Source organism: Cnephaeus nilssonii (assembly GCF_951640355.1).
Source record: "Cnephaeus nilssonii genome assembly, chromosome: 14".
Classification (NCBI taxonomy): domain Eukaryota; kingdom Metazoa; phylum Chordata; class Mammalia; order Chiroptera; family Vespertilionidae; genus Cnephaeus; species Cnephaeus nilssonii.
In genome coordinates this window covers 71,113,032-71,257,210 of record NC_137085.1, presented here as the reverse complement: position 1 = coordinate 71,257,210, position 144,179 = coordinate 71,113,032, and the positions used below count along the sequence as shown (strand labels likewise).

Sequence of the window (144,179 nt, the reverse complement as noted above, 5' to 3'; positions counted from 1 at the left end):
AACCTGGAATTGGCTCAGCTGTGAACAATAGAGTGGATAAGTGTATGTTTCTTTCATGCAATGAAGTGTTACATCACAAAGAAGATAGATGAATCCCAGCTACATAAAGCAATGTACATAAATCACAACTGTGATATTGAGCAAAAGAAGCAGGACACAAAAGAACACATACTGTGAGGTTCCATGTATGTGAAACTGACAAGCTGCAAGACAAAACCCAACTTTGGAAATGCATATTTTGCAGCAGACAATTAAAAATAAAAACGGGGACGTGATTACCTGCAATGTCAGGGTGAAGGCTGTCTTTGATGGAGAATGAGGGGTTAGGGAAAAGGAGGACAGGGTGTTTTCTGGAGTGTTAGTTATGTTTTATTTCTTTTTTAATCTAAGCAGTAGCTACGTGAGTGTTTGTTTGTGATAATTCTCTCGGATGTGTAGTTTTGTTTTCTAAGTTCTTTTTGTATGTGTGTGTCATATTTCACAATAAAAGTGCCAAGAAAATGGAAAACCTTTAGCACAATGTAAGATCTCATTGAAGAAGGTAGTTGTTGGTTCTGTTCATATGAGTTTTGGAGATGCCTAATTGGAGCTGCTAAACTAGAGGAAGCATTTCAAACTGACAACTAGGTTTCTAGTTGTGCAGGCTAAGAGGGAGATAGAATGGGCCGGACCCAAGAGTGAGTTAGGAGACACAGCCAAGGAGACGCCTTTTCTCGGTGTTAATAGAGCCAGCCGGCTGCCGGCAAGCAGAGGGCACGGTGCCTTGAGAGGCTGTGCCCAGCAGAGCTCAGGAGAAAGACCTAGGCTAGGTAAGCAAGCATTTCTGAAGCTGAAGACAGCTGGGCACTTTATCAAGCCTCCCTGGTGATGCAGCCTCAGACAGGGGAGGAGCCTGCACCAGTGCCGAGGTGGAGGATGCCAACTGCTGCTGAAGGAGCCTGGGCTGCTCTCAAGGAGAACAGATGCCCGAGGTGGGGCAATGGCCCTCAGCGGACCAGAGCACTAAATAGGTGCTGGGCAGGTGCATGCTTATATCAGTATTTTAGAAGTATACTGATAGTACCAACAGCAGTACTGCCAGTTGTCCTTATGTGAGCCTGTGACCCAAGATCCGTGCCAAGGGATCTTGGGTCACAGGCTGAGATGTGAGTGGCTGATCACCAAAACTGCCTCCCTGCATTTGTTTCTTAGGGCATCAGAGCCTCTGTGTTCATGAGTAGCCCCCTTTTATCCCCTTCAAATGCTTACGCCTGGAATTAGTGTTTCAGAGAAGGACACCACTATCATTGGGCTCAACATCATCCTGAATGCACAGGATGCACTGGAACCAGTTGTTAAAAATAGGATTTTCTTAGACTGCCTGAGACCATCTGACTACTTAAAAAAGAAGAGTTGCAGGCTGTTTCAACAATAACTAAACACTTATCCATTTACGAGTCTTTCCTAAGACACATGTGCCACTAAAGACAAAATACATGGAATGATATGAAGTTAAGGGAAAGAAATCTTATCTGGAATATGTGACCCTACAAAAATCCTAGGGAGACCAGGGCAGGGCAGGCACACCTTCTCCCTGGCCATGAGTACAGCCTTTGTATGTGGCAACACAATTCAATTCTGATGGAAACACCCCAAGTTAGCATCAGATTCCACAGGTTAAAGTGCACGGTCCCCAACAAGACTTTCCCCATCTGAGATGACAGCCACAAGTTTGGGGATCTCCAGAACACCTGTACTTCTGATCAAATGGCGACAAGTCCAGGAGGTCCCAGGGACCCTTCTTGGTTTCAATAATTCACTACAATGCCTCATAGAACTCAGGAAAGGCTATATTACACAGTTGTATTATAAAGGATTCTAATCAGGACCAGACAAATGAAGATGCCCATAGGACAAGTTCTGGAAGAGTCATGAACACAGAGCTTCCACGCCCTCCCCCATGAGGGCAAGGTGCCTCACCCTCTCAGCACATCCATGTGACCATGTGATCACTACCAAGAAGTGCCACCATCTTCAGTCTCCAGAGATTTTATTGAGGTCTCCTTATGCATCTATGATGGATGGAATCATTGGTTACAGGGTTGAAAGAAATCTCCAGCTCCCCTGCCCTCCCTGGAAGCTAGGCTAGCTCCAAGACTCCACCCTCTCATCACATGGCTGGTCTTCCTGGTGACCAGCCTCCATTCTGATCATCCTGTCTGGGGCAAGGGGCTCATGAATAACAAATATACTCCTTTCAACCCAGGAAATTCTTAAGATGTAGTCTCCCTCCTGGAAACCGGAGACAAAGGCCAATCAAATTTTTTATCTACACTAATAAAAGAGAAATATGCAAATTGAACGTCACTTCACGATGCCCACCAGCCAATCAGGAGTGAGTTTGCAAATCAACCTGACAAAGATGGTGAAGGCCCCACCCCCGGCCACTCCAGGCCTCTTGGCAGCATGCATGCAGGCGTGGAGTGGCCAGGCGGGGCGGGACGCCTGCTATGTGGGGGATGGCGGGGGGCAGAGGGAGCTACAGAAGTGGTACTCAGGCCAGAAAGAAGACTGAAGACTCTGGCTGGAGCAAAGGCACAAAGTGGTGGCCAGAGCAAAGGCCTGGGTCCCGGGTGCCGGAGGAAAACCGTGCCAGCAACCAGGGGAAGGAAGGCAAATTGCACAAATCTTCATGCAACGGGCCTCTAGTTATACAATAAGCTTCATACTCTGCGTTACCATGTTGGAGAGGAAAAGCAGAGAGCTCAAAGGGTGCGCTTTTGTCCAAGAAAAGATTTATACCAGCCCTGATATAAAATGGGACTTTAGACCAAATGCTCAGAATCAAAATGTCCTGTTTAAAGCAAAATGCTGTTAATCGCATGTCTAAAGTGACTGCCACCCTTTAGAGGGTGGGCTTCTGAGGGAGGTCAAAGCAGTTTAGAGGCTGTGGAACTGACCAGCACCACCAAACTTACCCAAGAACTTATACAAATCTGAGGAACAGTGTAGCCATTTACATTAAGGAATATTTTGATTAGGTGATTCAAAATCATTGTACCAGCTGGTTGGTACCTTCTCCCACCAGCAGCAGAGCCAAAATCCAGAGCCAAATTAATAAGAGGTTGGTGCTCGGTGACTGTGTGCTCAGAGCAGTGAAACACCGCACCCATTCGCACATTTTGACCACTTTCCCACACTGAGTGCCACCCTTCTGCTTTCACAGTGCAATGCTTCCCTTAGGTTTGCAGTGACATTTACCTACTCATATTCAGACTTCCTTACATCGCATTGTATTTTCTTGAAGACACATCAAGGTCATCATGGCTGACCTTTTTAGGTTAACAAATTTCCCTCAGTCCATTTACCCTCAAACCAGAGGGTTTACTTCCTACTGTTCTCCACTGTTAAACTGGTGATGACCAGCCACTCGCTGGGCATTAAATTTCAGGGGTTGGCCCAGAATTTGGCCTGTGTACCTTTATCCACTGTGAGAGAATTCAGTCAGTGAGCAGGATTAAAAATAGCCAACCGGTCCATTACTCTCCTGTCACCCACTTGTTCCAACCTCCCCCGCCCTCCAGTTTCATTTTTTTAAAAAAATATATTTTATTGATTTTTTTTTACAGAGAGGAAGGAACAGGGATAGAGAGTTAGAAATATCGATGAGAGAGAAACATCGATCCACTGCCTCTTGCACACTCCCTACTGGGTATGTGCCCGCAACCAAGGTACATGCCCTTGACATGAATCGAACCTGGGACCCTTGAGTCCGCAGGCCGACGCTCTATCCACTGAGCCAAACCGGTTAGGGCCCCCCTCCACTTTCAATTACCCATTGAGAGAGAGCATGCTCCTCCTGCAGGAGGCCCAGAGGGGACAGCCTGCCTCTGAGGCCCAGCCTTATCCTCTTGGGCCAGGCCACAGTCAGCAGATGATGGGAGGGGTCCCTGGGGGTTAGAGAGCTGTGTGCTCCCAGGAGCAGTGGGAAGAGGTCCCTGTCAGTCGGGAAGGAGGGACTGAGGGTCCCCTGTGGATGCAGAGCACCCAGGACCTCCCGCTCCTCCCTTCCTCTGAGGTCCCCTCTCCAAGGAGCAGCGCAGACGCGAGTATGGACACAGCAGCCCCAGAGCATTTTCAAACAAAATTATCTTTATTCATAACTGACCCACAATGCCCCAAAGGTTCTGCTCCTACCCCCACACTAACCGAACCCTCCATAACAGTCCTGCCCACGCTCCTACCCCCACCCCAGGACCACCCCCACCCTGAGTCCTGCCCTCCCTCCTGCCCCAACCCAGGCCCACCCCCGCCCTAAGTGTCCTGCCCTCCCTCCTACCCCACCCCAGGCCCACCCCCGCCCTAAGGGTCCTGCCCTCCCTCCTTCCCCACCCCATGCCCACCCCCTCCCTAAGTGTCCTGCCCTCCCTCCTGCCCCCACCCCAGGCCCACCCCCACCATAAGGGTCCTGCCCTCCCTCCTACCCCACACCAGGCCCACCCCCGCCCTAAGGGTCCTGCCCTCCCTCCTACCCCACCCCAGGCCCACCCCCGCCCTAAGGGTCCTGCCCTCCCTCCTACCCTACCCCAGGCCCACCCCCACCCTAAGGGTCCTGCCCTCCCTCCTACCCCACCCCAGGCCCACCCCCACCCTAAGGGTCCTGCCCTCCCTCCCTGCCTCCCATCCTCCCATGTCAGTGGAACAGCAGGATCAGCCCTGCGATGAGAAGGAGCCCTTGGCTCCTCTGGGGGACAGCCAGGTCCCACGGAGTCTGGGCCCCTCGGGGCGCTGGCAGTGGGGGGCACCCCCCTCTGCTCCATACTGGCTGCAGTGCCGCTTCCTCCAGCTCCCGGGGTCAGACGGGTCACACTTTCTCTTGTGAGGCTGTGAGGAGGGAACCAGCCCCTGTGCCAGTGCTGGCCTCCCCCAGACCCTGAGCTCGGCCCCTGGGCGGGGGGTCTTCTCCGCATGGGCGGGCCCTCCCCCCAGAGCGCGCTTCCCAGGCTGGCCAGCTGCAGGGGGAGCAGGGCTGAGGCCTCGTCTCTGCAGGGACCTGGACCGGGCAGCGCCCCGGGGCCCCCGACCTCCAGGGCGGGCCAGGCCCGAGGCAGGGACAGGACTCAGAGAGAGCGCGCAGGGCAGCAGGCGGCCGGGAGAGGCCCAGAGGAAGGCCAGGCTGGCGAGGTCCTCCTCGTACCCATGGGGCCTGTCCGCTGGCCCGAGCGGCTCCCTGGCCAGAGAGGCCTCTCTGGGGACGCAGGCGGCCCTGGGTCCCCGTGCACAGTCAGCAGGTCCGTGGCCCTGGGGAGCAGCGGGGGGGCACCGAGCCCGGAGCGGTGGGTGCTCCTCACGCCCCGAAGAGACAGCAGCAGCCGGGGGCCTGGAACGGGGGGCGTGTGCTGGGCTGCGCCTCTGCCGGTCCTGGAAGCCAGTCTCTGGCGGGCAGGCTGTGTCACTGACCCCCAGCTGGGGGCCGGGCTCACGCCTCCGGGCATCTGGGCTGCTCACAGACTCAGAAGGACTGGAGTCCCACCGGGGAGCACCGTGACTCGGGGGTGCCTGCACGCCCCCCTCCTCGGAGGCCAGGAGTCGCTCCTCTGCCAGCTGGAGGAAGAAGGGGACAGTGACTGGCGCTGCACACGTGTGAGAGGAGGAGGAGCTGGGTGATGGGACAGTGGCACTGGGGGGAGGAGCGGAGGAGGGGACACCGTGACTCGAATCCACGACAGTCATGTGGCCCTGCTCCGTCCCCTGTGCCATAGTCCCAGCTTTGTGCCCTGCCCTTCTGGGCTCCCATCCCTCCTCCTCTCTGTTGTCCTCTCCTTCTTGTCCCGGCTGCTCCCACCCAGGGCTGGCCCCTCAGCATGCGCTGCCTGCAGGCAGGGGTGGCGTGGACACAGGCATGTGCGCCCTGTTCCAGGTTGCTCCCTGCCCTGGTTTACCCCGGTGCTCCCTCCCCTGGCTCCCTGAGGCCCCTCCTCCCCAGCCCCCCTGACTTACCTGCATCCCTCCCTCCCTGACTCACTAGGGCCTGTCCCTCCTCTAACTCCCCTGGGGTCCCTGGTCCTATGGCTCACTTGGGGTCCCCCTCCCATCTCCCTAAGGTTCCACCCTCCCCTGGCTCACCTGGGCAGCAGTGAGCCCTTCTTCCTGCTCCAACTCCTCAGCCAGGGCCAAGGGGTCCTGCTGAGCATCTGGGGAATTCATTTGCTTCAGGAACTGGGGGTCAATGACCTCCTCCACCTGAAACAGAAGGGAGCGGCCGTGAGCCCCTTGGCAGGGAGTGAACTGGGAGTCAGCGGGGCCTGGAGGACAAGTGGGAAAGCCAAGACCCACCCCGTCCTCCTGCACAGGTGGGTGTTTCACTCCATCACGGTCATCAGGTACACACACACACACATACACACACACACACACACACATGCACGTGCACACACACACACAGAAACACATACATGCACAGAAAAACACACACAGAGAAACACACACACAGAAACACACACACATAGAGAAACACATACATGCACATACACACAAAAGGGAACACCCACATGAACACAGCACACACATTGCACCCACACAAAGTGCACACATGCGCACACAGACACACACTCTCACACGCCCAGCTCAGCAGCAAAGAGCAGAGCCCAATCCCATCAGCCTGGGGGAACCCGGGTCTGGTACAGCAGCGCCACCCTCTGGGACCTTGTAGGCCCCGAGCTGGGAGCCAGCCCACCTGGGTGACAAAGTCTTCCTGGGAGCACAGCTGGTCCAGGTAGCTCAGGAGACCCTCATCCTGCAGCCACTCCTTCACTTCATCTTCCCATCCTCCACCGGGCGCCCCCATGGGCAGCTCATCCGTGATGTCCATGTCCTCTTGCTCGGCCGCAGGGGGGATCCCATCGCGTGACTGTGTCTCCCAGGGCGGCTGGGGTGTGTGGGCGCACTGGGCGCTGGGTACAGCCTTCCTGGGGGTGGGCGCTGGGCAGAGAGGGAAGAGGAGGGAGCGTGAGGGGATAAAGCTCCCACCTCCAGGGCATGCGATGCTGAGGGCAGTGTTGGGGCATTAATAGGGGTGCGGCTGGGTCGGGGCCACTGATGCCTTGTGACTGTGTGAGGGGAGGCCAGAGGGAAGCACCCAAGAGAGTCAGCTGTGAGGACGTGTGGAGCCACCGACTCTCCAAGGGGCCCCGCAGCCAGCCCGCTTCTCAGCAGACTTCATGTGGGGCCTTGACAGGGAGCGGGGCGAGGGGATGAGAGGGTGGACCCGGTCCAGACCCCATGGGGACACAGGGCCGCTGAGGCCCGGCTCTCAGGGCTGTTTCCCTTGAAAGACCAAAGCCCCCTGAGGAGAAGGCCGATGTGGGGGGGACAGTGGCCTGCGCTAGGCCCTGTTGCCTTTGGCCATGGGTTCCCCTGAGAACTTGCTGGCGTACCTGGCTGCCTGCCCACCACTGGGGCTGGGGGCCCCCGAGGATCAGGTCTCGGTGGGGCAGGAGGAGGCTGGGTCTGCGCCCCCTTCTTCAACTGCAACTTCTGAACCTGCATCTGCTCCTCGGCCTCAAACGCCATGAACCTGGGGGTGAGGGCACAGGCTGTGCTGAGAAGGAGGCCGCCCGGAGCCCCGCAAAGGCAGCAGCGGATGGAGGATGGAGAGCAAGGGCCTTGGGGCTGCCAGGGCCCGGACACCGGGGAGGCAGGAGGCTGGCTGCACATTGCTGCACAGCCCCTCTGGCTGGAGTCTGGCCCCCTGGGCGGGCACCTCCTCCCCAGCCTGTCCTGAGCCTTCATGTCCCGCCCAGGACGGGTCAGCGTCAGAGCAGGGGGAGCTCCCGGGGAGGTGGGACAGGAGCACCCACGCTCTGAAGCTGAGGGAGAGACTCCCCCAGGACAAAGTGCCTCTGGGCTGTGGGGACCCCGTGCTGACACCCTCCCACCCCCCTCCTCTCTGATGAGACCTCAGAGCTGGACCCTGCCCCGCAGGCAGCCCCCCCCCCCCGAGGTGTGTGGACCCAGGACCCTGACTCACTTTTCTGCCATCTCGAAATAGACCCTCCGGTCACAGGTGCTCTTGCGCTGCCATTCCTGCATGGCCAGCCCTATTCCCTCCTCCAGCGTCATGGTGGGCTTCAGGCGGGACAGGGGCCGGAGCGCTGGCCTGTAATGCCTCAGGGTCAGTCACGGCCCAGCCTGGCCTCCACCCGCCTGGCCACCCCAGCTCAGTGGAGCCAGTCCCACCCCCACCCGGCAGGACTGAGCGCCCACAGGTGAGGGAGGAGGCGTCTGTGTGCAAAGACACGCCTTCCAGCTGCTGCTGTCACGGCCTCACATCCACACCAGCCCGGGAACCAGGACTGGAGGTGACCCCGCACTCGCACCCATAGCTGGGACCCCACCCTCAGGCCTTCCCGCCAGCGCCCCAGGATCAGCCAGCCTGCAGGCCCTCCCACCTCCTCTGTGATGGGAGAGCTCCGGGCGCCCCCTGCCCTGCCCAGTGCACTCACATGAGGAAGCAGCAAAGAGCTGCCGCATCAGGACTCTGGGGAAGGTGCCCCCGGGCCAGGGCCTTGAAGCGCTGCCAACGACGGAAGTCCTCGGACACACTCTTGGGGTTAGAGGCGTCCTCCAGCGAGGCCCTGGACTGGGAGGCGGCCAGGCCACCCTCCCTGGAAGCCCCGTGTGGCCGTGTTCCAGGGTCCACTCGGGTGATGATGGGGGCCAGCTGGGCAGCTGGCAGTGGAGCTTGAGGAGGAAGGCCGGGACACCAGCCTCCATTGCCGGCCTGGGAGCCCCCAAAAGCCGAGGCGGGCATAATCATCTCCACAGCAGTGGCTTCCAAGAAGAGGGGTGCAGGACACACAGCACCCCCACAGGCGGCACCTGGAGCACTGCCGTAGAGGGGGGCCTGAGTCAGGACAATGGTCTGAGTCTGGGAGGGCCGTGGTCCTCTCCCTTCTGACCTGACCTGGTCCATGATGTTGTCAGCCCCAGTCCCAACGGGGCCTTGACCAGCATCTCCTGCCACCAGAGGTGTCCTGGGCCAAGCCGGCAGCACCAGGGGGCGGCCAGGAGGGAAGGACGGGGTCCTGAGGGGTGGCAGGTACTGCTCCCCAGGGGGCCGGTGTGCGGGGCCAGTAGAGGGCGGGGGACAGGGCTGGGCCATGAAAGGAGTCATGGAGGCACCGGGCTTCAGGCTCACATCCGCTCCCCGCGCTGCAGATGCTGTTGAGACAAAGGAAAGGGGGAATGGAGGAGGGGAACCAGCACACAGCACTGAGGCGCTCTGGGCCCCTTTAGCCACTGGGGAACCAGGGCAGGGAGTCTCACCAGGGAGGGCCATTTGGATGGGCAAACTGCGGAGGTGGCAAATGTCCTCAGGTCATTGTCACACTCTGACCTCCAGTTGGGAATTATTCCACTGGAGAGCTTGCTCCCCGTTCACCAAGGCTCCCTGACCACTGTCTGCGAGAAGCAACAGCCCCAGCCAGCGCTGACCCTGAGAGCCTCCCTAAGGATTCCCCCGCACCAACCCTGACAGCCTCAGAGGCATGGCCCTGGGACGGAGTCTGCTCTGGGGGCAACGACCCTAGGCAGACCCACTAGCGGGAGTGACCTTGGAACTTACATCTCCGAGGTAAGTTCTAGGCACCAAAGGGCCTCTGAGAACAGGCCGTGTCTAACATATTAGGGCCCATCTGCTCCTCAGTCTTCCTCTTCCTCAGTACCAATCACCCCCTTTCTGTCCCGGGCTTGCACAACAACACAGAAACACTGGAGTAATGTCTCTCCACAAGAAGGCCCAGGAACCCTGATCTAACCCTTCAACACACCGCCCGGCATGCACATGTGTGTCGGAACCAACAGTGAACACTTAACACGGGCCAGGTCCTGCCACTCGGCCCCAGCGCTCAGACGGATGGCCACCCTCAGGAGCTCTGTCATTTCACAGCCAGCAATGGCTGCAGAGCGTTAGAGGAGGGCCACGGAATGGGGCAAAGTGGGGCTGGCGGTAGGGGTTTCCAGAAACTTCCATAGCTGCTGTCCTGTTAGATGGGATGTGGGACTGCAGACTGGGTGAGGCCCTTCCCCCTCCAGCTCCCAACAGTGGGAAGTGAAGGCACAGTAGGAAGCAGGTGTGAGCGGTGACAGTGGGACACAGTTGTCTGAACACATCCCCGCTCAGAGGGACTGGAGCAGACCTCGTCCAGGAGAGCACGCTGCACACCGCGCCCTCATTACTCAGGACAGGCGGCCTTGGCCGTTTACTACTGACACCGACCATGGTCTTCCTACCCCTGTGCTCCCTCCCCCTTTAAAAAGGAACCCGCCTTCGCACACGTTCCACGGAACACCACCCACCCTCCACGTCTGTTTTCTGTCCCTGAAGCAGGGACGTGGACTCTCAGCAAAACCCTCATCTCAAAGGTAAAGGGCGGGGCAGAGGGTGCGCCATGAGATGCGGGACAAGAGGGAGTCGGTCTGCAGACCTGGGTGGCACGGGGGGACAATTCGGGACAGCTCAGGGAACCGGCCCGATCTCGGTGGGAGTTTCCGGGCCGCCCTGCCCGTGCGGATTCCCAGCCAACAAGCAGCTCCCTGGGCTGAGGAGCAGTGAGCTCTGGGCTGGCAGCAGGGAGAAGCTCTGGGCTGCAGCAGGCGGAGGACCTTCCAGCCCAGCCCTCAGGAGGACATTTCATTGTGGACGTGGCCACACACAGCCCCACTGGACAGCTTTCTGGCTAAGACCACCCTCCCACTGCCCCCGTTCGCTCTGGTGCACTCAGCTCAATCCCTTAGAAAGATGCTGCGGGGCCAGCTCCAGGCGCCCGAAGAACAGCCCACAGGACTGGGCTTTCCCGTGACCACCCTGTGCCACCCCCACGACATCGCCCACTACTCCCCCCACACACGTGGAAGCGGCTCGTCTCCCCTCTGGGAAGAACCCACGTGCCTGCTGCCGTCCTTTCTCCACACCCAGGCATGTCCCTGAGCCACCCTGACCCCCTCTGAGGAGCCCTCCCGGCCAGTGCCGTCACAGGTTCCCACTGGCTCCCAGCCGCCCCGGGGACAGGTCCTTGGAGGTCCAGTGCTCTCTCCCCACCACTTCACTCAAACCGAGTTTCCCCAGTGTCACATTTCTATCCCAAGTGTTGAGGGACAGCTCAGTGTTTAAACCATCCCCCCTCCAATCTATAGGCTTACCTCCTACTGAAGCCATCCCCGCAGGCTCATTCACTGACCACCGCTGCCTAGGAGCCTCCACAACGAGAAAAGTCAAGTCGAGGATCCAGAGAGTGACCTGCTCCAACAGCTGCTCAGCATCCAGTGGAGGGAAGGTTTGGATTTGAACGGTAGAATGTGGGACTCCAGACATTCTGCAGCGGGGGAGGGGCAGAGGACCAGGGCTGGGGTTGGGTGGGGGGCATTCCATGGAGGGCTCTGATAGGTAGGCAAGAACCAGCAGTTCCTTTCAAATTTAACGTCACAAATTTAAAGACACACTAGCAGTAATGACCTTCTCCAAGGTAAGTTCTAGGCACCCAGTCATTGATGTGCCCTTTATCTCCGTTCTTGATCCATCACCCTAGTTCTGGGTCCCTCAGCCTGCTTCCTATCTGGTCTTGGTTTACTTCAACGCAGGCTACACTTTCTGAAAACTCAGAACATGCGGCCTGAACAAATAATGGGAACTTATGGCTCACGGATCCCAGTGTTTGAAATTAGGATTGACCCCGCCGAGGCGGCATGCTTGGTGGCTGTGTGCACCTCATTCTTTAGGAAGCAGTCCTGTGGCCCCTATTCCCGCCCAGTGCTGGGAGCCCTGCAGATGCAGGCGGCCCAGCCTTACAACCCACCCCCTTTGCCCCAGTCCATCAGGGCAAGGCCCTGCAGCCTACAGGGCAAGGCCAGAAATCACCACTTTTTGTTTCTCAGAGTATCTTGTTGTTCAATGTCTAACTTTTTACCCTTTGAGTGATTTTAATGTAATGTTTTAAACAAGTAATGCCTTTTCATAGTTCACAAATTGTGCAAAATGGAAAATGTAGTGGAGTCTTTCTCCTGCCTCTTTCCCCTCTTGCAAATGACCGGAAAGATGATGGTATAATTTCAGTTTCTTTGGAAAATATGAGAAACTCAAGTACGTTTATTCTGCTACTATAGATATGTTTTATTGACGAATGAAATTCTGCAATATAATACAAAAATGCAGGGTGGGCAGGGTGACATTGTTCCCATGCTACCTGCCATGTCAACGGAAACTGCCCCAGACAGCCACGTTTTGATCCATGTTTGAACAACCACCTTGCAACGGAAACATCTGTGAAGCAACATTTATTGAAAAGCCTCCACGTAATAAATAAATAGAGGAGGAACGGGGTCAGGGACAAGTGTCTCTTAGGGTGTGTCCGAGGTCTAAAATTCTTGGCCAGAATTGTGCGATGGAACGCCCAGACTTCCAGGAGGCAGGACTGCTCTTCAGAAACCACGGAAATGCAGTCCAAGGGCATGAAGGCATTGCCCCTCCGAGGACAGTGCTTCAGGCCCGCCTCTCCCAACCTCTGTCCCGAGGGGCAGCTAAGTGCACGGACTGCACGTTTGCAGCTTTAAAACCCAAGTGCTCCCTGCACACAAGCTGGGAGGTTCTGAGGAGGAGGGCCTGCAAGAGGCTTCCCAGGGGCCCCCTCCCTCCACCTCCTTCCTCTGCTGCAGGGACAGCCTGGGCCTCTTCCCAGGGGGCCTCGCGGCAGGACACAGGAGCACGCTGACTGGGGGCGGGGCTCTGTCCTGCAACTGCTCCCAGCGTCCGTTGCGGCGGTTGGCTCCCATAGGTGCGCATGCGCTAACGGCAGGGAGGGTCCCCAACTGCCGCCCAGGTTGCGCGTGGGGCCTGGCATGGCGGCCTCCTCGGGAGGGTAGGTAAAGGGGCGCAGCCTCTTCTCCCCTCAGGTGTCCCCCCTCTTCTCTGTGGTTCACCCAGTGGGCTATTTGCCCCCAGGTCTGTGTTCCTGCCCCCACACGGCTCACTTCTGGTGGTGTTTATACCGGAACTGTTGCATGGATGGTTCAGTGATTGGCGGGTCTCAGAAGGTGTGTAAGCTATTAAGTTCTCCGGGTCATTCTTTGTCTCCTGCATTCTGAATAACACAAGAGCTAGGAGGCAGCCGATCAATGATTCTCTTTCATCATTGATGTTTCTATCTCTTTCTCTCCTCCCTTCCTCTCTGAAATCAATAAAAATAGATTTTTTTAAAAAAAATTAAAAGTAGAACTACCATATAATCCCAAAATCCCATATGTGTGTATATATAAAAGGAAATGAAATCACTGTCTTGAAGTGATATCTTCACCCCCTTGTTCATTGCTGCATTGTTCACAGTAGCCAGGAAATAGAAACAAGTGTCCATCAACAGATGAATAAAGAAAATGTATTTATAATGCAATGGAATTTTATTCATCCATTAAAAAAGGAAGAAATCCTGCCACTGTGACAACTGGATGGGCCTTAAAGGCATTATGCTAAGTGAAATAAGTCAGACAGAGAAAGACATATACCATATTATCTGACATATATAAATTCTAAAACACAAATATTAGATCATAGATACAGAGAACAGATTGACAGAGCCAGAGGGTGGGGGAAGGGTGCACAAAATGGGTGGAGAGGGTCAAAAGATACAAACTTCCGATTATAAAATTAAGACATGGGCTGCAATGTACAGCTTGGTGATTATAGTTAATACTGTATTTTTATATTTGAAAGTTGCTAAGGGAGTAGATCTTAAAAGTTCTCACCACAAGAAAAAAAGATTTTTGTACCTATCTATGGGGACAGATATTAACTAGACATTGTGGTGATCATTTGCAATATATACAGGTAATGAATCATTATGTTGTACAATTTAAACTAATACAACGTTATATGCCAATTATCTATATATATAAAAGCCTAAGCGACCATTCAATCGTTCAACTGTTTGACCGGTAGTTATGACACACACTGACCACCAGGGGGCAGACACTCAATGCACAGGCCTGGAAACATGGAACAGACTGATGAATCTCAGAGGGAAAGGGGGAGGGGGAGGGCGGGAAGAGATTAACCAAAGATCTTATATGCATACTAGAGGCCCGGTGCATGGATTCGTGCAAGGGTGGGGTCCCTCAGCCTGGCCTGTGGGTATCAGGCTGAAACTGGCTCTCCAATATCCCCTGAGGGGTCCTGGTTTGAGAGAGGGCACAGGCCAGGCCAAGGGACCCCACCAGTGCACAAATCTGTGCACCAGACCTCTAGTACCTCAATAAAAACAAAGACAATTGATAGTGCTATCCTGTTAGGAAAAAAAGGTGTCTTCCTATTTATTTAGGGACATTCTACATTATTCAAGTTTTCTGCTGCTGATTAAAAATGTTTCTGTTCATAATGGGATTAAAAGAAATAACATAGTCACAGTTTAGGCAAAAGTTATAGCTAAACCCCAAAGAGAGGGACATAAAAGCTGTAGTCTGCCCATTCTAGAATTTTGTGGCCAAGTAGTATAAATGGGGGTCAAACCATATGGGGGAGAGTCACTTAAGTCCCAAAGTCCCTAAGGCACATTTGAAGACAGTTTATAGTGAGCCATTCTTCATAAGAATTTATACAATTTATAGAACTATGAACTCATACTGATTAATAGAATTACTAATTCATAATGGTTTTTAGAACTATGAGTTCATTTGATTCACAGAGCCATAATTTCATACTGACATCTTCAATTCCAGTCCAGCACCACAGAGTACATTATAGCTTTCCTTTTTTATTTAGTTTCTTTCTCCAACAGACAGAACCTGGCTCTCAAAATCCCTAGAATACACATTAAAAAGCAGGGGGTACCACCAATCTTTTTTATTTTAATTATTTTTGAGCACATGAAAAATTAACGTATTTCTAAATGTAAATACAATTAAAGGGTATACTCAAAGAAGTGTCTCTCTTCCTGTGCCTTCTGCCCTATTTCCATTTTCCCACCCTTGCATCTTGCCCCCTGTTCCTTTCCATCTCTATCATCTCTTTTGTTTTTCATTTGTTCTATTTCTTAAGGGTTTTTTGCACATGTGAATAAATACATGTGTATTTCTGTTTCCTTGTCTGAAAAATAGATCCTTCATGAGGAAGTTCTTTAAGTCCAATCCAATACTTAGACAAATTATAATATCTCAAGTATTTAGCAACTTGAAGTGAATTCATACAGGAATGAATAATAACTTCTAAAACTAAACTGAATTATTGAATCTACTTTCTATTTCTCTCTATCCATAAACAATCTGAACCTGATTATGAATACCTAAAGGCACTTACCATTCAACCTAAGTGACTTACCATTCAACCTCAGTGTAAGCACAAAAAGGCAACAGGCACCCTGATGGCCATTCTGATCTATCAAAATGCTCATCTGTTTCTAATCTAACTATATATGTAAGCTTAAAAATTTATTATCAGTCGATATGAAGATTTGGGTTAAGTGAACCTCTGATGCCATTCAGCTCCAAGATTCTATGAGTCTCTGTTCCCATGGTGCCATGGTTCTGACATTCCAAGCTGCAGGAGAATCGTTTTACTGAGGCATTTGCAGGCAGCCTCCTCCTCATGTCTTGAACCTCCTCTGCCAAAGTTTGAACATGGGTGGAATGGGCTACACAGTGAAGAAAAGCACCATGAAAATAGGAGACCCTGTATACCTGCGAAAGGCCCTGGTGAACAACCTTGGAGAGGAAAAGAGGACTAGGCTCCACATTCAAAAACTCCAGAAGGCATTGAATATCCGATTTAGGGAGATTGATAAAGAAAAAACAGCTCTGAAGATTTTTTTGGGAAAGCTTCACAAGACAACTGGCTATTTTCCTCGACAACCTTTCTGGTGACCAGCCACTGCCAGTGAAAAGTTTATGGATAAGGTTCAATACAAAACTCATCTGCATCTCCTTCTGTTATCTCCATGTAAACTAAGAAAGCAGGACAACACATCACTGGGACAGTTCAGAAAAGGAAAAAAAGACTATACAATTGAAGATAAAAATGGAACATCTACAGGAGAATCAAAAGAGGGAATAAGGCATTGTTGTTGTTTTTTCAGGTGTTCCCATATCTTTATAACTTGAGGGGCTCATATTCAGTACATACATTATTTCCATTCGAACTCTCCTTGCGACAAGAATAAAGCTTTTCTAGTGCAGAGATATTTCTGATATCATGAAATACATGTATTTATCTTAATCCTGCTTTTGTCTCATTGATATCATTTTCAACTATTTTTTACAATTTTAATAGCATGGATAATTATTGAGGCAAAAATTAGAAGGAAAATAATAGTAGGAAAGCGTAAAATCATGATTCTATAAGGGAAGGTTGCTGAGATGGTAGGCCAGGCTCAGAAAAGGGGCTGTTTGGATAATGAAATAGCCCAGTCAGAGGAAGGCTGAAGGTCAAGAGTAAAGTTGCATAAGCGTTGATCAAGGTGTCCTAAAACCTTTCCTGCATGAAGTGTTCTGTTGATGCAAAGAGGTGCCTATATGCTGGGACAGTGTTGGTTATTACTGGTCCTTTGGAGACTTTGTTGGATGAGTGTTTGGTTATGTTTAAATATGACTGGAGTAACTGAATGGCTCTGCCTGTGAATGTTCCTCTTGTCATTTCTGTGATTTGTAAGTTATAAAGTTCATCAAGGCACATGAGTTGAAACAGGGCTCTCCATGTATCTTACAGAGGACGGAGAGACTGGAGTTGGCCCATGTGTGTACGGAGGTTGGGGCTGCCATCTAGCTAGTTGATAAGAGGGCAAGACAGAGACAGCAGTCTTGTATGAGAGTGGGGTTGGTGGTATTGAAGAGATGATATATTAGGTTGAGGGTTCAAGAGAGATAATGAGGACTTAGGAGATTTTTAAGAGGGATGGAGTAGACTTGCATACACAATAAGAGGAGGAGAAGGCTTGGGGAGGTCATTGTAGACTAACAGCTATGGGTATAATTCCAACCAGATGGCATAAGGCAAAGGCGCATTAAAAAATCAAAAATGACAAGGGAGATCCTGAGTAATAAATGGTGAGTAAGAGCCTCCTGGTCTATCATGAGACTAAATTCTAGTTGAGTTAATCCTGAGTTCACTTCTAGCCAGCAGGTTATTTGGTCCCAAGAAAAGTCTATGAAATCTCCCTGAAGATAACAATCCCACAAAGAAAGTCAGTAACTGTGTTTCAGCACTGGGACAAAGAGAAGGGACTTCTTTGAGTAAGGATAAGATAAGATCACAGAATTGTTCTATGTTATGTCATTGGGTAGGGAAGGGGCTGGCTGGGGCGGGGGCCCGAGAGAGAGCAGCACAGAATAGTGAGGGGTGATGGGGGAGGCCTGGCTCATAGGGGATTAGGGTAAAGGTCTGGGGCTTACCATTCCTGAAGAATTTTTGTAAGTTTGAGGTGAGTTGCTCTGATACAAGCTGCTTGGAGCCTGGGGTGCAGGGGCTCACTTCAACTTGGAGGAGTGGATCCAGGATGCATATCCCTGTCGGTGTGGTCAGGAGTACCTGGTGTGGTCCTGTCCACTTGGGCTTCAGCATTCCCATGCTGTAGAATGCCTGGAGGAATACCCAATCTCCCGGCTCTGGTGGAGTCAGGGGTAGGCCTGGGGAGAACTGTGTTGGCATACTGCCAAAAGAGGTTGAGGGTGGGGAGATAATCTCCCAAAGGGCTAGAGGCTGTTGGAAAGTTTCCGAGTAGGAAGGGTCTGCCATACGAAAGTTCCAAAGGGCTAAGGAATGTGGGGGATCGAATGTGAATTAGGGCTAAGGGGAGTAGGGTGATCCAGGATTCTTGGACCTCAAGACTTAGTTTAGTGAGGTGTTGTTTCAGAATTGAGTTCATTTTCCCAACCTTGCCAGAGGATTGAGGATGGTAAGGGATGTGTAGGTTCCAACGGATCTGAAGGGCAGTGGCAACCCCTTGGGTGACTTTAGATATGAAGGCTGGACCAGGATCCAGCTGTAGGGAGGTGGGCAGGCCAAAGTGAAAAACGAGATGTTCAGCAAGGGCCTTAACTACCTCGGTGGCCTTTTCTGAAGTGGCGGGAAAGGCCTCTACCCAACCAGAGAAAGTGTTTGCAAAGGTTAGTAGGTATTTGAAACGCCTTAAAGGGGGGCATGTGTTAAGTCAACCTGCCAGTCTTGACCAGGTATCTGTCCTTCGGCTTGGTGAGTGGAAACAGATGGGGGCATTTTGAGGGAACTCTGGGGAGAGGTCTGAAAGCAAGTAGAACATTGACTGATTATGTTCTTGAGGTGTGTGGCCGTCTGGTGACTAATGATCAGGGGTTGAAGGAATTAAGGAGGGGCTTACATCCTACGTGGAGGGAGTTGTGAATTGGGGTTAGGATTTGGGCTGTCTGTTGTTGTGGGAGGATCAGTTTTCCTGCGATGGTGAGCCAGGATCCTTCCCAAACAGCTCCTGCCTGTGTGAGTTGGGAGATTTCTTCAGTGGTTGTAAGAGGAGTGTAAAGCGGGGATAGCTAAGAGCTGGGATTCTACACATTGGTATGTGGTTGCCATTCTTGCCTTCCTGTCTCTGCCTTGTTGTTCCCTAGGGCAGTGAGTTCTGTATCAGATTGATGCTCCTTGCACTGGATTACTGCTGCCACTTTAGGGAATCTTGTGGCCTGAAGGAGCTTAAGAATGAGGTTGGCGTTGGTGATCGGGGACTCTCTGGTTGTAAGGAAATCCCGCTCCTCAGACTGTTGCGTGTGAGTAGATGTGAAAGGCATAGCGGGAGTTGGTCTAGATTCTAGATATTGATAGTCTGCCCAGTTGCTAGAGTTAATGCTCAAGTAAAGGTTATAAGTTCTGCCTTCTCTGAGGTGGTGCTGGGGGGCAGGGCAGAGCCCCTGATTCTGTAGCGTGGGTATTGGAGCCAACTGCATAACGCCACGCATCGACTGTTGTGTGTACTGGCACTGCCATCTATGAACCAGGTGTCTGCCACCTGGGGGAGAGGTATATTGCTGATGTGTGGGAAATACGGCTGCTAAAATTTAGGAGATCTGGGCATGAGCGTTGTTCATTGTCATCAGAAGGTGGAAGTGGGAGTAACATAGCCGGGTTTAGGGAGGTGCTGCGGCATAAGGTGATATGGGGAGGTTCTATGAGGGTGAGGTGAAGGCCTGGAGTCTGGAGGGGGGAAAATGAGGGCGGCCTGGGTGGAGATAAGTTCTGAGTGTGCATGTGGGGAATAGACCATCATTGGCTGGGAAAAGGTAAGTTTCTGTCTTTCCTGGGCCAGAAGGGTCACCGCTCCTAGAGCCTGGAGGCAGGCAGGCCAGTCCCTAACAGTGGGGTCTAACTGTTCAGAAAAATAGGCAACAAACTTGAGGCGTGGCCCCGAATTCTGGCCCAGGAGGCCAACTGGGATGCCCTTCCTTTCATCTGATGAAGGGCTTGGATGTTTGAGAAGTGTTAAGCTGGGCGCCGAGGTGAGAGCAGTTTTCAGAGCATTAAAGAGGTGAGAATGCTGGCTTTAGGATCCAAAGGCTCAGTGAGAGGTCCCTTCGCCACGTCATAGAGAGGCTTTGCGAGACAACTATTGTTGGGAACCCAGAGGCGAAAGTACCCAGAAAGACCGAGAAAGAGCATTTCTTGTCTAGAGGAGGGGACAGTCATGGAGAAGTTAAGATATTTACAGTCTAAGGTAATGGCTTAGCTTTGTGGGGTGAAACCGAGGTAGGTGACTGTGGTTCAGGACAACTGGGCTTTATGAGGGGATGCGCCAATGTTAGGGTCACCGAAGGAGTAACATATGAGGCTGAAAGTAGTAAAGAATTATAAATTTATTATAATTCTGGAAACCAGATGGGCTGAGCCCCAAAATGGTGTCAGTGGGCAAGAGTAGGGGGACGGGATATTTATGTCTCTTGTGTAGGTCAGAGTAATTGGTCGGGCCAGGTGCAGATGGGAGTTCAGTAGACAGTCTGCTGAAAACGGGGTGAGGCAGTTTACTGGAAACTAAAAGCCATTAATCATGTCTTGTGAAACCTGTAATGAGAATAATAGGAAAACTGCCAGGAGGGCGAGAGACCCATGTAGGGCATCATGGAGCACAGGGGAAAGGTAGAGAATGTGCCTAACAGGTACCAACAGGCTTTGAGCTAGAGGTTTCAGACTGTTGTGAGGAAGGAAGCAGCATAAGGGTCAATACACAGGGGCATACAACATCAGGAGCATCTTTGGCTTGTTTCTACAGAGATCTGTCCCCCCCGGCTCCATGTTGTTTTATAATCTGTGTGTTATTTTGTAATGCTTGTGTTTGGAGATAGTGATAAAACATTGTAAAGACCCTAAATTCTACCACAAAGTAGAATTTCAAATCCCATTTGTAGCCAGTTGGGCCACTTAGAGGAGGAAAGCCAGGAAAATAGGTCAGAAAATGAGAAGATTTTGACTTAGTCAATCTATTTAGTCAGTAGACATTGACAGTATGGCCCCTTTCACAATAGTCTCTATCTTAAAACTTGGGGAGTGTTATTGAGCCACATGCAACAATATGTGTAAGTAAGTGCATATAACTCCCCCACCCCCATTTCACAGCTAATAAGTAATCTAGGGCTATACAGTTATGTAACACCATGGTCCCTAATGTACACCGGGATTCACCCCAGTTCCAGTTCCTGGACCATTTTTGAAATTTCTGTGGATAATTCCTTGGGTACAGTTATCTGTGTTTCTTTTGCTTATATGAGGTGTCTTGCACATTGGCTGTTCCTACTGTCCCTAGAATAAGTGGTCCCAGAAGGATTAGTACCAGGAGGACTACTGGAAGAGCTCACTGTGGCATTGGAGAGCTGTGGCAGAATGGTGTGTGGAAACAAGTATGTTTGGGGGGTAGAGGCTGTCCACTGCTGAAACAAAGTCTACTGGAATTTTGAGCCAAATCCAGGTGCAGGAAATATGTTGCAGGGTTGATTGGGGGGAAAGTTTGTGATAGTGGAGGCAATTTGATTCTCTTTCAGGTCTACCAGGCTCCTTCTGTTGCCTGTACACTCTGTCCCTAGGAAAAGTAAATTTGTGTGGCTTTAGTACAAGTCCAAGTGGTGAGAATGGAGTATACAATATTGTAGTCAAACAGGCTTGGATGCTCTCTACCTCACACTCAGTACCTGGGTCAACTAAATAGGTTATGTTCTCACTCCACCATTGCCCATACATTTGTGTGACAAGCCTCACATAAATTCGTTGGATTGTCGATGCTCTTGTTGGATGTCAATGGTGAGGGGAATAGGCTTGTCTTGATAAGTGAGATTTATGGGAGAATTTGGCCAGGGGAGAGGTTTAATGCTATGTGTGCTAAAATCGGGTTGTTGGAATCAAGCCCAGCATGCAGATAGAGATTATTGTGGCTAAGGCTATACGTAGGTTTGGCTTGGTAGGCATTTGTAGGTTCCTTCTTACTCAGATTGGTGTGTCTTAGTGATTGAATTTCCCTCCAATTGTCAAAAGTAAGTAACATCAATGTGTTCCGATGGGCATGGGATAGGTTTCACAAGGACTTCAGGTGGTTTGAAAATAAGTTAATTTAGCCATGCATCAAATTAGACCCTGAAGTACAAGGCATCCTTGAAGGTAGTCAAGTTGTTTAAAAAATGGACATCAATTATACTTTACACTAGAGGCCCAGTGCATGATTGAATCATGCACGTGTAGGGTCCCCTACACGCTTTCGCTTTCAATTGCGGGGGAGCTGGGTGCCTGTCCACTGGTGCACCAGGCCTTTCAGAAGCCTCTGGCTCAGCGGAGGCTTCTGAAAGGCCTGGTGCCGGAGCAGACAGGCACCCAGCTCCCCCGCTTTTGATGGTCCGTGGCTGAGCTCACGCTGCCACTGGCGACGCGAGCTCAGTGTCCTGCGGGCCCAATCAGCTACCCCGAGTCCCGCCCCCTGCGCCTCCCTCTGGCCCAATCGTGGGTATAGCGGAGTGATGGTAATTTACATATTACCATTTTATTAGGTAGGATTTGGCCCATTTCTGTTCTTGTTTATTATAATGTTGCTATGTTTCACTGTGCATTGCTCCATTGTCTCCATACTAGGGGAGTCTTTTCTAGTAGGGAACTCATTTATACAGCTTTAAACGCCTCAGAAATGGCCCCTTGGGAGGTGGTGACTACACCAATAAATTTCCTCCCAGGATAATTTCACTACTGGTCTTTTCATTATTGTTTCTATCTTCTGTAAAGTGAGATATATAGATTTTTTCAAGTTGAGATAGAATTGACATATAACATTGTATTAGTTTTAGTGCACAACATAATGATTTGAAATCCTATCTAATAATAGACAAATATGCAAATTGACCATACCTCTGACACACCACAAGCCACGCCCACCAGCCACGCCCATCATCCGATCAGAGCGAGTATGCAAATTAACCCAAACCAAGATGGCTACAGCCACAGAGAGCAAGGTTTCCTAGGTAACAGAGGAAGCCAAGCTTTCTGCCTGCCCTTGCCAGGCCTAAGCCTCCACTCAAGCTACAAAGTTTCAATTATAGAAGGTAAATAAATTCAAACAAATGGCGGCAGAATGGAGCTTGAGAGAGCAGGTCAGGGTTGCCGCCGGCAACAGGGGAAGCAAAGCTTTCCGCACACCCTGGCCGGGCTTTCCGCACACCCTGGCCGGGCAACAAAGTTTCAATTATAACCCCAACACAAATGGTTGCCGGCCTCGGAGGGAGCCCCAGGCTTGGCTCCACTCCAGGCTACAAAGTTTCAATTGTAGAAGGAAAATAAATTCCAGATACCAGGGCCTCCGCTTGGGTTGCCAGGGGGCGTGGCCGGCCTGTAAACCACCACAGGCCCCTCACTCAGGCTGCCCCACACCCCAAGGGAACCCCCATCTGATCCGGGACGCCCTTCAGGGCAAACCAGCTGGCCCCCACCCCTGTACCAGGCCTCTATCCTAATAAAAGAGTAATATGCAGATTGATCATCACTGCCACACACAATATAGCTGTCCCCATGTGGACACAAGATGGCCACCACAAGATGGCTAGCAGGAGAGGGCAGTTGGGAGGCACCCAGCCTGCAAGGGAGGGCAGTTGAGAGGGACCAAGCCTGCAAGGGAGGGCAGTTGGAGGTGATCAACTCTGCAAGAGAGGGCAGTTAGGGGTGACCAGGCCAGCAGAGGAGGGAAGTTGGGGGCACACAGGCTGGCAGCAGAGTGGTTTAGGGGGTGATCAGGCTGGCAGGCAGAAGCGGTTAGGGGCAATCAGGAAGGAAGGCAGGCAGGCAAGCAGTTGGGAGCCAGCAGTCCTGGATTGTGAGAGGGATCCCATATTGGAGAGGGTACAGGCTGGGCTGAGGGACAACCCCCCTCCGTGCACGAATTTCGTGCACCGGGCCTCTAGTATGTATATACAGTTGACCCTTGAACAACACGAGTTTGAACTACATGGGTGCACTTATATGTGAATTTTTTAAATCTCTAATTTCTTAGAGATGCCTAAGTCCAGGTAATAGTATGTTGTATACATTGCCTTCCTTGTATATGTTGATTAGCATCCAGTGAGGTGGCCCATGGTAATGTGCCATTGGCCACTTTGTTAACACAATATCTGCCTCTATGAATGAGGCTCACACTAGAGGGAGAGAGATCATTGTAATAAATAGAGAGGCCAAGAGTTTTAAAAGCATACATTGTTGGCAGGGGTTACATTTATCATCTCAGGGATTAGTGGGAGACATAATGTTATTTCTGTATTCCCATAAGGGTTGTTGGCATTCTCTCTGAATTACTGTTTTTCATCTGATTGCACCAATAATGAGCATCCTGGTTGTGATACTGGGTGCACACTATCTCTAGATACTTCTTATATGAGACTTGATAGGTAGTATCCCATTGCTCTGTTTAATGGCACTTCAAATCAGGGTTTCATCTGATTTGAAGTTAAAGTTGGCCTAAGGGCTTAGAAAGGGCCTGTGAGTCACAGGTGGTGTGTAGAGTCTGGCTTAGTCAGAAAGGGTGCTGTCAGCAGTGGCAGAAATAGGAGTGTTAACTTCAGTGCTGATTGACCAACCCGAAGAGCCAAAGGAATAGTCCCCATTGTCCCCAGTCTGGCCTGTATTGTGCGTCTCTCTGTGGTGTGCCTTCTGTAATGTGGACATGGAGTGGGTGTGAGTAGAAACTTCTCAGGTAAGGAAGTGGCACAGCAGCAGAGTAGGAGTTAAAGTCAGAGGTCAGAAGTCACCTGCAACCAGGGGTAGGTGAGCTGATTGTTCCCTGAGAACCACCCAAATGCTGTTACCCAGTATGATGGTGATTAGTGCCACTTCCCGGGTGTCAGGAACAGGTCCATGTTGGTCCCACAAAGTATGTGGGTGGCCTCTCCCAGTTGTGGTGGTGGTTTGCTTGGCTCCCACTGACAGTGAGCTGACTCAGGCTGAGGATGGCCCCAAGCGGTGGTCCACCTCAAGTCCTTATCAGGATGGATGGGGACGTGGCAGGCTCTGGATTTCCTGAGAGGGAGAATGGAATGGTGAGGGCACCGAGTGGATGCAATGTCAGGGCTACCATGTCCACAAAAGCTGCTCATTCTGTTGTATTTGGTGTGGCCAGAAGAGGTTGTAGTATGTCTATTGGCAGTCTCTCAGTTGTTGCAAAATTAAATATGGTGTAATTATGCCATCGGTTGGATCAGGGAGTGTGGATTTAATGAGCTGTATGATCAGGACAATGGGTAGCATTTTGACCACTTGGGGGAACATTGTCCTCTATATTCTTTCAATAGGGCCTGTTTTAAAAGCCCATTAATGTATTCCTGTGATACCTGCTGATTTATTTTGTAATATTATTTTATAGTGCCCAATTTTGTATTTGCTTTGCGGTAACATGGGAGCTTTGATCTTACTCTCAAAGGCTGTGAAAGCTGTTTTGTTCACCCTTCAATGACAGTAGAGGTAGGTGCCTTGCATGGGTAAGTCAGTAGAAGGCCTGTGTAGGTAACTACCATTGTTAAGGCAAATTCAGTTGTTCCTGCTGCTGCTAAGAGGCACAATGAAGTTGATTTGCAGGTTCCAATGTGGCCCTTCTCTGCAAATTTCTTCTCCCATACGATAGGCCCAACATCTAGATTTCTGGCATGTGGACCAGTCCCTAATGGCTTTGTGCAAATGTCTCTCTGTTGGTCAACTCCTTTATTAACAATCTATTTTTGTCACCCCATGATGCCCAGATTTCCCATGTGCCTGTTGGTAGAAGGTGACACAGCTCTGGGACTCTACCTTCTTCAGAAGGCTTACCTGCTTGGGTGGATTGGTTAGTTTATCAGCTTTGATGTTGTATCATGCCTCTTCCATGTCTTGCTTTGTAGGAGCTAAAATATATGATGCACCCAGATGGGTAAAATGGGAGCCAATCAGATGGGAGCCAATCTGATTAGTTTTCCCCCATATCTCTTTATTCCAAATGTCTTGGCCTTGTAATTTCTAGCCCTGATTTTACCAAAGTTTCAATCAAGTAGTTAGCCCATTAGCCACCAACCAGGAACATGTCTGTGAAAATGTGAACCTTAGGAGAATGTTTGCTAAGGGCATGCTCGATTGCTTAGAGTAATGCATATATGGAAACTTGAGTATTTGAATAGGGGTCATGGGCTGCAATTCTCCACTGACTGACTCCATTCCATCCCCTGCTCACTTCACTGGTAAAGAAAGACCATTGGTTTTTCTTATTTTGAAAGTGCTAGCCATCCTTCTTCCAACCGGGTGGCAGTGTATGTGGCTATTTGCTCATGGAGTATGACACTCCAGTAGGGCTGAATTTAACTAAATATTGTAGATACCATTTCCATTTTAACAAGGAGGCCTCTGTTGCTGACCCAATTCTATAGGGAGCTTTACCATTACTCAGGACATAATAGGAACCAGAAGGTAATTGGCTTAGTGCCAGTAAGGGTTTCAGTTTTGATAACTGAAAAGAGGAAAAGTGACAGATAGAAAGGAGCCAGCAAATACTAGAGGAAGGAATGTATTAGTGCCAGAATCCAAACATCCCACCAAATGTTGGTTGGATCCCTTTACTGATGTGAGAAGTTAGGGTGCTAAGAGTTTGTCTTTTACCGGATTGGGAATAATTCACCCTTCTGAATTGCAAATATAACCCAACATCTTAACAGATTGGAAGGGGCCTTGTACCATCCCCTCTCAGTGAGGTGTTCACTCATGCTGTAAATGGCCTGTGAGAATGTTAGTCCAATGAGGACTAATGCGAAAGCTGAGTTTCTGGTGGAATTTTGGAGTCGGAAGCCAGGTCCCTGCTGAAAATCCCTTCTGTAAATGCAGGGCTGTTTAAGTCCTCAAAAGGTGATCAGGTAAAGGTGTACTGTTAAGCCTCAAAGGTGAAGGCAAACTGTGGTGGACTCTCCCGAAAAATTTTTACTGGATAGATCATGTTAGCCAAGTTTATAGCTCCAAACCATTTACCTATGTTGTTATGAATGTCATCATTAAGGTAATGATATCTGGTAGAGATGCTCTAATGAAGAGAACACCTTGTTTAACTTTCTGTGTCTGTAGCTAGCTTCCCCTCATAGTAGTGGCTTTAAGCACAAGTCACACCAGGAAACCAAAAAGTGAGATAGTGGAATCAATACGCCTTGTTACTGAAATCATCTGTGACAGGCCCTAATCCTTCAGTGCCAGTCCTGTGACATATTTACCACCTGTACTGGTAGGAAAAGGTTAACTCGTTCCCACTAGTTGGCACCCACCAATAGTGTAAACACCTTAGGCTTATTCCCTGAGGTTACCTGCATTCAAATCACGGGAAAAGTCTCAGGGAAACAAGGACAGAAGCATCTTTTAGCAAAACTGGGCCAATTTTAATCATTAAGTTGGTAATTACCCATTATCAATTCTCACCCCAAGCCTCACTGCTCCTTGAGGGGTCCATTTAAAGCAAGAGTGCTTCCTGGGATTAGGGAGATTTGGGCATCCATACCCAACAGGGCCAGCCAGCCAGCATTGTTTATGTTTTGGAGCCCAAACCACAGTTAAGGTAAAAGGGTAGCTGTTTGCCAGAAGGGTCCTGCTTCTATGATGGCCATACCCCTATGTAGGGTGGGTACCTGCCACTGGTGGAGACACAGAAGGTGAAGATGACCAGCTGTGGACTGTAACCGAAACCTAGTAAGTTTTGTGATGCTTCACCGATTTCCCACAGGTCATCCAACCTGACACCCCGTCCCTTAGGTTCCACTATAACCTCTCTTGTTCATCCTGGGGTTCACATATAAGCAGGGGCATGGTTGTGTGTAGTGTTTTTGGTCTGGAAGGGTGGCAGCAGTTTTCATTAGGCCAGGTGGGATATTGTTGTAGAATTCATAGGCAGCAAATTGACTCTGAATCTGTCTTTCAAGAGTTTCTATGAAGTCCAGAGTATGTATGGCCTCTTGAATTGTTTCAGGATTCACTATCATTGTCTGTAAAGAGGACTTACATTCGTGAGACACCCCCTGAGAAACAACTGGGTGGACTCAGGAATCAATTTATCCTCCCCTGACTCACCATTATGCACACCATCTTCTTCCTGATAAACCCACTCCAGAATCCCCAAATGGCAAAGATCGTTGGCCATAACTAGCAGTTTTCCATGGACAATTTGCCTAAAGTAGGGCAGGTTGTCCCGCAAGCCATAAAAATCCACATCCACAAAATACATACAGACCAGGGTCCAAAGCCTCCTTTGGGAATCATTCCCACTTTCCACACTAATTGTGTGGAATCCTTTTGTAGGGACAGCATTTTTCCCATCCTGTATTATGGAAGCCTTCATTGGGTAGAGCTTGCTCCCCACCAGATACATTCCAGGCTCTTTTTCTTTTGATTCCTGGATGAAGTCTTTAAGGAGAGATCAAGCCTTAGGGCAAAAGATGTGTCTCCTCCTCTAAACCAGAGGATGCTCTCCTGATCCTTCCCCTTTGCCTTTTTTTCTGTATTATTTTGCAGGAGGTAACCAGCAAAGCAGAGGGTAAATTACCCCAGTCATTATTGGGAAAACACTGTGCTGCCTTTTCCCTCGAGGGTTCTAGTCAGTCTCCCCAGGGTGCCCCCTCCATTGGGTCTGCTTTGCGAGTTTAGGCTCCTGTCTCCTCTTCAGGCAGGTTCTCAGGTACCCTGGTGAGAAGAAGCAGCAATCAAGTCCCAATATGCATCTTGTAGTTTGGAACACCTGTCCAGCAAGATGGCCAAGTCCTTCAGGGTCCTGGGAAGAAAAGGAATATAAACTTCTTGCCTTTAGTCATTTTAAGTAACGCATTAGCCAGCTCAGCCTAAGCACTGGGGAGGAGTTAGAATGATGACATCACAACAGCACAATCAAGTGTCGCAACAGCAGCTATTTGCAAAGGTGTCTCCCCACCTGGTGTCCGGCAGCTGTCTCTATGGGCTCCTTTACTCACCATAGCAGCCCCAGGGATGAGGACCTCCTCTCATCTCGAGTACCCCAAATCACCAGCCCATTGCAGAAAGCTCCTCCTGATATGGAGCCAGCAGGTAGCCAAATCTCAGTCCAGAAGGGCACATTGCTCTCCTTTTTCTATTCAGTTCCACAGGTTTTATAGTATCTACTTCCTGCCTCTGGGGGATCCAGGCGACCATCTGTCCCAGATGACTCTGTGTCTCTGGTCCCCAAAGTCAGTTCTAATGGTGTTGGTGCACGCAAATACTGGTGCTACCTCTTGGCCAGGCTAATGAGACACAGAGGAGACTGTAAACATGTAGAGTGCAAGAGAGAAAAGAGCGATGCCATCCCTGATGATGCAGAGGCATTTCAAGTTTTGAGTCCCAACCACTTGAGACCATCCAGGATCAAATTGCCAATTGATTGTCCTACTGACTGAGTATATCTCATGCCAATTCCTTGATCATAACCAAAATCCTATTTTCAGTGCCACTTCTGATGAGTTTGAGGATTTGGGGAGGGGATGATCACGGAAAAGACCGGGCTATGGGATGGCAGTGGCACATAACAGCTTTATTTGGGCAGTACTGTGACAGGCTGCCTGAGAGAGAAAGTCCCTTACAACAGGAGACCTTTCAGAGACAGCAGCACAGTCCCACACACACCCAGAAGGACAAGGGAACTCCTAAGGGGGGAGACGTGGGCAAGGTATCTAGGTACTGTCGCTCTGTGGTAACATGGAGAGTCTCTGGGCCAGAGCAATCCAAAGAGCAGCAGTAGCTTGGGGTCTTCTATTCCCCTGAATTCATCTTATCTGTGGTTGGCAGACGTCGGGTGCCGTTTCCTGGGGCACGCAAAGCAGGCGATCTGGAAATGGCTAAAAGTATACTTAGTTTGCCTGTATTTAAAGTAATTGGATAGATAAAATTTGAGTTTGGTGCTGGCAGACTTTCAACTAATAGTCTCAGCCTGCTGTGAAGAAGTAATGTAGGGGCCAATATACAGGCCCAACTTTAGCTTATTTATAGTGTGTGTGTGTGTGTGTGTGTGTGTGTGTGTGTGTGTGTGAACTTGCAATAACAGAGACTAGGTCTCCTTGGACAAGTGGCTGATCCCAGGACGTAGGAAAGTCAAGTACAGAGAGCTGGAACATTTTATAGTACCAGAAAGTAAGGACATGATTATTAATTTTTTAAATATATTTTATTGATTTTTTTACAGAGAGGAAGGGAGAGGGATAGAGAGTTAGAAACATCGATGAGAAACATCGATCAGCTGCCTCCTGCATGCCCCCTGCTGGGGATGTGCCAGCAACCAAGGTACATGCCCTTGATCAGAATCGAACCCGGGATCCTTCAGTCCACAGGCCAATGCTCTATCCACTGAGCCAAACCGGTCAGGGCAGGACATGATTATTGATAGGAACATAGCAAAAGGCACACGAGAAGGAGTGATGTCAGTGGAAATGACAGAGTAAACACTCAGAAAACTCTCTCCTCTATTAGAGAACTGGGACAATTGGCAAACATTGTCAGAATAATCTTTTCTCAGAACCCTGGAAATTAGGCAAAAGTTTGAAGAAAGCTGGGGAATGTTTATGCAAGGAAAACAACAAAATATTAGTAAGATAGACGCCTATGTATTAAATTGCAGTAGTCCCATCCCCTCTCTCCAGCTCCATGGTACCTTAAAAAAACTAACAGCATCCACCCTAGCCAGATAGCTCGGTTGGAGTGTCAAGCCAATACACCAAGGTTGGGGATTCAATCTATGGTTATTGCACATACAAGGGGCAGCCAATGAGTGCATCAGTAAGTGGAACAACAGGTCGATATCTCCGTTTCTCTCTCTCTCTCTCTCCCTCTCCCTCTCTCCCTCTCTCTCCCTTCCTCCTTCCCCTTCCTCCCTCCCTCTCTTACCAGTTTAAAAAAAAAGCCCCCAGTCACAGTGAAAAACAGCAACCTGACAGCCACTGCAAGGAGGTCAGGGTTAGGGCTTTTTAAAACTTCCATTCCCAGAGAATCATTCATTACCTGATCTGGCTGTTGGTTCCCTGGATGGCCCTGCTTGAAAGGCTAACTTTATTTGATCTTAGAGCTCACCCCATGTAAAAAGACTTTTCCTTGAGGGTGTTTGTTAGGAACAGTTACAGGAAATGGTTTAAATTTATAACTAGTATATGGGGCAAACAGTAGACATAGCCCAGGAGAGTAAATAGGAAAAAACAGGGAATGAAATATTCATAGAGGCTTTGAAAAGCTCCTTGGAATCCAGAAGGTCACTAATAGCTAAGAATTTGAAAAGCAAAAAGCAAAACAAACAAACAAAAAACAGCACAGAAACACTTCTCCAAGTGTTTACAGATTGATTGACTCAATGTTTGGATATTTCTTTATTGGTTAGCCAGGTCATTTACAATTCTGCCTTCACCTTCACTTCCTGTTTACCCTGAGCCTAGTGATCAGCTGGAGATGAAAGGTTAGGATCTTTTCAGGTATTTCCTGTGTCATATGTCATGCCCAGGTTATATACAGTCTTTCTAAATTACCCAATATACAGAGGCACTTTTGAATGCCCCAATTTCCCAAAGAAGCTCCCTAGCTTTTCTTCCCAGGCTTCCTACATGTTTATTACTTGCCTCAACTGTAATCATTTGCCCTAGGTTGCAATAGTTTGTTCATTTTCCTTACAACATTTTTGAAGAATACCCTCTGTGTAGCCAATTTTCTGGCCTGAGGGAATTGCAAATTAGGTGAAATAGACAAGCAGTTTTTGTTTAGCTCAAAGTATGTTCTTTTTCCTTCATTTTTGAAGCAAAGGTTTGTTGGCTAGAGAATACTTTGTTGACATGTTTTTCCTCTCTCTCAGCACTTTATGTCTTCCCACTGCCTTCTGGCCTCCAAGGTTTCTGATGAGCAGTTCACCTGTTAAACTTACTGAGGTTCTATTTTACATGATGAGTTGCCTGCCACTACTTTCAAGATTCCTTTATCTCTGGCTTTTAGTATGATGTATCTAGGTGTGGATCTCTGAATTTATTTTTATTGGAGTTTGTTGAGCCTCTTGAATAGTTATTTTAATGTTTTTAATCAAATTTGAGAAATTTTCAATCACTGTTTCTTCAAATATTCTTTCTGCCCCTTTCTCTCTGCCCTGTCCTTCTGGGAATCCCAGAAGGTATACATATGTTCATATGCTTAATGACATTCCACAAGTAGCTCAGGCTATGTTCCTTTTTCTTCATTATATTTTCATTCAGTTTCTCAGACTGGATAATCTCAATTGACCTATCTTCAAATTTATTGATTCTTTCTTCTACCTGCTTAAGTTAACTATTGAGCTTCTGTATTTTTTTCATTCCAGTATATCTTTCAAATCTATAATTTATATTTTGTTCTTTTTCATAATTCCTACCACTTTATTAATACTCTGTTGAGATATCATTCTCCTGGTTTCCTTCAGTTCTTTTTCCGTGTTCCATGTTATAAAAGGACTGGCTAAGTAATAAATGAGTGCTCCAACACAGAGTCAATCTATGAAGACTGTGGGTGGGTGGGAAGTTACCAACCAAAGAACATTTATGCACATATGCATAAGTCATGGACATAGACAATAGGAGGTGAAGGCCTGGGGCGGGGAGTAGGGGCGGGCTAGATGCATCTATAGGGAAAAAAGGGAGACATATGTAATACTGTCAACAATAAAGATTTAATTAAATAAGTAAATAAATAAATAACAGAGAATCTTGAAAGCAGTGAAAGAGAGAGAGGAACTCCTACCAAATTCTCTGCTATCAGATGGTCACTTATTCTGAGTCAACTCTGTTATTTTTAGGCGGCCCCTTATTCTGTAAATTAACCTTACTTTAGCTTGCTTTAATAGCAGGGAAGATAAACTGAGCTGTCTGACCTTGTAAGCCAGGGACCGAAACTCCCATACTCTCATGCCAGATGTATTCTTTTAACTGAATAGAACTATGCTGTGCTCAAGGCCACAGGCTTCCAGCAAGATAAGTACACATAGGGCTCTTTAATAAAAATGAAACTCCTGCTTGTTGCTTTGCTCAGAATTTGAAATCTTTCTCTGGGCCCACATGCATAACAAACAGTGTAACTCCATTTCTCCTGGGTGTTGCTTGTTTTTTCTCCTGTCTTCTGTAGCATCATTTCTTCTGTAACATTTTAATGGGGAGTGCATTGAATCTATAGATTGCTTTGGGTAGTATGGACATTTTAATGATGATTCTACCAATCGAACATGATATGTTCTTCCATCTGTTTAGTCTTCCTCTATCTCTTTTTTCAATGTCTTGTAGTTTTCTGAGTACAGGTCTTTTATGTCCTTAGTTTATTCCTAGGTATCTTCATTTTTTTGGTGCAATGGTAAATGGTATTGTTTTTTTTTTTTATCTCTCTTTCTATAAGTTCACTATTGGTGTATAAAAATGCCATAGATTTATTGGTGGTAATTTTGTATCCTGCCACATTGCCAAATTCATTTATTAAGTCTAATAATTTTTTGATGGAGTCTTTAGGGTTTTCTATGTACAGTATCATGTCATCTGCGACTAATGACAATTTTACTTCTTCTTTTCCAATTTGGATGCCATTTATTTCTTCTTCTTGTCTGATTGCTGTGGCAAGCACTTCCAGTACTATGTTGAACAGGAGTGGTGAAAGCGGGCATCCCTGTCTTGTTCCTATTCTTATGGGAAATGGTTTTAGTTTTTGCCCATTGGGTATGATATTGGCTGTAGGTTTGTCATATAAGGCTTTTATTATGTTGAGGATGATTCCTCTATTCCTACTTTGCTGAGCGTTTTTATCAGAAAGGGGTGCTGGACTTTGTCAAATGCCTTTTCTGCATCAATTGATACGATTATGTGATTTTTGTCTCTCAATTTGTTTATGTGATGTATCACATTTATTGATTTTCGGATATTGTACCAGCCTTGCATCCCTGGAATAAATCCCACTTGGTCATGGTGTATGACCTTTCTAATGTAATGCTGGATCGGGTTTGCTAGAATTTTGTTGAGGATTTTAGCATCTATGCTCATCGAGAATATTGGCCTGTAATTTTCTTTCTTGTGGTGTCTTTATCTGGCTTGGGGATTAGGGTAATGCTGGCTTCATAGAAAGAGCTTGGAAGTGTGCCTTCCTCTTGAATTTTTTGGAATAGTCTGAGAAGGATTGGTTTTAGTTCTTCTCTGAATGTTTGGTAAAACTCCCCTGTGAAGCCATCTGGTCCAGGGCTTTTGTTTGCTGCAAGCTTTTTTATTACTCTTTCAATTTCATCAGTATTTATTGGCCTATTCAGGTTTTTTGAATCTTGCTGATTGAGTTTTGGAAGCTTGTATTTTTCTAGGAATGTGTCCATTTCATCAAGGTTGTCCAGTTTATTGGAGTAGAGTTGTTCATAGTATTTTTTTACAATCCTTTGTATATCTGTGGGGTCAGTTGTTACTTCACCTCTTCCATTTCTGATTTTGTTTATTTGTGTCCTCTCACTTTGTTTCTTGGTGAGCCTGGCTAGAGGTTCATAAATCTTGTTTTTACTTTCAAAGAACCAGCTCTTGGTTTCATTGATCTTTTGTATTGGTTGTTTTTTGTTTTTGGTGTTTTTTTTCTGGTCTCTATGTCATTTATTTCTGCTCTGATTTTTATTATCTCCTTCCTTCTGGTTACTGTGGGCTTTTCTTGTTGCTCTCTTTCTAATTCTTTAAGTTGCAAGGTTCTATAATTTATTACCATTTCTTCAGGTTTTTAGAGGTAGGCCTGTAGAACTATGAACTTCCCCCTCAGAACTGCTTTCATTGTGTCCCATAGATTTTGGATTGTTGTGTTTTAATTGTCATTTGTTTCCAGGATGCTTTTTAATTCTTCTTTGATCTCTTTGGTAACCCAATCAGTGTTTACTAGCATGCTATTTAGCCTCCAAGTGTTTGGGTGTCTTTTTTTTTTCATTGTTTTTATTGTAGTTGATTTCATTTTATGCCATTGTGATCTGAGAAGATGCTTGATATGATTTCTATCTTCAAGAATTTGAAGAGACTTTGCCTGTGTCCTAATATGTGGTCTATCTTTGATAATGTCCCATGTGCACTTGAGAAGAATGTATATTCTGTGGCTTTGGGGTGAAATGTTCTGAAGATGCCAATTAATTCTATCTGATCTAGTGTGTCATTTAGGATTGCTGTTTCTTTGCTGATTTTTTGTTTAGAGGATTTGTCCAGTGGTGTTAGTCGTGTATTAAAGTCCCCTACTATGACTGTGTGGCTGTCAATCTCTCCTTTGATATCCTCCAGGAATTTTTTTATGTATTTGGGTGCTCCTATATTGGGTGCATATATGTTTACCAGAGTTATATCTTCTTCTTGGATTGCTCCCTTTAGTATTATGAAGTGGCTTTCCTTAGCTCTTGTTATGTCCTTCACTTTGAGATCTAATTGGTCAGATATAAGTATTGCTACCCCAGCTTTTTTTTTTTCATTTCCATTTGCCTGAAATACCTTTTTCCATCCCTTCACCATCAGTCTATGTGAGTCCTTCTTTCTATGTGGGTTTCCTGCAGACAGCAAATATATGGGTCATGTTTTCTTATCCACTCAGCTACACTATGTCTTTTGATTGGGGCATTTAATCCATTTACATTTAAAATTATTATTAATAGGTACTTGTTTGTCACCATTTTTATTTTTTATGCCTGTGTTCCTTCTTCCTTTCCTATTTCTTCTTTTTACCTTTAGCATTTCTTGCATTGCGCTGCTTGGTGGTGGTAAACTCCCTTAGTCCTATTTTATCTGTGAAGCTCCTGATTTCACCCTCAACTTTTATTGATAGCCTTGCTGGGTACAGTGTTCTTGGATTCAGACCCTTGCTTTGCATGACTTTGTATATTTCATTCCATTCCCTTCTGGCCTGATGTGTTTCTGTTGAGAAATCAGTCACTAGTCTGATGGGGGATCCTTTGTAGGTAACTTTCTGTCTCTCTCTGGCCGCTTTTGAGATTCTTACTTTGTCATTGGTGTTTGCTAGTTTAATTATAATGAGCCTTGGCATTGGTCTTTTGGGGTTCATTTTGTTTGGGACTCTGTGAACTTCTTGGACTTATGTGAGTTTTTTCTTCCTGATATCAGGGAAGTTTTTCTGTCATTATTTCTTCAAACAGGTTTTCTATTCCTTGCTCAGTTTCCTCTCCTTCTGGCACCCCTATTATGTGGATGTTGTTTCATTTAGTGGTGTCCCAATGTTCCCTTAGGCTCTCCTGTTTTTTAAGCTTTTTTCTAGATGCTGCTCTGCTTGGGGTTTTTTCCTACCTTGTCTTCTAGCTCACTGATGGGGTCCTCTACTTCTTCTAGTCTACTGTTGATGCTTTCTATTGAGTTCTTTCTTGCAGTGATGTTGTTTTTCATTTCTTCTTGGTTCTTCTTCATTTCTTCTTGGTTCTTACACATATTGTTGAATTTGTATTCCAACCTTTTCAGTGACCTTATGACCATTTCTCTGAATTCTTTCTCTGACAGGTTGCTTGCCTCCATTTTGTTTACTTCCTTTTCTGGTGATGCCTTCTTTTCCTTCATCTGCGGGCTGTTTCTTTGTCTCCCCATGATCTCTCCTCTCTGGGTGTCTGGTTATGTCAACTCTCCTGCATTGACTTAAAGGCACAAAATACAAGGCACAAGACCGCACTGAACACAAATGTATTCATGATACTAATAACCCCAAATAAAGGTGACAACCAGAGAAAAGAGAATTAGGGGATTAAAAAAAAAAAAGAGTGCAAAAATGATATTGAGTAAAGGAAAAAAAGTAAGAGACAAAAGAACGAGAATTAAAAAGAAGGGGGAAAGACTATATGGGGTGAAAACTCCAATAGAACAACTAATCCAAAAAAATGCAAACAACTAACACCCAGGTATGAATGCAAACTACAAACAACAACTAATAACAAGCAAGGAGAGGAAAAACAGAAGCAAAAGAGAGAGAGAGAGAGAGAGAGAGAGAGAGAGAGAGAGAGAAACAATCACACAAACAAACAAAAAAACCAATCTAATCAGTCAACAATCAAAATAGGACAGAGAGAAAGAAGGGCAAAACAAAATAAAACAACAACAAAAAAAGGGGAAGAGAGAAAAGAATTTGGATAGTGAAGAAAGAGAAGAGAGAAGTGTGTATGGACTTGGAGCAGGGAATCAGAAATTAGATATATAAGTAGGATGAATTTTTAATGGGGTAAAAAGAAATAGGAAAAATCTAAAGCAGGAATAGGTTAAGAGAAACAGGACAACAAAAGGGGAAAAGTGAGGAAGAGAGTGTTGGCATAAAGGTAAAGCTGAGATAGAGTAAAATGATGCTAAAGGAAAAATGAAAATATAATGTAGAACACTAATCCCAAAATAAAATAAAATAAAGAGAAAGTAAAATGAATTTTAAAAAAAGGTAAAATAGTAGTAGTAATAATACTGATTAAAAATAAAAATAATTAAAAAGGTAAAATCAAGTGAGAAAAAAGTTAGTTTATTAAGTAAAAGATAAAAAATAAAAATGTGCAGTAGTGAAGGTCATTCACTTCCTCTACTGTTCTGTTTGGCACACCTGTTTCCTGTCAGGTAGTCAGGACAGTATTGAAGTTCCCTGTGTTCCACAGCTCCTCTGTGTCATAAGCTACAATCTTGTTTTCAAGCAGGCAGTATTTGTTTCTCAGCCTGCCTGTGGTTGTATTTACACAAGAGACAGTTTGTGATTCAACCCCTGGGGCCAGTGTTTTTGTATTGACATCCGGGGCTATAAGTCCTCTCTACCCAGTATTTAGAATTTGTTTTCCCTGCTGCACTTAATACTGGTTTGGGGGTATGGACTGCCCCAGAGCTAGTTTTGTGATCATTTCTCCCCACTCTGATCCCCAGGTTCCACAAAAATAACTTTCCCCTGCAGTCTCTGAGAGTGTTTTTAATTGGATGATCATATGTACTAGGCTTAGTAATGAAAAGCAAGCATTTAAATAGAAAAAAGAGCCAGAGTAGTTGCACGAACTCAGGACCTTTTCGCCCTAGCATTGCACACAATTCTGCTCACATCTCTGTGCATGTGTTTCCCCTGGCACAGTGCAGCCGGTTTACTGATAAAGCTTCAGGCTGCCTTTTTGTGCCCAGCCCAGCTATGGGTTGATTTCTAGAGTTTCCTTCGGCCAGCAGACCTGTGGACCCCCTTCCACATTCGCGGACTATACTGGCCACAACGTCTGCGGATTTTGTGGGGTGCAGACTTCCTCTGAACCTCTAGATCCTGTTGCACGTGTTTCTCCCTTCACCCTAGATCGCAGACCTCACCTTTCTCTGAGTGAAATCTGTCCTTTCTGTGAGGAGGTGCAGAGCTTATCCCAGTCCGCGTATTCACGCTGCTTTTTTTAAAAAAAATATTTTATTGATTTTTTACAGAGAGGAAGGTAGAGGGATAGAAAGCTAGAAACATCGATGAGAGAGAAACATTGACCAGCTGCCTCCTGCACACCCCCTACTGGGGATGTGCCCACAACCAAGGTACATGCCCTTGACCGGAATCGAACCTGGGACCCTGCAGTCCGCAGGCCGACGCTCTATCCACTGAGCCAAACCGGTCTTGGCTATTCACGCTGCTTGAGATCCAGTGTTTGTGGGTTTGCTGCTGGTCCCTGGGTGTTGTGGTTGTAAGGTTCTGGGAGGTATCTGTTTCTTCCCGATTGAAGGTAAAGTTAAGCTTCCAATCACAGCCACTTTTCCCTTCAAGATGGCACAGTCTCTGCAGCAGAGCCGGTTGCTCCGAGAGAGATTTCAGCAGCAGTGGAGGCTGCCTGGTCAGGGGAGCCTGGTCTGGCAGTCCCCAACAGTCCCTTGGAATATAGCTTTCCCTCACTCACAAATAGACACTCCCTGTATGTCCACACACTCTCCTTTGGTTCTCTCACACACTATCTTGCAGCCTGCCTTCCTATCGACAGTCATCTTCCTTTTCCTTTTCATCTTGTTGATGGTTTCTTTTGCTGTTCAGAAGCTTGTTATTTTAATGTAGGTCCATTTGTTTATTTTCTCCTTAGTTTCCTTTGCCCTAGGAGATCTATATAATAAAATCCTAAGCAACCGTTACAGAGGCAAGACCAAAATGACCGGTTGCTATGATGCACACTGACCACGAGGGGAAGACGCTCAATGCAGGAGCTGCCCCCTGTTGGTCAGTGATTTCCCACAGAGGGAGAGCTGCTCAGCCAGAAGCCAGGCTCACTGCTGGCAAGCACAGCGGTGGTGGCGGGAGCCTCTTCCGCCTCTGTGGCAGTGCTAAGGAGCAGCGAGCCGAGCAGTAAGGAGCAGTGAGCAGGTGGGTGGTAAGGAGCGAGGGGTCCTGGACAGTGAGAGGGTGCAGGCCAGGCTGAGGGACCCCACCCCAGTGCACGAATTTCGTGCACCGGGCCTCTAGTGTATCTATAAACATATTGCTACAAGAGATGTTTGAGATTTTGCTGCCTATGGTTTCTTCTAGGATTTTTATGGTTTCACGACATACATTCAAGTCTTTTATCCATATTGATTTTATTCTTGTATATTTTGTTGGCTTTTTTCAGTATCTTGTAGTTTTCTGAGTACAAGTCTTTCACCTCCTATTTTCTTTCTTTCTTTCTTTCTTTTTTTTTTTTGCACATATCTGTCCAGTTTCCCCAACACCATTTATTGAAGAGATTGTCTTGACTCCATTGCATATTCTCACCTCCATTGTCAAATATTAATGGAGCATAATGGCTTGGGTCGATTTCTGGGTTCTCTGTTCTATTCCATTGATCTATATACCTGTTCTTGTGGCAGTACCAGGATGCTTAGATTATGGTGGCTTTGTAGTATAACTTAGTATCTGGTATTGTGGTTCCTCCAACTTTGTTGTTCTTATTCAAGATTGCTGCAGCTATTTGGGGTCATTTTTGGTTCCATATAAATTTTTGGAGTGTTTGTTCTAGATCTGTGAAATATGCTGTTGATATTTAATAGGGATTGCACTGAATCTGTAGATTGCTTTGAGTAATATGGAACTTTTAATGCTGTCATTTCTTCCTATCCATGAACATGGTGTATTCTTCCACTTGTTTTTATCTTCCTTGATCTGTTTTTCAACATCCTCTAGTTTTCCGTGTACAAGTCTTTCACTTCCTTAAGTTTATTCCTAAGTACCTTAATTTTTTTGTTGTTGCAAGCATAAATGGGATTGTTTGTTTGTATTCTCTTTCTGAAAATTCATTATTGATGTATAAAAAAGCCATTGATTTTTGGGTGTTGATTTTGTATCCTGCTCCACTGCCAAATTCATTCATTAAATCTAGTGTTTTTTTGATGGAGTCTTTAGGGTTTTTCTATGTATAATATCATGCCATCTGTGAATAATGAGAGTTTTACTTCCTCTTTTCCAATTTGGATGCCTTTTATTTCTTCTTCTTGTCTAATCACTGTGGCTAGGACTTTCAGTACTATGTTGGATAACAGTGGTAAAAGCAGACATCCCTGTCTTGTTCCTGATCTTAAGGGAAATGGTTTTAGCTTTTGCCCATTGAGTATGATGTTGGCTGTAGGTTTGTCATATATGGCCTTTATAATGTTGAAGTATGAGCCCTCTATTCCCACTTTGCTGAGAGTGTTTATAAAAAATGGATGTTGGATTTTGTCGAGGCTTTTTTGCATCTATTGCTATGATCATGTGATTTTTGTCTTTCAATGTGTTTATGTGTTGTATCACGTTTATTGATTTGTGAATATTGTATCAGCCTTGCATCCCTAGAATAAATCCCATTTGGTCATGGTGTATGATCTTTTTTAATATATTGCTGGATCCAATTTCCTAATATTTTGTTGAGGATTTTAGCATCTACATTCATCAGAGATATTGGCTTATAATTTTCTATTTTTGTAGTGTCTTTATCTGGTTTTGGAATTAGGATAATGCTGGCTTCATAAAAAGAGCTTAGAAGTGGTCCTTCCTCTTGAAATTTTTGGAATAGTTTGAGGAGTATCAGTGTTAGTTCTTCTTTGAATGTTTGGTAAAACTCCCCTGTGAAGCCATCTGGACCAGGGCTTTTGTTTGCTAGGATTTAAAAAATTATTATTCCTCCTAATTCATCAGTTGTTATTAGCCTATTCGGGTTTTCTGATTCAGTTTTGGGAGATTGTATTTTACTAGGAATTTGTCCATTTTACCCACATTGTCCAGATTGTAGGCATATAGTTGTTCATAGTATTTTAGTACAATTCTTTGTATTTCTGTGGAGGCAGTTGTTACTTCACTGCTTTTGTTTCTGATTTTATTTCTTTGGGTGCTCTCTTTGTTTCTTGATGAGTCTGTTCATCAATCTTGTTTATCTTTTAAAAGAACCAACTCTTGGTTTTATTTATTTTTTTGTATTGATTTTTTTTAGACTATATGTCATTTATTTCTGCTCTAATCTTTATTATTTCCTTCCTTTTACTTAACCTGGGCTTTTCTTGTTGTTCTCTTTCTAATTCTTTAAGTTGTAGGGTTAAATAGTTTATTACTTTTTCTTGCTTTTTGAGGCAGGCCTGTCATGCTATGAACTTCCCTCTCAGGTTTGCTTTTGTTGTGTCCCAGAGATTTGGCATTATTGTGTATTCATTTTCATTTGTTTCCAGGAAGTTTTTTTATTTCTTTCTTGATCTCATTGGTAACCCATTCATTGTTAATAACATGCTATTTAGCCTCCATGTGTTTGAATGTTTTGGATGTTTTTATTGTAGTTGATTTCCAATTTTATTCCATTGTGATCTGAAAAGATGCTTGATATGATTTCAATCTTCTTGAACTTGTAGAGACTTGGTTTGTGTCCTAGCATGTGGTCTATCTTTGTGAATGACCCATGTGCACTTGAGAAGAATGCAGCTTTGGTGTTAAATGTTCTATAAATGTCAATTAAATCCATGTGATCCAGTGTGTCCTTTATTTTATTTATTTATTTTAAAATATTTTTTATTGGTTTCAGAGAGGAAGGAAGAGGGATAGAGTTAGAAACATAGATGAGAGAGAAACATTGATCAGCTGCCTCCTGCACACCCCCTACTGGGGATGTGCTCGCAACCAAGGTACATGCCCTTGACCGGAATCGAACCTGGGACCCTTCAGTCCGTAAGCCAATGCTCTATCCACTGAGCCAAACCACTTAGGGCCAGTGTGTCCTTTAGAGTCACTGTTTCCTTGTTAATTTTTTGTCTGGAAGATCTATCCAGTGAAGTCAGTGGGATGTTAAAGTACTCTACTATGGCTATATTGTTGTCAGTCTCTCCCTAAATACTAATAAAAGGGTAATATGCTAATTAGACCAGACGTCTTCTGGACAACTATCCGGATGTCCTTCCTGACAAAGCTGGGCCCGGGCAAAGCTGCCCGCCCCACAGTCCCAGGCACCAGCAGCTGCGGGAGAGGGAGAAGCTGCCCTCCCTGTGGTCCTGGGTGCCAGAGCCTGTGGCTACGGCCCAGGAGAGGGAGAAGCTGCCCACCCTGCAGTTCTGGGTGCCTGTGGCTGAGGCTGTGGCCCGAGAGAGGGAGAAGCTGCCTGCCCCTGGTCCCGGGTGCCTGCAGCTGTGGCTCAGGAGAGGGAGAAGCTGCCCTCCTATGGTCCCGGGCACCTGGGGCTGCAGCCCAGGCAAAGCCACCCGCTCATGGTCTCGGGTGCCTGCAGCTGGCCAGAGGGAGGGAAGCTCGGGTCCCGGGTGCCTGTGGCCAGCTGGAGGAGGGAATCCTGGGTCCCAGGTGCAGGGCCGAGGCAGAGGCAGTTAGGGGCAATCAGGCCATCAGGGGAGCAGTTAGGGGTGATCAGGCAGGCAGAGGTGGTTAGAGGTGATCAGGCAGGCAGGCAGGCGAGCAGTTAGGAGCCAGCAGTCCAGGATTGCAAGAGGCATGTCCGACTGAAGATTTAGGCCCGATACCCTGAGGGGTCCCAGATTGGAGAGGGTGCAGGCTGGGCATTTATTGCCATTTTAATTCTGTATGCTTATTTTTCTCTCTTTCTACTTCTTCTCATTACAGCAGACCCTTTAACACTTCCTGCAGTAAGGTTTGCTAGTGATAAACTCCTGTAGCCTTTTTCTTTGTCTGGGAAGCTTTTTATTTCACCATCTATTTTGAATTATAGGCTTGCTGGATATAGTAGTCTTGGTTTCAGATTCTTGCTTTTCATTACCTTGAATTCTGTGTGCCATTCCCTACTGGCCTATAGAGTTTCTGATGATAAATCAGCTGACAACCTTATAGGAGCTCCTTTGTAAGTAACAAATTGCTTTTCTTTTGCTGCCTTTAAAATTGTTTTTGCTTTTAATTTTTGGCATTTTAATAATGATGTATTTGGGCATGGGCTTATTTGGATTCTTCTTGGTTGGGACTCCCTGTGCCTCCTCCACTTGTTTGACTTTTTCCTTAATAAGGTTAGGGAAGTTTTCTGCCATTGTTTCTTGAAACATGTTTTCTATCCCTTGCTCACTTTCCTCTCCTTCTAGCTCACCTATTATGCAAATATTGTTACATTTCATGTCCTACAGCTTCCTTAAGCTTTTCTCCTGTTTTATTTCTTTTGGTTTTCTAATTGAGTGATTTTTTTTCTACCCTGTTTTTCATTAAAAGATATTTTTATTGTTTTCAGAAGGGAGGGAGAGGGAGAGAAAAAAAACATGAATGATGAGATTATTTGGCTGCCTCCTGCTTGCCCCCCCTCCCGGGATTGAGCCCATAACCCGGCACATGCCATAACCAGGAATTGAACCATGACCTCCTGGTTCATAGGTCAATGCTAAACCACTGAGCCACACCGGCTGGACTCTTCCCTGCCTTCTAAATCACTGATCCGATTCTTAGCTTCCTCTAACCTAATGTATATTCCTTCTACACTGTTTTTTATTAGTGTTGTTATTCTTCATAGTTACTATTCCTTTTCTCATGCTGCTGAGCATCTTTGCCATCATTATTCTGTACGATACATTTCTTATCTCCATTTACTTTAGCTCTTCTTCTGGAAAATTCTCTTTCATTTTGGGGTTGTTTTATTTGACTCCCCATTTTGGCTGCCTGTTTGGGTTTGTGACTATGTATTTAGTAGATCTCCTATACCTCCCAACCTCTAGTGCAGGACAGTGTCAAAAGCTGCTTCTGACTAATTAGATAAGGCAAAGACTCAAAGCCTCCAGAGACCCACCTCTGCCTGCAGTCTAAATGTATTCAGTCATAAATAACCTTAGGTAATCATCCACAGGTGGGGTGAGATGTTTTCCAACAGGTTGGTGCAATTGCTTCTGCCTGGAGGCTAATTGTTATTCTCTGTCTCTTAATGGGCCTCAGAAACTCCACTCTATGGGACAAAGGGTTTTCCAATAGGGTTGGGAAACTGTCTTCCCCCCAGGCAAAAACTGCCTAGATAGCAAACTGCCCGAGTAAGATGTTCTCCCAAGCATGAGGGAATGACTCAGTATAGGAAACTGTGTTTTCTGCCCTTTGAACTCTAATCCCAGAGCCCCCAACCCTGGCTTCTGCTCACACAGCCCCAGTCCACTTTGCCCTCCCACTGCTGGAACCCAAGTTGAGTGGCTGCACACACACTTTTGTGCATTGGCACTTTAAGAGGGTGCCTGCATTTCCAGCCGTCTTTCTGGCAGACAGCAATCCTGCTGCTTTCAGCAGTCAGATGTTATGTGGGCAGCTTTCTCAGTTCTGGTACTGTCAGCTGGCGGTCCCAGCTTGGAGTTTAGACCCCAGAGTTCTCAGTGGCAACCCTCCCACAACTGAAATATCTCTCCGAAACTTCAGCTATTTTCTGTGTAGCCTGGCCACTCCTTTCACGCCTCTGCCCTTCCTACCAGTCTCTATGTGGTCTCCACTTTCCATCCTTGGTTATCAGGGTTCTCTCCAGCCAGTCTTTAGTTGATTATTCAGGATGGTTTTTTTTTTTTTTTTTTGTATTTCATTTGTAATTCCAGTTTGGTTCTGGGAGCATTTCAGCTTAGCATCCAGTTACTCCACCACCATTTTTAATCCTACTTGTGTCATTTTTATTTCTTCATGATTACTATCTCCTTTATTATGTAAATTGCTGGTATGTAGAATAGAAAAACAGTAGACTTAAATTTGTTCATTTTATATCCAGCATGTTGTAAAATATCTTATGCTGACAGTTTAATATCTTACTTCCAAAAAGTATAGCTTGTTGTTTCATCCTTTCCAATCACTATGCAATTTATTTTTATTTACCTTGTTGCTCAGGCTCAGTTCTCCAATAACAATATTAAAACAGCAGAAATAATGGTGGGTTGTTTTATTCCTGATTATAATGGGAAATATTTCAATGTTATACAAGTAAGAATAGTTTGTGGAAACTTTTATATAGACATATTTCTCAAAATAACAGTTCCTCACTGGTCCGAGCAGCTTGGATGGCGGGAGAAGCAGTAGCAGCCAGGCAGCCCAGGTTCATGAAATCACTAGACATGCCATGGCCCTCAGGTACCCAGCATGCATTAGCCCCACCGCAATGATGCCCAAAGGAAGGTCCGCTCCACCCAGGGTGCAGCCAAGGAGGAGCCCAAGAAAAGGTCTTCTAGGTTTTCCTGCTCCTGGAAAAGTGAAAACAAAGCCAGAAAAGGTGCCAGGAAAGGATAAATCTGCAGACAAAAAAGTGCAAACGAAAGGGAAAAGGGAAGCAAAGCGTAAGCAGGCTGAAGCGGCAGACAAGGAACCTAAAGATTTACCTGCAACAAACGGAGAAACTGAAATGAGGAGAGTCCAGCCTCAGTTGAAGCAGGAGAAAAGGAAATCACATCTCATTAATATCCTATTGCATGTCTTATCAGTGGTCCCTGTCTCCCTGCTTGTACAATCCAGAGGAATATTTTTATCAACTATTAAGTTTTTTGGTAGCTCTAGAAACATTCTTAAGAAGGAGGGAATTCCACATCATCCCATTTTTAAAAGTGGAAATGCTTTATTAAGAGGTGAAATCATTCGCTGGTTGTTTATTTTTTGGTACAACCAGAAAATAGTGGGATATTGAATATGGAAGGCTTTGATTGTCTTGGGTTTCCCCTTAACATTCCATAGATGGGGGAGGTGTTTATATACTACTAGAGGCCCGGTGCATGAAATTCATGCACTCGGGGGGTGGAAGGGTGGTCCTCAGCCAGGCCTGTGCCCTCTTGCAGTCCAGGAGCCCTTGGTGGATGTCCGACTGATGGCTTAGGGCCTTTCCATGGAAGAGGCTCCTGCCACCACCGCTGCACTTGCCAGCAGTGAGCCCGGCTCAGGGCTTCTGGCTGAGCAGTGTTCCCCCTGTGGGAGTGCACTGACCACCAGGGGCAGCTCCTGCATTAAGCATCTACCCCCTGGTGGTCAGTGTGTGCCATAGTGATCGGTCGTTCCGCTGCTTGGTCGATTTGCATATTAGCCTTTTATTATATATGATTACATATTAATGTCTCATTTTCCAGTATATGACAGTCACTTTTTAAAGTATGGTTAGGCTGCCTTGCTGGTGTTTCTCAGTGGTTGAGCATCAACCTATGAACCAGGAAGTCAGAGTTTGATTCCTAGTCAGGGCACATGCTCGAGTTGCATGCTAGATCCCGAGTGTGGGGTATGGAGGAGGAAGCCGATCAATGATTCTCTCTCATCATTGATGTTTCTATCTTTCTCTCCCTCTCCCTTCCTCTCTAAAATTAATAATAAAAATATATTAAAGTATGTTTAGGCTAAAAATTTAGTCTTTTAGTATTACCCAAACAATTTAAATATTTGTAGAAAAGGTAAACACCTACTTTTTCAATAGTTTATCAGTATTACTACTGAGTCCACAAACTATGAGAATAACAAAAGACCTACTCTTTTACTTCCTCTTAAATTCCAATTATTGAATCATAAATGGTACTCCATTTGAGATGATATTTTATGCAGAATATTTGGTGAATTATATTGAATTGTTAGTATGATTTCTTCAGAGTTCTTAATCAGGATAAATCCTCTTTCATTTTTCAGGGTTACTGAGCTGTAGAATTAGATCTTAACTTCAGATGGTAATATGACATAATGGAGATTAGCATGGACTCTGAAAGTTGAGGAACCCAAGCTCAAATAATAAGCGACTTTCAGTGCTAGAAAACACTTACATTTAACTCCACCTGTGCATGAAACATAAATGTAGAGATCAATTTTGTTTACATGTGTAACACACAATATAAGATATAGAATCTTTTTCAAGATTTTAGAAGTTTCTTTCATCCCCCCTTCTGACTACTATCCTCAGAATTTCTTAAGTTTCTGACCTTTATAATCATTGATAGTACCATCAGTTCATGAAATTCATATCAGTGGATTTATAAGATGTATTCTCATTTGTGTCTCACTTCTTTTGCTCAACATAATATCTATGAAATTAACCCATATTACTCTTCATATCAGGATTTTATTCTTTTTTGTAGGTGTGTAGTATTCTATTTGAATTTACTACCATTCTTCCATTTTCCTGTAGGCAGATTTGTAAGTTGTTTCTAATTTAAAGATATTATGAATAAAGGTATGCTAAATATCCCTTCACATATGATTTTGAGGACCTATATGCTCATGTCTTTTGGACATATAAAAGGAGTAAATTTAATGACTCACGCTGTAGGCATATGTTTAGTTTTAGTAGATATAGTTTTGCATCCTTTTATCCAAGTTATACACCACCTGCAGTGAATCAGAGTTCCAGATCCTGCAGATACTTGCCAATAATCTAATAAGCCACACCCACAAGCCAAGCCACGCCCACGAGCCAATCAGGGTGAGTATGCAAATTAACCCCATCCAAGATTGCTACAGCCACAGAGAGCAAGGTTTCCCAGGTAACAGAGCAAGCCAAGCTTTCCGCGAGCGGTTGCAGGCCTAAGCCTCCACTCAAGCTACAAAGTTTCAATTACAGAAGGTAAACAAATTCAAACAAATGGCGGCAGAATGGAGCTTGAGAGAGCAGGCCAGGGTTGCCGGCGGCAACAGGGGAAGCAAAGCTTTCTGCACACCCTGGCCGGGCTCACCCGCTTAAGGCTACAAAGTTTCAATTGTAGAAGGTGAATTAACTGCCACAGAAATGGCTGCTGCCCCGGAGGGAGCAGCAGGCTTGGCTCCGCTCCAGGCTACAAAGTTTCAATTGTAGAAGGAAAATAAATTCCAGATACCAGGGCCTCCACTTGGGTTGCCAGGGGGTGTGGCCGGCCTGCAAACCACCACAGGTCCCTCGCTCAGGCCACCCCACGCCCCAAGGGAACCCCACCCTGATCCGAGACACCCTTCAGGGCAAACCAGCTGGCCCCCACCCATGTACCAGGCCTCTATCCTATCTAATAAGAGTAATATGCAGATTGACCATCACTCCAACACATAATATGTCTGCCCCCATGTGGTCAAAGATCCTGCCCCCATGTGGACACAAGATGGCCACTACAAGATGGCCAGCAGGAGAGGGCAGTTGGGAGGCACCTGGCCTGCAAGGGAGGGCAGTTGTGAGGGACCAGGCCTGCAAGGGAGGGCAGTTGAGAGGGACCAGGCTTGCAAGGGAGGGCAGTTGAAGGTGATCAACCCTGCAGGAGAGGGCAGTTAGGGGTGACCAGGCTGGCAGAGGAGGGAAGTTGGGGGCAAACAGGCTGGCAGGGGAGCAGTTAAGCATCAACCAGGTTGGCAGCGAAGTGGTTAGGGGGTGATCAGGCTGGCAGGCAGAAGCGGTTAGGAGCAATCAGGAAGGCAGGCAGACAAGCAGTTGGGAGCCAGCAGTCCTGGATTGTGAGAGGGATGTCCCATATTGGAGAGGGTACAGGCTGGGCTGAGGGACAACCCCCCGCCGTGCACGAATTTCGTGCACCGGGCTTCTAGTTAATATTATAAACCTATTTAATTTTAGCTATCCTGGTAAGTAATGGAGGAATAAATTTGAGTTTACCTGGATATATGATATTGAATATATTTCATATATATTTTGAGATTTGGATATTATCATCAATTCTTGTTTACATTTGTGTTTTCTCTTTCCTGAGGTGCCTTGATTTTCCCCATATTGCTGAAGGATATTTTCATTGGAAATAGGACTCTGTTGACAGTTCTTTTATTTTTAGACTTTATGGTTTCTAATGGAAAACCTATTGTCATGAGAATTACTTTTTCCTTATAAAGTGTTATTTGTCATTCAGAACTTTCAAGACTTTTTTGTTTTTATTTTAATTTTTCAGAAGTTTGACTATGATGTGGGTGTTGATATCTCTGGGTTTATCTCATTTTGTATTTGCTCACCTTCTTAAAATTGAGGATTTCTGACTTTTGACCAATTGGACAAGTTTTCAGCCATTATTTCAAGTACTCTTTTCAGCTCCATCTCCTTTAATTTCTTCCTGGACTCCAAATGTTACAGTTTTTATTTATTTATTTATTTATTTATTTATATTTATTTATGTTGTTATGACTCCACTGGTTCCTGTGGTTCTGATATTTTTCTGTTGTTGTTTTCAAGCCCATGTTCTCCCTATTCTCATTGAATATTTTTATTGTTATATGTTCTAGTTCCCTGAGTGCTTCCTCTGTTCCATCCATTCTGCTTTGAGCCTATTCACTGAGTTATTTATTTCAGTTATTATATTCTTCTGTACTACAATTTTCATTTGGTTCTTCTTTATAGCTTCATTTCCTTTGCTGAGACTTTATTTATTTGCCATAACTTATTTTTTCCCATTTAAGGATGTTCAAAATCACTCATGTAAAGATTTTTTTGATGGCTGCTTTAAATTTATTATCAAATAACTCTGTCATCTCTACTATCTCAGTGTTAGTATCTATTATTTTTTTTATTCAGTTTTAGATCTTTCTGCTTCTTTGTATGAATAATTTGATAATTGAAACCTAGAAATTTTGAGCATTATGAAACTCTGAATCTTTTTCAACCCTATTTTATCTGGCTTTGCTTTCATACTGCTCTGGTAAGGGAAGGGTGAGTTGCCACTCATTATTTCAAGAAGAGAGTAGAAGTCCAGGTTCCCCACTTGGCCCAAGGTTTGTAGGTGTGTGTGTCGGGGGAGGGGGATGGGTATTCATTATTGTTATGAGATGGTGGGAGTTCTAGCTCCCTGCTATTCTTCTGCCAATATCTCCCCATGTGGAGGGATAGGTCTGCCTTGTTTCTATTTCTTTTGGTTTCCACTTACATGACCCAGGACTGACTCTCGCCCGGCATGGCTGAGACCCGGGACTGGCTCCCCCCCGCCCCCCCGCCGGGACTGGCTCCCGCCCAGGATTGACTCCCACCTGGCACGGCAACCCAGCACTGACTTGCCGTCTGGTCGAGCCTTGGGTCGTAATGACCCTGGCTCTTTATTATATAGATAATACAAAGCATACCAAATGCAATTTGGAGTCAGTTGTGCATTTGCTGTGTCTTGAACATTTTAAATTACTTCTATTCACGTGTAGAAACAATTTGGTAGAATTGTTTCCTAAAGAAAATCATTCCTTGATCTTGGCTCTCTGTCAGAATTTTGTGCATCTGTAATATCTTTGGTGTGGTAGTCCAGCTTTCCTAGTAACTTTGTCAATATGCTGTGTAAGATTGAAATTTTTATGTAGTATACATGGTATTGAAATGTGAATTAGTGGTACTTTGATGTAACAGCGTATCAACATTTGAAGATATTGGTACTTCATACTCGATTAAGAAAAATTCGCCTCCAAATTTTAAGCTGGAAAGTCACTGGAATAACTGTTTAGAAAAGAATTACAACTACATGATTTTACATTTTTTGTATGTATGTTAAGAATTGTGTACAAATTGAAATGTCTATGTACTTATCCTCAAAACAAACAATAAAATCTCAATTATGAAAGAAAAAAATAATAGCAGTTCCCCTTTATTCCGTTTGCTAAGATTTTTTTTATCAACATAAATGGATACTGAATTCTAAATAACTTTTCTGCAACTTTTATGTGATCATGATTTTTATCTTTTAATCTGTTAATATGGTTAATTACATTGATAGGTTTTTTTAATAGAACAACCTTATATTCCTAGAATACACCTATTCCGACAATGATATTTTGTTTATATTACTGGTTTTGCTTTACTGACATTTTTGCACTTATGTTCATAATTGACAATGGCCTGTAATTTTCTTTTAATGTCTTTGTCAGATTTTAATAACGATTTATGCTAGCCTTATAAAATGTTGGAGAGTGTTCATTTATTTCTATTCTTTGGAAATTTTATAAGATTTGGAATTAACTTTTCGTTAAATATTTACCAGAACTCACCAGTCAAGCCTAAAGTTTTCTTTTAGGCAAAACTTTTTGTAAGTGTATAGTTCAGTAGATTTTGTCAAAGATATACATCAAATGCCACCACCACAAAATACAGGCCATTTCCATCAACCCCAAAATTCTCTTGCGCCCCTTTGTGTTCAATCTCCTCTCCTTACTCCCAGGCCCAGAACATTGCTGATTTGGTTTCTGTTTCTACAGTTTTGCATTTTCAATAATGTCCTTTAAGTGGATTCATTATGTAGCCTTTGTGACTTGGCTTCTTTCGTTTAGCATAACACCTCTGAGATCCATCTGTGCTTTCACATGTATCAGGATTTTGTTCCTCTTTATTGCTGAGTAGTTTTCTACTGTGTAGATAAACCACAATTTGTTTATCCACTCACAAGTTGATAAACATTTGGTTTATTCCTAGTTTCTGGATATTATCAATACAGTTCCTATAAACATTCCTGCACAGCCTTTTCTGTGGATATGGTGGTTACCCTCCCTGCCACCATATTTGCCAAGTTTGGTTTGGACATCAAGTCTGATAATGCCACCCAAACACCAAGACTTGCTTTCTAGGGAGAGCAGGATAGCTACCAAGCAGACCCAAAAATGGTTTGAAAGATTAAGGAAGGGAAACTGCTTGGGGTTTTTAAGGTGGTTGGGGTTTGGAGGTAGAGTGAGGGCTCCTGAGCATGGGCAGAGGCCTCTTGGTTTGAATTTCCCATCACCACTAAGGAAGGAGGGACCTGGGCTGAGGTCTTGTCTGCTTGCCCATATGTGGGGCATAAGAGGAAGAGAGGCTTATAAGCTGGCAGTCAGTAAACATTTTTTTTTAGTTTTTTTCTTTCTTACGGTATGTAGGGAGAGGCTATAGGGTTAAACCTCGGACTGACCTGTTGGCAAACAAGTCCCAGCTTAGAGGGCACAGCCCTCTTAGCATAATTAAGCTTAACCTTATGACACTCCCTAGATCCTTCCTGGGTAGCTAATGGGCTGTGGAAGGTGCAGCAAGTGCTGCCAAAAGTGAAACTCACAAGAACATTGTAACTATGGTGACTACTACCTTGTTTACCTCCGACTATAAAATAAAGCATCAGCTTGCCATCTGGATCTTTCTTTGTGGCCTCACCCAGGCACAGGAGATCCACCGAGCCCCAGCTTATTCTGTCTTTTCTTTAATCCTTCACTGCCCCCCTCAGGCTCACCGAACCCTTGGCTGAGCTGGCCCAGCACAACAGTACACATACAATTTTATTACTTAGGTAAATATGTGGAAATAGGATCACTGGTTTCTATGATAAGTGCATGTTTAACTTGATAAGAAACTGCCAAGCCTGGCTGGTATGGCTCAGTGGTTGAGCATCAACCTATGAACCAGGAGGTCATGGTTTGATTCCTGGTCAGGGCACATGCCCAGGTTGCAGGTTCATACACCAGTAGGGGACATGCAGGAGGCAGCTGATCAATGGTTCTCTCATCATTGATGTTTCCCTCTCTCCCTCTCCCTTCCTCTCTCTGAAATCAATTTTAAAAAAATACTTAAAAAAGAAACTGCCAAACTATTTTCAAAGTGGCTGTACCATTTTGCATTCCCACTAGCAATGTATGTGAGTTCCTGTTGCTCCTCATCAGCATTTGTTACTTTTTATCTTTAAACTTTTAGCTATACTTGTAGCTATGATTTTAATTTGCATTCTCCAATGAATACTGAACATTTTCATATGCTTATTTGCCATCCACATATCTTCTGTTAACTTTGGCGGAAACTCAACTTTAATTCTATTTTTAATGAATATAGGACTATTCAGTTTTCCTACTGGTATTTTTCTGGTGGGTAATACTTTCCTAGGAATTTATGTCAACCAAATTAAGAATTTATTGGCATATAATGACCTCTGCTTTTCTGTTTAGTATTGTCCTCTTTCACATTCCCGCTGTTGGCTTTTTGTGTGATCTCTTTTTTTGGTTTGTTAGTCTTCTAGGGGGTTGTCAATTTTATTAGTCTTGTTAAAAAGCCACATTTTAACCTTTGCTATTCCTTTTTATCTATCTTATAAACTTAATGTTTTTATATTTCATTTCAATTATGTTAATTTACTGTTCTTTTTCCTGACATTTTAAGATGGAAAGAGGCTCATTAATTTTCAGCCTTTTTTACTTTCCCAATATAGGCATTCAGGTTTATAAAATTTCGCCTAATACTAGTTTAGCTGCATTCTGCAGGTTTTGAGTCATAACATAGTTTCATCATTTAGCTAAAAAATTATCAAATTTCTTTTTCAATATATTCTTTGATGTGGTTATTTTGTAGTTCTTCATTTCAAAAACTAAAACATTCTAATTTTATATCTGATAAAATTTTATTGTGGTCAGAGAATTCTTTGGCTAATACTAATTCTTCAACATTTATTGAGACTTTATTTCCTAATATATTTTTTCTTTTTTTATGTTCTCTGTATACTTGCAAAGAAAATATGTTGTGTAGCTATAGGTATAATGTCTATATTGGGAAGGAAACGTTGTACACCTTCCTAGATAGGTATAATTCTGCTTTTCTCTCTCTCTTGGTCAATGACCCATCTGAGATTCATTTCCCCACTAGTACTTGAATAAAATACAATAACATGTCATTTTACAAAAAGTAAATGATAGTCATCCTCCAATTTAAGGTATCTGCTGAAAGCCAAAGAACCTTACCTTCTGCCACCACAGGGAAGACTACTGAGAATCCGCCAGGGTCTGATGAGTGGCAGAGCTGCAAAGAAGACTAATGTGCAGCTCAGCAGGTCTGGTGTAAAAATCAGCCCAGATACAGAGAGTAAGACCTTAGGATCTGGAGTTGGGGTATCTGAAGGGACAATCTAAGAATCTTGACTCCCTCCCCTACCCCATCTCTGATTTCCCCGAGCCTTTCCGATGGCAGAAACAGTCCCCTCCATATTACCAGGAGGGGATTAGTCTCACCTGAGGGGGATGCCTTACGGAATTACTATTATCATCATCATCATTATTATTCCTCATTGCCTCCAGGCTGATACCAAGAGACAGGTCCCAGCATAGCCTGGATAGAGAAATGCCAACCCTGCTTTGGGAAGAAATGCCTACATTGCAAAAGAATTATAGGACCTGGGAGCATGTGTAAAAGTGGGTCTCGGTGTTAGAGGGAGGAAGGTAGAATTTAAGGGTGGAGAGAAGACCATTTATTGACATGGGGACTCTCACCTTTGCTCACGATTATTACTTGTGCAAAAACACTTGAAAGCCATCCTGGCAAATTAAGGACCCAGCAGCGTTGGAGTGGTGGTCAAGGTGCTTTGACATGCAGAGATCTGAGGTGGTGGTGGATGCATCATAATTCCCTAGCGATGATATAAATGCTAGGGAATTGTTTCTCCTCATTAGTTTATTTATATAAACAGGAAAAAAACAACCCTGAGAATTAGTGAACTAGATGTCTTGTGCCTCAATGGAAAGTTAAGGTCCCACAACCTGTTCCAAACTCTAAACTTACAGAGGACATTGATTAAAAGGAAGGTCAGTTTCCCTACTGCATAGATTTTCAATCCCATGGCACACATGACTTATTACTAAAAGTCTGCGGCACACCAAAAAATAGATTTTTTGCCAATCTGACCAAAAAAAAAATGGGGGGAGGGTATAATTTTGATGCATTCACACTGGATGGCTACTGCTGTGTTGGCTGTCTTTTTTATTTTTTACAATCTAAGGGAAAAGCGGTCAATGCCCCTGACTAAAAAGTCAGGTACTGTATGTTTTAAAAATTCTTGTGGCATAGCGGTTGAAAATTGCTGCCCTAGCCCTAGCCGGTTTGGCTCAGTGGATAGAATGTCAGCCTGCAGACCAAAGGGTCCCGGGTTCGATTCTGGTCAAGGGCACATACCTCTGTTGCAGGCTGTTCCCCGGCCCAGGCCCTGGTCTGGGCTGTGCAGGAGGCAACCAATCGATTGTGTGTTTCTCTCACATAGATATTTATCTGTCTTTCCATCTCTCTTCCACTCTCTCTAAAAATCAATGGAAAAATATAAAGTGAGGATTAAAAAAAAAAAAAAAAATTGCTGCCCTAGGGAATTGTAACCCACCCTACCATTCTTTTGACACTGATTCTATAAATGGTAACTCTGACTAATATGTAACTTGTAGATAAACAACATCTATCTAATAATAGAGTAGTATGCAAATCATCACTCCGCTACACTCACAAGCCACGCCCACCAGACACGCCCCAGCCACGCCCACCATCCAATCTGAGTGAGTATGCAATTAAACTGAAAACATGGCGGCAGCCCCGCCCCCCAGCCTCTCTGGTCTCTGGGAGTCGGAGAAGTCAGGCGCCAGGGCCTGAGGCTGGCTGCAGCCACGGAGACCAAGAAGCCGCCTGCCCCACGATCCCAGGCTGCAGCCAGCCTCAGAAGCCTCAGGTCCAAGAAGCCGCCTGCCCCACGATCCCAGGCTGCAGCCAGCCTCAGAAGCCTCAGGTCCGCCCGCCCCATGTCCTGGGGAGACGGAGAAACCGGGCCCCAGCACCTGAGGCTGGCTGCAGCCACGGAGACCAAGAAGCTGCCTGCCCCGTGATCTTAGGCCTCAGCCAGCTGGAGAAGCGGTTCACCCCACGTCCTGGGGGAGACAAGAAACCAGGTGCCAGTGCCTGAGGCTGGCTGCAGCCCGGGAGATGAAGAAGCCGCCTGCCCTGTGATCCCAGGCTGCAGCCAGCAGCAGAAACCTCAGGTCCGCCTGCCCCACCTCCTGGGGGAGAATGAGAAACCGGGCCTCAGCGCCTGAGGCTGGCTGCGACCTGGGAGATGAAGAAGCCGCCTGCCCTGTGATCCCAAGCCACAGCCAGCTGGAGAAGCCGCCCTCCCCACGTCCTGGGGGAGACAAGAAACCGGGTGCCAGTACCTGAGGGTGGATGCGATCTGGGAGACGAAGAAGCCACTTGCCCTATGATCCCAGGCTACAGCCAGCTGGAGAAGCCGCCCACCCCATGTCCACCCGCCCCACGTCCTGGGGGAGATGGAGAAACCGGGCCCCAGCACCTGCGGCTGGCTGCAGCCCGGGAGATGGAGAAGCCGCCCACCCTGCAGTCCTGGGCACCAGTACCTGTGGCTGGCTGTGGCCTGGGAGACAGAGAAGCCGCCCACCCTGCGGTCCAGGTGCCAGCACCTGCAGCTGGCTACAGCATGGTAGATGGAGAATCTGCCCACCCTGCAGTCCCGGGCACCAGCACCTGTGGCTGGCTGTGGCCTGGGAGACAAAGAAGCCGCCCACCCTGCAGTCCTGGGCGCCAGCACTTGCAGCTGCAGCACAGACGAAGCCCCCTGTCCACCATCCCCTAAGGCTGCAGCCAGCCTGGGCGCCTATGGCTGACCAGAGGTAGGGAAGCCGGGATCCTGGGTGCCTGTGGTCAGCTGGAGGAGGGAATCCTGGGTACCAGGTGTGGGCCGAGGCAGAGGTAGTTAGGGGCAATCAAGCCAGCAGGGGAGCAGTTAGGGACAATCAGGCTGGTAGGCAGAAGCAGTTAGGGGCAATCAGGCAGGCAGGTGAGCGGTTAGGGGCCAGCAGTTCTGAATTGTGAGAGGGATGTCCAACTGCTGGTTATCCCATGAGGGGTCCCAGATTGGAGAGGGTGCAGGCCAGGCTGAGGGACACACTCCCCGCTGCCCCCTGTGCACGAATTTCGTGCACCGGGCCTCTAGTATATATATAAAGCCAGCGACCAGAACGCGGTAACTACTGGTCGCTATCACGCCCACTGCAGCCAGCAAACCAGCCTGATGGGGGTTGGGACTAGCCAGCCAACCTCCTGTGGCCCCTCCCCCTAGTCAGCCCTGCCTCTGATTGGCCTCTCCCACTGGGTTTCCCCAAACTGATATACCATCAATGAACACAGAAACAACCACAAACATCACCATGGGGGTGGAGGTTGGGGTCAACCCACCAAGCAAACAGCCCAGACTGCCCAAAGTACTACCAGAGTAAAAGGAATCCAGCGGGGGTTCTATCTCATTTCACTATCTCTTGCTGCAGACTTACAGATTGGTACTGGCCACCAACTAGGACTCGGATCACACTTGTAAAGAGTGAGGAGGCCGCACAGTGCTGTAGAGTTGCATATAATGGGAGGATGTGAGGGGTACAAAGCCTGGACTGAGTTGGGACCCAGAACATGTATACCTTCTCAAATTCCCTCAACCACTTTCTCCCTTGGTTGGCATCCCATCTGCATCAGGCATTCCCCACTTTGAGAGATGACTGAAGTACACATTGCAGCTACCTAGGTTGGCTAATGCCCAGCATCTGAGCTAAGACATCAAAAACTACACTCTCAGAGTCAAGGAGATTAGGATGTAAACCCACCCTCTCCCCTGCCAAACTGCAGGGAATTACAGAAGGCAACCTTGGTGTTGACCACAACAGATGAGCTGAGAACTGTGATTCTGATCCTGCACTGGATGGATTTGTACTACTGGAACACATACCTTGGATTGGCCAGACCTTCAGACTGTGAACGGGGCGGGAGGCAGCCTCCATCATGAGAATCCTGTATCCCCACATGGCCACAAACACTTGGCATCATCTAGATTTCTATACTCCATCCCCTTTTTGTCCAGCCTAATTGTGTAAAGTGATATGTCTTTATTTTGTGTGATTACTAATATTTTGAGCATGTTAGCCTATACTTTCTTCTCCTGTAAATTAAATTTCCTATTAGCTCATTTTTGGAGCTGCTGTCAATGGCATGTCTTTGAATTTTGGTGTCACTTGTACAAAGGATTTAAATTATTTGGTTAGGGGTTTTGTTTTTATATATTTAATTCTGCTTTAAAAATTTTCTCTATAATCTTAAAATTTTGTTTAGATCCTTTACACACAAACTTATTTGTTTGCAGGATAGGAGGAAGGAATCTGATTTTATTCCATTTGGGTAGCTAGCCTTACCAAATCACTTACTGCAGCATTATTTTTCCATTCTTATTTGAAATGTCACCTATATTATATACCAAATTTCCAAATATACATGGATCTGTTTCTTAATCTTCTACTCTGTCTTTTCATGCACTAGTGCCACTTTGTCTCAGAGCTAAAGTTTAATTTTGTCTTCATAACTCATAAGGCAGGTCATCCTCTAGCCTTAGAAAATGTACATATACATTTTATAATCATTTTTCACATTCTATTTTACTAGTAAAACTGTTTCAACTTTATTGGTATTGCTTTCAATTTATGGCCCCTTTACAATAACAACTCCACCTATGTATTCTTTAGAAAAGCTTGGTGTGTTTTCTCCATGAAGTTTTTTGTTAAAGATAATTTCAAGAGATCCAAGATGGCTGCCGATGGGATGGCAGGCTGCTAGATCGTGTGAGAGTGAGAGATCGAAAGGAGAGTGCATGGACGTGCGGGGAGTGTCTGTGAGTGAGGGACAGCTATACTCTAAGGTACTGTTGGGGACTGGCGGACCAGCCCCCCAAGACCGGGCAGCCTCGACTGCAGCTGAAATCTCTCCTGGAGCTGCCGGCTCTGCCGCAGAGGCTGCACCATTTTGAAGAGGAGACGGCTGTGATCGGAACCCCAACCTTACCTTCAACCGGGGAGATCTCGGATGCCACCCGGGACCTTACAACCAAAATGCTCAGGGACCAGTTACCTCAGCTGCAAATCCACAAATGCCGGAACTCCAACCTCCCTGACCACGGGCGCCTGGGAGGTCTGCTCAAGGGGTGGGTGGGGGGGGGGGGGCGGGGGGGGAGACAAACACGTGAATTCACGGATGGGCCCTGCACCTTCTCACAGAGCAGAAGGAACAGCTGAATCAAAGAGCACCCACTGGAAATAGTGAATTAAAAACAGCCGGCATTGCCTAAAGAAAGGTGAGATTTGGGATCCAGGCTGGAGGGAGAAACGCGCGCAGTGGGAACTAGAGCCTCAGAGAAAGACTGCCCCCCAGAAAATTCGTGGCTATAGGGATCAGTGTAGCCCTCGAATGTGGAAGGGGGTCCACAGGGCGGCTGGCAAAAGGGGATTCTAGGTATTAACCCACAGCTGGACTGGACCCAGAAAGGCAGCCTGAAGTACTGTTCCAGCTGCGCAGTCCCTCACAGAATTGAGCACAGAGCCAGAGTAGAGAGGCCTTTCAGCCCAGGATATTAAGACAGAAACACTGCCACCCAGGGGCTGTAGCAGAAATTGACTCGTGTGTGTAAATACAACTAAAAACAGACTGAGAACGAGAGCAGAGAGATCCCGCCTGCTTGAAAATAGGGTTGTGGCTTACGACACCAGGGAACTTCAATATTGAACTTCAATACCTGCAAGGAAAAAGACGTGCCAAGCAGAACAGTGGAGGAAGTGAACGACCTCCACTACTTCACATTTTTATTTTTTATCTCTTACTTAAGAAACTAATTATTTTTCTCTCACTCGATTTTACCTTATTTTTTTATTATATTTTTAACTATTAGTATTAGTACTATTATTTTACACTTTTTTAGTTTTATGTTACTTTTTCTTTATTTTATTTTATTTTGGGATTAGTGTTATACATTCTATTCTGATTTTCCCTTTAGCATTATTTTACTCTATCTCAATTTTTCCTTAATTCCAACACTCTCTTCATCACTTTTCCCCTTTTTTGTCCTGTTTCTCTTACCTAGTTCCTGCTTTAGTTTTTCTCTACCCTCTTTTTACTTAGTTAAAAATTGATCTTACTCATACATCTAATTTCCTCTCCCCTGCTCCAAACCCATACACACTTCTCTCTTTGCTTTCTTCATTATCCAGATTTTTTTTTCTTTTGCCTCTTTCTTTCTGTCTTCTTCTTGTTTGTTTATTGGTTAGTTTTTACATTTGTTTTTTGATTGATTGTTTGTTTTTGCTTCTGTTTTTCCTCTCCTCGCTTGTTCTCTTCTTCTACTAATAGCTTAACTAATTCCAATCACCAACTCAGGCCTATCTACTCTCTACCCTCCTTTTCCAATAGTAAACAAATACATAGATAGATTAAAGAAGGAGGAAAATTATCTTACCTAATAATAGACAAATATGTAAATTGACGGTACCTTCGCTATGCCCACAGCCAATCAGAGTGAGTGAGTATGCAAATTAACCCACCAAAGATGGCGGTTAATTTGCATACAAAGGCAGGCGGGCAGCACCATGGCCTGCTTCCGGGGGTACAGGTAACATCAGGAGCGGAGTAGGCCCTGGCGCTGCCCACCCCATGGCCGGGGAAGTGGTGGGTTGGGCAGCACCAGACTGCACAAGAAGGGTCCTGTTCATCGCCACCCTGGGGAGGCAAGGCCGGACTGCCTAGCCGCTCCCAGGGTTCCCTGGGATCATCACAGCCCCGGGGAGGAGAGGCCGGACCGCCTAGCCACTCCCGGGGGTCCCTGGGATCATCACCGCCCCGGGGAGGCGAGGCCGAACCTGCCTAGCCGCTCCCGGGGGTCCCTGGGATCATCCCCGCCCCGGGGAGGCGAGGCTGGACCGCCTAGCCGCTTCCGGGGGTCCCTGGGAACATCGACGCCCCGGGGAGGTGAGGCCGGACCCACCTAGCTGCTCCCAGGGTTCCCTGGGATCATCGCTGCCCGGGGAGGCGAGGCCAGACCCGCCTAGCCACTCCCGGGGGATCCCTGGGAACATCGCCGCCCTGGGGAGGTGAGGCCGGACCCACCTAGCCGCTCCCGGGGGTCCCTGGGATCATCACCGCCCCGGGGAGGCGAGGCTGGACCGCCTAGCTGCTCCCGGGGGTCCCTGGGATCATCACCGCCCCGGGGAGGCGAGGCTGGACCGCCTAGCCGCTCCCGGGGGTCCCTGGGAGCATCGACGCCCCGGGGAGGCGAGGCCGGACCCACCTAGCTGCTCCCAGGGTTCCCTGGGATCATCGCTGCCCCGGGGAGGCGAGGCCGGACCGCCTAGCCGCTCCCAGTGTTCCCTGGGAGCATCGCTGCCCGGGGAGGCGAGGCCAGACCCGCCTAGCCACTCCTGGGGGATCCCTGGGAACATCGCCGCCCTGGGGAGGTGAGGCCGGACCCGCCTAGCCGCTCCCGGGGGTCCCTGGGAACATTGCAGGCAGGGGGTTGCTGAGACCCAGACCTGGCCTCTGGCCACAGATTCATAGCTTCCCGGAGACCAAGGGCAGGGATCTACCTCATCTGCAGAGAGACAGAGGTTCTGCAGTGGCCCCAAGACGCCGGTGAATGGTGAATATAGTCAATAGTGTTGTAATGATGGTATGATGCCAGGTGGATACTAGAGCCCTGCCAGGGATCAAGGGGCATGGAAGGACTCTGGGCAGAGGGGCAAGGACCCTCACCCCTGAGACGGGGGTTGAGGGGTGGTGCCACCTCAGTGGAGGGGTGCTGCACTGCAGGGTACTGAACTGACTGATGTGATTCAGAGAAGCTCCCAGTGCTAACGGGCCTCGCTCAGGCGGCCTTCACACTTCAGAGGCAGTGACTCCTGCCTTGACCCAAAAGCAAGCCCGCGGTGCCCTGCCCCATGGCAGAGCATGCCTAGGCAGTGAGTGCGAAGCCTTCCACCTGCTCCGGAGAAGCGGGGGCAGTAAAGAATGGGGGGCAGGGGACGGGGAGAGGAAAGAATGTGGAGCATCCGCAATGAAGAGGTGCTCGAGAAAGAGGCTTGGAAGCCTGACTGGAAAGTTTGTTCTGTTTGCTGGGCAGCTTCCCCTTAGGAAGCGCAAAGAGCATGGCTCTGAGGGCTTCCTGTGTGCTGAGTCAAGTTCCACAGCCAACTGGAATTGGCCTCAGTTTCCTGGTCTGTAAAATGGATGAAGCATGTCCCAGTGCCTTCACTGAGCTTTGATGGCCAATTGAGATACTATATAAAGAAAATGAGGGAAGAAGTGAGAAAGAAAAGGAAGGACAAGCAACACAAAAGAAAGACTGAAAGGAACCTGTAAACCCATTGTCACTTAAATAGGGAATATAGTCAATAGTGTTGTAATGATGGTATGATGCCAGGTGGGTACTAGAAATATCAGGGAACACTTTGTAAAGTATATGATTTTCTAACCACTATTCTGTAACTAATATAAAACCTGAAACCAATACAAAATAATATTGAATGTAAAGAAATGAAAATTGGAGTGAAATTTTTATAAATTTCAAAGTTTAAATAAAAGCTGTAAAGGAAGTAAGGGAAGAATAAAAATAGTGTTTTTCATTTTAAAGAGTTGTCTTTCTATGGTGCTTTTATACTTTTCTAAGTCATTATCTCATTTTAATTTTGGGGCAACTTAAAGATAAGATAATTGTTCCCTCCACTATTCAAAGAAAGGAAATCTTGGTGTCTGGTCCTAATGATTCAATCATCAAGCCCTTATTGTAAAGCAGGGTTAGTAAAATTTTCTGTGCAGGGTCATATCTATACTAATAAAAGCCTTGGGGGGGTGATCAGGCCAGCAGGGGAGAGTATTTGGGGGCAATTAGGCCTGCAGAGGAGCAGTTAGGTGTCAATCAGGCCAGCAAGGGAGCAGTTAGGGGGCAATCAGGCAGGCAGGTGAGCAGTTAGCAGCCAGTGGTCCTGGATTGTGAGAGGAATGTCCAACTGCAGGTTTAAGCCCGATTCCACAGGGATCGGGCCTAAACCTGCAGTTGGACATCCCCCGAGGGGTCCCATATTGGAGAGGGTGCAGGCTGGGCTGAGGGACACCCTCCCCAGTGCACGAATTTCATGCACCGGGCCTCTAGTAAATATATATATATATATTTGTATTTAGTTTTTTACTTTTATTCTTATACACCCATTCTCATTCTACCTCCTCTATACTGAATTGTGGCTATTTCCCCATTCATTCAATTCTTTGATGTTACCTCCTGGAAATAAGCTCTGCCTCCTCATATTCATCTGCTTTTTGTTGTTTGTAGGTTTGTTGTTTGCATTTTTTGGATTAGTTGTTCTTTTATTGGAGTTTTCTCCCCATATACATATTTTTCCCCTTTTTTTCTTCTCTCTCTTTTCTCTTTTACATTTTTTCCGTTTCTCAATATAATTTTTGCACTCTTATCTATTTCCTAATTCTCTTTTCTCTGGTGGTCACCTTTATTTACGGGTATAGGTATTGTGAATACATTTGTGTTTGGTGCCCTGTGCGTTGTGTCTTGTTGTGTTGTATTTTGTGCCTTTAAGTCAACACAGAAGAGGGACAGCTATATAACCAGACCCCAGAGAGGAGTGATCATAGGGAGACAAAGAAACAGCCTGCAGACTAAAGGAAAGAAGGAATCACCAGAAAAGGGAGTAAATGAAATGAGGCAAGCAATATGACAGAGAAAGAATTCAAAGAAATGGTCATAAGGTCACTGAAAAGGATGGAAGACAAATTCAACAATATGTGTAAGAACCAAGAGGAAATGAAGAATCAAGAAGAAATGAAAAATGACATCGCTGCAATAAAGAACTCAATAGAAAGCATCAACAGTAGACTAGAAGAAGCGGAGGACACCATCAGAGAGCTAGAACACAAGGTAGGAAAAAATACCCAAGCAGAGCAGCATCTAGAAAAAAAAACTTAAAAAACAGAGGAGAGCCTAAGGGACTTTGGGGCACCACTAAATGAAACAACATCCACATAAAAGGGGTGCCAGAAGGAGAGGAAACTGAGCAAGGAATAGAAAACCTGTTTGAAGAAATAATGACAGAAAACTTCCCTAATAGCGGGAAGAAAAAACTCACACAAGTCAAGAAACTCATAGAGTCCCAAACAAGATGAACCCCAAAAGATCGACACCAAGACACATTATAATTAAAGTGGCAAACATCAACAACAAAGTAAGAATCTTATAGGCTGTCAGAGAGGGACAGAAAGTTACCTACACAGGATCTCCTATCAGACTAGCCACTGATTTCTCAACAGAAACACATCAGGCAAGAAGGGAATGGAATGAAATATACAAAGTCATGCAAAGCAAGGGTCTGAATCCAAGAACATTGTACCCAGCAAGGCTATCAATCAAAATTGAGGGTGAAATCAGGAGCTTCACAGACAAAATAGGACTAAGGGAGTTTATTACCATCAAACCAGCAATGTAAGATGCTAAAAGGGTCTGCTATAAAAGGAAGAAATAGGAAGGGAAGAAGGAACACAGGCATAAAAAATAAAAATGGTGACAAACAAGTACCTATTAATAATAACTTTAAATGTAAATGGATTAAATACCCCAATCAAAAGACATAGTGTAGCTGAGTGGATAAGAAAACATGACCCATATATCTGCTGTCTACAGGAAACCCACCTTAGAACAACAAAGGACTCATACAGACTGATGGTGAAGGGATGGAAAAAGGTATTTCAGGCAAATGGAAATGAAAAAAAAAGCTGAGGTAGCAATACATATATCTGACAAATTAGACCTCAAAGTGAAGGCCACAACAAGAGATAAGGAAGGCCACTTCATAATACTAAAGGGAGCAATCCAACAAGAAGATATAACTCTGGTAAACATATATGCACCCAAAGCACCCAATACAGGAACACCCAAATACATAAAAAGTACTTCTGGAGGATATCAAAGGAGAGATTGACAGCAACACAGTCATAGTAGGGGACTTTAATACACTACTAACACCACTGGACAAATCCTCTGAACAAAAAATCAGCAAAGAAACAGCAATCCTAAATGACTTACTAGATCAGATGGAATTAATTGACATCTTCAGAACATTCCACCCCAAAGCTACAGAATATACATTCTTCTCAAGTGCACATTGGTCATTTTCAAAGATAGACCACATATTGGGGTATGGGCAAAGTCTCTTCAAATTCAAGAAAATAGAATATCAAGCATCTTCTCAGATCACAATGGCATAAAACTAGAAATCAACTACAATAAAAACAATAAAAAAATCAAACATCTGGAAGCTAAATAGCATGCTTTGAAACAATGACTGGGTTACCAGAGAGATCAAAGAAGAAATAAAAAACATCATGGCAACAAACAACAATGAAACCACAACAATCCAAAATCTATGGGACACAGTGAAAGCAGTCTTGAGAGGGAAGTTCATAGCTCTGTAGGTCTATATAAAAACAAAACAAAACAAAAAAACAAGAAAAGATGGTAATAAATTATCTAACCCTATAACTCAAGGAGGTAGAGAGTAACAAGAAAAGCCTATCATAAGCAGAAGGAAGGAAATGATAAAGATCAGAGCAGAGATAAATGACATAGAGACCAAAAATACAATACAAAAGATCAAGAAAACCAAGAGCTGGTTCTTTGAAAGGATAAACAAGATTGATGAACCTCTAGCCAGGTTCACCAAGAAGCAAAGAGAGAGGACCCAAATTAAAAAAATCAGAAATTAAAGCAGCAAAGTAACAACCGATCCCACAGAAATACAAATGATTATGAAAAATACTATGAACAACTCTATTCCAACAAAATGGACAACCTAGATCAGTGGTCGGCAAACTGCGGCTTGCGAGCCACATGCGGCTCTGTTGACTAATGAGTTTGCCGACCACTGCCTTAGGGAAAAACACTTAAAAACATTTTAATAATGTACTAATGTCTTTAACCTGAAGTCAAAACTTCTGGGTAAGGGTAATGCCTTATGCAGTGGTTGGCAAACTCATTAGTCAACAGAGCGGCATCCCTGTCTTGTTCCCGTTCTTAGGGGAAATGAGTTTAGTTTTTGCCCATTGAGTATGATGTTGGCTGTGGGTTTGTCGTATAAGCCTTTGTTATGTTGAGGTATGCTCCCTCTATTCCCACTTTGCTGAGAGTTTTTATCTAGAAAGGGTGTTGGATTTTGTCAAATGCTTTTTCTGCATCTATTGATACGATCATGTGATTTTTGTCTCTCAGTTTGCTTATGTGATGTATCACATTTATTGATTTGCGGATATTGTACCATTCTTGCATCCCTGGAATAAATCCCACTTGCTCATGGTGTATTATCTTTCTAATGTAATGCTGAATTCGATTTGCTAGAATTTTGTTGAGGATTTTAGCATCTTTCTTCATCAAGGATATTGGCCTGTAGTTCTCTTTTTTTGTGGTGTCTTTATCTGGTTTTGGAGTTAGGGTAATGCTGGCTTCATAGAAAGAGCTTGGAAGTGTGCCTTCCTCTTGCCCACTTTCACCACTCCTGATCGATATAGTACTGGAAGTGCTAGCCATAGTGATCAGACAAGAAGAAATAAAAGGCATCCAAATTGGAAAAGAAGTAAAACTGTCCTTATTTGCAGATGACATGATACTACACATAGAAAACCCCAAAGACTCCATCAAAAAACTACTGGACCTAATAAGTGAATTTTGCAAAGTAGAAGGATACAAAATTAACACCCAGAAATCTATGGCCTTTTTATACACTAATAATGAACTCACAGAAAGAAAGTGAAAAATACAATCCCATTTACCATTTCACCAAAAAAATTAAGATACCTAAGAATAAACTTAACTAAGGACGTAAAAGACCTGTGCTCAGAAAACTACAGGACATTGAAAAAAGAGATAGAGGAAGAATATACCATGTTCATGGATTGATAGAATCAGCATCATTAAAATGTCCATACTACTAAAAGCAATCTATAAATTCAATGCAATCCCCATTAAAATACCAATGGCATACCTACAAAGACCTAGAACAAACTCTCCAAAATTCAGCTGGAATAAAAAAAGACCCCGAATAGCTGCAGCAATCTTGAGAAAGAAGAACAATGTAGGATGGATCACAATACCAGATATCAAGCTATACTACAAAGCCACAGTTCTCAAAACTGCCTGGTACTGGCACCAGAACAGACATATAGACCAGTGGAACAGAACAGAGAACCCAGAAACTGACATATTGGCAGTTAGGGCCAGTATGCTCAATTAATATTTGACAAAGGAGACAAGAGCATACTGCCGGAAGCCAATTCCAGCATGTCATAATTACAAGAGTTTCACCAAAAGGTTGATGAAACTTGGGGACTCAACGTATGTAATCACATATGTAATCACCTGTTGGAGTCACATATGTAATCACCTGTTGGTATGGCTGAAAGGCACTTCCACCAAACCTGAATAGGATGACTGTTTGCTACCAGACAGCTCAGGGCATCTTAATCTACATGTTATTGCCTCCTGTTGGCCAAACACCTGAACAGCCATAGGCTATTCCCCAATCTGACAATGCTTCTGTACCCTAACCTTTGAAGTGTATTATCTCCACCTTGCCTTACGACAAATTGTGTAAATAAAAAGCAAGGGTCCTGAGACAAAGAAAAACTTTAGCTCCTTTAGCTGAAGCTCCTCTGACCCCCAATGCCTTTCAAACTTATCTTTCGTCTTTGGACTCTTATTTAATCTATGCACAGCCTTTCTCCATATTGCTGGAACAGGAACCCCGGCATTAATGGCGTCCCGAATTGGGGCTTTCTGAACCCTTGCAACACCAACATTAGCATACAATGGAGACAAGACAGTCTCTTCAATAAATGATGTTGGGAAAATTGGACAGATACTTGCAAAAAAAAATGAAACTAGACCACCAACTTACACTTACACAAAAATAAATGACTTAAATGTAAGATGGGAAACCATAAAAATCCTACAAGACTCCGTAGGCAGCAAAATAGCAGACATTTGTCGTAGCAATATCTTTACCGATACAGCTCCTTAGGCAATGGAAACTAAAGAGAAAATAAACAAATGGGACTACATAAAAATAAAAAGCTTCTGCACAGCAAAAGAAACCATCAACAAAACAACAAGAAAGCCTACTTCATTCAGGAAGCCAAAAGACATATGAAAACATGCTCAAAATCACTAATCATCCGAGAGCTGCAAATCAAAACAACAATGAGGTACCATCTCACACCTGTCAGAATGGCTATCATCAACAAACGACAAGTGCTGGAGAGGACGCGGAGAAAAAGGAAACCTTCTTCACGGCTGGTGGGAATGCAGACTGGTGCAGCCACTGTGGAAGACAGTATGGAATTTCCTCAAAAAGTTAAAAATGGAACTCCCATTTGACCCAGTGATCCCATTTCTAGGACTATATCCCAAGAAACCAGAAACACCAATCAGAAAGGATATATGCACCCTTATGTTCATAGCAGCACAATTTACCATAGCTAATATTTGGAAACTGCCTAAATGCCCATCAGCAGATGAGTGGATTAAAAAGCTGTGGTACATCTACACAATGGAATACTACACTGTGGTAAAAAAGAAGGAATTCTTACCATTTGCAACAGCATGGATGGAACTGGAGGGCATTATGTTAAGTGAAATAAGCCAGTCAATGAAAGAAAAATACCACTTGATCTCACTCATTTCCTATATAATAAAGAGGGAATATGCTAATTGACCATCACTCCAAAACACAAGATGGCCGCCCCCATGTGGATAGAAGATGGCCGCCACAAGATGGTCGGCAGGGGAAGGCAGTTGTGGGCAATCAGGCCTGCAGGGGAGGGCAGTTGGGAGGGACCAGGTCTAAAAGGGAGGGCAGTTGGGGGCGATCAGGCCTGCAGGGGAGGGCAGTTAGGGGTGACCAGGCCAGCAGAGGAGGGCAGTTGGGGGGGACAAGTCCTGCAGAGGTGGACAGTTGGGGGGACCCAGGCCTGCAGGGGAGGGCAGTTAGGGGTCTCGGCCAGCAGGGGAGGGCAGTTAGGGGCAATCGGGCCAGCAGGGGAGCACTTAGGCGTTGATCAGGCTGGCAGGGGAGTGATTAGGGGGTGATCAGGCTGGCAGGCAGAAGTGGTTAGGGGCAACCAGGCAGGCAGGCAGGCGAGCGGTTGGGAGCCAGCAGTCCTGGATCGTGAGAGGGATGTCCCAGATTGGCAAGAGTGCAGGCTGGGCTGAAGGACACACACACACACACACACACACACACACACCATGCACAAATTTCATGTACCGGGCCTCTAGTATGGATAATAACGTTATAAACTGTTGAAAAAAAAAGAAGATACAGAGGCAGAGCAGCATCAAACAGACTGTCAAACTACAGCGAGAAGGGAGGGGAGAGTTGAGGGGGAGGTAAGAGATCAACCGAAGGACTTGTATGCATGCATATAAGCATAACCAATGGACGCAAGATACGGGGGGGTAGGGGAGACCGGGGGAAGGTCAATGGGGAAAAAAAGGGGACATATGTACTACTCTTGGAAATACTTGAAGCAATAAAATAAAATTAAAAAAAAAAAGATAATTTCAAGATGCCCTGGCTGGCATTGCTCAGTGGTTAGAGTGTTGGCCTGTGGACCAAAGGGTGGCAGGTTTGATTCCTAGGTTGCAGGTTTGTTCCCCAGCCCCAGTCAGGGCACATGTGGGAGGCAACCAATCAATGTATCTTTCTTACATTGATGTTTCTCTCTCTCTCCCCATCCTTCCCTTAAAAAAAAAAAGAAAAAAATCAATGGGAAAAGTATCCTCAGGTGAGGATAAAAAAAAAACAAGATCATTTCAAGATATAATTTCTGCTGTTACTGTGATGGGATACTTTTCCTATCATATTTTCTAATTATTGATACACTAATTTTAATATGTACATAACTAATTCACCAATCATGAGGAATTTTGCTTTACTAATTCTAATTATTTTCTTGGGTTTCTAAAGATAATATATTTTTAGAAATTATGGTTAATATACCTCTTTCTAATATTATTAGAACTCAGTTTTGTTTTGAAAAAGTATTACATTTATTAGCACCTCCAAGGTAATAATTATGGTGGTGATGTCACCCTTACATTGTTCCTAACGTCAGTGGAAATGTTTCTAATTATTAAGCATTATTGCTGTTTCTTTTAGATTTCCTTTATCAAGAAAATTATCTTCTGCCCCTATTTCATTGAGATTTTATTTCTACTTAGTCCATCTATCTTAAAATGTTTTCTAACTGTGTATGTATCAAAGGCACTATTTTTTAAAAAAAAGGAATTATTGAATTATAATTAGCAATTACTATTTTAGAACTCGTAAAGACTTCACTTGTGGTCAACTGCTAGAGATAATATTTTAATGTTTTATAGCTACTTAATACAGAATATCTTGGGCTACATTAGGAGTTAATGAAAGGATTTGAGGAAGGCTCACAGAGACCCACCAGCTTGCTGTTCCTCCTGCTTACAATTAAGAACTCTGAAAGATATGCCACTACATCAGTCAGGGCTTCTGGGTGGGCAAAGTCCAGGGGCACCACTGTCAAAAAATACAAAGGTCTCCCTACAATTATATGATGCAGAGCCATGAAACTCATCTACATGATAGCAAGAACTATTTATTAATGTGTCTAAAGCACATTGCACAAGAAGATAAAATACATTTACTTACATATTTGAACAACAAACATGATTCTGTTACACCCCCAGCACTTTAAGCATGGGCTTTCTAGTTCCCCATTGGGCATTCTCTCCTTTCTGCCACTTACTATCTGAATAGCGCTGGGCACTGGAACATGGGCCAACAACAGGTTAATGACTCTCCTGTTACGTTTCCTGTTCCTTGTCTGAAAAACAGAGAGAATCATTCCTGTTTTATCGGCTTGCTGTGAGGATTTACGTAAACTCAAATAGCACAGTGCCCGCCCCTAGAAGGCATTTGAAAATTACTTCCTTTCCCAATGTTGATTAAAAGATCATTTTAGTCTGTATATACACAAGCTAGTCACCAAAGTGAGATGATCTTTAACCAATGCAGTTACCTTGGTCTCGTTGCAGTTGGAAGTAGTATGACCTTAGAATACTCGTGCCAGTGTTTCTGGCTTCCACGCCCACAATGCTCATGCTGTCACTTTCCACCTGGGTAAATCCACTGTGAAGGGAAGGACATGCTGCATGTTAACTTGAGACAAGGACAAATGTGTAGGCAATAGGGCCTTCACACACATCCTCATATCTCCTCCACCCAGCCACATTTGAGGACCTACATTCATTTGTAACAATTAGCAAATACTATCACTTCTGCAGTGGGAATATCAGCTTTGGACCCTCCTGGGAGTAGCTGCCTGAATCACAGTGATCCTGACTATTCTGGAAACTTCTGATCTAATATTGGCAGGTCTGAGTCGTTTCCCCAGCATTTAGAACCATCAGTTCCTGATCAGTCTCAGTGAAGATATGAACACAGCAGCTAATGAGGCCACCGTTCTCTGTGATGTTACCTGTGTCTGCCTAGACAAACGTAAATGTGCTGCTCTGAGGCATGAGAGAAAATCGAAGCAGGTATATAGAAAACCAAACCAAACTAGGCAAAAACGAAATTAGAGAAGGACTTTGTGCTTCCTACAGAAGCCCGACTGTGAGCTATCGACTGCTTCTGGAATACTGCTGCTCTGGCCTTCATGAAATACCTTTAGCTTCAAGTCCATGCTGACTCACTAAGTTTCTTCAAGTAGCAACTAAAGTTCTATTCAACTTAGAAATTAATATCGAGAGTGGAATGTAGCAGTTTCCAGACTCTCAGGGGCTGAGCAGGGGAAAGCTGCTCCCCGATCCGTCAGCCAGCCAGTGAACACCGTGATTTGGGGGCAAAGAAGGTTGAATTTGCATCTGCTTCCTCTCTTTAGAATCATCATTCCTCCTCTTTAAGTCTTTTTTTTTTCTTCAATTGATTTTTAGTAAATTTGCAGAGTGGGGCAACCATCACCATGATACAGTTTTAGAACATTTCCATCACCCCCAAAAGATCTGTTGTGCCCCAGCCCATTTGCTCAGTGGCAAGAGCATTGGCCTGCAGTCTGAAGGGCTGTAGGTTTGATTCTGATCAAGGGCATGTACCTCAGTTGCAGGCTTGATCCCCGACTGGGGCACATGCAGGAACAACTAATTGATTTGTCTCTCTCACATCGATGTTTCTCTCCCTCTGTCTTTCCCCCTCAGCTTCCACTCTCTCTTTAAAAAAAAAAAAATCAATGGGGAAAAAAAATATTCTCAGATGAGGATTAACCAAAATTAAATAAATAAATATTTAAAATAAATTTAGAAAAATACCCGTTGTACCTATCTGCAGTAAATCCCATCCTATTCTCAGCCCCAGGCAGCCACTAATTTATCTTCTGTTCCTACAGACTTGCCTCTCCTGAATGTTATATAAATAGAATATACAGTTCTATCTTATACATCTGGCTTCTTTCCTGTAGCACAATGTTTCTGCATTTCACCCATGTTAAGTGTATGTCAATGCGCCATTCCTTCTTATAGCTGAGTTATATTCCCCTGTATGGATGTACCACAGTGGATTTATCCATACCGGCTGGCATTTGCACTGTTTGCACTTTTTGGGTTGAGTAAAGCTGCTCAGAACATCCCGTGCAAGTCTTTGTGTGATGTGTGTCTATTTCTCTTGAGTAGATGTGAAGATTCACATAAAGTCTGGGTGTAGATGAATTTATTTCCTTAGGTACATACGAACCTTCCTCTAAAGTCTTTGTGTAGACATATGTCTGTTCCTCTTGGGTTGGTCCTAAGGGCGTGCTGCTGGGTTGCTGGTAAATTTATGTCTAATACACATTTTCTTTGGAGAATCAGAATTTGTATTCAGAGATGACAACATTTTAGGAAACTGAAAAGTTCCTAGAAAGTTTTGGTTATTTCTTGCAGTATTCACTAAGGTGCCAAAAAAGGAGATAAAATGTTGCACATCTTAGAACTTACAGGGAACAACAGCATGAAGCAAGATTTCTGGGTTTATTATTGCCAAATGAAGCTCCCGAAAAAAGAAATTACCACTCAACCAAGGATTTCTGGAGGTATGTGTTGTAAATCAGGGAAGGGGCATAATTTGAGGCCATGATCCATTCATTCTGGAGTCCTGATTAAAACACGTTTTTGAGATGTGCCACTCACCTGCCACATTGAAAATAGTGTCACTTCAGCAGATGGACGTGTTTACAATTTTATAATGCATGTACCACAGTGTTTAAAAGCACATGTGAAATGGAAGATTCCAAAGTTTCTACTTGCTTACCATGACGAGAGCAGTGCAATACAGCGAATGGATGTATGTAGCTTTGTGATGCACACAGTGCGGTGTTTAAAAAGACTTATAAAGAAGTTTCTAGAAGTGCTACTTGCTTGCTAAGTTGAGAACAGTATTATGTCAGTGAGAGGATGTCCTAACTACTGAGTATTGCAGTAAAGAATGCAACAGAGCCGAAACTGGTTTGGCTCAGTGGATAGAGCGTCGGCCTGCGGACTGAAAGGTCCCAGGTTCGATTCCGGTCAAGGGCATGTACCTTGGTTGCGGGCACATCCCCAGTGGGGGGTGTGCAGGAGGCAGCTGATCGATGTTTCTCTCTCATCAATGTTTCTAACTCTCTATCCCTCTCTCTTCCTCTCTGTAAAAAATCAATAAAATATATATATTTTTTAAAAATGCAACAGAGAATTCCGTAAAGACACAAATAAAAAAGAAACAGCACATTTGTGAGGCCGAAAGCTAAGCACAAGCCCCCGAAGGCTGACCTGAACAAGGCAACACGCACAGGCGTTTGCATGCAACTCCCCAGAGAGGGACGGTATCCCTGCCCCTGGACGGAGATCATCGTTATTACTGACAGAGGGGCTTACTTCACACAGGCTGGCCTCGGGTCACAAGCAGACACAGCAGAGCGAGGCCACGATGCCTCTCCCAAATACAGGGGAACCTGGGCACAAATGTATCCTAGTGTGAACTAGCAAAAGTACAGAACTTCACCACCTGCCAATGTGGACATGGAACGGCAGGGCTCCCAAACACTTTGGTTCAGCCCAGACCTCCAACTTCCAAGGAATTTAATGAGGAATTCTGAGTGAAGCAGTTGTTGGTGCTAATGCTTTTCAGAATGCAGAGCCCTGAGTTGGCCTTACGTTTTGTTTAGAAAGTTGAGAGGGTTAAAAACTACCTACAGACCAATGCTCCTAAAATTTAAGTTGACACTCTACTAATTCTTAATCTTCCCAGAAAATTGTATTTATTTACTGAAAAGAACTAAGATTCTCCTGTCTTAGGAATTTCCTCTAATAATTGTCTTCAAACAACTACTGATTTACAATTAAAAAAATACGTAGTTTTGTTACAGAAATCTGTACTTTTTTAAATATTTGGTTTGGGGCATTGTATTTTTTCATTTACGATTATAAGATGTTTCATGGGCACAGACAACAGTGTGGTGATTGTAGGGGGCAGAGGGGTGGGTGGAGGTGGAAGAGGGTATGGGGGAATAAATGGTTATAGAGAAAAATAAAATAAAAGTTAAAAATAAATAAATAAATAGCTGTGAGATGTTTGTCACAGGAGGCTGGATTTACTGCATACCTCCTGACAAGAAACTGACAACTATCCCAGAGGGAATATGAACTCTGGAAGCCCTGTCCTCTTTATAGCACTCTGGCAAGAAAGCTCGTAAGTGGTTCCAAACTGTTAACCTGAAAGCATGATGCAAACTGCATTCTTTCAGACTTTCACAGTCTTGCCCCCACGAACACCACCCCCACACACACACACACGCACACACACCAGGGCCTGGTAGTGAATTCAGAATTGTGTGGGTTATGCAGGGAGATAAGACTGGGCTGCAGGGCTGCAGGCCCCATCGGACTTCACTGGGCATCCCTGCGGGACTTTGGGCAAAATAACGACACCTTTGCACCCCCACTGCATCGGGGCAATGTGGGTGATGCCAGCTGTGGGTGGTGGTTTCAGACATTAAAGGAGACCGGGTGGAGGACGCAGAACATCTTTTTTGAAGAGAAGGAAAGAGATTCTGACCAGTGCCTTTCGTTGGGTCCCCAAGTAGTGAGGGGCAGGCTAGGCTAGGACTCCAAGTCCCAGTCACATTCTTTCCAAAGGAATCCTTAAAAAGGTACTGCGGGGGATAAATGCACCCCTATGCTCATAGCGGCACAATTCACCATAGCTGAGATTTGGAAACAGCCTAAGTGCCCATCAGCAGATGAGTGGATTAGAAAACTGTGGTACATCTACACAATGGAATACTACGCGGCTATAGAAAAGAAGGAACTTTTACCATTTGCAACAGCATGGATGGAATTGGAGAGCATTATGCTAAGCGAAATAAGCCAGTCGGAGAAAGATAAATATCACATGATCTCACTCATATGTGGGATATAATGATCAACACAAACTGATGAACAAGAATAGATCCAGAGACAAATGGCAGGGGAGATGGAGGGGGTGGTTAGAGAGCAACCAAAGGACTTGTATGCATGCATATTAGCATAACCAATGGACACAGACACTGGGCCGGGCGGGGGGGGGGGGGGGGGAGGGGCTTACCCAGGGTGGGAATGGCTGGGGCGGGGGGTCAAGTGGAGAAAAAGGAGACATACATAAAACTTTAGAGAATAAAAATAAAAATAATTTTTTTTTTTAAAAAGGTACTGCGGGGAGGCCAGGAGAGGCCATCTTACAGGTAGAGGAGGAATCAGATGCAATTACCTGGCCCAGCGGTGGGAGCCCCCGAGCAAGTAACAGCAGCTCTTGAGGACAGGAAATTTATTCTCCTTTTTCCACAAGTAGACTCGCAAGGAGAGGTCGAAAGAAGAGGTGATGACCCGGCTCTGGTCCTTGAAATGAAAAGCTACATGAGGCGGGATGTGGGCTCCGGGGGTAGGGTTCCTCGATTCGGGCCGGATGGGGCTGCACTCACCACATACAGGGACGTGATGGGCTTCTGATGGTCCTGGAAGGCTGCCAGCCACAGGCCGTGTATGGTGAAGAGCACCAGCTCAGACCCCGACACCAGCAGCACCACTTGGGAGCCGTGCCCCTTCATGAGGTGAGGAGGCATCATGGTGTCTGGCAGGATGAAACTTGTGACCTGTTGTACTTTTGGAAATAAAAACACACCGCTTGTCATTCTTGACAGCAGCCGGAGTGTGGGACAGGCGTGCCTCACCTAAGATGATGCGGTGCATTGAAAAGAGCAAGGCTTCACAGCGACAGCAGCAGTCACGGCTGAACCGCGTTTACTCCCTCAGCCTCCCATTCCCTGGCTCCACCGCACGGAATGCGGCGCCTTACTCACAGGGGACACGGTGCAGGTGGACGGGACAGGACCTGGCACACAACACCATGCAGAGAACGGGGAGAATGAACTCCCTTCCTTCTACCCTTCCTCATCTACGGCAGGGTGATATGAAAAAGGGCCACATGAGAACCAAGACATTTACAACATCTGCCAAAAACTATCGTTGAAGACATAGTCTTTTATACCGTATAGCATTCCTTGTTTTTTAAAAAAAAATCAACTCAATCACTTCCTGATGGAGTTTAGCACCAGGAAGAAAAAATTACCTCTTTTGAAAAATTCGTGTGCTTTCTCGTATCAGACAAGCGATTATTTATTAAATATCCCATTTCCCCTTTTTCCTCAGCTGCCAGGAAGCTCAGGGTAAAAATTAAGGTCAAATGATGACATGAAAACACATGAATATAATACCAAAGAAAAAATGCTAAGGACCAGAGGGAAGGCCTGTCTAGAGCGGTGTGGGGTTTAGGAGACAGGGAAGGCGAGGGCTGTGGGTCTTATTTTCCTACTGGACTAGGAGCTCCTTGGGGAATAGAGAGTTGTGGCTTTTATTCATCTTTGCCTGCACTCGGTGCTGAGAACATGCCTTCAATACAGTGGGAAAAGAAGCAGGGATGAAGGGAAGCAGGAAAGTAAGTTAGGAGAGGGCAGACTGTAAACTGACAGAAGTTAATGTCTGAATTCAGGGCTACGCAGAGGGCCGGACACAAAGCAGGTGCTCGACCACTCACCCAGAATGTAACATCCCAAACAAGGAAACAGTTGTTGGGTCACTATATTCACTGCGAGAAAAGACAGTGTCCCAAAGGAAACATGAGGCATCTGCGCTTGAAGCATCCTATGCAGTGTTGGTGCCATGCAGACCCACAGTCCTGATATGGGATCCTTACCCAGAATGTTCATTGCATCCCGGCACTTCTTAGCCCCTAGCTCGTAGGTGCTGACCACCCACTGCACGCTGTTGTCATCTCTGTGCATCACCACCAGCCTGGCTGCCTCATCGGGGGCCCAGCAGGCTCTGGAAGTCAGCCGGATGGGGAGAGCAGTGGAGACAGGAGGCTCGTCTTCCGGTGGACACAGTAGGGACTGCGAGTGGAACACCTGGGGACACCACCACCGGCCTCAGTGCGATGACAGGAGACGTCTCCGACCCCAGAGCACTCGGAAGCCCCTCCTGGCGGCTCTGCTCAGGGACTCACACCCACAGGGACCTTACTGGTGTCATGGAGCGGCTGTGCCACTTGCAGACCCTCCTTTCCACATGGCTCGGACCAGGGAACGAGGTTAAGCCCAGCCCACATCTGGCCACGGGAGAGGGCTAGGTCCACAAGTCCCCGTGAGGGCGGGTGAGTGAATCCGGTAAACGGCTCTTCTGCTGTGGAGCAGCTGCACATCACTGTCTCACTTTTGCCTCCAGTGTCTGCCTGCAGGTTCCCTTCCTACTTCCAGGCAGTCTGGTCCCAAACACTTCTTGTCAGTCCCGAGGACTGCTTTGTCAAGAGGTCCCACTCCCGGTGACCACGGCCCCCCGCCTGCCCCCTTCCTGAAGCCTCTCTCCTCCACGGCCCCGTCCAGACCTCTCACCTCCCCTGGCTACCAGGTCCCGGCACTGCCGCCTGATTGCCCTGCCTGTCCTTGCTCTCTTCCTGGCCTGCCTCATCCACCCGCCAGCGTGGCTCAGACCCTCTCCAGTGGTCTCCAACTCTGCCCTAATTTTCCAGGTTGGTTCCTGGCACTCAGGCTGGACATCTCTGAGCCCATAAATCACCAGGATGCTCCCTGGGTCCCGGGGCTCTGGTGCTGGTGGTGGTCCTCAGTGCCACGGGCTGGCCACGAGGCAGGCATGCTGTGCCCTGTCCAAGTAACGATGCTGTCCCACACTGCCAGCATCCTTCCTCACTCTCATGGAAGCTCTGTTCTCAAGCCGTTGAATGTCTTATGACACTCCACTGAGATGTCCCTAAGGCCTCAAGCCCCTTCAGAACTCTGTCCTCTCCAGCCAAGCAACGAACCCCTTCCGACCTGTGGGCAACACAGCAGTCTGGAGAGAGCAGCAGCTCCGGGGAGAGGCCGGCACCACCACTGCCCAGCTGGGGGCCCTGAGTGGCCGCAGACGTGGTCCTGTGCGAGAAGCCGCCCTCCCAGATGCATGTGCAAGACCGGGCACAGAACCCACCACCTGTGCACACAAAGCCTGCCCTTGGGACAAGGGACACAGCCTAGCACTAACCTTGGGGCTCAGGTCTGAGTCCTGGGCCAATGCGAACACCCACTGGCAGTCAGGAGAGCAGAACAGGCTGGCGGGCTGGTTCGGGAACACGCTCACCCTGGACAGCAGCTGCAGCCCGGGCACCGTCAGCATGTAGAGCGTTCCGTCGGCACAGGCCGCCTGCAATGCGAAGTGCGGTGACCACCTGCGTCCTCCTGTCCTCGCCCAAGGAACAGGTGGCCACATAACTCCTTCCTCGCTGGGGCGAAATGCCACTTATTAAGTCAAAAGTAATGAATTCCTCAAACAACACGAGAGCAAGCCCTCTCCTCCCTCCACAGAACCCTTGCTATCCCTCATGCTCACATGCTATTCTGCAGCCTGCCCCGTCTTTTCTGTTTCCAAATACTCTTAGGAAATCTTTTCTCATCAGAGGACTTTTTCCAGGACTTTCTACTTCATCCATTATGATGGAAATTTAGGTTGTTTACAAATTCCGTTACCATGAACCATCTTTGTGCGACAATGCCTATATTTCCTCCCGAGCGGTCCCTAGAACTGGAATTGTTAGGTCGAAAGAGTATCAGATTTAAAACTTCTAACAGGAGAAAAGCAAGCTTTATTAAAAGTGTTCAATCTATATCCTTATTTGCCATGTATAAAAATATTTATTTTTCATCAAACTTACTATAATACCATTTTTTTTTATATGTTTGCTCATCCAGTAGGCCAAAGCCTTGTTGTGATGCTACTTTCTTGATTATGAGTTGGGTTTCACACCTTTACACATTATTGGCCACTTGTACTTTTTTCTATGAGTTGACCATTCATGTCTTCACCTATTTTTCTACTAGATCTCTATGCTTCAAATAATATGATATTATTTGTTAAATAAGATAGTGTTTCCTCCTGATTTTTTATGTCTTGATTTTAAAATACTCTATAGTTCAGATGTTTTTAATTTTTTAGGTAAATCTGTGTATTTTTTTCAATTCCAGGTTTTTTCTTGCCTAGCAAGGCCGGGCACATGCCAGATTGATTTTAAAAATCACTTAGTTATCCCTCGGATAATTTTATAACTGCCTTTTACATTTTTTAAACATTTTTATTGATTTCAGAGAGAAAGGAAGAGGGAGAGAGAGACAGAAACATCAATGATGAGAGAGAATCATTGATAGGCTGGTGCACACCCACTTCCTGGGGATCGATCCCACAACCTGGGCATGTGCCCTTGACCGGAATCAAACCCGGGACCCTTCAGTCCACAGGCCGATGCTCTATCCACTGAGCTAAACCAGATAGGGCTAACTGCCTTTTAATTTAGTTTTAATTATTTTAAATGTATTTCCACAGATGGAGTGATATGGGAGTCGATTAGCTTCTCTCTCCTAATGGTCAAGGGCTTCATTTATTGAGTGGCTTGTCTGTCACCTACTGTTTTAAAAGAACATTTTTCACAGACATTTGCACCTGGAACACAATCTGGACTTCCTATTCCTGAAAACACTTGTTCTTACTGGCCAAGAAAACACAAACACTTCACAACACATAGAAAACGGCAACAAACAAGGTCATGAGAAGAAATAGAGAGAAGCAACACATTTAAGCTGGTAAAACTATTCCACCAGGAACCAGAGATCTGTAGCCACATGGACAGGAGTTAAATATCACAATACAAGCATATGAAGGGACATCTGGAATCAGAAATTCAACACTCAGAATGGAAACAGATAAGAAACAACAAGATATTAAATAAGAGAAATTAATTCAGGAAATATACTGATGAAAAAGTTCTCTCACCCTGGCCAGTATGGCCCTGTGCACCAAAAGATTGCCAGTTTGATTCCCGGTCAGGGCAAATGCCCAGGTTGCATATTCGGTTCCTGGTCAGGGTGCCATACAGGAAGCAACCAATAGATGTTTTTCTCTCGCATCAATGTTTCTCTCTCTCCCTTGCTTTCTCTCTAAAAAAAATCAATAAAAACATTAGGAAAAAAGAAAGAAAAGTTTGGCTCAGTGGATGGAGCGTTGGCCTGTGGACTGAAGGGTCCCAGGATCAATTCCAGTCAAGGGAATGCACTTCTGTTGCAGGCTTGGTACCCGGCCCCAGTCAAGGTACATTTGGTAGGCAACCAATTGATGTGTCTCTCTCACATCGATGTTTCTTTCTCTGTCTCTTCCCTTCCCTTCCACTCTCCCTAAAAAATCAATGGAAAAATATCCTCATGTGAGGATTAAGGGGAAAAAATGAAGATAATAAACCTAAGAGAGAAAACATTCTCTGAACAAATAAGGGCACTAGAAGAGGAGAAAGAAAACAGGTAAGAGAACAAAAGTATAATGAAAGGCTAAAATGAATCGGAAAGTATCTAAGAAGATAGGCAAGAAGGTCTAATAAACATGACTTAAGTTCCTACAGAGGAACGCTTCATTAACAGATTAATAATGAAAATTCATATATAGTGAAACTCTCTAGAAATAAAAAACCCTGAATCTATGTACTGAAAGGGTGACCCAGGATGATCACTGCAGACATGTCACAATAAAACTACTAGACTTTAAATAAAATATCTTTAAGGCCTTTGAGTTTAAATATCCAAGTTTCTAACAAGTAAAGTCAGGTACCTGTAGACTTTTCAACAGAAACATAAACAGTGAAGTAATAGTTTCACAAAATTCAAGAGAAGTGTGAGCAGGGATCTGGTGCCCAGCCAGGCTATCCTTCAGCACCAAGACTACAGGAAAGCGGTGCCTCACCCACTCCGGGGATTTCAAGTACTGGGTGTTTTCATAGATCCTTACGGTCTTGCTACTCAAAAGAACTGGCAGCCCCAATATTCCCAAGAAGCCGGTTAAAAAGGCAGCATCTCGGGCATCCCCAGGGACCCACGGAATCAGAAGCTGCCTTTACACAAGAGCCACGGGTGATGGTGTCCCCGTGTCCCAACAATGTCTCAGAAGCTTGTCCACGTCTCTTACCCTCTCTTCTGCATTTACACTCTTGCTATCCCGGTTTTGTTCCAGGCCATTGTTATCTTTCAGCTCACTAATTTCCTTCCATATTCTAATTCTCCAATTGATGTATATAATATATATATGGCAAAATGCACAAAACAAACGTAGAGTTCAATGAATTATTACAAAGAAAATATTCATGTCACACTTAAGCTAAGAAGTAGAACTTGCCTGTGCCCACAGCTCCATCCATCCTCCCCAATCTCCGTGTGGTTCCACTGTCCACCCTCCATCAAGTCCATTCACTGATCTCTTGACCTTTGCTTTTCAGTTTTCCTGTTCTGATTATTTTCTAAATCATTTTTATAGCTTTTAAAATTTTTTATTGAATTTATTGAGATAACATTGGTTAATAAAATTAAATAGGTTTCAGGGGTAAATTCTATGATACATCATCTATGTATTGTATTGTGTGTTCACACCCAAAGTCAAGTCTCCTTCTATCACCATTTATCCCTCCTTTATCCTATTCCACCTCCCACCACAACCCGTTCCCACTGGTAATCACCATGCTGTGGTCTGTGTCTATGTCATTTTTTATAGCTTTAAGTTGTCTGCTGAAATTCGCCTCCCTGATCATAGCAACTATTGGTGTCTTATTGTCTGTGTCAAATAACCACACTATCCGAAGCCCCTGTGGCTCTCTCAAATTGTCTACTGTTTAACCTGCCAGTTCTAGTTGGTACTATTCTTTTTTTTTTTTAATCCCTGCCCGAGAATATGTTTTTATTGGTTTTACAGAAAGAGAAAGGGAGAAAGAGAGAAACATTGATCAGTTTGCCTCCTGTACTTGACCCAACTGGGGACTGAACTTGCAATCCAGGTATGAGCCCTGACAGGGAATGGAACCCACCACCTTTTGGTGTATGGGACGACACTCCAACCAACTGAGCCACCTGGCCAGGGCTAGTTGGTACTATTCTTATTCCCTAGTTAGCTTTAAGTGTGTGATGGATGCTATGTCTGAAAAGAGAAATAATGTGAGGCCTGGGGTACTGGTATCCTTTTCCAGAAAGGACTTTCGTTTACTCTGAGCTGCAGCAGGTGCGAAGACTGTTTACTCTCAGCCCAGCCTTACTGCCAGGTTGCAACACCTGATAATCCACCCAATGCTCCAACTCTCCGTGACCCTGCACTCCAACTTTTTTTGTGCCCTTGGCTGGGAGACGGCTAGCACCCATAGAGGCTCCTGAGAGCCGGGTCACTCACCAGCAGGAAGGGGCCCTCTGGGTGGTCAGAGGCCTCCAATGCAGACGAGTGTGTAGGCAGGCAGAAGGAGGCTGACTCCCTCCCGCTCTCTGCTTCCCACACTTTGATGAGTCCCTGTGCGTCCACAGTGACAACCAGCTGCAGCTGAGGGTAAGTCACCAAATTCACCAGAGCAGCAGGCTGTAGAGGGCTAGACCAGATCTCCATGCCCTGGGCAACAACAAAATTAATATAAGAACTTACATAGAGCAGTTTATTTCGTAAACACACATTCTTTTCATTTATCCCTCAACCAGCACACACTGGGACATGCAGGTGAAAGGACGCTATCCCCATCCTCATGGGACTAACAAACAGCAGGGAAGGGAATACCACGGAGGTGGCCGAGTGTGGGTGTGTAGAGACTTTGGGGGGACTGGGTGGCATCCCCAAGTGGACCCAGGGTGTGGTCCTGCATGCACACTGGCCAGTATGTGTGCTGCACCTCCAGTGGTGACCTACAGCTCAGCTGAGGAAGGCTAGGCAGGGAGGTGGGATCCAACACGACACACCTGGCTGGGACCTGGCCACGAATGGCTGCACACAGAGCCTCCACTCGGAGCATCTCGCTCAGACCTGGGTAGTCAGTTTCACTAAGCTAACCGGGCTTGTGGATAGGAATGGTTTGTGTTGCATATCTGCAGCTGCCCTGGCCGGAACACCCATTTCCCTACAATGAACCCAGCAGTACCACCACAGGCCAGCCCCGGTCCAGGCTCAGGCCCAGGCCCACACCTAGAGGAAAACCAGTGGCCCAAGCTGGGTCAATTCCATGGTCTGTTCCCGGGATTCTGAGAACTGGATTGGAGAGGTCAAGAGCCCAAGTGCCAGAGGGCCCATGGTACATTAAGACAGGGCATCCAAGAACCAACCCAATAGCCACTGTTCCTGAGTCTCCCAGAGCTCACACGCAAGGTTTCTTTCCAATTTGGGGTTATTCTGACCCTTTTCCTATTATGTTATCTCTGTATCATGGTCTCTATCTCTTTTCCCACACCTGACATCTCAGTATTCTTCCACTAGTTTCTTTCTTCCCCACAGGCCAACAAATCAACACTTGATTTCTGTTGCTCAGCTAACATGCCATTGGTGGGACAGAACTCGGCCTGTAGACGGACGGAGGGTGAGCTTCGGAGGACACAGGGTGTTTACCAGTGGTTAGTGGCAGGAAGTGGGCGAAGGAGCAGTTAAACTCCCCTTCCTGTTTCAGAAAGGGAAGCAGTGGCCAGCGGAACAGGGCAGAAAGATGCTGACCAGTGATGGCCTGGGGACCCTGACTCTACCTGATGTGGCCCAGAAAAGAGAGGCATGGGGCTGGGGGCAGTTGGAAGCTGCTGGTGGTACCAGATACTTCAGTGCTAGAAAAAGACAAACTCAAACCCTAGAATTCGCCAGGGAACAGCAAATAAAACGTAGAGACAAATATTGTGAGTACATAGAAAACTAAGAAAAATTTTTAAAAGAATAATTACTAACTGCAGGAAAAGCAAAATGTTAGTTTACCTCAAGGCCTGGCTGTGAAAAGCATTAACATAATTGTGGGAGAACACGGAAGACTTGGTTGGAAAGTCTGTAAGGAGGAAATTCTGACCTAGGGGAGTTGGCTGAAGGCGGCCGCCCCTATTTATCAGAATTCCCTAGGGGAGTTGGCTGAAGGTGATCGCCCCTAACTGTTCATTGACCTTTCCCAACAAGTCTGTGTACGTGTAGACCCTCAGGTGTTTACCAGAATCTTTATGCCTAATCTTTAGACGTCCTTGCTTAAAGGACACTGCAGACGCACGTGTCCTCCCAAGAATGCTTACCCTACGGATTGTATCTAAAAGTTAAACTTTATCTCAAACTGCTGTTACAATAAAGGCCTGAAGAGGCAGGTGAATGAAGCTGTCTAGTTCCTATTGCCAGGCAGTCCCTTAGCCCTCTCTTTCACAGAAATGTGTTAGAGTAATCATTCATCAGTCGCTCAGAGTCTGCTGGTCAGCCCCGGCACATAATTATAACACTAGAGGTCTAGTGCATGAAATTCGTGCACGGTGGGGGAGTCCCCTCAGCCTGGCCTGAACCTCTCCAATCCGGGACCCCTTGGGGGTGTCCTAAACAAGCAGTTGGACATCCCTCTCACAATCTGGAATCACTGGCTCCTAACCGCTCACCTGCCTGCCAGCCTGATCACCCCTAACCCCTCTGCCTGCCGGCCTGATCGCCCCTGTTCCCCCTCGTGCTGGCCTGATCACCCCTAATTGCCCTCCCCTGCCAGCCTGATGGCCCCTAACTGCCTCTGCCTCGGCCCTGCTACCGTGGCTTTGTCCGGAAGGAAAGCAGAACGACCGAAAGATGTCTAGATAGACAATATATGCCATTATTTTTGGGACAGCAAGGTTACTCTGTATGGAGGCAGAAGGAGAAAAGCAAAATCATTATCTCCTAATTTGGGAACATCATTTCCTCTGGGGTTGGGGAAATGGGAGTGGCACGATTGACTGGGTGTTTTTTTTTAACAAGCCTTTCAGATCTTTGACCTTTAGTCTGGGTAATGCTGCAATGTTAGTAGCATCCCGACCTATCTACAGGCCGAGTTCTGTCCCACCAATGGCATGTTAGCTGAGCAACAGAAATCAAGTGTTGATTTGTTGGCCTGTGGGGAAGAAAAAACTAGTGGAAGAATACTGAGATGCCAGGTGTGGGAAAAGAGATAGAGACCATGATACAGAGATAACATAATAGGAAAAGGGTCAGAATAACCCCAAATTGGAAAGAAACCTTGCGTGTGAGCTCTGGGAGACTCAGGAACAGTGGCTATTGGGTTGGTTCTCGGATGCCCTGTCTTAATGTACCATGGGCCCTCTGGCACTTGGGCTCTTGACCTCTCCAATCCAGTTCTCAGAATCCCGGGAAGAGACCATGGAACTGACATGTTACCATGCATTTAGTGTTTTTTTAAAAAGATTGTCATAGCATTTCCAAGTAAAAAAATATTTTAAAAATGTATTCCTGAATATAGTTCCAAAAGATGGTACATAAATGATGGTACTATATGTACCCAGTGGTTCTACCTAAAAGGACTCATACACAGTGAGAATGAGGAAGGACCCTACACAGCCAGAAATGAGGTGAGAACATCATGTCTAGCAGCAGGCAGTATTAAGGCACTCAACTTGAAGATTTAGAAGAAATAATTTTCTAGCAAAATATAGTGATTCAACTTTACTGAAGAACAAGTACTAGGTGTACCAGTTAATAATGTGGACTTTGTAATAAAAGAAGACACGATAATTTCAAGAGAAACATCAAAAGTGCTTTATTCAAAGTAATGTCCATCGCTAGCTACACATTTCCGCATCTTTCAGGTAATTTATAGATTCCATTTCAATAGAATTTTTCTTATTTTGAGGCAAACCATTCAGAGACCCAATTTTCCACTTCTTCGTATGTTTTGAAGTGCTGCTCAGAAAGTGTGTGTGCCATCGATTGGAACAAGTGGTAATCTGAAGGAGCAAGGTCTGGTGAATACAGCGGGTGGGTTAATACTTCCCAGGCAAGATCTTTTAACATGTCTTTAACTGGTTTTGAAGTGTGTGATGGTGCATCATCTTAAAGCAAAATTACTTTGCTGTGTCTTCTGGAACATTCTGGTCATTTCACAATCAAAGCAAGGTTCAAATTGATTATTTGTTGTCGGTAGTGATCAGTATTAATGGTTGCATCTGGTTTTAGAAGCTCATAATACACCACACCTTTCTGATCCCACCAAATGCAGAGCACTGTCTTCTTTCCGAAGCGATTTGGCCTTGCAGTCGATGTTGATGGTTGACCTGGATCAACCCATGATTTTGTGCATTTGAGATTCTCAAAATAAATCCACTTTTCATCACCAGTCACAATTCGATGCAAAAAAGACTTTCTTTCATGCCATTGAAGCAACATTTTACTGACTTTTCAGTTTTCCATTTGTCTTTCGTTCGGTTGATGTGGCACCCATTTTCCTTCCTTTAAAATCTTTCCCATTGCTTGTAAATGATTGGAAATTGTTTGCTGAGCAACGTTTAATCTTTCTGCAGGTTGTTTTTGAGTTTTACATGCATCTTCATCCAATAATGCTTGTAATTGTTGGTCTTCAAACTTTTTTGGTTGACCTGGACATTCATTGTCTTTCACATCAAAATCATCACTTTTAAAGTGTTTAAACCAGCGTTCACAAGTATCTTGAGATGGAGCATGTTCACCATAAGCTTCCCTAAGTATTCAGCAGCACTTTTCTTTAAAATAATGAATTATAACTTCCCGCAAATGCTCTTTTTTTGACATGAAATTCAACATTTTTAAGTGTAAAAATATCTATGATGTTAACACCTTCAGCAAATTTGACATATGAAGTTCTGAAGCTTGTTGTCAATACAACAAAATAGCATACATATCAAATCGTGTATATATATATCAACATATGTAACTCCATCTATTGAAAAAATCCACATTATTAACTGCTACACCTAGTAAAAACCTGGAGAGAAGAGGAGTTACAGAGGAAACTGAAAAGGCAGAGACAAAAGGCCCAGTTACTTCACAAATGACTCAATCCATCTCTTAAGAAATGTATAACTCCTATAACATTCCTTTTACTATTTCAGGTTATAAAAAATGTTAGAAAGCTCTCTGATGCATTCTGTAAAACTAGGAACAAAACAAAATAAAGACAAATATAACTTACAAATAGAGATTAAAAATGTTTAAGTATTATTATTCAGAGCCTCAGCAATACATATATTATGTTCTGTTAGAGTTGGTTATAGAAATGCAAGGACAGTTCAAATAATTTATTATATATTCAAATTAAAACTGGGGAACCATAGGGAATAATCAACAAATGCCCCAAAAGTACTGGTACCTGTTTCCAAATTTCAGCAGCCATTCCTGATTTTTAAAAAAAACTCTAAGTAACACAGGACAATTATGTACTAGGTAATATTTACCAGATTCTAAAAGCAAATATCAAATTCAAAAGAGATCTGCACAGCAAAGGAAACAATGAACAGAATAAAAAGACAATATACTGAATGGGAGAAAATATTTACAAACTATCAGATAAAGGGTTAATTTCCAAAATATGCAAGTTTCTCCTATAACTCAAGACCAAAATAAAAAAAATAAAAAAAAACTGGTCCCTACAAGACACCTACTACACAAAGCCACTCTACCAATTCCAGGAGATATAGCAGCTCTACCTAATACATAGAAACAAATACATGGAAGCAGCCAAAATGCAGAGACCAAGAAACATGACACAGATGAAAGAATAGAAGAAGTATCCAGAAAAAGAAGTAATGAAATGAAACCAAGCAAACTACTAGATACTGAGTTCAAAACAATGGTTATAAAGATGCTCACGGATCTTAATGAGAACTTCAAGTGAATTAGTGAGAATTTCAAGGATCTTAGTGAGAATTCCAAAGACATGAAAAAGGACCAGTCAGAAATTAAGCATGCACTAACTGAAATAAAGAATCATTTACAGGGATTCAACTGTAGAGTAGAGGATTCTGAGAATCAAGTCAATGATCTGGAATATGAGGAAGCAAAAACACCCAATCAGAAAAGCAAAAAGAAAAAGGAATAAAAAAAATATGAAGATAGGTTAAGAAGCCTCTGTGACAATAAGTGTATCAACATTTGCATTATGGGGGTTGCTGGAGGGAGAAGAGAGAGAGGAAGATATTGAAAACCTACATGAAGAAATAATGACAGAAAAATTCCCCTACCTGGTGAGAGAAATACACTTCCAAGTCCAGGAAGCACAGAGAGTCCCTTAGAAGAGGAACTCAAAGAGGCCCACGCCAGGACACATCATAATTAAAATGCCAAGGGCTAAAGACAAAGAGAGAATCTTAAAAGCAGCAAGAGAAAAGCATTCAGTTTCCTACAAGGGAGCGCCCATATGACTGTCAGCTGATTTCTCAACAGGAACTTTGTAGGCCAGAAGGGAGTGGCAACAAATATTCAAGGTAATGAATAGTGAGGACCTACAAACAAGATTACTCTATGCAACAAAACTATTACTTAGAATTGAAGGGCAGATAAAATCTTCTCAGACAATAAAAAGCTAAAGGTGTTCATCACCACCAAACTAGTATTAGATGAAATGCTGAAGGGTATTCCTTAAGAAGAGGAAGAGGAAGAAGAAGGAAGAGGAAGGGAGGAGGAGAAGAAGAATGATGATAAAAAATGTGAATAAAATGGCAATAAATACATATCTATCAACAATTGAAACTAGAAATCAAAAAGAAGACAAAAAAAGAAAAAAAAACAGTTGAAGCTAGAAATCAAAATAAATGAACAAGAAATCTAATGAACAAAATAAAATTATGAATAAAATAGAACCATAGGCATGGAAACATGGGACAGACTGACAAATCTCAACAGGAAGGGGAAAGGGGGGCAGGAAGAGATTAACCAAAGAACATATACGCACATATGCATTACCTATGGACACAGATAATAGGGTGGTGAAGGCCTGGGGTGAGGAGGGAACTGGGTGGAAGGGGACAATGGAGGGGGGGGGGGGATATATATAATACTCTCAACAATAAATATTTTAAGAAAAAGAGAAAAACAAGTATTTTCTAAAAGCATGAGGACAGTTTAAGGAAACTTTGGGGCAACATGAAACAAAACAACATTCGGATCATAGTGTACCCATAGGGAGAAGAGAGTGAGCAAGGGATAGAGAACCTGTTGGAAGAAATAATGACAGAAAATTCCCCTAAGTTGGGGAAGGAAAAATTCACACATGTTCAGGAAACACGACTGGTACCAATCAAGAGGAATCAAAAGAGACCCACTCCAAGACACATCATAATTAAAATGGCAAACGTTAAGGACAAAAAGAGAATCTTCAGGGCCATAAGACAAGGTTATCAACTGATTTCTCAACAGAAACACTATAGGCCAGAAGGGAATGGCATGAAGTATTCAAAGTAATGAAAAGAAAGGATCTAAAATCAAGACTACTCTATCCAGGAAGGTTATCATTCAAAATAGATGGAGAAATAAAGAGAATTTCAGACAAAAAAAAAAAAAGGCTAAAGGAGTTTATTATCACCAAACCAGCACTGCAGGAAATGTTAAAGGCACTACTGTAATAAGAAGAAACATATATAGAGAGAAACATAGGCATAAAGAATAAAAATGGCAATGAATAAGTATCTATCAATAATAACCTTAAATGTAAATGGATTAGATACTCCAATCAAAAGGAGACATAGGATAGATCAATAGATAAGAAAACATGACTGACATATATGCTATCTCAAAAGACTCTCAGGATAAAAGTGAAGGGATGGAAAAAATATTCCATGCAGATGGAAAAGAAAAAAAAAAGAGCAGGGGTAGCAATACTTATATCTGAAAAAATAGAATTTAAAGCAATAGCCTTAACAATAGACCAAAAAAAGTCCATTACATAATACTAAAGGGATCTATCTATCCTACCTAATAATAGACAAATATGCAAATTTACCATACCTCTGACACACCCACCATCCAATCAGAGCGAGTATGCAAATTAACCCATCCAAGATGGCTACAGCCACAGAGAGCAAGGTTTCCCAGGCAACAGAGGGAAATAAGCTTTCCGACAGCCAGCCCTTGCAGGCCTAAGCCTCCACTCAAACTACAAAGTTTCAATTATAGAAGGTAAACAAATTCAAACAGAAATGGCGTCAGAATGGAGCAAAGCTTTCCGTACACCCTGGCCGGGACCACCCGCTTAAGGCTACAAAGTTTCAATTATAACCCCAACAGAAATGGCTGCCGCCACAGAGGGAGCCCCAGGCTTGGCTCCGCTCCAGGCTACAAAGTTTCAATTGTAGAAGAAAAATAAATTCCAGATACCAGGGCCTCCGCTTGAGTTGCCAGAAGGCGTGGCCAGCCTGCAAACCACCACAGGCCTCTCGCTCAGGCCGCCTCACGCCCCAAGGGAACCCCACCCTGATCAGGGACACCCTTCAGGGCAAACCAGCTGGCCCCCACCCCTGTACCAGGCCTCTATCCTACCTAATAAAATGGTAATTTGTAAATTACCATCACTCCGCTATGCCCAGGATTGGGCCAGAGGGAGGCGCAGGGGGCGGGACTCAGGGTGGCTGGGGTAGCCGATTGGGCTGGCGGGACGCTGAGCTCGCGTCGCCAGCGGCGGCGCGAGCTCAGTGTCTGCGCCATGGCTGTGCTGCGGAACAGAAGGGGCCTCTGGGGCAGCGAGCTTACGTCCCGCCGCGGACCATCAAAAGCGGGGGAGCTGGGTGCCTGTCTGCTCCGGCACCAGGCCTTTCGGAAGTCTCCGCCGAGCTGGAGGCTTCTGAAAGGCCTGGTGCACCAGCGGACAGGCACCCAGCTCCACTGCGATCGAAAGGGAAAGCGTGTAGGGGACCCTACACGTGCATGATTCAATCATGCACTGGGCCTCTAGTCAAGAAATAATAACCCTAGTAAACATTTATGCACCCAATATAGGATCACCTAAATATATATAAAAAAAAGCTCTTGGCGAACTTTAGGGGAGAGAGATCAACAACAATACAGTCATAGTAGGGAATTTTAACACTCCATTGATATCACTGGCTAGATCTTTCAGACAAAGAAACACACAAGGAAACAGTGACCTTAAACAACACACTACATCAGATGGATTTAACTGACATTTACAGAACATTCCACCCCGAAACAGAAGAATATGCATTCTTCTCAAGTGCACATGGGTCATTCTCAAAGACAGACTACATGTTAGGATACAAAATAAGTCTCTACAAGTTCAAGAGAACTGAAATCATATCAAACATCTTCTTGAATCACAGTGGCATGAAATTAGAAATCAACCACAATATAAAACACTGAAAAACACTCAAACACATGAAGACTAAATAGTTTTTAAACAATAATTGGGTTACCAATGAAATAAAAAAGAAATAAAAAACTTCCTGGAAATAAATGAATTTAGCCGAAACCGGTTTGGCTCAGTGGATAGAGCATCGGCCTGCGGACTCAAGGGTCCCAGGTTCGATTCCGGTCAAGGGCATGTACCTTGGTTGCGGGCACATCCCCAGTAGGGGGTGTGCAAGAGGCAGCTGATCGATGTTTCTCTCTCATCGATGTTTCTAACTCTCTATCCCTCTCTCTTCCTCTCTGTAAAAAAAAAAAAAAAATCAATAAAATAAAAAATAAAAAGAAAGAAAGAAATGAATTTGAACACCCAACAACCCAAAATCTATGGGGCACAGCAAAGGCAGTTCTGACAGGGGAGTTCATAGTATTACAGGCCTACCTCAATAAACAAGAAAAAGCCCTAATAAACGGTCTAACACTACAACTAAAAGAATTAGAAACAGAACAACAAGAAAAGCCCAGAGTAAGCAGAAGGAAGAAAATAAAGATCAGAGCAGAAATAAATGACAGAGACTAAAAAAACAATACAAAAGATCAATGAAACCATGAACTGGTTCTTTAAAAAAATAAACAACTTGATAAAGCTTTAACCAGACTCATCAAGAAACAAAGAGAGAGGACCCAAATAAGTAAAATCAGAAACTAAAGTGAAGAAGTAACCACTGACATCACAGACATACAAATGATTGTCAGAAAATACTATGAACAACTATATGCCAACAAATTGGACAATGTGTATGAAATGGACAAATTTCTAGGAAAATAGTCACTCAAAACTGAATCAGGAAGAATCAGAAAACCTGAATAGGCAATAACAACTGATGAAACAGAACCAGTAATCAAAAAACTCCCAGCAAACAAAAGCCTGGTTCCGGAATTCTTCACAGGGGAGTTTTACCAAACATTCAAAGAAGAACTATCACCTATCCTCCTCAAACTATTCCAAAAAGTCCAAGAGGAAGGAACACTTCCAAGCTCTTTTTATGAATCCAGCATTACTCTAATCCCAAAACCAGATAAAGACACTACAAAGAAAGAGAATTACAGGCCAATATCCCTCATGAACATAGATGCTAAAATTCTCAACAAAATATTAGCAAATCGGAACCAACAATATGTTAAAAAGATCATATACCATGACCAAGAGAGATTTATTCCAGGGATGCAAGCCTGTACAATATTCACAAATCATTAAATGTGAATTAGAAATCAACCACAATATAAAACACATAAACAATACATAAACAAGTTGAAAGACAAAAATCACATGATCATATCAATAGACACAGAAAAAGCATTTGACAAAATCCAACACCCATTTTTGATAAAAACTCTCAGCAAAGTTGGAATAGAGGGTTCATACCTCAACATTATAAAGGCCATATATGACAAACCGACAGCGAACATTATACTCAATGGGCAAAAACTAAAAGCATTTCCCCTAAGAACAGGAATAAGACAGGGATGTCCGCTTTTACCACTCTTATTCAACACAGTACTGGAAGTCCTAGCCATGGTGATCAGATAAGAAGAAATAAAAGGCATTCATAATGGAAAGGAGGAAGTAAAACTGTTATTATTCGCAGATGACAAGATATTGTACATAGAAAACCCTAAAGACTCCACCAAAAAAAACTACTACACCTAATAAATGAATTTGGCAATATAGCAGGATACAAAATCAACACCCAAAAATCAATGGCTTTTTTATACACCAATAATGAATTTTCTGAAATAGAAACTAAACAAACAATCCCATTTACCATTTGAACAAAAAAATTAAGATACTTAGGAATAAACTTAACCAAGGAGGCAACAGACCTGTACTCAGAAAACTTATAGGATGTTGAAAAAAGAGATAGAAGAAGATATAAACAAGTGGAAGAATATACCGTGTTCATAGACTGGTAGAATCAAAATCATTAAAATGTCCATACTACCCCAAATCAATCTATAGATTCAATGCAATCCCTATTAAAATACCAACAGCATATTTCACATATCTAGGACAAATACTTCAAAAATTTATATGAGATCAAAAAAGACCCCGAACAGCTGCAGCAATCTTGAGAGGAATCACAATACCAGATTTCAAGTTATATTATAAAGCCACTGTAATCAAAACAGCATGGTACTGGCACAAGAACAGGCATATAGATCAATGGAACAGAACAGAGAACCCAGAAATCAACCCAAGCAATTATGCTCAATTAATATTTGACAAGGGGGTAAAGACAGTCTCTTCTATAAATGGTGTTGGGAAAATTGGACGGGTACAGGCAACATACATCATACACAAGAATAAACTCAAAATGGATTAAAGACTTAAATATAAGTTGGGAAACCATAAAAATCCTAGAAGAAAATATAGGCAACAAAATAGCAGAAATCTCATGTAGCAGAATTTTCACCCATGCATCTAATGGGGCAAGAGAAACAAAGGAAAAAATGAACAAATGGGACTACATCAAACTAAAAAGCTTCTGCACAGCAAAAGACAACTGCCTCAAATTGAAAAGAGAACCCACTGCATGGGAGAACATTTTTGCCAACGATACATCTGGTAAGAGGTTAATCTCAAAAAACAAACAAACAAAAAAAAAAACACATCCCAGGCATATATATAAAGTACTCATACAACTCAACAAAAGGAAAACCAACAATCGAATTAAAATGTGGGCAGAGGACCTAAATAAACACTTCTCTAAAGAGGACATACAAAAATCCTGGAGACATATGAATAAGTGCTCAACATCACTAATCATCAGAGAGTTGCAAATTAAAACAGCAATGAGGTACCATCTCACACCTGCCAGAATGGCTACCATCAATAAATCAACAAACAAGTGCTGGCGAGGATGTGGAGAAAAAGGAACCCTAGTACACTGCTGGTGGGAATGTAGACAAGTATAACCACTATAGAAAACAATGTGGAGTTTCCTCAAAAAAATTAAAAATGTAACTGCCATTTGACCCAGTGATCCCACTGCTAGGAGTATATCCTAAGAATCACAATTACCATCAGAAAGAATATATTCAAAAGCAAAAAAAAAAAAAAAAAATGACAACTATAACTCATTCCAAAACTGGTCTAGCCCTCCCGCCCCCCTCCCCACACCCTCTCTGATTTTCCTTTCCAAGTCCCGCCAGGTTCCTGGAGTCCCTTACAGGACCTGGTCTGGAATCCTGCAGCCATCTGGAATCCTGGGCTGGTGTCCAGTTAGGACTCTCAGAGACTCGCTCGCACATCAACAGTCACCAGTGGCCTCAGATCTCAGTGGGCCATTTCAAAAGCACCCCACCCGCCATCACCAAAGAAACACACCTCCCACCCGTTCTCTCTTATGGTTTCTAATGTAAAGTCTGGGCAGAGCGGTGACCCAAGGCTGGCACAGGGGTACGAAAATGCAACTCCCACTAGCCAGCTACTCATGCAGACTGAAAAGGAAGGCCCAGGTCATGGTCAAGGTCGCTGAGCGCCAGGGTGCCCTCTTCACGGGCCAGAGGAATGATCTGTGGGGAGTTAGGTAGAGGCTCCAAGAGCCCTGCTTGGAGACTGCCCTCCGCTCTGTGCACTATGTTCCAGCAGAACCGAGCCGCAGAGAGATAAGCACCCACCAGGGTGCCGTTGCCTGTCTAGGGATTCTGGAAAGGTGAAGTAACTACAGTTTTCCAGGAAAGGACCCATTATAAGAGGCCGGGTTACATCCATGCGTGGCCAGGCAGAACCCTGAATATGCAGGGAACCAGAAACTCAGAGACACCCCCTCTCCCAGGCTCAGTCTATACTTGTATAAAATTAGGATGATAATAGTGCCAAGTAGTCTGCTCAGCTGCTGTGAGAATCAAATGAGAAAGAAAAGCTTTTAAACCAAGAGCACCAGCAACGTGTGAAATACTAATCAAGTTTCAAGGTTTTAACACTAAGCTTGCACTGGTGGTGACTAAAAGCTGCAGTTCCCTGGGCTCAACCGGCAGAGGGCCAGCATCAGCTTCCACGTGGAAGTCACAGCACTGAGCACAGCAGCGCCCCCCCCCCCCCCACTGTGCAAACAACCCTGTGCAGAGGAAGTTAGAAGCAGGACATTTGTGATCACTCAGACTCCAGTTTCAAGCATGACCTGGCATGGCGTCTGAGCCTCCTGCCACTCAGATTTCTCATCTGTACAATGGGGCTCCCACTCCTCACCTCAGAAGTAGCCTGTGATGGCTAAATGAGACTGAAGACACTCAGTACTCATCCTGGCCCCCTCCAGGCCACTCACCTCACGTAGATGCCAGGCACGCACAGTGCCATCTGAGGACGCGGTGCACACCACAGACTTCTCCCGCCTATCAAAGCAGTACTCGCTGGGTGAGACGTAGGCCAGCTTAGCTATCTCTCCTGAAAGAGAACAGACTTGCCTCAAATGGACACTCCTGCCTGGAGTGTGAACAACCTGGTGAAGGGCAGGCGAGACAACCCATCCCCTTTCTGTCTCGGCAGCACAACAGGCACGGATTGGGAGACAGCAGTGGACAGAAAGGGCTAGGGTTTAGACTTACAACTTGGGTTTCATGCGCAGGACTGTCCACAACCTACCAGCCCCATAACCATGAAATAAATGCAATGACCCTTCCTCACAGGGTTACAGTGACTGTCAATGACTTAACACAGATGTTGAACCCAGCATGGAACGTACCCGTCAAGTGGCATTTTCCAGCTCACTGGCTGAAACACAAAATGCCAGGGGACCGGACCAGGGAGAGTGAGTGGTGGGAAACCATGCAGCTACCACCCTCCCAACACCATACCTTTGGGCCCGGCAAGGGCTTTGCAGATGAAGTCCTTCTCTGGCCGCCCAGATTCCACTCGGAAGTCCAGCTCGGATCGGCAGAGATAGTACTGTTTCCATGTCTGTGTGCCCCGCGTCACCTGGAAGTCTTTACAGGAGGACCAGCGTCTCAGACACAACTGCCTGAAAACAGACCACAGTCCCAGGCAGGACAGAACAGTCGTCAGAAAGTACTGTGGTACCAATGGGCCAGGCTTTAATCCCCGACTTCACCACTATTAGATTGAACACCTCACTATGCCTGTGTAGACCATATTTCCTCTACTGTTAAAGGGGGAAATGGTGAGATAACACAATGAGTGCGTACACTGTGAGGTATAGTGCTTTGTGTGTATCCAGCCGATCTGCAGAACAACTCTGTGAAGTAGGTCCTGATCGCCATTCTGCAAGAGGACAGTGGGCAGACAGAGGTAAACACTTACCTAGGGTTATGCAGCCATAACCATTCCAAGGCTCTGCATATTTTGAAGTATCTAACTCTTACTATTGAATTGTCTATCTTTCTCTTCAATTCTGTCAGCCCTTCATGTATTTTAATGCTGTTAGTAGGTGCATATATGTTTATAAATCTTATTTTTTATTGATTTCCGAGAGGACGGGAGAGAGAGAAAGAGAGAGAGATAGAAGCATCAATGATGAGAGAGAATCATTGATTGGCTGCCTCCTGCACACCCCACACTGGAGAGGGAGCCCACAATCTGGGCATGAACCCTGACTAGGAACTGAATCTTGACCTCCTGGTTCATGGGTCGATGCTCAACTGCTGAGCAATGCCAGTTGGGCTGTTTATAAATTTTAGATCTTGATGGATTAACCTGTACTTTTTGTATTAAAGTCTATTTTGTCTGATATTAGCTTGGCCATTCCAACTCTCTTTTGGTTACTGTTTGCATAGTATATCTGTTTACATTCTTTCATTTTCAACCTGAGCCTATGAATCTAAACTGTGTTTATTATAGACAGAATAAAGTATTAATCCCTTCTGCCAATCTCTGCCTTTTTATTGGAGTGTTTAATCCATATACATTCAATGTAACTACTAACAAGATAGTATTTACATGTCATTTACTTATTTCTATATTTCTATGCATTTTTCCTTCTCATACTCTATCACTGTCTTCTTTTATATTTAGTATTTTTTAGTCTCCTATTTTAATTCCCTGTTGTTTCTCACACCATAGTTTTTTGAGTTCATAATGGTTGCTTTGGAGATTACTATTAAAATATTTATCTTTTTTTATACTTTAAACAAAATTATTTTTTTTTCTTTTTGTTAATCCTTACCTGAGGATACTTTTCCCATTGATTTTTAGAGAGAGTGGAAGGGAGGGAGGGGGAGAAAGAGAGAGAGGACAGACAGACAGACAAAACACCGATGTGAGAGAGACACACCAATTAGTTGCTTCCTGCATGCATCCCAACCAGGGCTGGGGATCGAACCTGCAACCAGGCACGTGCCCTTGACCGGGAATCGAACCCACGACCCTTCGGTGCTTGGGCTGACGCTTTAATCACTGAGTGACACTGGTCAGGGCAAATAAAATTCACATTTTATTTACGTTGAAAAACTAATTTATGACAATCTAGTTTTAATAATTACTTAATTTCAATAGTATTCAAAAACTTTGCTCTGGTATAGCTCCATTTCTTGCCCCCTCGTTTATGCTGTTATTATCATACAAATTACATCTTTATACATCATGTACCCAAAAGGAATTTACAGCTATTGGTTTATGCAGTCTTTTACCTCACATAGGAGAAACAGTTATAAAAAATAAGTTTACACTGCCTTTTATATATGCCCATGTAGTCCCTTTATGGTGCTCTGTATTTCTTCATATGAACTCAAGTTCCTGTCTAATGTCCTCAACCTGAAAGACTCCCTTTAGTATTTCTTGTAGGGCAAGTTTACAAGCAACAAACTCTCTGAGCTTTTGTTAAATCTGGGAATGTCTTAATATTCTCTTCATTTTACTAGATATAGAATTCTGCATGACAATATTTTTCTTTCAATTTGTAATCTCACTGCCTCTGGGCTCTATTGTGTTTTTTATGAGAAGTAAACTGTTAATCTCATTGGGGGTCCCTTATACATGATGGATTGTACTCTCTTGATGCTTTCAAGTTTCACTCTGATTTTGGCTTTCAAGTTTGATTATGTGTCTCAAATGTGAAACTCTTTGAGTTTATCCTACTTGCAGTTCATTGAGCTTTCAGATGTGTAAATTAACATTGTTCATCAAATTTGGGAAGTTTTAAGCCATTACTTCTTTAAATACTTCCTTCCTTTTTCCTTCCATCATTCTTGAACTCCTATTATGCATTGTGGGCACACTTGATGGTGTGCCACAGGTCTCTTGGGCAGTATCCATCTTTTTTTTCACCTTTACATTCATTCTCTTCCTCAGACTGGATAATCTAAATTGACCTAACTTCAAGTTCACTGATTCTTCTGCCTGCTCCAATCTGCTCTTGAATTTTTAATTTGTATTTTTGTACTTATCGACTTCATAACTTCTATTTAGTTATTTTTTGTAATTTCTCTTTATTGCTATTCTCTATTGAATAAGATATTGTCCTGTTACTTTCCTGCAGTTCTTTGGACATACCATTGACCCTTGAACAACATGGGTTTGAACTGCACAGATCCACCTATAAGCAGATTTTTAAATATATTTTTATTGATTTTAGAGAGAAAGAAAGGAAGAGGGAGAGAAATAGAGAAACACTGATATTCGAGCCCTGACCAGGGATCAAACACATAACCAGGTATGTGCCCCAACCGGGAAAAAATACTGGCGACCTTTTGGTGCACAGGATGATGCTCAACCAACTGAGCCATATCGGCCAGGGCTATAAGCAAGTTTTTGTTCAATAAACATGTACAGTACTATTAATGTAGTTTCTATTCCTCATATCTTATTATTTTCTTTTCTCTAGCTTACTTTATTATAATAATAGTAGAGGCCCGGTGCACAAAATTCGTGCATGGGTAGGGTCCCTAGGCCTGGCTGGCGATCAGGGCCAATCTGTGAGGTGACTGGTGGGGCAATTGGGGGGCCCCCGGTGGCCCCCGCCTTGGCCAGCCTGGTCCCAGCTCGCCGGCCCTGCCTCCTGATCACCCTGCCACCGCCGGTCACCTCCCTCTGCAGGGTGACCAGCAGGGTGATTGGGGGACCCCCACTGGCACCCACCTTGGCTGGCCTGGGGCCTGCCGACTGGGGGCAGCTCCAGGATTGATTGTCTGCCCCCTGGTGGTCAGTGCTCATCATAGCAACCAGTCATTCTGCCATTTGGTCAATTTGCATATTAGGCTTTTATTATATAGGACTAGAGGCCCGGTGCACAAAATTTGTGCACGGGGGTTGGGGTGGGGGGTATCGCCTCAGCCCAGCCTGCACCCTCTCCAATCCAGGACCCCTTGGGGGATGTCTTATTGCCGGTTTAGGCCCGATTCCAGGGATCAGGCCTAAACCAGCAGTCGGACATCCCTCTCACAATCCTGGACCGCTGGCTCCTAATCACTCACCTGCCAGCCTGCCTGGTCGCCCCTAACTACGCCCCCGTGCTGGCCTGATCGCCCCTCACTGCCTCCCCTGCTGGCCTGGTTGCCCCTAACTGCCCCCCTCTGCCGGCCTGGTCACCCCCAACTGTCCCCCCTACTGGCCTGGTTGCCCCCAACTGCCACTCCTGCTGGCGTGGTTGCCCCCAACTCCCCCCCCCCAACGCCGGCCTGATTGCCCCACGCAGCCTGCTGTTCAGTCATTTGGTCATCCCTCACTAACCACCCTGCCAGCCTGGTCGTTTGCAGCCATCTTGTGAGGGCATGACAGTCAATTTACATATTACCTCTGTATTATATAGGATAGCAATATTTACTATGTATAATGTACAAAATATGTTAATCAACTGTTTATGTTATTTATAAGGCTTCTGGTCAACAGTATGCTATTAGAAGTTAAGTTTTGAGGAAGTCAAGAGTTACAAATGGATTTTCAACTGTGTAGGGGTTTGGTATTCCCAACCCCACATTTTTCAAGAGTCAACTGTTGGATTAAAAATTGCGGCAAAGAAAGTAGATGCTGCACAGACATGCTCCTAGGACCAAACTGGAATTACAACTAAAATACAGAAAAACTTCCTGAATAATCAAGGGAAGACTCACTGTAGAGAACCCTGATAACCAAGGATGTAAAATGGAGACCACATAGAGACTGGTAGGCGGTGCAGAGGTGCAAAAGGGCTGGCTGGGCTCCCACAGACAGCAACTGAAGTTCCAGAGAAATACCTCAGCTGTGGAGGGTTGCCACTGAGACTTCGGGGGTTAAAACCCCAAGCTGGGACCCCTGGCTGAGAGCACCAGAATTGAGAAAGGTGCCCAAATAACATCTGGCTGTGAAAAGCAGCAGTGTTGCTGTATGCCAGGGAGAGATGACTGAATATGCAGGCATCCTCTTAAAGGGCCACTGCACAAAATTCTGTGTGCAGCCACTCACCTTGGGCTCCAACAGAGGGAGGGCAGAGTGGAATGGAGCTGTGTGAGCAGAAGCCACGGTTGGGGATTCTGGGGTTAGAGCTCAAAGTCAGACATGCCGGTGTCCTGTGCTGAGTCACTCCCTCACGCTGCAGAGAACATCTTTCTCAGGCAGACCTTTGCTATCCAGGCATTTTTGCCTGGGTGAAGGCAGTTTCCCAACCCTATTTGAAAACCCTTTGCCCCACTGTGTGGAGTTTCTGAGGCCCATTAAGAGACTGAGAATAACAATTAGCATCCAGGCAGAATCAATTGCCCCAACCAGTTGGAAAACTTCTCATTCCACCTGTGGGCAATAGCCTGAGTAAATACAGTCAGTCTTCAGGCAGAGGTGGTTCTCTGGAGGCTCTGAGTCTTTGCCTGATCTAATTAGTCAGAAACAGCTTTTGAAACTGTTCTGGACTAGAGACAGGGATGCGTAGCATATCTACCTAACATATAGTCACAAACTCAAACAGGCAGCCAAAATGGGAAGACAAAAAACAACCCGCAAATGAAAGAACAAAAGAATTCTCCAGAAGAAGAGCTAAATGAAATGGAGATAAGAAATATATCATACATAGAGTTCAGAATAGTGATGGCAAAGGTTCTCAACAGCATGAGAAAATATATGGTAACTATGAAGAATGACATAGCACTAATAAAGAACACAGTGGAAGGAATACACAGCAGGTTAGAGGAAGCTAAGGATGGGATCAGAGAATTAGAAGACAGGATAGAAAAAAATCACTCAATCAGAGAACCAAAGAGAAAAAAACAATAAAAAAAGGGACAGTTTAAGGGGGCTGTGGGACAACATAAAACTTAATAATCTATGTATATAAAAGCCTAAGCCAGTGGTCGGCAAACCGTGGCTCACGAGCCACATGCGGCTCTTTGGCCCCTTGAGTGTGGCTCTTCCACAAAATACCATGGCCTGGGTGAGTCTATTTTGAAGAAGTGGTATTAGAAGTTTAAGTTTAAAAAATTTGGCTCTCAAAAGAAATTTCAATCGTTGTACTGTTGATATTTGGCTCTGTTGACTAATGAGTTTGCCGACCACTGGCCTAAGCAACCATCGCAACGGAAACAACCGAACAGACGACTGAACAGGCTGCATGGGGCGACCAGGCTAGCAGGGGGGCTAGTGAGGAATGACCAAACAACTGAGCAGCAGGCTGTGTGGGGCGACCAGGTTGGCAGGGGAGGCGACCAAATGACCGAACAGCAGGCTGCGTGGGGTGACCAGGCTGGTGAGCGGGGGGGGGGGCAGTTAGGGGTGACCAGGCTGGCAGGGGGGAGCAGTGAGGGACGACAAGGCCAGCAGAGGGGGGCAGTGAGGGGCAACCAGGCTGGTGGGGGGGAGCAATTGGGGACGACCAGGCCATCAAGGGGGGCAGTTAGGGGTGATCAGGCAGGCAAGCAGGTGAGCAGTTAGGAGCCAGGGGTCCCGGATTGTGAGAGAGATGTCTGACTGCCGGTTTAGGCCCGATCCCACAGAGTCACTAACTAGGTCACTAACTTACACTTATATCTCACAAAATAGACTTCAAAATGAAGGCCATCACAAGAAACAACAAAGGTCACTGCATAATACTAAAGGGATCGATCCAACAAGAGGCTGGAATCTGTTACATTTATACCATGGAATACTAGAAGAACAAACACTCCAAAAATTTATATAGAACCAAAAAAGACCCCAAACCCGAAGCAATCTTAAGAAAGAAGAAGATTCTTCTTCTTTCAAAATACCAGATCAAAATACCAGACATCAAGTTATACTACAAAGCCACTGTAATCAAAACAGTCTGGTACTGGCACAAGAACATGCATATAGATCAATGGAACAAAGATCCCAGAAATCGACCCAAGCCATTACACTCACTCAATTAATATTTGTCGAAGGAGGTGAGAACATGGAGTCAAGACAGTCTCTTCAATAAATGGTGTTGGAAAAATTGGACAGATATATGTAAGAAAATGAAACTAGTTCACTAACTTATACCATACACAAGAATAAACTCAAAATGGATAAAAGACTTAAATGTAAGACATGAAACCATAAAAAATACTAGAAGATACTATAGGCAGCAAAATCTCAGACATCTCTTCCTCAAAAAACTAAAAATGGAACTCCCATTTGACCTAGTGATCCCACTTCTAGGAATATATCCCAAGAAACTAGAAACACCAATCAAAAAGGATATATGCACCCCTATGTTCATAGCAGGACAATTTACCATAGCTAAGATTTAGAAACAGCCTAAGTGGCCATCAGCAGATGAGTGGATTAGAAAACCGTGGTTCATCTACACAATGGAATACTATGCTGCTATAAAAAGGAAGGAACTCCTACAATTTGCAACAGCATGGATGGACCTGGAGAGCATTATGCTAAGCAAAATAAGTAAGTCAGAGAAAGATAAATATCACATGATCTCACTCATTTGTGGAATATAATGAACAGCATAAACTGATAAACAAAAACAGATCCAGAGACAGAGAAGCATCGATCAGACCACCCAACCTCAGAGGAAAGGCAGGAGGGGGGGGGGGAAGGGGGAGAGACCAACCAAAGGACTTGTATGTATGCATATAAGCATAACCAATGGACACAGACACTAGGGGGGTGAGGGTATGAGTGGGGGCGGGGGGGGGGGGAGGGAGGCAATGGGGGAATAAGGACACATATGTAATACCTTAATCAATAAAGACAAAAATTAAAAATAAAATTTTAAAAAATCTCAGACATCTCTCGTAGCAATATGTTTACTGATACATCTCCTAAGGCAAAGGAAACTAAGGAGAAAATAAACAAATGGGACTACATCAAAATAAAAAGCTTCTGCACAGCAAAAGAAACCATCAACAATATAAAAAGGGAGCCCTCTGCATAGGAAAACATATTTGGTAATGATATATCTGATAAAGGGTTAATATCCAAAATATATAAGGAACTCATACAATTCAACAAAAGGAAGACAATCCAATTTTAAAATGGGCAAAGAACCTAAACAGACACTTTTCCAAAGCAGACATACAGATTGCCAAGAGGCATATGAAAAAATCCTGGAAGTCACTGATCATCAGAGAGATGCAAATTAAAACGACAATGAGGTAGCACCTAACACCTGTCAGAATGGCTTCCATCAACAAAACAAATGACAAGTGCTGGCTGGCAAGGATGTGGAGAAAAGGGAACCCTACTAGTACACTGCTGGTGGGAATGCAGACTGGTGCAGCCATTATGGAAAACAATATGGAGTTTCCTCAAAAAATTAACCCTTTGCACTCGCTTGCTTTTTTCTCAATTCCTTTATTCTAATGCTAACCTTGTCGAGTCACACTCGACATCCGAGTGCAAAAGGTTAAAAATGGAACTGCCATTTGACCCAGTGATCCCACTTCTAGGACTATATCCTAAGAAACCCGAAATACCAATCAGAAAGAATATATGCACTGCTATGTTCATAGCAGGACAATTTATAATAGCTAAAATCTGGGAGCAGCCCAAGTGCCCATCAGTAGATGAGTGGGTAAAAAAGCTGTAGTACATTAATACCACGGAATACTATGCAGCAGTAAAAAAGAAGGATCTCTTACCCCTCGAGACACCTAGGAGGGACCTGGAGAGTATTATGCTAAGCAAAATAAGCCAGTAAGAGAAAGACAAGTACCACATGATCTCACTCATACATGGAATCTAATGAACAAAATAAACTGATGAAAAAATAGATCCAGAGACATAGAAGCATAGAACAGACTGTGGAATCCCAGAGGGAAGGTGGGGGAAGGTGGGTGGGCAGAGAACCACCAAAGAATTTGTATGCATATATACATAACCCATGGACACAGACAATAGGGTGGTGAATGCCTGGGGCGGGGGCGGGGTCAGGCTAGAGGGATCAATGGGGGGGAAAAAGGGTCATATGTAATACTTTCAACAATAAGGATTGAATATGGAAAAACAAAAAAAGCAGAGTCAACTGTACTTAAGTTAGCTGATTTATAAAGTCTTTGTCTACTAGGTCCAATGTCTAGGCTTCCTTGGGGACAGTTTCTGTTGTGTGCTTTGTTTCCTGCATGTTAGCCATACTTTATTTCTTTGCACGAATCTAACTTTTGTTGAAAACTGAAGATTTTAAATGGCATACGTATTGTGGAACTCTATAAATACGATTCTCCTTCCTCCAGGTGTGTTGTTTATGCTGTTTGTTATTATTGTTTGTTTAGTGATGTTTCTTAACTAATTCTGCAAAGTCTATATTCTTTGTTACATCTGGTCACTTAAGTCTCTGCTCAGTTAAATTACTACTCACTAATGATTAGGCAGAGATTTTCTAAGCGTCTAGAACAGGGGTGGGGAATGTCTGGCCCGAGGGTTGTATAAGGCCTATGAAGTCATTTGGCATAGCCCTGCCCAGGCATTCGGGGTGAGCTAATTAAATGTTTGACTAAATATAGCATGCTAATTTTTAAGTTGATAATTTTGTATGGCTCAAGGATGATGTTATAAATATCCAAATGGCCCTTAGCAGAAAAAAAGGTTCCCCACCCCTGGTCTAGAACCACTAAGTCTCCCAGTCATTGCCAAAGGCTCTGTGTGTATGTTGGGGCATACATTCAACACACAGCTGGGCAATTGACTGCTCTGCCTTGTCCTTCACTTCCTTCAAAGAATCTCAAGGTCAGCCAGAGGTGCGAATTTAGAGACTTAGTTAGGTCTTTCCTGAGTTAGCGCAAAGCCCTGCTTGTGCACAAGACCTAGATTTTTGGAATATGTCTGAGCTTTCCAAAACCCCTAAGGACAACACATTCCCAGCTTTTCATTTTAAGTTTTTTGGTTAGCCTATTACTTCTAACTGTCATACATCAGCTCTGACAGCCACAAAGTTAACCAACTGTCTATAAGTGTTTTTGACAAACACACCAAGGTAAAGCCTTTTCAACTGGGTGAACATCAAGTCAGGCAAAATAGAGAGCCGACAAGGTCTTCCAAGAAACACCACATAGGTCAAATAATGAGGCTCTAATCCATTCTTTCCCTCAATGAGTTCCAGGCACCTGGTTTCTCTGTGACTGGGAGCTATTGGTATTCAAGATTAACACAGAGTTGGAGGGGGTAAGTGAAAGGGTAAGTGAAAGCTTGCTGTTCTTACTGATATTGAGCCATTTTTTTATTGAGTAAACACTTCCCAGACTATTGTAAGTCTCTGGTTAATTTCCAGAGTTATGTAAAAGTTGATGTTGACAATTTGGGTCAGTTTTCTCATTGGTTTTATGGAGAACATTTCAGAGGTCATTAATCCACCATTTTCCAAGAGTCTGCATTCTTAACTTATACGTGACCACTGTCCTAAGATTGTTGACAATGAAATATTAGCTCATCCACACTGCAGAGAATACTGAATCCCCATGCAGTCTGTGGGCATCTAGTCTGTGAGACATAGCTCTTGCCCTAGGGGCACTCTGAGCTGGTGGTTAGGAGGAGAATAAGCAAAACTAAAATGGAGAGGAGAAATGCTAAGTTTCAGAAGGGGTAGCTTATGGTGCCATGGGAGCTGAGCACAAGGGAAATGGACATGTGGCTGGAAGAAGGTTAGGGAGGCTTGTGGGACAGAGGCTTTCAGCATTTCCAGTCACCAGAGCTAATGTGGCAGTGCAGGGCTCCCATCTCACAGAGGAGAAGAACATGGTCAGGTAGGAAATAGCTAGCTCATAGCCCATGGCCTAAGCAAATACAGCAGAAATAATTTTTTTAATTGATTTTAGAGAGAGAGGGTGAGATATATAGAAACATCGATGAGCTACTTCCTGCATGCCCCCTACTGGGGATCAAGCCTGCAATCAGGGCATATGCCCTGACTGGGAATCAAACCAGTGATCTCTTGGTTCATGGTTCGATGCTCAACTACTGAGCCACACTAGCTGGGCTAGCAGAGAAAATTCCTATCCATCACGGCCTGTATAGTCATGACCACATAGTACACGCCAGGCTCTGTATTAGGCACTAGTGTGTTAGAAGGTCTGTGTTAGATAAAGGTTTTCTTGTGCTTACTGAAACTCAGAAGTAGCATACTGGCAGATTGTGGGCAAAATTGGACCCCAGATTATACTGTTTTCCCTGCATTGAAATGGCCTATATAAACCAGCTTCCGACACTTAAAAATCTGGAGATTTCACATAAAAATCAGGTAAAAGCAGCTCTAGCGATACTGAGCTCAAATTCCCACCTGGCAAAATTTATCTGGAGCCACACCGAGCTGTAACCTTTGGACAAGAATGAGCTCTCAGCTCCACCATAGTCTTCAACATCCGTTTTATCTCCTGTACTCTGAGGCCCAGTGTCAGCTGCCTCATATCACCATTCTTAAATGTTGTTGATTTTCTTTTAATTGATATAAGAGCTAAGAAAAATTTTCTGTATCCATATCTCAATCTAAACGATGAGAAAAGAAAAGCTAGACCAAGAAGATAATGTGTTTAAGAAAAAGGAAAGATGACACATTTCTTTGTGGAAGTGAAGTCTATTTCTACATAGTTAAGGCCATTACACATCAAACCATAAGAAGGACCCATAGCCAGTATTCAGGAGCAATGAGAAAATAAAATGATTTGACAATAAAAAAAGGCTGTAAACAAGGTTAAAGTGTGAATATAAGTAAAGTATGTGATATGCCTATGAAATAAAACGATGTAGCAAGTGAAAAAAAAATACCATGGCTCCAAAACCTTTCACAGATGGCAATTAATAACAAAACAACCTACTACTGTACCCAACAGAAATTATGTACCTTAAACAAAATCAAATATTTGCAATTTTACTTATAACCAAAAAGCTAACACTTAGTGTGTTGAAGAAATGGCAGAATTTTAAAGGTCCTGAAGTATTTAAGTCATTTGAAGCACTTTCAATATGAATTATAAAGTACAGATTCAAAACATATGACCAGTTAACCACATTTATTCACTGTGTCCATAAGAAATTTCAGAGGCACAACACCAGAAATGACACATGCATATGATGACGCTCCTACAATGCTGTTGTCCCAGCCCCAGAAACATAAACCCAGTGCTTTTTTAAAGAACATAAAACAATAACATCCCAAGAAATAACTTTATGCTTAAAAAAAAAAAAAAGACTATCTCATTACTATCTCACCAAACACTATGAGATAGTATGAACCAAAATCCCGCCTGTGACTTGGCTAGCAGACAGTTGACAACCTACATGAGGAACCTGGAAGCACGACATGGTAGCATGTGACATATATGTGGAGGTCAGGAGATGAGCTGCTGAATGAGGTTTTTTTAGGCTTTTTTGAACTGCTGACCGAAATATATTTAGTTATTTCACTCAAATGGAAATTCCTACTCCAGCTTATCAGCAAAGATGGAAAAAAAGACTAGGGTTTAGGGTTGGGAGTCTACCCATTTTAACAGGTGAACATTGTTCTGCAAGGGCTTCTACAAATAGTTGCACTAATCCACAAGTCAATTCTCTTATTCCTAGTGACACAATGTCTTTGAGAATCACATCTAAGACATAATATTGTCTACTTACCTACAGATCAATCAATTTCCAGAACTAAATGTTATATCTACAATTGTTGAGATAAAAACTGGAATCCACTAAAAGTTCTCTTACTTCAAAAGTGACTAAAGAAGAAAAACCAAGATGGCGGCATAAGGTAAACACCTATACTGCTGCCTCGCACAACAATTTTAAAACTGCAACTGGAAGACAGAGCAGACTTCGTCCAGAACCACCGGAAAGTTGGCTGAGTGGAAATTCTACATCTAGAAGGAAAGAGAAAAGGACACAGACTCAGAGGAGCTGTGGAGGTGTGGAGACCCGTGCACGCGGAAATGGGGGGCGGCTAAATATGCATCTGGCTTACTCGCAATGCACAGAGAGGGCGGGCAGCAAACGCGCGGCTAGCTTTCTCATTCGGGAGGAAAACAAAACCTCCCGACTGCACTGAAATCCAGCTCTGGGTGAGACTTTGGGTACCAGACTCATTCGGGGAGAAACTGGACGGTCTGGCAGTGGGCTAAATTTGAGAGCAGCCTTCTCTCAGAGGTGCACGCAGCCATTGCCACGGGACATGGAGACACAGGGCCCTCGTAGGGCAGGGCTGACGGGAAACCAAGGCTGTCTGCTCCACCCTGAGACTCTGCCCCATCCAAGCTGAGCACAGAAGCCCTCCCAGCGGAGACACTGCTGATCCTCATAGCCAATTGGCCTGGAGGTCAACTCCCCCCAGTGATACCAACAACAATCAAGGCTTAACTACAACAAGATTGCACACACAGCCCACAAAGGGCTGCACTAAGTGTGTCCACCTCAGGTAACTGGGGAGGCTGAGCTACTGGGCCCTGCTAGGACACCTAGCACACAAAGCAACTCCATCAACTCAGGGAAGCAGCTAAAATGCGGAGACAAAGAGGCAGGCCACAAATGAAAGAAATGGAGGAAAGCAAAAACTGGATATAGAGTTCAAAACCACGGTTATAAGGCTTTTCAAGAATTTCCTAGAAAAGGCCGATAAATTTAACGAGACCCTCGAGGATATGAAAAAGAATCAACTAGAAATTAAGCATATACTGACTGAAATAAAAAATATTATACAGAGACCTAAAAGCAGACTAGAGGATTGCAAGAATCAAGTCAAAGATTTGGAATACCAAGAAGCAAAAAACACTCCTCCAGAAAACTAAAAAGAAAAAAGAATCCAAAAAGTTGAAGATAGTGTAAGGAGCCTCTGGGATAACTTCAAGTGTACCAACATCAGAATTATGGGGGTCCCAGAAGAAGAGAGAGAGCAAGATACTGAAAACCTATTTGAAGAAACAGTAACAGAAAACTTCCCCCACCTCGTGAAAGAAATAGACTTACAAGTCCAGGAAGCTCACAGAACCCCAAACAAAAGGAATCCAAAGAGGACCACACCAAGACACATCATAATTAAAATGCCAAGAGCAAAAGACAAAGAGAGAATATTAAAAGCAGCAAGAGAAAAACAGTTAGTTACCTACAAGGGAGCATCCATACAATTGTCAGCTGATTTCTCAACAGAAACTATGCAGGCCAGACAGGAATGGCAAGAAATATTCAAAGTGATGAACAGCAAGAAACTACAACCAAGATTACTCTACCCAGCAAAGCTATCATTCAGAATTGAAGGTCGGATAAAGAGCTTCACAGATAAGAAAAAGCTAAAGGAGTTCATCACCACCAAACCAGAATTATATGAAATGCTGAAAGATATTCTTTAAGAAGAGGAAGAAGAAGAAAAAGGTAAAGATAAAAATTATGAACAACAAATACGGATCTATCAACAAGTGAATCTAAAAACCAAAGGAATAAAAAATCTGATGAACAGTATTAACTGATGAATATAATAGAATCAGGGGCATAGAAAGGGAGTGGACTGACAATTCTCGGGGGAAAAGGGGAGTGGGGGTGCGGGAAGAGACTGAACAAAAAGCGTACACCTATGGATGAGGACAGTGGGCGGGGTAAGGGCAGAGGGTGGGGTAGGAACCTGATGGAGGGGAGCTATGGGGGGAGAAAAGGAACAATTGTAATAATCTGAACAATAAAGATTTATTAAATTTAAAAAATAATAATAAATAAAATGATACATTCCCAGTTTTAAAAAAAGTGACTAAAGAGATTGACATCATTTTTCTAATATCAGGAATAAAAAGTAAATGAAAAGCAACAAAAATAACAATGCTATATGATATTGAAAACTAAATACAGTAAGACTGGCATTGCAGAATTATAAAATACCTCAATGAAAAGTTATCCTAAAAATAAAAACAATCAAGCAAAGATTCTCTCCATGTTTGGAAGCGCCTTCATGTGTGAACACCTATTATCCATCATGAGTCATTAAAAGTAACCACAACTCCTAGTTGACAGGCAAGGATATAGTCTGTCCTACATTCAGCAAGAGGTAGAAGATCTGACACTTATATCTTGGGGCAAAAGAAAAGATGTCAGGTTCTAAAGGAAATGAATAGGGAAGAAAAATTTAATAATTTAATGATTAAAATATTTATTTTCAACTTTAATTTTTTGCATTTTACTTAAGTTCTAATATCACACATGCCTATAAAGCTATGTTGTTATATCAGAGATAAATGAAAATAAAAGTGGTTTGTCTGTTGATTTGTATACCATCAACCAGTTGTGTATTTCTTCCCCTGACTTTGGTATCCCTGCCTTCTATCAACCTCCAACTCAATTAATAAAATCTCTTATATTTCAGAACATTATAAAGAAAAGAGTCTTCTGCCCCAATCAGAGAGAAATTTCATGCTGGTAGGGGCTATCACTTCTTGTATACTCAACAGAGCCGGAAACACAGTGAGTACTGAAAAAACTTACCCAGTGTTTTTTTTGAGCTGCTGACCGAAATATACTCAGTTATGTCACTCAAATGGAAATACCTGCCCCAGCTTATCAGCAGAGATGAGAAAAAAGACTAGGGTTGGGTTCTTAACCATCTTAACAGATGCACATTATATATCCATCTCCCCTTTTCAGACACTGTCCCAAACACATCGGGCTCTTCTTTCATTCACTCACCTCCACAATTCCTTGGTCCCTGAAACCTCATTCCAGACCTATAACAAGAGAGAAAATACGCTGTTCAATCACCATGCAGTTAGCACTTAGCCTGTCAGGCCCTATGGAGGGGAGAGCTAAATCAGACCCAGTGCCTGCACTCATGATAACTCCTCCTGGGACATCTATACTAATAAAGCCTAGGTGGTCCTCGCACCCTCCCACGATGCCCTCACGTCATCACAAGATGGCCGCTCCTACGTTGTCACAAGATGGCCAGCAGGGGAGGGCAGTTAGGGGCGACCAGGCCAGCAGGGGAGGGCAGCTGTGGAGGAGGGCAGTTGGGAGCAAACAGGCCAGCAGGGGAGGGCAGTTGTGGGCAACCAGACCTGCAGGGAAGGGCAGCTGTGGAGGAGGGTAGTTGGGGGAGACCAGGCCTGCAGGGGAGGGCAGTTGAGGGCAACCAGGACTGCAGGGGAGGGCAGTTGGGGGGGACCAGGCCAGCAGGGGAGTGGTTAGGGGCAATCAGGCAGGCAGGCGAGTTGTCAGAAAACAGCAGTCCCAGATTGTGAGAGGGATCTAAAGGGCCTAAACCAGGTGAACATCCCCCAAGGGGTCCCAGATTGGAGAGGATGCAGGCTGGGCTGAGGGACAACCCCGCCCCCGTGCATGAATTTCATGCACTGGGCCTCTAGTATTGAATAGAAACCACCAAATAAGTGAGAAGGGAGAGAATGACCAACTCAATGCAGCCAGGGGGTTCAGAAATGATTACTGATCAAGTCCCAAAGGATGGGTCATTGCACTTTAAGAGAATGGCTGAAGCATTACAGGGAGAGACAGAACCACCTGTGCAAAGATTCAGATGAGTGAGAGACAGTGAGTAATTTGCCTTAATTAGAACATAAAGTTCTGGGGAAAGGAGCTGGGGACTGGCTTACACCAATTCCTGGAAGTCATAATGGCAAAAACAGTGTGAAGCTACTTGAGAACTGTGAATGGAGGAGTGGTGCGTCAAACTGTGTTTTAGGGAAATCACTCTGGCTGCTGTGAGAAGGAAGGACTGGAAACGAGGGCACAGGTTGTAAGAAGGCTGCTGCGATGGAGTAAATTAAGGCACTGGCCCCAGGGATGTCCAAGATGCCAAGGTGGTGGAATGGAACAGCTGCCAAGGGGAGGCCTCTATATGGGCCCTGGTCTACAAACTGCCCTCAGCAGAAGCATCTGGAAGAGGCTCAGGTGGCATGTGGAAGGCCCACACCTGCATTCTGGAACTCCCTGGCCTCTGCCACCCTGGATTCTGGCGCCTACACAGCTTCACTGGGAACTGCTGTGGAGATTTCTGTGGCCCAGTCCCACCGAGGGTCCTCTCCCAGAAACGTAGCTTTCCAGGCCCTGGAAGACACGATGGCCATCCTATCTGAGCCCAGGCTCCCATTTCTACTAAATGGAAGCGACCTCGTCCTGTTTTCGTCCTGAGGGCCTTTCTACTAGGCCCTCGCTCACCTAAATCAAAGTTTCTCAGCCCTTTAGAAGTCTTTTGGGCCCTCTCCAGTTGCAGGTTCAATTCCAGATTGGGACACATATGGGAGATAACCAATGTTTCTCTTACATTGATGTTTCTCTCTCTTCCCTTTCCTCTCTCGCTAAAATCAATAAAAACATATCCTCGGGTGAGGATTAAAGTAGTCTTTCTGGCAGGTAGGAATGTAACGTTTGTATTTTACAAAATCAAACCAGCCAAGAAAAATTTATCCATTTCCCTTTTCTACAGTTCCCAGTTCAAAACACTGCTGAGATCTTATTTCTCCTATCCACCTTTAAGGATCCCTCTGACCCTGGCCTTCACTGTACACCCTGAGGCAGGGATTACTGACCTCACTTGACCTAACAGGGAATCTATAACTTAGAACGTTCGTGCTATAAAAAGGTCTAAGGCATATCCCTTTCAAACTCTGCCTCTTTGCCATCCCTAGCCCGCTGCTGTGGAAGCAGCCAGGGATCCAGTTCCATCCCTGTGTGGGACCACTTGGACATCCTGGAACAACGCAGTCACTGAGATACTCACCTTAGTGGTAAACATGGTGATGAAAACCCACTATTTTACTTGACACGTTAAAAATTATAATTACAGGACTCAGGTAATGATCTATTTATTAATCTTTTTGTAAAAATAATAAATTATTTTAAAACTTACTCAACAAATACTTATTGAGAGTGTGATAGGCAGTTAGACAGACATGAGCAGAGCAAGGACTAAGGACCAGGTACAGAAGGTCGTAGCAACTGACATTTGTAGGGTGGGCCCTCATCCCCAGAGAGACTTTCCCTCCCCTCGCATTTCACTGGTCATGTGGTTTGGACCCCCTGATCTTTCCTATCTCTGGGCACTTGGTTTAGATCCCTGCCCCTAACTTTTCCTCCCTAGAGACAACACCTAGGCCTCAGTTCAGCTCCAGGCCCAGAAAAGCAGCAAAACCAGGTAAGCAACACCAGGGCTGGCCTCAGGACCAGCTGCACTGCATAATGATCACCTGCCCTGGTGCCAACCAATCCATCGGTGGAGACCCTGACCCTGAAAGGACACACATGAAAAGCTGCTGACTGTTCACTGAGTTATTCCCCTGGCATCTCCCCTAACCCCTCCACGCTTACAACCTTAAGAAGGAGGACCCCGTGCACGGTCCCCCGGGGAGCACATCTGAGCCGTTCTTTCCCCGGCCCCCCAGGTGTCACCTTTACCTTCCTCACCTCAAAGCTTCAAGGGCCCTTCCTTTGCCTCTACCTACTAATTACTTCTTCTATCTCTGTGATTTTCTAAATAAACGTTCTGATAGTTTGAGACTTGGCTGTGAATTCTTTCCTAGCCAGAACTCAAGCACCGAGGTTGCCAAATCCAGGTCCAGTTTCACCACCACCACCAAGAGCCTGTGAGGTAAAAGACAAAATCCCTGTTCTTAGGAATGAGTCAAGGGGGAAGCAGTTATCAAATACACCCTACAAACAAGCGCTTCTAGTTGTGCCGAGTCCCAGGAAGGAAGGGTTGAGTGCAGGAGTCACCAGGGATGAAGCCCAGGTGAGACTAACGCACTCAATGGGAATTTAGCACAGCCAAGCAGTGTGCGGGCTCCAGGGCTGCGAAGAAACAGGACGAGGTCGCCCCCCTAGAGGAGGGGCTAGGGGCGTGGCTTTTCAGGCAGAGCCAGTGAGGAAAATTCCAGAATAATCCAGAAAGAAAACGGCTCCCTAATCTCTGGAGTAAATCCAGAGGGAAGCGCGCTAGTGGTCTGTAGGCAGGGAGGGGGCCTTTCCCAGCGACCTTTCCAGCGGCCGCGGCTGCAGCCACCTTACGGGCCGAGGGCGCCCTCTGCCGGTCACAGATTCAAGCCGCCGAAAGCCCCAACCCGGACGGGGAAACGGGACAGAGAAGGGCCGCCTGGGCACTCAGCGGCCATGTCCCCAGCCCGGGTGCGCTACCTTGTCCACCTGGGCGGCACGGAGCAGGTCTCGGGCCTCCAGGAAGGAGAAGACGTGCAGCAGCTCGTGTACGCCCAGCTGCGGCCCCATCGCTTCCGCGGTCCCAGGCCCGCCCCGCTTCCTCCGCGCTTCCGCCCCGCGGGCCAATCCCCGCCCGGCCCGCCTCTGCGCTCCAGCCCCGGGCAGAACCCGCCCTGTTAACCGCGCATGCGCCTCATTAAGCCAATCCCGGACCCGTCCGCCGCTCCCCGGCCGCTCCTCCCGCTGTGCTGTGGCCGCACTAACGCCGCCTCTCCCAGGCCTTGGGTCTGCCTCTGACTTCACCTTTGCTTCTCGCCTTTGCCCTGACCCTCCTCGCCCATGCCCTTCTAGAGACATCCACCCTCGTCCTGACTTTCCCTGGACCTTACAGTGGCCCTGAACCCGCACCTCTGGACCCCTCGCTGTGCTGCTGGCCCTGCGCCGTGGTCTTACCCCTTACCATAAGGTGACGGGGTGTGTGTGGGGGGGGTGTTCTTTTTTTTAAAAAATATATTTTATTGATTTTTTACAGAGCGGAAGAGAGAGGGATATAGAGTTAGAAACATCGATGAGAGAGAAACATCGATCAGCTGCCTCTTGCACACCCCCTACTGGGGATGTGCCCGCAACCAAGGTACATGCCCTTGACCGGAATCGAACCTGGGACCCTTGAGTCCGCAGGCCGACTCTCTATCCACTGAGCCAAACCGGTTTCGGGCAGGGGGGCGGGGGGGGGGGGGGGGTCTGGATTAAAAATTTGGTCTATATTGTAATTGCTTTTGTTTTTTTTAATAGAAGGAAATTCACTTCTTAGATCATCGTTGAATTTGCATCCTCTTTTCTTACTCATTATGTTAAAAATCTAAAAAATATATTTTAAAATTATATTATAAATTATTCTATATATATTGCTTAAAAACACAGTAAGTAGGTACATAATTACATGAACATATTTTATTGTTAGTTTATAAATTAAATTGTTATAAAGTAACTATATTTTAAAAATTATTTTAATCCTATATTTCTTTCTAAATAATAACAATACTAACTTGTATTATTTTTCCTCTGCATTTGCCGTAACGTAAGTCGTGTCACTTTTAAGGCCGGCGCTAGACTTTTTGCCGCCACTATAAAATATAAATAATACGAGTATTGTCTGCTAAATTCAAGAAAATTTATGTATTTATGAAATAAATAAATTACTTACCTAAATTATCTGAATAGCTGATTTGTAATGACATCACTTGTTTAACTAGCTTACTAGCACGCAGTACGATGTGTATCGTCTGAGAGACAGTTACAAAATGTTTTCGTCGTTGCCAATCCCAAAAAATGCCATTGTTCATTAAGTCCAAACAGTGGTGGTCGAATTCTAACAACTGATCAACAATGCGAACTTTGATAAGCAGTTCTCAATAATCAGTTCTCAACAATTATTTGTTATTATTAAATTTTAACATTATAAAATTTAAAAAAATAATATAAAACTCATATCCTGGCTAAATAGCCACATGACCGCCGAAAACCGTATATTCCCTTCCCGTTCTCCCGCTGTTCCCTAGCTTGTGCATTCTTTTCAAAAATCGGGACTTTTTTAAAGCGCCGCAGGACGCGGGACAAATTGTTAAAAATCGGTACTGTCCCGCCAAAAGCGGGACATCTGGTCACCTTACTTTACCAATACATGTGTCCAGTCCTCCACCTCAACCTCACCCCTCCCCTCTAAACCTAACCTTTGACTTGGCCCTCTCACCTGGTTCATACCTGGCCTTCACCCTGGCCCTGGCCCTGCCATGTGCCCCTATCCTGACCCTCTTCCTCAGCCTTGCCCTGCTCATCACCCTAGTCCTTATTAGCCCCTCGTTCCTTCACCTAACCCTGATCCTGACACCCTCACCCTGAACTTCATCCTGGCCCTGACCCTTACTTTCACAATGACCCTCAGCCTCCCTCTTACGTTGGCGCTGGCACTTGCCCATACCCTAGCCCTAACTAAACCTCATGCCTTCCTTACCATGGTCCCTAACCTGGTCCTCACCCTTGCCTTGGGCCCTGACCCTAAACTTCACTCTAGACTTGATCCTGGCCCTGGCCACGTCAGATCAGTTAGTTTAAGGGTGAAGGTCATGATCAAGTTCAAGGTCAGAGCAGGTCAGAGTCGCAGAATGAATGTAAGATGAGGGACAGAGTAATAAGGGTCAGAATCAGAGTGAGGGTGGGTGTCTAGTTCAGGGTAAAATTCTGTATCAGGTTAAGGATCTGGATGAGAAAGAGGTGTCAGAATCAGGTTCATGGTCAAGATCAGTGTAAGGGAAATTTTAGGGCCAGGGTGTTTAAGTTCAAGATCAATGTGAGAGTCATGATCAAGGTCAGGACCAGGGTCAGGTTGAGTGTCCATTAGAGGATCAGTGAGAGGATGGAGGTCAGGGGGTTATTGTCAGGGTGAGGTAAGATTGAGAGTTGCACTTGGGTTGACAGTGAATGTCCAATTCTGTGTAGGATTCAGGATCAAGGTCAGGGTGAGGCTGATATTCAGGATAGTTAGGGTCAGTGTCAGGTTATGGGTCCAGATCAAGGTTAGGATAGTCAGTTCAGGGTGAGCATGATATTCATTGTCAAGGTCAATTAAGTCAATGTGGGGTTTGTTTTTTATTGCTGCTGGAGTTCAGACCTCCTACCTTCAACTCTCTCTTGCATATACACCCACCTGGATAATCTAAGATACTCTTCCCTTGTCAAGGTCTGTATGTTTAATCACATCTGCAAAGCCCTTTTGCTATGTAAGGCAACATTTTCATAGGTTAGAACATGGACATCTTTGAGGGCTGAGCATTATTCCACCTACCAGTTATTGTCAGGTTTAAGTTCAAGGATGGGTCAAGATGTGGGCATTGACCACGCTGAAGATGATGGTCATCATAATGATGGTCCAAGTTTGATTTCACGTCAGGTTCACAGCCAAGTGTGAGTCCAGGTTCTGCTCTAAGGTCAGTTAGGATGAGGATCAAGGTCAGGGTGAAATTGAGGTCTGGGTTAATGTCAATGTAGGATCAGGGTCCTGGTAAGGTTTGAAGTGCAGACTAGTTTCAGTGTGAGTGGTTCAAGGTTGGGCTCTATGGTTAGAGTGGATGACTATGATGGTCCTTGTTAAGGTGAGAATTCAGTCTAGGGGTAGGGATAGAGTGAAGTTGAGAGTCACAATCAGATTAAGTGTAGTAAGAGTCTCATTCATGATAGTGTTGAGTCATGACCAGTGTAACAAATAGTCATTGTCAAAGGTAAGTCAAGGTCAGGATAAGTATGACAGCCATGTTAAGTATCAGGATCAGGGTTATGATGAGCTTCAAAGTATGAATGCCAATTAGAGAGGGTCAATGTTATTGTGAGAGTGATGGGGAAGTTCATGAAAAAGGTTAAGTTCTATGTCAGGTGGGGTCAGAGTTATGGTGAGGGTCACAGTCAATGCCAAGATCAAGGTCAGGTTTAGGTGGGTAAGGGTCTGACAATGAATTGGGTGAGGGTGAGTGTATATGTCAGTCAGGGTGATGAATAAGGGTCAGAACAGAGTTAAGGTCAAGGTCAGGGTGGGTTAAGGTTTAGGGTCTTATGTGAGTGGGGCTGCTTGCGGGTCAATGGTCAAGGGTATGGATATAAGTCCCCATTTATATGGAGGTGAGAGTTACCAGAAACTGAGCTAGACATTCTGACACAGATGTGGCTGGAAAAAACAGGCAGAGGCCAGATCCTGAAAACATCTTTAAAGACATGAGATGGTCACTTTCCCCTCCAGAAAGCAACAACTGGAGTTTGTGTTTTACATTCCCTCTAAAAGCAGAGGTGGCAGTGTTAGTCACCTCTGTCCTCAGTGCTTACATAAGTTTATTCACATGGGACACAGAATGAATAGCTATACTAATAAAAGGGTAATATGCAAATTGGTCAGGATTCCCTCACAGTAATGACTGAACAGCAGGCTGCGTGGGGCGACCAGGCTGGCAGGGGGGTGTGACGACCCACATCCCACATGGTTCAGGATTTGGGCTCTGGAGAAGGGCCGCACGCAAATGACAGAGACGAGACAAGAAATAATAATTTGGAAATTGGGGGGGGGGGCCAGGCGGGAGCCCAACGCAACAGGAAGGACTCTACTTGTGCTCAGGCCTTGCCATCTTTTATTCAATTTGGGATACACCAATAGCCCTTAGGCAGGCAATTCCAGTAATAGACAGACTATCTTATCAGTAAGGATTTACATGACTATCTGGTCAGGAAATTGCTTCAGCTACCATTGTCTCGACTAAACAGTTGGTGCATAGCTCTGACCTTTGCCAGGGCTCAAGGTTCACCAGCATTCCAGGCTCCTTGTCCACACCTCTCTGATAGTGAAGACAATGGGCAGCTTCCAACAGGGGGGTTAGTGAGGGACAACCAAACGACTGAACAGCAGGCTGCATGGGCGACCAGGCCGGCAGGGGGGACAGTTGGGGGCGACCAGGCCAGTGGGGGAGCAGTTGGGAGCGACCAGGCTGGTAGGGGGGCAGTTGGGGGCAACCAGGCCAGCAGGGGGGTTAGTGAGGGACAACCAAATGACTAAACAGCAGGCTGTGTGGGGTGACTAGGCCAGGGGGGGGCAGTTGGGGGCAATCAGGCCGGCAGAGGAGGGCAGGCTGGCAAGGGGGGTAGTTAGCGGTGATCAGGCTGGCACGGGGGCAGTTAGGATCAGACAAGCAGGCAGGCGAGTGGTTAGGAGCCAGCAGTCCCAGATTGTGAGAGGGATGTCTGACTGCTGGTTTAGGATTAGGCCTAAACCAGCAGTCAGACATCCCCCGAGGGGTCCCAGATTGGAGAGGGTGCAGGCTGGGCTGAGGGGACCCCTCTCCCCGTGCACGAATTTCGTGCACCGGGCCTCTAGTCTATAATAAAAGCATAATATGCTAATTAGACTGGACAGCAGAACATCCTTCCAGACGTCCTTCCGAACAAAGCCGCAGCAGCTGCGAGGGCCGAGGGCAGGCAGCTACAGTGGCTGGCAGCGGCGGCAGCAGCGGGGTGATGGGAGCGGTGCCTTCCCCTGATCAACCTGGTCGCCTCCCTCAGAGGGAGGCCAGACTGCAGGGAGCAGGCCTAAGCATCAGTAGGACATCCCCTGAGGGCTCCTGGACTGTGAGGGGGCAGGCTAGGCTGAGGGACCTTCCCCCACAACCCCCCAGTGCATGGATTTTTGTGCACTGGGCCTCTAAAAGATTACTAAGAATAAATTTCTCTAATCTGCCTGTTTTTATCTATCCTTGAACCAACACCACTGTCTCAATTATTACAGCCCTATGACAAGTCTTGGTATCTAATAGGTAAGCCCTTTCATTCTTCTTCTTCTCGTTTCTGCTTCCTTTCAACACTTACATTTCCATATATATTTTACAACTGTCTTATCAAATTACTAAATAAGAAAAACAAGAGCCAGATGGAATTGTATTGTGATTTATTGAATTAACAAGTGAGTTTCAGGAATGCCTGTCTCCTCCTTCTCTAAGAAAGAAGATGGCACAACTGATTCTGGCTCACCCTTCTCCAAAGGTGGAGATGTCTATAAACCATATTTAGGTGTTTGGTTCACAACCTGAGCCATATTTGGGGCTGGACTTCTGCCAGGTCACCTCCAAATAGAAGCTCCATCATATAAAGCCCCTAAGAAGCCCCCAAGATTAGAGTAGCCATGAATGGGGTCACTTTCCCAGCGACCACAGAGAAGCGAAGACCAGGAGAGGATGCCACCTCGACCACTTCCCTTGATAGGAATGGAAGAAAGGCAGACACCAGGCAGAACTCCTTGGGTGTTTTTATAATAAATCTCAAAACTGAAGTAGTGTTTAACATCCTTGAGAACAAAAGCAAACCAAACCTCCCTTCCCACTTGGGTTTCTGAATTGAGGACATCTTACTCTGTGCTCTCAGAAGGCTCTGCCAGGAGCTGCCCTGGCCAGAAAGGCAGTGCCTGGAGCAGCAGCACCATGGCCAGCATGGTAGTGGGCGCACTGCCCCTTTCTGATGGTATGTCAGCAGCACACAGCCTCGGGCCTCCGTCTCTGCTGGGGCTGGACATCCTCATTGCCTGGCAGTGAGCCCAGTGTGGTGGTAGTGTGGCCATGAGTTGAGTGAGACTGGAGTAGAAGAACTAGAGGCTCTGGAACACAGGCCGGTGGGGCCTGGTCCAGCATCTCAACTGTCCGGGATGAAGGGCCGAATCAGTTCTGGGTTCAACAGCAACTCCTCGAGGGGCCGGTCCACATGGAAGTCATGGACGTTGGAAGGCCCTGGGTGGGCCTTGGGGGCCAGTCCCCCTGGGCGCTGGGGAATTGGCAGCTCTGAAGGGTGGGCAGGCAGGGGAGCTGTAAAGAAGTATTGGTGCAGGAGGGCCTGGGGGTGACAAGAAGGAACAGCATATAGAAACCAATCCCTTCTCTGTCCCAGCCTCAGCTCACTTCCCTGAGCCAGGGGAGACAAGTGCTGCCCGGCAGGGCTCATTCCTTCCTTCACCTGCTCATCTGACTCACTTCTGAGTGCTGACTGAGCACGGCTCCAGAGGCTAGGGGTGCAGCAGCGCACAGGCCTCCACGTGCCGGGAGTGGGGGACAATAAACAACACAGAGAAGTAAGATAGTCAGTGTGTCAAAGGACTAGTGCTGAAGAGGTGCAGGCCTGCAGTGGTGAGAGGAGGCCCCTGGGAGGAGGCACTTGAACAAAGACAAGAGAGATGAGTAAGTGAGGCCCAGGGACAGAAGTGCACAGACCCTAGGACATGGAGGGAGCCCTGGTGCCAGAGCGGGGCTGGGTTCAACAGCAACTCCTCGAGGGGCCGGTCCACATGGAAGTCATGGACGTTGGAAGGCCCTGGGTGGGCCTTGGGGGCCAGTCACAGGCAGTCACAGAGGTAACAGCCCCAAGCCTGTGACTCCTGGGGGCCACTAGGACCTGGGCTCTCCTCTGAGGGAGCTACAACAGGAGGGCCCTGCAGAGGGTGTGCTGGCCTGTCTGGACAAGGTCACGCCCTCTGCCAGGTGGGAGGAGACACTGAATGGGCGGGAGGAGATTCTGGGAACGGAGGGGAGGGGTTTAGACTGGGGCTGAGAAGTGCTAAGTTGGCCAGGACACTCTGAAGGCGCTGTGGACATGGTACTCACCAAGTGCATGCATGAACATACACTGCTAGTGCCAGGCGTGGGGAGGGGAGTGGTACCAGCCACAGAGACCCTGGCGCCGTTGGCCCACGGTCCCCCCCTCCTTCCCTGCCTCCTTGCCACAACCCGTCCTGCTCGGTCCTCCTCTCCGGGCCTCATCATCTCTCACGAGGAAACACCTCCCGTGCCTTAACCTATCCTCCAGGAAGCCCGACCCCCACTGCCTGGGTGCCCTGCCTCACCACAAGGTAGAGACCCCACAGGGATGGGGCCATGACCACTTGTTCGCTCTGCACCAAGGCCCAGGACAGTGCCTGGAATATGCCAATGCTGAGTAAATACTTGCTGAAGCAACGAAGGCATGAGGAAGTGAGTCACCCATAACCGGAGGTGCTGTCTTCTGTGAGGTGGGCACGCCCTTCCAATGGGCCACTCTGTCCTGCCCACAGCCCCTCCGGGGTCTGCTCAAGAGAGGCATGGTGGCTCCAGGCCCCCATCACATGTTCTAAGGGACCTTGACCTCCTGAGTCACATGAACATGAGTGAGGAGGGTCAGGGGCATGGTCCCCCTACCTGAGAGGCTGCAATGCGCTGGCGTGGAGGGTAGAGGAGGAACTGCCCCAGCAGGTCCAAGGCCTGGGGAGAGGCGTCTGGCAGCACCTCTCCTAGGGGCACAGGCGCCTGCTCCTCGAAGGAGATCTTGTTGTAGTCGGGCAGCTGCGTGATCTCCTGAGGAGAATGGGGCGCCTCAGGGCCAGCCCTGCCCACCAGCTCCCTCTGTCAGTTCTCGCTCCCTGTCGCCCACCTGCTCAGGCTACTGGCTGCTGCCCCATCCGTGTGTCCCACTCTCACCCCATCGCCCATGTCTTCACTCACTCACTCAGTCCTCAGTTCTTCCGTCCCTCGTGCCTCCACCCTTTCCAGAACCTGCTCCACCCCCAACCTGGAGAGAACTGCAGGTGCTAGGGGCAGGCAGGACGGGACAGCGGACAGCAGGGAGGGAGAGCCCCCAAGCTGGGCCAGGACAGTGGTCTGGGACTTTAGGGCGGCATGGGGCCAAAAGAGAGGGGAGTCACCAGTTACTGGGGGGAATGAAGGGCACCTCCCCCCTCCCTTCCCCACTGAGGGCCCCTGCAAACCGGCCAGATTTGAGGGCTAGGGGTGCCCAAGATGCGAAGTACACAGCAAAGCTGTTCGATGTCGTTCTCCCCTGGGAAAAGCGGGGACCCGTTCAACAGCTCCCCCAGTATGCAGCCCACGGCCCTGCAGATACAGAAGCCAAACAGCTCACAGACTCACACCACGGGCACCGGTCTCCCCACACCAGCTCCATCGTCTCACACCATAAACACAGGCCTACTCATACCAGCTCCATCACTCCCCACCACGGACACACGTCTCCTCACACCAGCACCTACCTCTCGACGCTTGCACAAAGTAGCCTAGAGGGCTCACAGCCAAGACGGAGCCCCCAAACAAAGAGCTCCTGCCTAGAACACAGAGCACAGCCCCCTCTCCAAGCATCTCTCCACCTCAAATCTTCAACACACAATAACCACTCAACAGTTCTGCAACTTCCCAGAGCTCCCCACTCGGGGACACACAGCCCACCTCCTCACATTCTGGGACAGACCTCCACACAGCCACCAATCTCAAACTCTTAGGCATGTATACGCCATTCTGTCTGAAGCAAAGGCTCAGAGCCTTACTACCCAGGGACCCAGGCCCCGGGATCGCTCAGGGCCATTGCATCCCGGGCTTCTAGTCCCCTGCAGAGTAGCTACATGCGCCACACCTCAGGAAACTTCCCACTGGGACGACCACTCCGATCCCACCCAACCCCCAACCAGCTCCAAAATGTCCTGGAGAGGAACACTGATCCCAAACTCCTCAGATACCCTAACTGGGAAAGACAGCCCAAGGCAACCTAGAGCTCAGAGCAGGAAAACACCCCTAAGCAGCTTAGAGATCCCGATGCCCAGGAGGAAAAGGTGACTCCTCGACCCGCATTCCCCCCTTGCCCAGCCCACAGTCTCACCACAGGTCGACCCCCTGGTCATACTGGCGGGCACCATACAGGAGCTCGGGGGCTCGGTACCACCTGCAAGAGAAGGGTAAGTGGTCACAGCCAAGTCACCAGTCCGACAGGAGGCTGCCCAGAAGGTCACCCTGGCCCCCATACCAGCCTCATGAGCAATGTCTAGAGAGGCCCGAAGCATCTTTTCCCAGAGGGAGCATTGCTAGGTCCTGCCTGGGAACCAGCCCTCCCTACCTGGTGGCCACCTGGTGCGTATAGAGGCGGCTGCCATCTGGGGAAAAGACGCGGGCCAGGCCAAAGTCCGCTATCTTGAGCTGGCCTGAGGCGCTGATGAGCAGGTTGGCTGGTTTCAGGTCCTGAGAACCAAAGGAAGCATCAGTTCTTCTAGTGCCCCAGGAGGACCTTGGGGCTTGGCAGGCTGAGCACCTGGGCCAGCCCAAGTCCCCGCCCGCTGCAGGACACACCCCAGAGTGCTTACCCACAGGCCCACCCCCTCACTCCCCGCCTCCGGCCTTGTCTTCTCCAAGGGCTGGTCCAGCCCCAATCCAACTGGCCCTCAGGCCCCGCCCCAGCCCACGCTGGGACTGACCCGATGCACGATGTTGTTGGCGTGGCAGAAGGAGACACCTTTAAGCAGCATCTGCAGGTAACTCTTGACCTGTGCCTGGGCAAGTGGCCTCTGGGTGTGGCGCACCACCTCAGCCAGGTCTGACAGCATGAACTCGAAGGCCAGCACAAAGCCTGCCCCGTGCGGGAATACGGCCTTCAGCTGCACCACCTGCAGGCAGGGCATCCCGTCAGCCCCCAGACTCACATGGCTCAGACTCCCTCTGGAACCCCCAGTCCTGCCACAGCAGAGGACAGGGCAGATAGAGGAGGTGACGTGAACTGGGACCAAGGAGCTGGGTGCCCTCTTGTTGTTCCTGTCTCCTGAGAGAAAACAGGCCCCCACTCTAACACTCCACTCACACTCAGGGAAAAGGAGGTGTAAGGCCACTTAGGACAACATCTGGTTCCCCACCCAGCCCACTAACCAGAAAATCAACACTCACCCACACATGCACACACACACACACACACACACACACACACACACACACACTCACACACACACACAGGAATTCAAGTCTCCTCTGGTTTCCTCTAGGGCCGTGGTTGGCAAACTGCGGCTCGCGAGCCACATGCGGCTCTTTGGCCCCTTGAGTGTGGCTCTTCCACAAAATACCACAGCCTGGGCGAGTCTATTTTGAAGAAGTGGCGTTAAAAGAAGTTTAAGTTTAAAAAATTTGGGTCTCAAAAGAAATTTCAATCGTTGTACTGTTGATATTTGGCTCTATTGACTAATGAGTTTGCCGACCACTGCTCTAGGGCCATTAAATCCCAGCACCAAGAAAAGGCGATCACTACTTCCCAGAACTGTGACAGCTGGAGACACGTCATATGTACTGAGGGCCCACAGGTCACAGGGGTTGGACTGCACAGGAATGAGCAAGAAAAGGGGACCTTAAGGAGCTCACAGCACAGGGGAACAGACTACTGACAAATGGTTCTAATGAGGACAGAAGAGAAAGAATGGGGTGGAGTTGGTTATACAGGGAGCTGGACAGGAGCTCTGGGCAGCAGACAGCAAGCACAAAACCCCGAGGCAAGAACAGAGAGGAGGCTGGAGGGAGGGACATGTACATGTGGGAAGGCTCTCTGCTCTCTTCTGCCCCAAAGCCTAGATGGTGCTTGTCACGGGAGTGACACTTAAGAAGCTGTGTTGAATGAATGAAAAGAAAGGCTGGAGGGGGGTGGGCGCAGATGGTGACTGCTTTCAGTGTAAAGACAAGCCACTGGGAATGGACAATGTCATCTACATGTTTCTGACTGTGGGGCAGGGCAGCAGTGGGAAGGCTGCTGTGGTTGTTCTGGTGAAAGGTGAGAGCGGCCTGGGCCAGGGTGAAATCCAGAGTGTTTCAAAGATAGAACCTCAGGCCTGCTGATCACAGGATGCAGGGCCTCGTCACCAGCCTCCTGATGGCCACACAGGTGCTGTCAGCAAGCCCTGTCACGCTCCTCAAAAAATGAGGGGCCTTACTGCTATTTTCCTGATTTGGGGGCGAGTACATAGTCATTTTACTAGTACAGAGTGAAACACACATACATTCAGATAAGAGACAAAATTACTTTTTAAAAGAATTTTAAAATATATTTTTATTAATATCAGAGAGGAAGGGGGAGAGAGAGAGAGAGAGAGAGAGAGCGAGAAACATCAACAGTGAGAGAGAATCATTGATCGGCCGCCTTCTGCAAGCCCCCTACTGGAGATCAAGCCCACAACCCGGGCTTGTACCCTTGACTGGAATCGAACCTGGGACCTTTCAGTCTGCAGGCTGACGCTCTATCCACTGAGCCAAACCAGCTAAGGCCAAAATTACTTTTTTAAAAACAACAAAAGGAAAATCCTACCTACTATAATCAACCTTAGAGTATATTCCCCCAGACTTGACAATAGATACGGCATACAGACACACATTCACATACACACATAATGTTTTCATACAAACCCGGGATGACAAACAGTTTTAGAGCATGCCGTTGTCACCCAATATATCATGAATAGCTTCAGAGATTAAGGAACAAATCAGAGTATCGCTTATCCAAGGCCGAGCCATTCTTGTCACTCCCCGGGAAGTTGAGCACATTCTCTACTCCTGACATGGACAAGAGAGGGAGCCAAAGAGAATGAGGCTGGAATATAAGATGTCCCTCTTTATGTGCCCACAGCCCCTCCCAGTCCTGTCACAGCACAAACCACACCGCTGGGCCCTGTAGCTTCGGTCCATCTCCCTTACCACACCTAACTTCTCAAGAGCCCGGTGAGGGCCAGTTTTTCCCACGTTGCCAGTGCCCAGCACCGGGTAGGGCCTACAAAAGGCCCCAAAGTTAAAACATCCAGACTCCTCAATCAGACCTGGTCCAAAGCCTCCACAGACAAGCTGAGCCCCCATATGCTGGTGGCTGGCCCTGCTCCCCTGGTCTGAGAGAGGCAGATCCTGAAACCTCCCTGGCAGAGTAGCCAGAAAACTCAGAAGGACCATGGAGGTCAAGCGGTTAACCCAGCCTGCAGAATGTAACAGGAGCTCAACAGGTGGCAGTTATCATTGCTACTAGAAATCACTAAACAGTTCTGAGAAATAAGGCATAAGTTAGTGAATGGATGGATGAGTACAGAAAGAAGTAAGTGGATGAACAAGAAAGTGAGTGAGTGAGGAATGAAGTAATTTGGTAAATAAGAGTGACTACGTGGACAAGGAAGGAAGGAAGTGAGAGGGGGGAGCATACGAGCCAGTAGAATGGGTGTAGGTTCCCCAGAGTGGGAGTGAGTAGAGGAGGGCGGGAGGAGGTGCCCCGGACCCCAGCCTCACTCACATACTGATTGTCCTCGATCTCCTGCAGGGCCTTGATCTCCCGCAGGGCCTGGTTGGGGATGCCGTCCTCCAGCCGCCGCAGGGCCACCTTCTTGAGGGCAACGATCTCTCCAGTCTGTGCAGGACGGAACGCAGACACTGCCACCCCGTTCCCCCTGGGAAAGGTTGGCGAGGGGACGAGAAACGCGTCCTCTGGGTGGGACGCAGAGGCCTGAGGCCCTCGTGAGATGGAAAAGTGCCCCCATCCCGTCCTGGAGGGAAATCAAACAGTTCAGAAGCATCCACAGCGCGCTCCTAGGGGACCCTTGTGGGATGCAGCTGGCCACAGTCTGGACGCCTCCACCCGCACCCCTTAAAGGGGTTAAAGTGATGAGCACACACGGCGAGAGGAGAGAGACAGGGAGGCCGGCGCAAGGGCCCAAGCCGGGGTTCGGAAACAGGTACACCCCACAGAGAGAAATGAATGGGACCCAAGGAGGAAAGCCCGGGAGGCCCCCGCGGGCCCAGCTCACCTCTATGTGCTTGGCCTTGAACACAATGCCGTGTGCGCCCTCCCCGATGCGGCCCAGAATGCAGTACTGGTCCATCGCCCGCCCTCCTGCTGAGCCCGGACCGGGCTCCCTAGCGACTGGGCGGCCTCCAGGCGTCGTGGGCCGGCGGCCAAGTGCAGCTGGGGACGGCGCGCCGGCCTCCTCGGTGCTTTCCCCGAGGCCCCCGCCACCGCGCCGCAGGGCGCTTCATTTGCTGGCAGTCACCCACCAGCACCCGAGCGCGGGGCAACAACCGCAGCAGACCCCAACCCCCGCCGCCGGGAGTCACAGAAGGAGATGCGCAAGGCACGCCGGGAGGGCGGGGCCTCGGGACCTGGAGGGCGGGGCGGCGGGGCCTGAAGGGCGGGGCCTCGGGCTGAAAGGCGTGGCCGCGGGGCCGACAGGGCGGGGCCGCGAGGGTTCTGAGACTCCCAGCAATGAAGGTGAAGGGAGAGGGCCAGGGCTGAGTGGTAGAGGGACTTTCAATGAGGCCTCCCTTCTGGAAGGTCAAATGGCAACATACAGAGATAACTTTTGAAAAGTGCAAACTCCACAAAAAGAAAAAAAAGTGCCAACTCTGATTCAGAAAATCTATGACTAAGGGCTTCTCATGAGAAAACATTTGAAGGAATTTGCAACTTGAATGATTTTAAGAAATGCATATCATCAAAGGATGTTGACAACACACACACACACACACACACACACACACACACACACACACAACAGAAGTAGCTCTTAAACTTCTGAAAAGATGCTCAATCTCACACACAAGATAAATGCAAAATAATGTATAACTTTCACCTATCTGATGGCCAAAGATTCCAGATCTAACAGCCTGGCCAGGCTATGGGAAAACAGGAGCAGTCCTACATTGCTGGTGGGAGTGTAATGCCCTTAGCCTCAGCAAGCCCACTTCTAGAAATTCCCCCAATAGATATATAGCACATATGTGAAATGACATGTGCAAAATTATTAAATGAAGCATTGCCTGAATAGCAAAATATTGGAAACATCACAGATGTCCATCAATAAGAGACTGACTAAATTGTGATACACCTATCAAATGAAATATTAAGCAGCTTTAAAAATGAATGAGAAAACTTTTAAGGTACAGTAATGGGAAGATTTCTAAACTATATTAAGTTAAAAAGGCAAGATGCAAAACATCATAGCATGCCACTAGCTGTGTCAAAGAAAAGGAGAAAAGAATATAAATAAAAGCATATCTAGCCCTAGCCAGTTTGGCTCAGTGGATAGAGCATTGGCCTGTGGACTGAAGGGTCCTGGGTTCAATTCTGGTCAAGGCATATGCCCAGGGTTGTAGTGGGGAGCATGCAGGAGGAAGCCAATCAATGATTCTCTCTCATCATTGATGTTTCTATCTCTCTCTCCCTCTCCCTTCCGCTCTGAAGTCAATAAAAATATATAAAAATAAAAAATAAAAAAACATATAAAAAATAAATGTGTGTTCATATATTCCAAGATATTTGTAAAGATACCAAGTTTTCATGATTATAGTTACCTGGCAGGACTAGAAGCTTTGGGGACAGGGTGGGAGGCAGACTTTTCACTGGGCCTCTTTGTATTCTTTGAGTTTTGAGCCATATAATTTACTAATTCTTCAGAAATTCCACTCTTTTAATAATTTCAGAAGAAGGTCTTGACGTCCACACAAAGATATTCACCCCGTTTGATGTTAGTAGAGGCCAGATAAGAAACCAAATCTATTTTTGGCCAACTCTGGAAATCAGATTATCTTCCATCTTCAGGATTTGTTGTAATCCATTCGCTTGTTTGTTTAGTGTATTTCCCGATCTAATTGTGCAATGTCTGTGTTTGTGTTTTTTTATGTGTGGTCTCTGAAATCTCTGCTCAGTTAGCTTAGGTGTCGGTTAACAACTGGGGAGAGGTTTTCAGTAGGCAGGCTCCTTTCTTCAGCCAGCACAGCCAGTGTCCAGGGGTTCTTTCTGACAGAGGTGGTCTGTGTGAATGTGAAGGAATGTGAGTGAATAGCAAACCCCATGCCCTGATGCAAATTTGAATTCCCGGACAGAAGTCATGGCAGAGGAGTCAACACAAAAATACTTCAGCATTAGCCCTCTGCCTTCCCTCACTCAGCCTCCAGCTACATGTAGTCAGAAATTTCTTTGCTTATCTGTTCCTCTCTGGCTCCACTGACATGATTGGGTCCCAGTGACATGATCAGTTCAGGAGCCCAAGACTCATCCAATACCTTCTTGTCCTTCAGCAGTAATATCAATAGACTACTCATCTCTGGACTTTATTTTCGCTTACTTTATATCGCTTTCCTCCCTCTCTTCCTCTTATTTATTATATGAATACTAGTAGCCCTGCACATGAATCTGTGCGCCAGTAGCTCACCAGTAGCTCACTGCCACCCTCCAGTAGCTCTCTGCCCACTGCCCCTCCCTCCTGTAGCTCCCCCTGCCCCCTCCCTCATAGCTCGCTGCCCTGTCCCCTCCTGTAGTTCTCCGATGCCCGCTTGTAGCTCACTGCCCCACCCTCCTGCTGATCGGTGATCCAGTTGTTACATGGTCGGTCATTACGCTTCACGGTGTAGCAACAATTTGCATATTACATCTTTATTATATAGGATGGCAAGGGATTCCCTTTATACCTTACCACCTATATCAATGAATGCTATCCATCTAACAGAGATGCTGGGAGAATTCAGTGGAATAATGTGTGAAACATCCTGACCAGTACTCAACAGTGAGTTCTCTCCAGAACTGGTAGGTCTCATCCAATCATAGGGAGCTCTGTGGAACCCTACATTTTTATGTATATTCACTTTCTCAGACAACTTTCAAGTTCAGTGGCTTGGATGGGGTGTAGCTCCAAAATATTGAAAATAAATTGTATACAGCCATTAGTGGAGGCAGGGTGAACTAAAATAGAGTAAATCCATACAACTGAATTTTTGCAGCCATTATATATGCATCTTCACTGGAAATGATATCCAAGAGAAGAAAACACATGTTGCAGTCTAATCGATTTAGCATCCATACATTTTTTATAAAATAAATAATATCTTAAGTGTAGAAATACAAGAAAGAAGAGATAACCCTATATAATAAAAGACTAATATGCAAATTGTCCCCTTGGGCGGCCTTTGGACCATAGTTCGACCCCAACTGGGAGTTTGACCGCTCACTATATCGTGCGCTGACCACCAGGAGGCAGTGCAGAACATGGAGCAGCAGTGGAGGTGCTGCTGGCCCTGATGGGAGCCCGAGTGGGGGCCCGATCACCCTGAAGACAGCGATCCTGTGGCGGCAGGGGGCAGGGCCACCGCCTGGCTCCAGACACTGAGGGAGCCCGGTGGGGGGCCTGGCCCTGATCGATCGATCTGCAGGTGGGATAGTGGAACAGGTGAGGGGGTGGCGCCAGGCCAAGGTGGGGTGCCAGGTAGGGCTGCAGGACTGGCGAGCCTGGGGGTGCGAGCTGGGGCCTGATCTCCGTAGGCTACCCCAAGGGACCCCACCTGTGCAGGAATTCATGTACTGGGCCTCTAGTTATTTAATAAAGCCAATTAGATGTTCAATTTTACTCAACTGAATTTTGTTTTTCTTAACAGATTTGGTGGCAATGTTGAGACAGAAGCAAAATTCTGATGACATTTGAGGGCTATGGACCCCATTTTATTTTGTTTATTTTAATATATTTTTATTGATTTTGGAGAGGGAGAAAGAGATAGAAACATCAATGATGAGAAAGAATCATTGATCGGCTTCCTCCTGCATGCCCCACACTGTGGATCGAGCCCAAAACCTGGGCATGTGCCCTGACCAGGAATTGAACTGTGACCTCCTAGTTCATAGATTGATGCTCAACCACTGAGCCATGCCGGCCAGGCATAGAGACCCCATTTTAGAGAAAAGAGGGAGAGAGAAAGACAGAGAGAGAGAAATATCCAATGTGAGAGAGTCACATCAATTGCTTGCCTCTTGTACATATCCCAACCGGGGACCAAACACACAACCTAGGTATGTGCCTGATGGGGAATCGAACCCACAACCTTCTGTGTATGAGGTGACACTCCAACCAACTATGCCATACTGACCAGGGCAAAACCAATTTTTGTAAGTATTTATTTGAGCAAAATTGATGACATGCCAGGAAGCAAGATCTCAAATGCTCCAGAGATTACAGTTTTGTGGTTCTTTTCATACATTCGGAATGAAGGCGAGAACTGAGGAAGATGGCATGAAGGTGGGAGGAAGCCAGGCTGGAAATCCTATAACTGAATTACAGATAGTTAACAAGATTATTAGCTCCATTGAGGCTGGTTACTGTCTCAAAGGGGTCTGCAAAAGAGGATTGCTACTAACATTCTAAAGGTGTGTTACCCTAGATGCACAAGACAATGAATACAGCTTGCTTAAAGCCTGCATGATGACTCACCATGACCTGCCCAGTTAGAAATTTATGATCAGAATACCCTCTAGGTTATTTTCTTTTTCTTTTTTTTTTAATTTCTTTATTGATTAAGGTGTCACATATTTGTCCTCATCCCCCCATTCCCATCCCACACCCCTCCCCACGGATGCCCCAACCCCCTGTTGAACTTAACCATTGGTTAGGCTCATATGCATGCACACAAGTCCTTTGGTTGATCTCTCCCCCCTCCCCCCACCCTCCCCTATCCTCCCTCTGAGGCCCGATAGTCCGATCGAACCTCTAGGTTATTTTCAATCACTGAGCTTGTCAGATTTATTACAGAGCCCCTTCTTCATTCATGTATGTTTATATTACTTATGAAAATATCATCATACTGAGTTATTTTTCTTACTGATAAACTCTGTAACAGAGATAATACAAATTTTGGAAGAAAAATATAAATGGTTACCCCTGAGTTTACAATGGAAGGAACAGGTATTGGGGCTGTGGGAAAGAGAGTGATGTTTTACTCTAATTTTATATAATTTTTTAAACCTGTGTGGGATTATTGTTGGCTTTTGACTTCATTTGTGTTGTATATTTTCCTCTGCAATTTTCATAATGAAACCAATAAAACAAAATTAAAATGGGGATGTAGAGGGACCATGTGACAGATTAGCTCCTTGGTGTTGACTAGAACATTCTAGACAGGTTGATTAAGATTACGTTTCTGAGAGAGGTTGAGAAGGCAATTAAGTCAAGAATTAAATCTAGCCCTAACTGGTTTGGCTCAGAGCGTTGGCCTTTGAACTGAAAGGTCCCAGGTTCTATTCCGGTCAAGGGCATATACCTTGGTTTTGGGCACATCTCCAGTAGGAGGTGTGCAGGAGGCAGCTGATTGATGTTTCTAACTCTCTAACCCGTTCCCCTCCTCTCTGTAAAAAATCAATAAAATATATATTTTTAAAAAAAGAATTAAATCTAGTTTTGTATCATGGGCTTTTGTGCCAAAATGGCATAACTTGAGACTATCAGGAAGGCATAATATTGGCATTTCAAGTTTGTCTTCTCAGCAGCTCTCATGAATAGTTCCTACTCTACTCTTCAACCCCTTTATCTTGTCAAGGCTTTTGATATTTAAATCTTTCAGCTCAGCACAAACTTTGATAGAAATAATTTCTTTTTCTTTCTTTGTTTTCATGAGGTAACATTTCATTTACAAATTAATACAGCCAAAAGAAAACAGTATTCTATCACTTTAAAGGGAACATTTGATGTCACTAAAATGAGGTTGTTAATGGTTTCCTTTGCTGTACCGAGCTTTTTAGTTTAATGAAGCCCAAGAAAGACAATCTACTGAATGCGAGAATATATTTGCAAACGTATATCCAAAAAGGGTTGATATCTAAAATATATAAGGAACTCATACAACTCAGGAACAAAAAAGTAAACAATCTGATAAAAAAAAAAAGGGGGGGGGTGCAGATGACATGAACAGACATTTCTCCAAAGGCAACATACAGATGGCCAATAGACACTTGAAAATGTTAGCTGTGGTGTTAGACCTCGGTTCTTGAGTTTGGCAAAGAAAGAATTCACCGACAAGAACTCTATCAGAAGAAGTTTATTTAGCCTTTTAGAGGGAGAAGTGAGCCAGCTGGGCTCTGTGGACTCAGGAAACAAGTTACCAAGGCAAAAGAAGGTCTTTTGGAGAAAGCAAGCAAAGATATGTGCCTTCCTTAGGAAAGAAGTGGGGAAAGGCTCAGGCATTCTCTAGAAAGAGAGTGAACACCGGGTCCTTTGCCTTAAGGGTTTTTATCTATTTTCTAAAGGTGAGAATTTTAGGGGAAGTCTCAGGGGAGGATCTCAACAGAATATTCATCAGCTTTTCAGGGGTGTCCTTTAATATGCAAATTAATCAAAATGATTGTATAGGGTTAGGGTTGTGGTTTCTGCTGACTGGTTGGGACTAGGGTAGGGGGAGGTCATTGATCATTGTATCTGGTTCTGATGTGAGTCATGTCATTGCTTCATCTGGTTTTGCTGCTTCTTTGTATCTGGTGCCAAAACATTGAAACCTAGATGTTACATCTAGTTTGTTATTGCTGTTTTTGTTGTTGTTAATCCTCACCCAGGATATTTTTCCTATTTATTTATTTATTTATTTATTTATTTATTTATTTATTTATTTATAGAGAGGGAATGGAAGGGATGGAGGGAGGAGAGAGAGAGAGCGACACATCTATTGGTTGCCTCTCTATGTGCCCTAAAGAGGGTGAGGGATCAAACCTGCAACCCAGGTAGGTACCTGCCCCTGACTGGGAATCAAACCCAAGACCCTTCAATGCCCAGGCCAATGCTCTAACCACTGAGAACACCAGCCAGGCTGTTATCTCTAGTTTGACTAAAACTCTGTCTCTGTGATCAACAGACCTGAGGCTTTGTTCCTAAGATTATTTGATGCTCACCAGAACCTCATTGTCCTGAGGACTAATACTTAGGGAGTGATCATGCAAGGGAGAAGGAGGCAGGTGAGTCAGGGTGCTGGATGGGCCAGTTTAAATCAGCCACCTGTCTCAGTTTCCCCATTTCACTTGCCAAGGAATTTTCCCAGCTTCTTACCATCCTGCTTCAAAAAGATGCTCAACATCACCAATCATCAAGAAAATAAGAAAATGCAAGTCAAAACCACAATGAGAGCCAGGCTGGTATGGCTCAATGGTTGAGCATTGACCTATGAACCAGAAGGTCACAGTTCAATTCCCAGTCAGAGTATATGCCTGGGTTTCAGGCTCCTCTCCCTTCTCTGAAATCTATAAAAATATATTAAAAATAAAATAAAAAATATGGAAATTCTCCAAAAAATATTGTTGAAATAGATCTACATTATGACCCAGAAATTCCTCTTCTGGGCATTTATACAAAGTAAATGAAAACACTAATTTGAAAAGATATCTACATCCCTATGTTCATTGCAGCATTATTTACAACTAGAGGCCCAGGGCATGGATTTGGACACATTGAAAGGAAATTAATTAGAAGATTGCCAGCAGGGCAGGACTGGGTGAGACGAGCTGCACACGCCCTGGAGCCAACCTCCCATGGTCCCTCCCTGGCCGGCCACACCTGGGGCAGTGTCGGAGCTGGAAGGGCATCTGTGAAGTGAGTGGGGTCCCTCTGGCAGGTGGGGTCCCTTGGCTTTGTCTGCAGGGATCCGGTCTAAACCAGCAGTCCGACATCCCCTGAGGGGTCCCGGAGTGCAAGAGGGCACTCTGCAAAGTTGCTGTTGCTCGGAAGCTCCTGTGTTGAGCATCTGCCATCTGGTGGTCAGTGCACGTCATACCTACTAGCTGGTTGGCCGGTCACTTAGCCTTTTATATATATATTAGAGGCCAGGTGCACGAAATTTGCACACTGTAGGGGAGAGGTCTCTCAGCCCGGCCTGCGCCCTCTTGCAGTCTAAGAGCCCTGCAATCAATCGCCCCGCTGAGGGAGGCCCTGCCCACCTGCCACAGTGCCACCGGCCGGGTAGCCTGGGCCTCCCTCTTTGGGGCCATCTCGGAGCCCCCTGATTGATTGCCCTGCCAGCTGGTGGCCTGGGCCTCCCTCTGTGGGGTGATCATGGGGTGATGGCAGGGCCCCACGACCAATCGTATCACACCCACCTTGGCTGGCCTGGTGCCAGTGGGTGTTGTAGCATGGTCGGCTGGATGGTCATTCGCTGTTTGGTTGTTTGGTCGATTTGCATATTATGCTTTTATTATTGTAGATAGATAGCCAAGATATGAAAGCAAATTAGGTATCCATCAATAAGTGACTGGATAAAAAAGATGTGGTAGATATATACAATGAACTATTACTCAGCAATAAAAAAGAATGAAATCCTGCCATTTGTGACAACATGGATGGACCTAGAGGGTATTATGCTCAGTGGACTAAGTCAGAGAAAGACAAATACCAATGGTTTCACTTATATGTGGAATCTAAAACAAAACAGCCAAAACCGGTTTGGCTCAGTGAATAGAACGTCGGCCTGCGGACTGAAAGGTCCCAGGTTTGATTCCGGTCAAGGGCATGTACCTTGGTTGCGGGCACATCCCCAGTAGGGGGTGTGCAGGAGGCAGCTGATCGATGTTTCTCTCTCATCGATGTTTCTGGCTCTCTGTCCCTCTCCCTTCCTCTCTGTAAAAAGTCAATAAAATATATTTAAAAAAAACAACAAAACAAAACACACACACACACACACACACACACACACAACAAAGTAACAAACAAAACAAAACAAAAACTCATAGAACAGAGCTCAGGCTGATGGTTGCCAGACCCTTCTGGTGGGGAGGATGTGTGAACAAAGGCTGAGGGGAGTATAGTCAGTAATACTGTGGTAAATTTACAAGGTGACAGACTTATATACCTCGCGATGTGGTCACATCATAGGGTATATAAATGTCGAATCACTATATTGTATACCTGAAACTAATACGTGGTCTACCAACCATATTTAACTTTTAAAAAACTGTGATTGTAAGTAATGTCCTGCCCTGCTAATCTCCAAAGTGAGAAAAGCCAATTGATAGCAGCTTTCCACCCTAGGTTATTACTCCTTCCTCTCCTGTAGCCCCGGCAATTCTCAATCCAGTGTTCTTTTTACTTACGTGGGTTTACACGCTACTAAAAACCCTGGGGCTTGATCAGACTATCCAGAGTTAAGAGGAGGAGGCTCTGATATACCGCATAAGCCTAATCCTAAATCTTGACTCACCATCTTCTATGTGCAGCTGCTTACTATAAATTCATTTTGTGGAGGGTACCGCCCCGAGGAAACAGCAGGGGGTCCCATAGTCGCTCAGCCCACCTCTGCTGTTGGGGAGTTTGCTGCCCTGGCCAGTAAGTGGGTCAGTAATTCATGTCTGGCCTTCCTCGTGGGTGACTGGTGTGTGGTCTACACCTTTGCGATGGGTCCTGCAGCTGAGCCCCACCCACCCAGGTGCGTTAGCCTCTCCGCAGCTGGGCAAGGCCAGAGCAGAGAGAGCATGGGCCTGCGCGCTGAGCATCCTGCCCCTATTTATTATTAGGGTGGGTCTTCCAGCGCTTTAACGGGGCTTGATTGGGCGGGTGCTGCACTTCCTACCAGAGTCCCCTGGGAGGAAGGCAGTTCTCACCTGGGTCCTGGCTGGTGGGTGAGCTGAGCCCAGCCCCGACATGTACTCCAGAGGTAAATCTTTGAGGAGGCTGCGGGGCTGGGCGTGGCGGGGAGCCGGGTGGTCTCTCTGGGCGACGCTTTGTGGGTTCAGAAGGGCAGGTCCGACCAGGGGTGGTTTGAAGTTCACTGTGACATTTGCCATTGATACTTGTTAAGGGGGAGGCTAAGCACCCTAAAACGCTGCCTGAGAGAAGGTGCGCAGAGTGGCAGTAGGCGCCCAGGTAGGGGCTGCAGGGATTTGTCAAGGTGTGGAAACTTCTGCTCTGCAGCCTCTGGGAGCTCAGCGGAGGGCTGGGGGAGGGGAAGCCTGGCTTGCCTGGGCCTCCTATGTTGCCCACTTTTCTCCATTGAGAAGTTCCATTTTGAACTGAATCAGCCAGTCATGGTGAGCCCAGCTCTGATGGACTCAAGGGGCCCAAAGCTAACATTGAGGTCTGGGGAGCTTGCCCAGGTCACAAGAGAAAGCACAAATGTTAGTGTATAGAAATTCTCGTTAGTTTTTTTCCCACATGGAAATGCCTCATGTTCTGGTTTTGTGGATCTGGTTTTTGGTGGACTTTGGTTCCTAGTACAAGTGGAGGTTTGGCAGACCAGCTATGCCGGAGGCGCATATCAGTTGTGATTATAGTTTATATGGCACGCCTCCCCCCCTTCCCGCCTCCGCCCGCCCCCTCCCCCCCCCCCAAGATTGTTGGGCACTCAGGCCGATTTGGGAGCAGATTCTGTAGCTTACAGGGCACCCGAGGCAGAATCTCAGGAGGGCCCAGAGACCTCTGCCTGCAAACAAGTTCCTTGGCGTGGCAGGCTGCTGCTCCAGGCTGCCCTGGACAGGGAGCAAGTCTTAGCAGATCCAAATGGGAGGCCGGAGACTGATGTCTCTTCTGCTGTGTGTGTGTCCGTCCCAGGGCCCCAAGGAGGCCCGAGGCCCAAGAGGACCAGATACAACAAAAACCAACTCAAGGTTCTTATCGAGGCCTTTGAAAAGGAGCCGTACCTGGATGTCTCTACGAGACAAGAGCTAGCCAGGCGAATCCAGATTCCTGAGTCAAGAATCCAGGTAAGGTGTCAATTTGTGCTCTGTGAAGGGCGCGGGAGAGCCTGTTTAAAAGGCAAGCTTTACACACACACCTGAATTAACCCTTTCAATGCCCCTCTGAGGTAGGCATTCAAGATCAGAGAGGTTAGTAGCTTAGATTACCGCTCTGGCTAGGGGTGGAATCTAACTGGGTTATATCTGTCAAATATTTACCATGTTAGAAATCGAAACTGAGAAATTTAAAACTATTCATTAATTTTTAAAAATTTGTCTTTATTGTTGAAAGTTTTACAGTTTTATCACCCCTTTCCCCCCATTGACCCCACTCCTGCCCCCTCTCCAGGCCCTCCCCACCCTCTTATTTGTCTGTGTCCGTGGGTTACCCATATGCATATAAATTCTTTGGTTAATCCCACACCCCGAAATTCGCCAGCCTGTTGCATACTTCATAGTCTCTGGATCTATACTACCTTTTAAATATAAACATAATAAAACATGACATGTTAACCTGTTTAAGAAAAGTAACCACATTTTCACAGCCAGGAAGTGTATGTAGTGAGAGGAATGGCAGTGGAGACTGGAGTGTCAGATGCTCTAGGTGTCGGCCACTGAGAGTGCAAAGGGCAAAGGCAGATCACATCTGAGTGTGGTTTTGTAAAGAAACTGGTTTTAACCTCACCGGGGTCCCCAAAAGGCAGTCAGGGATCCCAGGGGTTCTGGATCATTTGGTCCTCTGGGTCTCAACTCCTGCCCCCGCCCCAGGGTACACTGTAATCCTGGGGGCAGTGGTGAAAGAGGGGACTGGGTGCGGCCTCCAGGAACCAGCCGGGATGAGTTTGAGAACCCCTGCCTGAAATGAAATGTGGAGCCCGGAATATTGGTAGGTTGTCTGGGAAGCCCCCAGGTGACTAATGTGTAACCAGGATTGAAATCTCTGTCCTGAGGGCTTTTCAAACTGGAACTATCAGGGCCCCACCCCAAAACTTTGCTTACCTTCAGAATCTCTGGGAGTGGGCCTGCGGAAGTGTCTAAACCTCAGGTGACTGCAGCATGCTGGCCCCCTGCCCTATACCCACCCTTGGCCTGGACCGAGTGTTGTTCTGACCTGGAGAGCTTTACAGTATTGACACCTGGCGTTCCACCTGGGCGGGGTAGTTCTAAAATCCCCCCAGGTGTTTCTCCCGTGTGCAGCGCACCTGACCCCCAGGGCCCCATCCCCCATTTCCTACGCAGCCCCTTGCGAGGCGCCTGATGAAAGGGGTGGAAGGGCTCGGACTGCTGGAGAAGGAATGAGCATCCATGGAGGGTTTGCTGTGTGTCAGGTGCTCTGTTAAGAATTTTACTTTTAAAAAACTTCATGCAACCCCAGAAATAATTAAGCAGTCAGAGAGGGGGAGCGTTACCAGCAGCACCCAGTACGTGCAGAAAGATACACTTGGACGGTGCGGGCCTTGGGGCCTCCTATTTTTGGAAGCAGCAGTAACCTGAACTAAATTTTTCCAAATGAGTGTCCATATTTTTCCGACAGTGCCTCCCCCCAACTCCAAACTTTCCAAAGTGAACTGGGACACCAGAGATAGTCCACAGCCTGTGATATTTGAGTTAGAGACTCGAAAGCCTGCAGTGGGCTCTTACCAGGCGGCCAGGGAACCGGACCCAGGGAGGGGCAGGCGGCCTGTCAGGACTTCATCACAGCCCGAGAGGTAGTTACGACTTCAAGACCAGGCAAAAGAGCTGGCCTTGCAAGTTCAGTAATGGTGCGTGGGCCCGACTCGCGGCTCCTGGAACCAGGATGGGAAACGCTGAAGTTGACTGGCTCAGCTGGGAGGCACCTGGGAGGCAGGAACTATTAGGCCCAGAGGGACTGGCAAAGTTTGCTGCTGGAAAAGCAGGTTTGCAAAGGGGCTGAGGGAGGAAAGCAGGACTGACTCTGGTGATAAACTAGCACCCAGTACCCTGCTGGCTGCTGGGCCCAGCAGGTGGGCATGGAAGCCCCAGATCCGCAGGGAGGCTGTGGGGCTCGGGCGTGCTGGGGACGCTGCTGTTACTGGCTAGAAGGTAACCTGTGTATTGGTTTGGGGAGCATACGTAGCAGCTAGTCCGGAGTTGGAAGGAGGCTATTTCAAGGGCAGGGAGTGGGGGCCAGTGCTGGCATGTACCCCTGTGTTTGTGCGAATGTACAAGTGTGCTCACTCAACACCTGGCTGCGAGGTGAGCACTCTGGGGAGATGTGTCCGGAAGGTAGGTTAGGCCGCACTGAGAAGGGTTTGAATCAGCCAAGGATTTTACTTTTAAGCTCTAGCGGAACTTTTATTTGACAACTGTTTAATCTCAGATCACAGGCTACTTGGTGATAATTTTGGTACTGGGCTTAATTAGAAAATATCCTCTCTCTTTCTCTCCCTCTCTCCACTCCACCCCCAACCCCAGGTCTGGTTTCAGAATCAGAGAGCTCGGAAACGAAAGAACTCCCAGAGGAGGCCCCATGGGAAGGCAGCCGCTGGGGCCCCAGGACCCCATCAGGGTGGATTCTACGCCCCTCACCACTGCTCTGGCCTCCAGGGCCTTCTCCTCAGACATGACTCCAACAGAACTCTCCAGAGCTATGCCGGCCAATTCTCCTGGGGGGTGGGGGGTTTTACTAGCCAAGCAATCTCCTCAGGGCATGCTGGTGTCCTGAGCATGAATGTGGCCTCCTGTGACCTGGAGACTCCAGCTAGGGCACTGGGGAAGCCCGGAAGCTTCCATCACTCTCTGTCCTCGGGCTTCAGCCTTGCAGCCCTGGGTCTACTTCCTGCTCCCCTCCAACAGCCCTTCTCACAGGTGGAGGCTGGTGGCATAGGGACTCATCTGGGGGACCCCAGGCCACTCATGGCCCAAAGGGGCTGGGCCCTACACAGGTGGGGGCAGCCTCCTCCCTCTGAGTGGCAGCCATTGGGGGGCTGGCAGCTTCCGCCTGCTCTGGAGCCACTGTCCCAGCACCCTAGGGCCCCGGAGCAGTCACCCCTGCCCCCACCCGCTCCAGCCCAGGAACACTAGCTGGATCTTGCTGATTCAAGTCCTCTCCGTCTTCATATCAAGGCAGAGGAGGTGCCTGCTGGGCATGTGGAGTAGTTTCCATCCCTCCCTTGGAGTCAGGACCTTAGTGGGAGGCCCTGGGGCACCCTGCCCCCACCCCCTGCAGCTCGAGGAGGAGCACTTGAAGCTGCCACCGCAGCAAGCAGTGGAAATGGGCCGAGTGAGGTCACCAGAGACAGGAAATCAGCCGTGGTTCCTCTGCTCTGCGCATTTAATACTGCACAGCGGGAGGGGGGAGACTTGTGGACTGAATGGGGGGAGGAGACTTGTGGACTGTATGGGGGAGACTTGTGGACTGTATGGGGGGGACTTGTGGACTGTATGGGGGGAGGAGACTTGTGGACTGGTAGGGAGCGCTCTCACAGGCATCTCTCAGGGCAGAAGACCTAAGGGCTTTTCTTAGATGGGAGAAAAGGTGTTTTAAAAATCTGTCTGTCCTGCCTTTTATTGACTTGTAAATATGGACCACTTATAATGCTCTGTAAACCCTTGGAGAAAGGGGTGGGGGTCGGGGGGAGGGTTGCTGTGTGGAACTGTATCTGGCCATCAATAAAACGTGACATTCAACCTCGGTTGTCTCTGTGCATCTCCAGTGGTGCTCCCTCTGTGCGCGGTGGCCACTGCCCTCGGCCCTGCCTTCGCAGTGTTCCGTGACCAGGTCTTCCGCCTCTCCCTGTGTCCGGCCACGTGTGGCTTCTCTCTGAGGGCTGAGCTGCCTGCTGCTGGGCAGTTTCCCCACAACCAGCCCTCTTCTCCCCACGCCCCCTGCAGGGCCTGATGCAAACCCTGGCGGGATGTGAACAGGTCTGAGGAGAGGTGGAGACAATGAATGAAACGCATCTACTCTCTCCAGGGCCAGTCTGGGGGGGAAGGGGAGCTGTCCAACACCTAGAGAAGGGGGCAGATGGGAGAGGGTGGGGAGCATGCCAGCTCCGAAGCTGTCTGCTTGGCAGGAGGCCTGATGGTGAGTCCTCTTCCATTCACTTGAGAGACCATATTTTCTGAGGTTACAGAGAAGCAGAGTGAGCTTTACCCGATTTGTGCGCGAGGATCTGGTGTAAGCCAGAGACAAACACGGGGAGGCTTATGTTCCCCTGCACCGTCTCATTTAAGAAAAAAGAGGAGCTGAGCCCGGCTGTTGGCAGAAATGACCTGTCAATCACATTTCACCTTCTTTGCTACCTGCCTCTGTGAAGAAAGGCTGTGCATCCACCCGCTGTCAGGACAGCTGTGTGACGATGCAGCCGCCTCCGGTGCAACCACATCCATTTGCCTGTCCCCCTTTGTCAGCGGAGGCCTGGGGAGGCTCCCTGGCCCCTGCCTCAGCCCCAAGAGTCTAAAATTGGGTCTACAGTAGCACCGCAGGTCTTGATCCAAACCACTTGGGTGTTGATCTGTACACAACCCTCTAACCTGCAATCTCAGGGCACCCCACCCCTCTTTTCCTTCCCCTGATGACAGTCTCAACTGAGTGGGGGTAACTGGTGTTTCTGTCCCTGAGAGGATGTTCTGGACTTCCCGGCGCTAGAAGGGAGGTGGGCGGGGCTGTGTGGAGGGGCCAGCTGCTGTCTGGGTCAGGTGGAGCAGAGTGAAGGCTGAGAGCTGACCTCAAGGGTGAGGTTTCTCCTCTGACTAGGTCTTTCTGCCTCTAAAACACCTTTCGACGTGTGCAATCCACATTGGAATGGATTCACAAGTATTGATTGGCCCTTATATGTACCAGATTGTGGTGGGAAATAAAGAGAAGACACTACACCAACCACGTACCATACGCCTGCGCTAAGGTGCTCAGGTGTTCTACTTTTTAAAACATTCTTCATTGTTTAAAGTATTGCATATGTCTCCTCTCCCTCCCCCTCCCACCCCCCCACCCCCCATTATGGGATGTTCTTTCTCGAAAGTGAGACCTTGGCATTCCCAAGCTTCCTGCAGAGGCACAAGAACTGAAGGCGCTGTCTCTTGCTTTCTCTCTTTCCTTTTATTTTTTTATATTCTCTGCAGGAAATTTGTCCTCACCAGGGGGAAGGTCTTTAGGGAATTGGTATTTAGTAGGAAACGCTTTGGAATATGCCACTAGAAGGCAGGCTTACCAAGGTTCTGCAGCCCTGGTATCACTCAGACTAGCAACTCCCTGGCCAGCTGCCTCCCTCCCCTCCCAGGCTCCTGAGCTGTCCGCCAGGCAGCTGATCAGAGTAAACCTGAGGGGTAGGGGGAAGAGCCTCAGGTAGGACTGGGGCGGGGTTCAGTCCAGCCCCCACACTTTCTAGATGTAGGGCCTGGGCAATGTTCTTCTCTTAGACTTAGAGCTTAGTTTCCTTAATTGCAGGTTGGCATATGAGTGCCTACTCAAGTTAAGACCAAACTAAGCATAGAAGTTACTGTTACCGGAAAGGGGACCAGGTCTGGACTGGTCTGCCTTGGGCTGGCTGTTGATTTCGTGCAGGAAAGATTTCACCACCTCAAGTCCAAGTGATTTTGAGAGGACATGTATTAAAGCTGGGAACAGTGAAACAAGGAAGGGCCTAGGATAGAAGGAGCAATAGGGGAGACCCTAGGGGGGCTTCTTTGGCTCCCAGGAAATGCTATGGCAAAGAAGTGAGCCACCCTAGCTGGTTTGACTGAAAGGTCCTGGGTTTGATTCTGGTCAAGGGCACATGCCAGGGTTGCAGGCTTGATCCCCAGTAAGGGGCAT

General features: G+C 46.1%; 3 protein-coding genes across 4 annotated transcripts; all 3 read right to left on the bottom strand.

Moving 5' to 3' along the window:
• Positions 1 to 4,689: 4,689 nt before the first annotated feature.
• On the bottom strand, positions 4,690 to 11,197 carry LOC307110513 (NUT family member 2G-like; the record flags this gene model as incomplete). The annotated part of the gene is made up of 8 exons (XM_079789621.1): positions 4,690 to 4,863; positions 5,440 to 5,583; positions 6,106 to 6,222; positions 6,716 to 6,960; positions 7,416 to 7,555; positions 8,009 to 8,137; positions 8,484 to 9,201; positions 11,182 to 11,197. The coding sequence occupies 8 exons, from the start codon at positions 11,195 to 11,197 to the stop codon at positions 4,690 to 4,692; spliced, it is 1,683 nt and encodes a 560-aa protein (XP_079645747.1).
• Positions 11,198 to 27,932: 16,735 nt separating this feature from the next.
• LOC307111483 (F-box/WD repeat-containing protein 12-like) lies at positions 27,933 to 114,715 on the bottom strand. 2 transcript variants are annotated; one of them, XR_013814581.1, is made up of 12 exons: positions 114,590 to 114,715; positions 111,134 to 111,171; positions 95,980 to 96,143; positions 95,451 to 95,569; positions 82,216 to 82,425; positions 78,013 to 78,171; positions 76,673 to 76,883; positions 75,402 to 75,580; positions 75,191 to 75,318; positions 70,455 to 70,564; positions 70,182 to 70,259; positions 27,933 to 28,253 (listed from the first exon to the last, which is right to left on the bottom strand). XR_013814581.1 is itself a non-coding variant. In XM_079791444.1 (11 exons), the coding sequence occupies exons 1-11, from the start codon at positions 114,677 to 114,679 to the stop codon at positions 70,240 to 70,242; spliced, it is 1,428 nt and encodes a 475-aa protein (XP_079647570.1). In that variant the 5' UTR covers positions 114,680 to 114,715; the 3' UTR covers positions 70,014 to 70,239. The 2 variants fall into 2 exon arrangements, 1 of the variants encoding a protein (XP_079647570.1); XM_079791444.1 differs by lacking the exon at positions 27,933 to 28,253 and having other exon boundaries at positions 70,014 to 70,259.
• A 5,362-nt stretch (positions 114,716 to 120,077) lies between these two features.
• Positions 120,078 to 128,080, bottom strand: CDK20 (cyclin dependent kinase 20). The gene is made up of 8 exons (XM_079789904.1): positions 127,749 to 128,080; positions 127,238 to 127,351; positions 124,413 to 124,601; positions 124,058 to 124,179; positions 123,824 to 123,886; positions 122,925 to 123,048; positions 122,359 to 122,514; positions 120,078 to 121,024 (listed from the first exon to the last, which is right to left on the bottom strand). Exons 1-8 carry the CDS (start codon positions 127,821 to 127,823, stop codon positions 120,827 to 120,829), a joined length of 1,041 nt encoding a protein of 346 aa, XP_079646030.1. The 5' UTR covers positions 127,824 to 128,080; the 3' UTR covers positions 120,078 to 120,826.
• Between the last annotated feature and the right edge of the window lie 16,099 nt (positions 128,081 to 144,179).

Coding starts and splice junctions, on each gene's coding strand:
- LOC307111483 (XM_079791444.1), bottom strand. CDS start 114,679: ATGGGGCCGCAGCTGGGCGTACACGAGCTGCTGCACGTCTTCTCCTTC. Junction 95,570..95,979: donor AGCCCTTGCCGGGCCCAAAG/GTATGGTGTTGG, acceptor GTTCTCTTTCAG/GAGAGATAGCTAAGCTGGCC. Junction 75,319..75,401: donor CCATCACGTCCCTGTATGTG/GTGAGTGCAGCC, acceptor TTTCATTTCAAG/GACCAGAGCCGGGTCATCAC.
- CDK20 (XM_079789904.1), bottom strand. CDS start 127,823: ATGGACCAGTACTGCATTCTGGGCCGCATCGGGGAGGGCGCACACGGC. Junction 124,602..127,237: donor AGATCGAGGACAATCAGTAT/GTGAGTGAGGCT, acceptor CCCTGCCTGCAG/GTGGTGCAGCTGAAGGCCGT. Junction 121,025..122,358: donor AGCGCATTGCAGCCTCTCAG/GTAGGGGGACCA, acceptor TGTCACCCCCAG/GCCCTCCTGCACCAATACTT.